General features: G+C 51.4%; 3 protein-coding genes and 1 pseudogene across 3 annotated transcripts; 3 read left to right on the forward strand and 1 right to left on the reverse strand.

The window, feature by feature from the left end:
• The first annotated feature begins 17,325 nt into the window (after positions 1–17,325).
• On the forward strand, positions 17,326–98,015 carry LOC129785665 (hydrocephalus-inducing protein homolog; annotated as a pseudogene).
• Positions 98,016–103,679: 5,664 nt separating this feature from the next.
• LOC129785666 (T-cell activation Rho GTPase-activating protein-like) lies at positions 103,680–107,793 on the reverse strand (the record flags this gene model as incomplete). Its single annotated transcript, XM_055818968.1, has 6 exons — positions 107,675–107,793; positions 105,735–105,819; positions 104,612–104,671; positions 104,219–104,380; positions 104,025–104,134; positions 103,680–103,815 (listed from the first exon to the last, which is right to left on the reverse strand). Coding segments are annotated over exons 1-6 (672 nt in total), but the record flags the coding sequence as incomplete, so codon positions are not given.
• Positions 107,794–113,981: 6,188 nt separating this feature from the next.
• On the forward strand, positions 113,982–116,647 carry LOC129785667 (E3 ubiquitin-protein ligase RBBP6-like). Its single transcript, XM_055818969.1, has 3 exons — positions 113,982–114,200; positions 116,430–116,529; positions 116,638–116,647. The coding sequence occupies exons 1-3, from the start codon at positions 114,035–114,037 to the stop codon at positions 116,645–116,647; spliced, it is 276 nt and encodes a 91-aa protein (XP_055674944.1). The 5' UTR covers positions 113,982–114,034.
• Positions 116,648–129,862: 13,215 nt separating this feature from the next.
• LOC129785668 (T-cell activation Rho GTPase-activating protein-like) lies at positions 129,863–133,977 on the forward strand (the record flags this gene model as incomplete). Its single annotated transcript, XM_055818970.1, has 6 exons — positions 129,863–129,981; positions 131,837–131,921; positions 132,986–133,045; positions 133,277–133,438; positions 133,523–133,632; positions 133,842–133,977. Coding segments are annotated over exons 1-6 (672 nt in total), but the record flags the coding sequence as incomplete, so codon positions are not given.
• Between the last annotated feature and the right edge of the window lie 6,507 nt (positions 133,978–140,484).

The raw sequence follows: 140,484 nt of genomic DNA on the forward strand, positions 1-140,484 counted from the left end.
ATGCATGTGTAATGCGCTATGAGTGTGCAAGTGCTCTGCTGTCCATAGTGCGTGCCCTCGAGTAACTGGGTGAGCACGCTCAGAGGAAACATTCCCCCGTGCTCCCAGCACTGCCATAAAGAATGCCTGCCTTCTGAAACTTGCAAGCAAGGCTTAGAGGGTTTCTCTCCATGACCGACTTTATGGCATCATTCCCACCATACTGGAGAAAGCAAATCTTTTATTGTTTGGTGGTGAAAGCAGCTTGGGCAGTGTCACTGATGTGCAGGACTTTTTTAACCTCAGGTCTAAAGTGCCACCGGTCCCACCGTGGGGTACATCCTTCCTCAGGCTTTCACCAAACGGAAAGGATGCATCAAACCCACCCCACAAACACGTCCTGCACTTTTTTAATCTTTCCTGGAACGTGGGGACATGACCCTGCTGGGCCATCAGTGCCACCTGCCTGGGAGCCAAGATGGTGCCTTTGCATTCCAGGCTAGGAACTTACCTTCTTTTTTTCCTTTTCAGTGACTTTAGAGCCATCCTTAGGGAGGCTGGTTAAGCTGGTTTACTGCACAGCTGGTCGCCAGTGGAGGGAAATGGTAAGCTCCGCTGTTGCCTTTGGTGTTTACTTGTTACTGTGTCGCTCATTTGAGTGATCTTCTCATGCCCCGGCAAGCAGAAGCTATCACTCCACTTTAGGCCTTGGTCTAATAGTCATGCAAAGCAATATTGAAAGTCATTCTGAGGTCTGGAACAGGCCCCAATATGCATTTTATAAAAGTGCTTCTTGGCTGCTGTTTCTCTTTGTATGGGGTTTTTTCCCATTTCTCCAGACTGTTGAAGCTCTGAAAGGCACCGATGAGCTGCTCTCCCTCAGTTTGCTCCTTTGCCTTTGGGGAGTGCGGTTCATGTTTTCTTCATGGCTTTGCAGAGGAGAAAATCCATGAATACACCACCTTGCTTGACATGATCTTGCTGGAAAGTGGTCGAAAGCTTATTGCTGCCCCATCTTGCAAATGGCATACATTCTGGTTCTCATTTGATGGGCAGCGTGTCGGCTTGTCAGTTGACTGTAGAACAATTCAGTTGCTCAAAGCAGCAATGCTGATAGGGAGAGTTTACGTACTTCCTTGCACAAAGCGGTTCTGGGCTTTTTTCCCTCTGTGTGTGTTTCTGTGCAGACATGTGCATGAAACACAGGTGTCTCTCTGTGCCACAGGTGGGACTGATGACAGCTCTTTATTTCATTTCAACTAGAATTTAAACAAAGATTGTGCCTGCAAAAGAATTAGAGCAGCTGTCCTTGTTTCCCAGAGCAAGCATCCAGGCGCTGGGGAGCAGTTGGCAGGATCAGAACCTGAGCCTGCTCTGGGTGGTAAATCCTCAGGAGAGGAAAGAGAAACCCCACTTTTTTCAATACAGGTCTAGTTCCCTTAATATTTCGAGCAGCAGAGGGGGGTGAGATGGGGCGGTGTGGTGGCAGGAGAGGGACAGGAGAGGGACAGAGGAATGAAGAGAACAGGGGTGGAGCTGGGCAGGGAGTGGAGGAAGGAAACCCCTGCTGAAGAGCCAGCAAACCATGAAGTATTCCTATGTGCTAAATTTCATCACACCAGCCTGTTTCCACAGCAAAGGCTCCAAAGTTGCCCAAAGAAGCAAGGAACAGAGCAACTGGTAGCAGTGATGGCAAACACGATGGAGTTCTTGGCCGCATGAGGAAGTAGATAACCACTGTAGGAAGTTCTGCGCCCTACCCTGATGGAAACAAATCTCTGAACCATTTACGGCAGCTATTGCGTAATTTTTCTGTCCGTCTGACTATCTATCTATCGATCAATCTTGCAGAAGACTAAGTTGCAAGAACTTGAGAAATACACCTCTGTTCCCGGTAATAATAGTAACCCTAAGACTTAACCCTAAGACTCAACCTTAAGACTTAACCTTAAGTCTTAACCCTAAGACTTAAATTTAGGACTTAACCCTAAGACTCAACACCGAGACTTCACCCTAAGACTTAACCTTAAAACATAACCCTAAGACTTACCACTAAGTATTAACCTAAGACTTAACCCTGAGACTTAACCTTAAGACTTAAATTTAAAACTTAATGTTAAGACTTTACCCTAAGACTTAACACTAAGACTTAACCCTAGGACGTAACCTTAAGACTTTAATTTAAGACTTAACCTTAAGACTGAGACCTAAGACTATATGCCTAAGACTTAACCCTAAGACTCAACCTTTAAGACTTAAACCTAAGATTTAACCCTAAGACCTAACCTTAAGGCTCAAACTTAAAGATATAACGTTTAGACTTAACCCTGAGAATTAACCCTAAGACTTATCTTTAAGATTTAACCTTAAGACTCAACCTTAAGGCTCTATCCTAAGATTTAACCCTAAGATCTAACCTTAAAACTTAACCCTAAGACTTAACCCTGAGATATAACCTTTAAGACTACTTAACCCTAAGACTTAACCATAAAACTTAACCCTAATACTGAACCCAAGACTTAACATTAAGTTTTAACCCTAGGACTCAACCTTAAGACTTAACTTTAAGACTTAACCCTAAGACTTATCCCCAAGACTTAACTCTAAGAGTTAACCCTAACACTTAAACTTAAGAATTAAACTTTTGACTTAACCCTAAGACTCATCCATAAGACTTAACCTTAAGACTTAACCTAAAGACTTAACCCTGAGTCTCAATCCATAAGATATACACTAAAGACTTAACCCTATAGACTTAACCTTAAGACTTAACCCTATGATTTATACTTATGGCTCAACCTTAAGACTTAACTTTAAGACTTAAGCCTGAGAACTAACCCTAAGACTTAACCCTAAAACTTAACCTTAAGATTTAACCTTAAGAATTAAGGTGAAGGGTTAACCTTAAAGGATGAAACTTAAGACTCAACCCTACGTCTGAACCCTATGACTTAACCCAAGACTTAACCTTAAGACATAAACTTAAGGCTTAAGCCTAGGACTTAATCTTAAGACTTAACCCTGAGACTTAACCCTAAGACATAACCCTGGAACTTATCCTTGAGACTTAACTCTGAGACTTAACCCTAAGACTTATCCCTAAGACTTAATCCTAAAACTTAACCTTAAGAGTTAACCGTGAGACTTAACCGTGAGACTTTACCATAAGATGTAATCCTATGACTTAACCGCAAAACTTAACCCTGAGATTTAACCTTTAGGATTTTGCCTTCAGACTTAACCCTAAGACTGAACCATAAGAGTGAACCCTAAGACTTAACCTTCAGACTTAATCTTAATACTGAACCCTAAGACTTAACCCTAAGGCTCACCGTTCAGACTTAGCCCTAAGACTTATTCATAAGGCTCAAACTTAAGACTTAATGTTAAGTCTTAACTCTGAGAGTTAACCCTAAGATTTAACCCTAAAACTTGTCCTTAAGATTTTACCTTAAGATTTAACCGTAAGTATTAACCTGAATAGTTAACCTTAAAGATTTAACCTTAAGACTTAACCCTGAGACTTAACCCTAAGACTTAACCTTAAGACTTAACCTTAAGAGTTAAATTTAAAACTTAACCTTAAGACTTAACCCTTAGACTTAACACTAACACTTACATTTAAGACTTCACCTTAATATTTAACCCTAAAACTTAAACCTAAGACTTAACACTGAGACTTAAACCTGACTTAACCTTGAGACTTAACCCTTAGACTTATCCCCAGACTTAACTACAAGAATTAACCCTAAGACTTAACCTTATAAGTTAACCTTGAGAATTAACCGTGAGATTTAAAGTATAAGATTTAACCCTATGACTTAACCGTAAAACTTAAACCAAAGACTTAACCTTAAGATTTAACCTTATGACTTAACCTTAAGACTCAACCCTGAGACTTTACACTAAGACTTAAATTAAGATTTAACCTTAAGACTTAACCCTGAGACTTAAAGGTAAGATTTAACCCTAAGACTTAACACTGAGATATAACCATGGGACTTAACCCTGTGTCTTAACCCTAATAGTTAACCCTAAGACTTAGCCCTAAGACTTAACCCTAACAGTTATCCCTAAGACTTAACCCTAAACTTAACCCTAAGATTTAACCTTAAGTTTTAACCTTAATACTTAACCCTAAGACTTAACCATAAGATTTAACCTCTTAACCGTGAGATTTAACCTTTAAGACTTAACCCTAAATCTTAACCCTGAGACTTAACCCTAAGAATTAACCTTAAGGCTTAACAATAAGATCTAACCCTAAGGCTTAACACTAAAACTTAACCCTACAAATTAACCCTAAGTCTTATCCATAAGACTTAACACTGAGACTTAACTCTAAGACATAACCCTGAGACTTATCCCCAAGACTCGACCCTAAGGCTTAACCCTTAGACCTAAACTTAAGACTTAAACTTAAGACTTAACCCTAGGACTCAATCCGTAAGGCTTAAACTTAAGAATTAACCCTGAGACTTAAACTTAGGACTTAACCCTAAGACTCTAACATTAAGACTTAGCTCCAAGACTTATGCCTAGGTCTCAACAATGAGACTTCAACCTAAGACTTAACCTTATGGTGGCCAGGTTTTCCAAAACGAAAGCAAATGTACTATGGTGGAGGTGGATCCCAGGGGTCTTTCATGTAACTAGAAGTTTTTTGAAAAAGAAAAAAAAAAAAAGGAAAAGGTATGCATGCATCTCTCTTCTTAAAACAAACATCTCTACAATGTTCCCATAACCTTCAAGGAACATACCTGACACTTCCTTGACTGGGTTGTATTCACAGCAAGACTGTACCATCATAGCCTGTACCTTATCCTCTTTGGTAGCATTGTCTTCAGCCAGGTTGTCGGTCTGTTTAACAGGTACTGATTATTTGACACTCATGTTAGGCTACAAATAGGCTCTCTTTGTACCTTACATAAAGACTTGTTTAACCAATCCGGTTTTCTTCCAAGCGGACTGAAGCTATGTGTAGAAAAAAGCACACCACCAGCATTTTGAAGCTGGCCTTTAAGCTCCAGACTGGTTGAAGAAGCTAGCCACGGTACATTTAACTGGGATGCATGCAAGTAGCATTAGTTATGTTTTGCAGCATTAAAAGGACACACAACTTAAGAGTTGTGGCAGATGCTTTTGCTTGCTGAAATTCAGCTTCAGACCCGGAAGCACTCAAAGGAATCAAGCTTTTGATAATCCCTTAGCAAGGGATTTAAGAATTTTCTGTTGGTACTGGATTTTCTGTTGGTTTTTGTCTGCCCACAAGCTCTGCTTCTGGCCAGGAAAAGGAGTCCTTAACAGCAGCTATTGCCAAGTGCAGTGGAACTGCAGGTCCAACACGTACTCAGAAGCTGCTCTTTGTTGATCTTAAATGATTCCAAAACCATCCTCAGCACTCCTTTTCAAAACAATCGCCCTTTGACACCCAAAAGGAAACCTTTGGGATCAGCGTGTCCCCAGGGAGGGCTCGACACAAAACCTCTGCGCAGACCTGCTGTCCTGTGATGCCTGCCAGCAGAGCTGGTGACGCGAGTGCTCCTTCCCCGTCTCCGCTGAGGATACTAAGGTTAGCAAAGCCCTCCTGTTTGTCTTGTTGACAGGCGTGCTCAGCCTGAAAGGCGGTGAGGGAGCGCTAACCGGCAGCCCTGCCAGCCAGCCTGAAGGGCAGGGGGGATGTGAAAAGCAGCTTGGGGCTGCCTGAGAACTAGCACAGGCATTTACGGAGGGAACGCGCGGGAGCAGGGTGTTCTCTCGCTTTCACTCGCTGGGAATGTGCAATCCATTCCTTCCCCCGGAATCTCTCACCTCTAAGTGAGAGACAGTCAACGTTTTAACTGATGTTTTACAAAATGCCTCTTTGTAAATACCTACACATACATACACATACACGTTCTGTTAAAGTCGCAAAGAGTATGTTTCCCAGAAAAGAAGTACCTGAATTTTGAGAAATTTTGAAGACTCTTTGATGGCCATCTGAATTGTGGACCGCATCATCTGATTTGTGGACCCCATTTTAAACTCTATTTAAGGAAAAGGAGGTATGGGAATGATACCACTATGGAAACAGACAGTTAGGCACTTCACAGGAGTCAGAAAATGGTGCGTCAGCCACAGCTGGTGACTACCAGCTCCAATATTTTGAAGATTAGGAAACTATTTCAAAAAACTTGTTGACAAGTCTTTCCTAGAATTGTAATGCTCTTTCTAAGAAATCGTTCACGCAGTGCATTGCAAGAGTTGAAAAGCCCCTCATTCTTCTTCCTTGCAAAAAAAGAGAAAAAAACTGTTTACAGTTCTCTTCCTCTTCATTGTACTCCTCATTGTCATCTTCACCACTGTAGATGACAGTGGTGAAGACGTATATCAGTGCAGAGCGTGTTGGTCTTAAAATATTCTCTGGAATTCTGCGTGATTATTTATGATGGGCTGGATGCAGAATCCCTTCCTGAAGACCCCGTTGCAATGGGGCATCTACAGCAAAGAACATTCTATTTATTTGGTTAGGAGGGAACTAGAACATGAAATCCAGGTTCAGACCAGCAGGCACAGTTTTTAAATCATTATCAGGCTGAAGGAACACTTAAATGGACAGATTATGCCTTTTAGGAAAACTTGTCTGTGGTGGCTGGCAAAAACACTTCTTCCAGCTACAGAAAATCTGAAAAAAGATGGACATGACCTCCTCTGCATGGACAGGGGAGGCACTGCTGATTAAAGCCTTTAGATAGCATACAAAGCATGACTAACCCCTGATTTCTCATTTTTATAAAAAAAGGAGTAGTCTAAGGAGTTCTATAAAAAAGAAAGAAATGTTGTGGTTTATCTGTTTTTAAGCTTTTTGTGAGCTTTCCCAATCTTAATGGCTGTCCATTGCACGTCTAGTTAGAGCTCACAGAACAGAAGCCACTCTGTGTAGCTGTACCCTCGGCCCTCTGCACTACTGGCTTCTGCAGAAGCAGCAAAGGTACAAAGAAAAAAACCAAAACTCCGTTGGTGAGGGGTGTATGTATTTACCTGACACAATGTTATTATTGTCCAAGGAATTGCATTTTAAAGACTGATCTTCAGTTTTTGAAAATCACAGGCCGTCTTTACACTGCAGCACAGTGAAAATGTCACAGAGGTACCTTGGTGCCAAGAACCCAGCTCATCAGAGTGGTGGGCTTCTCCTCTGCCTCATTTAACCTGCTACCGCACAGACCTTGTGCTGGCCAAGTTCCGTGGTTCCCAGTGATGATCCCAGATTGACCGGAGCCAGATCAGGAGCTTCTACCCATTAGGTCTTAGGGTTGAGTCTTAGGGTTAAGTCTTAAGGTTAGGTCTTTAGGTTAAGACTTATGGTTATGTCTCAAGGTTAAGTCTTAGAGATAAGTCTTAGAGACACGCTGTAACTCGCCAGTATACTTTATTTATTGAGAACTAACATTAGAAAGACACGGCATAACCACAAGTCAATAATATCTACTAATGGTGGAGGAGAGGTCTGTCTTGAAGAAGGCTGGAAAACATGACCATTCAAACCATGCTGACGCAGCTGATACAGAACTGGACTGGACGAATACATCGATGACAGCAACAATGCTGTAGTCAGGCTTACATTTGAATATCTGCAATTGTAATCAGATTCTCTGTCCTCCATAAATCTGAGGAATACAGCAGTAATACCTGGAGCACAGAGAGCAGCTTAGGGTGAAATCAAACTTAGAAAGGTAACTACCAACATTTGGGAACGTGCCCAACTGCTTTCTGAGCTTCAGGTTTGGAAAAGATCAACTGCTCCTTCACCGTCCTGGCACAAAAGGCAATACGCTTTAGGACGTTGCTCTTTTTCTCTTGCCCGACACAGGCATTGTCTTTAGGAAACTAATAGGAATCACTTAAGAATGAAACTTCTTGTTTGCACGGTTTGCCAGCTGGCCACTCTCAGTCTTTCCTCTGGAGACAGCATGCAGCCCCGCCACCCCCACCCCTCTGGGGTGTAAGAATACCCTGCCCCCCCGCCCCCAAACAAAGGAAGCAGTCAAACACTGGGACTCGGACTGCTGGCAGATGGGAACCAATTACCAGTTCACACTGCAATGTGTCTCTCCGTTTACTCTAAAAGCAATACAAGCAAAAGCATGAAATAAGGAATCTCTCTGCATAGAGGAAACAGGATGGAGAACTTGACTCTCAGAAAAACCAACCCCAAGAACAAACCCAATTCAAACGTCTGAACAGCTACCACTGTTGGACTTTGAATGCCACGTCCCAGCGGGCTGAAAAATCTAAGTCTGCTTTGGGACAGATACATTCAAATCTGCCCTGTCACAACACAATTTAACAGCAGCTTTAACAAGAAAGAGACAACCGGAATGCCTCCGTAACCCAACAGCCACAAAGAAGGTGAACGCACTGAAACCCCTCCCACAGAACACAACGCGTTATGGCTACTTACCCAAGGTCTGTCTTGCCGGTAGCTTTAACTCCTCTAACAGGGACTCTCCTAACAGTTACCGATGAGTGCCTTGGAATCAGGGCATTGTCATCTGTGTATTCTGAAAACAACATCAATACAGAGAAAGCATCAGTCAGTTCGTAAGAGTGATATTAATATGTCATGACATAGCACTTCAGGGAACCCTTTACGGATAGAAAAGCAACATTTTACACACAGCGTCATGCTTTTATCATGTCCACACGCTCACGGTACCTTTCCAGAAATCTTCAGGTCTGATAGTCAAACACAAGCAGCAAAATCTTTTCCATTTGTTTTGAATCGTTTCAATGCCAACAGCAAAATGGTCTCTAAAGTCACTAAAGCAGAGTCTGCTAAAACATGAGGCTCTTTCCTGATCTAACTTTCATTGCTTTTGCTCCTGTTAGCTTACAAAACCCTAGAACATGTCTCTATAATAGCGAGCACGGAAGAGGACACCCCCACCCCGCCTCCCACCTTTTAAAACACATCCCAACCATCCATTTTGCCTTCCCACCATCTTCAAAAAGAGTCCACCATCTCTTTTTTTTCCCCCCAGTGATGTGTAAAATCCTGTTTACTTTTAGCTTCTATTAGCATTGCTTCTATTACGAGATTTCCGTGATCACGCGGCTCGGAAAACTCTGAACAAGTTGGCCATCTTCACTCAAGGTTCACTGAAGGGTCTTTCCAAGATCATGCCAACATTTAGTCAGGACTCCTGCACAAAGTTATAAAACCCACTACCATATCTCCACAGGGAGGATCTCCAAGAACCCCCTTTAGGCAGGACATCCAGGCCTAGTTCTTTCCTTCATCTTCTGAAGGTGACTTTAAGCACGTAGATGCTGTTCAATAAAAACGGAAAGTCACGGTTATGTATAAAACCCCAAAATCTGGCATACACATAAATGACACCGAAATGTATTCCTTAGCTTTGCTCTGACAACCGCTGGGGGATTTTTGCATTTTCACGGGGAAAACACCCTTACAAAAGTTCCAGTAAGCATCTGTGTCACAACCTGTACGTCTGCCTCTACCTGCATGTCTGTCTCTACTGCTGTATATGACACGCGATCCCGTAACACCCCCAAGACCCCTAACACCGTGCTGTTAAGTCTCCTCACAGATACTCTCCTGAACATGCTTTACCTATCTGTAGGTAAACAGCGTGTTTAGGTCCAACCACTTGAAAGGCTGGAGCCAAAGTTACAGTTACCGCAGCAGGCATGTTATTCTGTTTAAGTTTTAATACATCAAACAGGGAGAGGAAAAAATCCTATGAGTACACATTGTAACGACAAGACTGTTGTGGGAATGTCACAGAACCACAGGAAAAAAGAAAAAAAAACCCAACCGATAAAATTTGAATGTTTAAGGAATGGAGACGGTTTCCAAGTCTTTGTATTTCTGACAAGTCATATCCAAAGTCTTTAATCACATGCAAGCTTTGCCAGACGGTAGATTACCAAACTGAAACAGCACACTAAGTAATACAAAACCATTACCGTCTCTGAGAATCAAGCACCATTTCTCAGATTCAAAAGAACTTAGGGTTTCTCTAAGAACATTTCTAGGTATATTCACCATAACTGATCTGCCATAAAACTTCAGTACTGCCCTGACACCGTTTAACACGCAGTACCACGACAAAAATGCACCGTTTGAAAGAAATGAAGAAATGATGCTCAATAGCATCTGAATGAATGTGTAGCATGGTGCAGCAAAGAAGCTGTATTAGCAAGAAATGCCAAGTATACTTTAGACAGAACACTCGTCTACAAGATGGCTTTCCAGGGTCTGCATAGATTCTCACTCACAGATACACTCTTGATCCAAAACGTTGCTACTGAGCAGTTTCTGCAGCAGCCAAGCACCGCTTTTCCAATGCGGTGGAGTAAAAGTAGCTGAAGACAAATTTCAGTCATCAAACCCACTTTTTTTTCCCCTTTAAATTAGCCACCCACTCCTTTTCTATCACGTTCAGCCTTCTCTGCCGGCTTTCAAAGAAATCCGGCAGGTCTGTGATGACAAGGCATTGTCCCACATTCCCTTATCGTTTTAGCTAGAAGGGTTCCCAGAAACCAAACCTCTTCCACGCGCGGTGTCGCACACGGACCCCGTACGCTGCTGTGCCTGGCTGCGCACACAGCCCTGACGGCAGCTGCCAGCGCACAACCACGGAAGAGCAGCTCTGAGGCCCCAGCACAAGTCACCGCTGCCGGCCGTGGCCCAACCGCCTCACTGGCCGCCTGCGCCATCGCCAGCCGGCCGGTCCCCGGTCCCCGCGCCCGCCGCCCCCACGCACCTTCCATGGTCTGGGCGTTGGTGACCTGCAGGTCGCAGTGGGTCGCCTTCAGCCTCTCGCGGCCCATGATCTGGCGCCTGAGGTCGCGCAGGGAGATGTGGGGGCCGTGAAAGGTGACCACATCGGAGTTCAGCCTGGAGGAGAACTTGTAGTGGACACACGACATGGCCGGGGCCAGGCGGTGCCCGCTCCGCGATGGCACCTCACGCAGCAGCTGGCCTCGCGGCCCCCACAGCAGGTCAGGGCCCACCGAGGGGCTGGGGCCAGCAGCGCGGGCTGAGCCCGCCGGCTCCTCCTCGCAGCCCCGGTGGGAGGACGATGGGGACAGGCCCTGGCTCGGCCTCCGCTCCCTCCTCGCACCAGCGCTGCCAGGCCAAGCTGCTCGCTATGGCAACCCAGGCGGCTCCGCATTGTGACAGAGGGGCTCAGGGGGCCACTCAGCGCCCCTGGGGGAGGGGCCTTCATCAGCCCCGCCTGGGCCGCCGGTGTCCCTGCTGTCCCCCAGCCTGTCACCGCCCCGTGCCCTGTCACCCCCCAGGCTGTCACGGCCTGCTGTCCCCTCCTGTCACCACGCAGGCTGTCATGGCCTGCTGTCCCCTCCTGTCACCCCCATGCTGTCCCAATCTGCTGTCCCCTCCTGTCATCCCCAGGTTTTCACGGCCTGCTGTCCCCTCCTGTCACCTCCCAGGCTGTCATGGCCTGCTGTCCCCTCCTGTCACCACCCAGGCTGTCACTGCCTGCTGTCCCCTCCGGTAACCCCCAGGCCTGTCCCTGCCTACTGTCCCCTCTGGTCACACTCCACACTGCCACTGCCTGCTGTCCCCTCCTGTCATCCCCAGGCTGTCACTACCTGGTGACATAAGCTACATAAGATAAAAAAGAAAAAAGAAAAAAACCAAAACGAAAACCTGCTTAGGTGAACACCAAAACACCCATGACTTTCTCAGACTCTTCACTACCCCACATGTGAGTCAAGGGACAGGATCTCCCAAAGGCTCTTTTGCAGGCACTTCCTGAAGACACCCCCACCCCCCACCCCACCCTGCTTTTCTACAAGTGCACAAAGAGGTGAAGAAGAGTTTCATGTTTAAGTTAAAGGAGGCAGTTTCTGAAATTAGCTTAGGTGAAAAAACCAAGGTGGTGTACTCATGGATTTTCTCCTCTGCAAAGCCATGAAGAAAACATGAACCGCAGTCCCCAAAGGCAAAGGAGCAAACTGAGGGAGAGCAGCTCATCGGCGCCTTTCAGAGCTTCAGCAGTCTGGGGAAATGGGAAAAAAAACCCATACAAAGAGAAACAGCAGCCAAGAAGCACTTTTATAAAATGCATATTGGGGCCTGTTCCAGACCTCAGAATGACTTTCAATATTGCTTTGCATGACTATTAGACCAAGGCCTAAAGTGGAGTGATAGCTTCTGCTTGCCGGGGCATGAGAAGATCACTCAAATGAGCGACACAGTAACAAGTAAACACCAAAGGCAACAGCGGAGCTTACCATTTCCCTCCACTGGCGACCAGCTGTGCAGTAAACCAGCTTAACCAGCCTCCCTAAGGATGGCTCTAAAGTCACTGAAAAGGAAAAAAAGAAGGTAAGTTCCTAGCCTGGAATGCAAAGGCACCATCTTGGCTCCCAGGCAGGTGGCACTGATGGCCCAGCAGGGTCATGTCCCCACGTTCCAGGAAAGATAAAAAAAGTGCAGGACGTGTTTGTGGGGTGGGTTTGATGCATCCTTTCCGTTTGGTGAAAGCCTGAGGAAGGATGTACCCCACGGTGGGACCGGTGGCACTTTAGACCTGAGGTTAAAAAGTGCTGCACATCAGTGACACTGCCCAAGCTGCTTTCACCACCAAACAATAAAAGATTTGCTTTCTCCAGTATGGTGGGAATGATGCCATAAAGTCGGTCATGGAGAGAAACCCTCTAAGCCTTGCTTGCAAGTTTCAGAAGGCAGGCATTCTTTATGGCAGTGCTGGGAGCACGGGGGAATGTTTCCTCTGAGCGTGCTCACCCAGTTACTCGAGGGCACGCACTATGGACAGCAGAGCACTTGCACACTCATAGCGCATTACACATGCATTTTCAGTCAGGCACGGGATGGGTTGCAAGTTTCTTGCTTTAATACAAATGAGCACACACCCTCAGACAGCACTGCTGAGGTTTTTTACTAGCTCCCCATGCTCCCCAAGCGGGGCCTTGCCCTCTCTCGGGGGGCTATCTGAGTCAGAGGTCGCGATCTCCCCCCACAACAATTACCTCTGCCCGACTTCCAACCAACATTCTGCGGATCGCAGCACTCTATCGGCTTGTCTCCTCCTGTGGCCACAACGTCCTCACCCAGAGGCTCTTTCTGCATCACTGAAGAGAACGGAGATCTTTTCCCCATCCATTCTTTGTTCCCCATCCTTCCCAAGGCTGACTCCCTGGATGAGAGGTCCCTTAATTTGTCACTTCTAACAGCTTTAGAGAGTCAGCTTGGCCTAACCTTTGTGCGCAGGTGTGTTTAACGTAGAGCTAAACACCAAATCAGTGTGGTAACTGGGGAGCTCAGACATCTTGTCCCTTTGCCGAGCCAGCAGCCTTCCCTTAACAGAATCCCTGGACATAAACATATATACAGTGGAATCTATACGGTGGCATCAAACGTCCGCCCAGACACCACATCCGTCCCTAAAATCCTTCCCCCCAAACAACCCTGAAAGACTTCCTTTGACCCCCTCCTCCACCCTGGCTGTTCCTGAAATCATCCCCCACCTCCACCTCCCCGCCCTGTCCCTAAAACCTTTTCCCCCAGACCCTGGTCCAGCCCTCCCCCACCCTCGGCCCGTCCCTAAAATCCTTCCCCCAACCCCCCGGTTCTTCCCTAAAGGCCTCCATTAACCCCCCGTCCGTCCCTAAAACCCTTCCCCCAGGCCCCCCAATCTGTTCTCTAAATAACACACACACCCTCAACCCCCCCACGCCCCCACCCCCGGTTTATCAATACACACACACCCACCTCCCCCCACCCCCCACCCCCCCCACACCCACTCCCACAAACACACATCCTTGCCCCACCCCCACACACCCCGCTCCATCCCTAAACACCTTCATCCATTCCCACCCGTCCATCCCTAAACCCCTTCCCCCCGCCCCCTCCCCTGCCCCCGTCCCTCTGTCCCTGGCACGGCCCAACTGCCCAGCACCACCAGACCACTCTGGCCCAAACACCGTAAGGCAATGGTTCCCACCTGCCAATAGCAAGTCGAGGAACATTTTTTCTTCTTAAATAGAGAGAGTTTTACTTCATACGATGCCGACTACGCCAAATTATGTTTTGCTGACTGACTGGATACACAGCAAAGCTGAACTCTACATCAAATATAATCAAATCTATCAAATCTATCAAATGATGGAATATATCAAACGCAGTTTCTTATATTACAATAAAAGAAAATAGCATGCAATATGATAAAAGGAACCAGTAGCAGTTACTGTGAGCAATATGATAAAAGAGCAACAGAAGCGAAGCATCCAATTGTTATTCCAAAGTGTTAACATGCCTAAGGAAAGGAGACATCACCAATTCCCACCCCAATTCCCTTCGGCTGGGAGCCCCCTTGCAGCTGGTGCCAGGAGTCTCTCGGGAACTGGGAAATTCCCCTGGAGAAGGTGCCAGGAAGGAATTCTCTTGCTGCTTCCCACTGTGCATGGCAGCCATGTGACGCACAGCGCAAGGGTTCTGCTCCCTGCTTTCTGTGGTGAGAAAACTGACACAGCACTTTAGAACTCATACAGGAGCAAAAAACATGGCTTGGGAAAGTGCAGCGCTGCTCCCCTGGAGAGGGTTCCAGGCAGGAATTCTCTTGCTGCTTCTCACCCTGCCCTGGCAGCCATGTGAGGCACAGCACAAGAGTTCTGCTCCCTGCTTTCTGTGGTGAGAAAATTGACCAAAACCTTGTGCACTCATGCAGCACCAGAGCTCACCTTGGCAAAGTGCAGCACTGCTCCCCTGGAGAAGGGGCCATGAAGGAATTCTCTTGCTGCCCACGCAGCCATGTGAGGCGCAGCACAAAAGTTCTGCTCCCTGCTTCCTGTGGTGAGAAAACTGACCTCTCACATTTGCAATCATGCAGAGCCGAAAAAACCCTCAATGTGGGTAAAGTGCAGCACTGCTCCCCTGGAGAAGGTGTGAGGAAGGAATTCTCTTGCTGCTTCTCACTCTGTCCTTGCAGCCATGTGAGGCACAGCACAAATGTTCTGCTCCCTAATTTCTGTGATCTGAAAATTAACCCCTCACATTTTCAATCATATAGAGCCAAAAAAACCTCACCTTGACAAGTGCAGCACGGCTCCCCTGGAGAAGTGACAGGAAGGAATTCTCTTGCTGCTTCTCACCCTGCCCTGGCAGCCATGTGAGGCACAGCACAAAAGTGCTACTCCCTGCTTTCTAAAGTTAGCAAAATTGACCGTTCACAGTTGTACTCATGTTGAGACAAGACTTTCTTACTCAAAAGCAAAACCCAAGAAACCACGTACCCCTGGGAACCCCCTTGTCCTTCCGTGTGGCTGGTGACTTCCCATGGCTCTTCCACAAGGCAGGACAGATAACCACGAATTTGGAAGCCCACGTTAGTTCAAGTACACTTAGTCCTCTGACAGTCACTACTTATGGGCCAGCGGTCCTCTCACCCCTCCACAGATCTGCCTGTTAGTCCTCTAGCAGTCATTCCCCATGGAGGGACCACAAGTCCTCCACACCTACCCACCAGCTCACCAGAAATGAGTCAGACCACGCCAGAAGTGACACTGCCTGACCTGCAGGAGATCTATTAGACCAGTAACGATGGTTTCAAGACAGAAAAGCCCACCACCATCCACCAGCACAGCAGAAAAACAACCAGAAGAAACATCATACACAAACCAAAGGCACCCATCCAAACCCCACAAAGGCAAAATAGCTGAAAAAAGGCACTCTCCGCAAAAAAAACCCACCACACAGATCACAAGATAAGATAAAAATGCCATAACCCCAGGAACACAGGGCCAACAAACACAGATTCTGTCCATAACAGTAACACACTTTGACACTAACTCGCTTGACCTCTGACATACCATAACCTTGTTGCCCCCAAACCACAGCACATCGTAGCCCTAAGGCAACACAAAACGGAGCACAAAGTCCCTGAAGATCTCCGCCAGGGCAAAAGCAAAGCACAGAGCCACACAGGAGGGGGGGTTGGAAGGGACCCGTGGAGGTCCTCTGGGCCAAGCCCTCTGCTCCAGCACGCTCGCCTCGAGCAGGTTGCTGAGAACTGTGTGCTTGGCCTTTGAAGATCCCCAAGGACAGAGACTGCACAACCTCCTTGGGCAACCTCTGCCAGTATTTGATCGCCCTGGGGGGAAAATTTGCCATTTCTATCTCTCCTTTCACTGTACCGCATTCCAGAACAGCCATGAGTTGACAAGCTCAGGCTTGAAAGCCAGTGCTGTGGCTGGCCTGAAATTCTGTCCCCCTTTTTTTCATCCACTAGTAGCTAAAGGAGGACAAAGAAGGATTTCTTTCAAAGGAGAACGTCTCTTTTCCTCTGTCCTTCTTCTCTACCAGTGATCTGGATTCTGAGTGCTGTGCCACTGTCCTAATGGCTGGGATAGGGATACTTCTTGTAGGACAGGGAGGAGGTGACAGTGGAGATGATCAGGCTGGGGAAGCTGAAGGAAAACGCAAGCAACTGGAGTTGCCTGGAGCAAGAGTGGCCAGCTTCCGAGCTAGGTCACCTCGTGTCCTCAGCTCCCATGCAGGAGCTGAACCACACACATGGACTGCAAAGCAGTGTGACCCATAGAAAAAAGTTTGCTTGGCTCGGGATCGCCCAGGGGCATTTAACTGCAATTCCGCCCTTGTCAGCAGGAAGGAAACATGCCCTGCAAGCACACACTGAGGCACGACACCTTGCCCGGGGCTAAAGGGTACCTCAGGAGACCTACATGGGACCCCCCAGCACCTGGATTGCTGGCTGGAGGATGGGTAGGTCAAAGGACCCTGATGGGAGCCCTGCAGGCTCTCATGCATTGGACCAACGGGCACCTTCCCTTGTCATACAGAGCATCCTCTCGGATGCTCTGGACAGTTTCTGGTAGATCTCTGGAGAAGAGCTTCTCCCCAGGCCTCTCCCATGGGCTTGCTCACCCCCGGAGCCCTTCCCAAGCACAGCCCCAGCAGGTGGATGCAGCCAGCGTTGCAGGGAAGAACAAGCAGCAGGCACCACAGTCAGCACTGCGGGAAAGCTGGGACCCCAGACACCCACCCAGGCTCTCCAATCCCAGCCTGGCCCACAAGAGTGCCTTTATCTCCCTTTCCCAGAAGTGCTGAATTCCCCTTCCAGCATTAGCCACTGGACCCACGCTGCTTCTTGCTGCAGTGTACAACAGCCACAAGAGAATTTGCTAGATGTCTCTGATTTCCTGCATTTTTCCTGAACAGGGCGGGTGTGTAACTCTCTGAATCGCTTCTATTTGAAGCAAGGCATTGCTTAGGGTCAACAGTGAAACGAGACACGGGCCATCAAAAGCTGACTACTTTTCCCCTTCTTTGCCATGGTCATGGCCTACCCCACAGACTCGCCCCTGGCCGTGTCGGCCACCGGCTGGGTGAAGGTCATGGCTAACCGGGCAGGGGCTCCTGTGTGGCGCTCATCCAGCCCTGATTGCCAAGGGTGAAGCCTTAGCACCCAGGTGGGATAAAGCCTTCCCAAGCAAGGGTGGTGCTCCAGGGGCACCACAATTCCTGCCGAAGCTCACCACACATTTCATTTCCCTGTGGCGCCTGGCAGGACACGAGCGGCTCTTGACTGCTGCTAGTCCCCCCGTCTTTTGGTAAAAATGGAAGTTTTTCCTCCTGCTGGGCCTGCTCCAGTTCCAGCGCCTTGGGGCCTGAGGCCTGGCACGGCCTGTGTGCCAGAGGCCTTCCGACCGCTAGGCCGGCCTCCACCAAGAGGAGTCTGCCTCAGGCCACAACGGTCACCTCTAGGGAAAACGGCTTCTTTTATCGAGCAGGGCCCTGTCCAAACCCCAGGGCAAAGCGCTGGCCGCAGGCGCAGGGAGGTGGCCCTTGCCCCCTGCCCTGTCCTGCGCGGGGCTCCCCGGGGCGAGGCAGGCCCGGCCATACTGGAGAGGGCCCCAGCCCCGCCCCGCAGGCCCCGCCCACTTTCCGTTGGGCTCAGACCGTTGGTCACGGGGAGCCCACGGCCACCACAGGCAGCAGGGCAGAGCCGTGCTGGCACGCAGCGGCGCTGGCAGGAGGCAGCCTCTGGCCCAGCAGCGCTGCCACAGCACCAGCACCCCGCTTCCCAGCCTCGCCGTCGCCGGCTGGGCCCCCTCCTCGCTGCACGGCCAGGGCCCTCCTCTCCCGGGCAGGATGGGCCAGGCCAGCTGCTGCTGCGGCTCCAGGTGGGCTCCCCCCGGGCTCGGGGACACGCGGGCACAGCTGGGCCACGCAGCACTGGCGTTGCTCATGCCCGCCGCTCTCTGCTCTGCAGGGAGGCTCTCAGCGACGCCGAGCCGGTGCTGAGCGCGGACGTGCGGCTGACCCGGGGCCGCAAGAGGAGCGAGAGGCGCCTGCTCCTCCTCCACGAGGAACTGGTGGTCGCCAAGTTGCGGTAAGACCCTCAGAGCCCAGATCCTTGCCCCCAGCCCCGGCCCAGGGACACCCTGGCACCAGCCCCAGGCCCCGGCCCCTCGGTGCTGGAGGCACCAATGTCCGTCCCAAGGGCAGGTGGGGGACAGGGCTCTGCGCGTGGGGACCCAGCCCAAGGAGCCCCCCTCCAGCTCAGTGCCCGCCTCTGCTCTCTGCAGACATGGCACCAGCCTGCGCCCACAGCTCCGCCTGGCGCTGGACCAGCTGTGGGTGCTCAGCAGCGGGAAGGAGGCTGCGGGGCAGGATGGACAGGAGGAGGAGGAAGGCACCGATGAGGACAGCACCTCTGTCATCCTCGCCTGGCCCACCGGCTCCTGCATCGCCACTTTTGGGTGAGTCGTGGTTGGGCAGCAGAGGTTCCCAGCCGTGCCCACGCCATCCCATGAACACAGGCCTCTGCCTTGCGTGCAGAGCTGGGCAGGGAGCAGGCAGCTCGCTGGCAGGGAGGGAGGGATGTGGGATGTTTCCCCATCCTGCATCCCCTGGTCACCTTTTGGTCCCCAGAAGGGAAGGGCAAATGCAGCCGCTCAGGCAGGACAGAGCGACCCAGGGCTTGGACAGCGCCTCTGTCCTGCCCCACAGCACAGGGCTGAGCAGGCACCCACCTTTGCCCAGGGCTGGGGGCAGCAGGGCCTGACGCTCTCTCTCCTCTCTATCTGCAGATCCCAGGCACTGAAGGAGCTGTGGGTGGCCACGCTGCTGGGGTAAGCCGGGGGGATGCTCCGGGAGAAGCTGGATGGACGGGGGAACACAGCCCCCAGCTGGGGAAGGTGCCCCCGTGGCTGGGAGCAGCTCTCGGGCACAGCTGCCTGACAAGAGACAAGAGACGGCTTGGGGCTCACCCAGCTCTCTCCCTCTCCCTTCCCGGTGCACAGGACACCAGAAGGACGCAAGGGAGCCCGCGTCACCCATCTGACATCCATCAAGCTCCTGGAGAGGGAGCTGAGCCGCCACCACGCCGTGAGTGTCTCTCTGCTCTGGGCCCTGTCCCCAAGCACTGCTCCTGCAGCCGAGCAGCAGAGCCATGGCTGCTCACCTTCTTCCCCTCCTTCTTTCCTGCCCAGTGGAGGACACTGCGCGCCAGGAGCCTGGAGAGGCTGATGGAGGCACAGGCAGAGGTGAGAATGGCTGCCTTGCACCTGCCTCTGGCTGCGCCGGGATGCGCAGGGACTGGGGTGAGCTTGTGCGGGAGGGACAGAGGGTCTGATGGTGCCACTCAGGGAGCAGAGAGTTTTGGGAAGCCAGCAGCACGCCAGCACGTTCTGACTGGTGACACTGGGAGGAACCCTGCCACATGGGGAAGAGAGCCCGGGAGGGCAGAGGGTCCCAGCTCTGCCGCGCTCAGGCTGCTGGTGGCCCTTTCTGCTGCGGGGCTGCTCTCCAAGCACAGCCCGATTCTTGGTTCTTGCAGGCTCATCCCAAGCAAGGGCCTGCGACGGCCCCATCTGCAAACGCAGGGGGTCTTTGCCCCGCACCAGGTGAGTTTGGGAAAGCAAGGCAACCTCCTGCAATGCTGTGCTCACTTGTCCCCGAGTGTCGCCATGCAGGTTGGGCAGCCCACGGAAGGATGTCACCTGGACGGACAAGGACAACTGCTGGGCAGTGCCTGCTGGATATGCTTCTGCGGGGACACGGAGCCTCTGCTGCTGCCCGCAGCTTGCAGGAGGGCAGGGCGAAGGCTGGCACAGGCTGACCCCGTGGCACGATGGCTCTCAAGAGCCTCTAAGTCAACACCTCCGAGCCACAGCCGCGGTTCCAGCTGCTGCCTCCCTGCCCATCCTGCCGCACCACACAGCACCGTGCTGCCGGCAGGGCAGCGCAGGGCAGGGCAGGCGCTGGGACCGCTGGCCTGGGGTCTCCATTGGTGGTGTCTTACTCTGTTTTCCTCTGCAGCAGGAGGGAGCAGCAGCGGGAGCAGCACCAGCAGGAGGAGGATGGGGCTGCCCTGGCCCTTCGCCCTGCGGCGCACCCCGGCCGCTGCCCAGGCGCCAGGGCAGGCGGGCTCCAGCTGCAGCAGGGCGCTCTTTGGGCAGCCCCTGGCAGCCCTCTGTGGGGAGGACAACACGCTGCCCCGGCCCATCCAGGTAAGCCAGCCTGGACAGACGGGGTCCCCAGCCCTCCCTCCGGCTGCTCTGGAGAGGGCCTGCGTGTCCCCAGCAGCTGCGGGGACAGGGCACTGGGCTCTGCACCCCCAGAACCTGCTTCTGGTCCCAGACCCTTTGTGGCGCTTAGGCAACCACGTCTGGGGCAGAGCTCTGGTCCTTGCCACCGCTTGGTTCTTCAGCCAAGCAAGTGGCCTCCTGCCTCTCCTGCAGGAGCTGCTGGCTGTCCTGCGCCAGCAAGGACCAGCAACGGAGGGGATATTCCGCAGAGCTGCCGGTGGGACAGAACTTCGGCAGCTGCGCGAGGCCCTGGACCGCGGCAAGGACATCGACGTAGGAAGCCAGCCTGCGCTGCTGCTGGCCGTCATCTTGAAGGTGAGCACTTCTGACGTGCAGCTGGAGGAGCTCCTGGCTGGCCTGCAGCGTTCAAAGGCTCACCTGCAGCCCTTGGCATTGCAGGACTTCCTGCGAAGCATCCCCACCAAGCTCCTCGTCGTCGACCTCTACGAGGACTGGATGGCAGCCATGGAGAGGGCCAGCAAGCAGGCCAAGGTGGAGGAGCTGAAAGCGTAAGTGTGGGCAGCAGCCTGCCTGGTGAGCAGGGACCGGGAGAGTTCTGGGACCTGCCTGCAAAGGCACGGGCTCCTCAGAAAGCTGTCTTTTCGGGCAGCTGCAAAGCTGTGCAACACGGCCGCTGGCTCCCACCCGCCTGGGGCCAGCTGCGGGGACGGCTGTGGGCACCCTCTGCTTCATCAGCCTTGTCTTCCTCTTCCCTCAGGGTGGCTGACAAGTTGCCTGCGGCCAACCTCCTCCTCCTGAAGCGGCTGATGGCCCTGCTGCAGCACATCGGCCACAACGCAGCCACCAGCAGAATGAGCTGCAGCAACCTGGCCATCTGCGTCGGGCCCAACCTGCTGAGCCCACCCAACGAGGACCTGCTCCCGCTGCAGGCCATGCTGGCGGTGACCGAGAAGGTACGCCCTACCCAGCAGCCAGCGCTGCCTTCCCGGCCCATCGGAGCTTGGCTGTTGCGAGGTCCCTGGCTGCCTCCTCCCTTGGGCCAGTGCTGGTGGGCTGGGTGCCTGGAAGAGCAACCCCCAGCCGCAGCCGCCTGCGCAGGCGAAGGGTCAGCAGTGGGAAAGGCTGCTTGACACGTCTGCAGGCACCTGGCTTGAGACCAAGGCTTTGATGTCTGCAGGTGAACGTGCTGGTGGAGTTCCTCATTGAAAACTGCGGGGACATCTTTGGGGAGGAGGTGGCCGGCCTCTCCCCTCCATCAGCCGAGGAGGTGCCAGCACCCATGGACAGGGGCACAGGTAGGAGGCGGGACTGAGGCTTGTCACAGACACTGGGGCTTGGGATGCCAGAAACCTCAACGCTGACGAGACAAGTGGTGTAGGGCTCGGCTGGGCTTTGCTTAGGTGTTCTTGACTTCCAAGAAGTCGCGCTGCTGCACGTGCTTTTGCTTTCCAGAGCTGCGGTGCGAAGAGCAAAGTGGCCCTGCAGGCACAGCAGAGACCCAGCATCCGGCAAAAGCCTTTCTGCATGCAGCCGCCTCTCTGCTGGGCATCGACAGCGGAGCTGGGGGAGACACAGGGGCAGGGCCCAAAGCGGCAGAGGTACGGCAGCTCCACAGACGCTGGGGCAACATGTCTCAGGTGGGACAGTAATTTCCCGGGAGGCCAAGCAGCCGCTGGGCCTCCTCCTGGCAGCCGCTCTCTTGTGCCTTTGGGGTTCCTCCTCTCCCCCCAGAGTGGTGCGTGCTAAGGAAAACTGGAAAGGCTGTTTCTGGAACGCACTTCATGAAGTATGATCTGCTTCATCAAACAAAACATACCTACAAAATACCCACAAAAGGACAGAAAGGAGTAGCTGCCACCTTGAGAGGGCTTTTGCTCAAATCCTACTCCGTCGCAGCTTCATCAAGTCTAGGCTGCGTTGGCTGGACTGTGCAAAATGTGCACGATGCAAACCAGCATCTCCTCTGTAGAGCTCATACAGCAATTTGGCAGTCAGGCCCTCACTACCCCAGGCTGTCACTTGCCACCCGTTACCTCCCGAGTTTCTGGTTTAGGCACCTCCAGATTTGCCTCCAGGCACCCCCGAGGGCACGGCAGAGTCCCTGGCACGCCTGCCACAACTGACCAGCCTGCCCCAGGAAACCAGGTAGGAAGAGCTCCCCTTGCCTGACCTGAGAGCTCGCTGCAGGGGCTTGGGGCTTTCCCCATCTCATCACGCTGTGGGATGGAAAGGTTTGCAGGCTCCCACCAGGAGAAGGAAAAGTCAAGGAAAAGGAAGAGAAAAGAAGCCTGGGCAGAGGAGAGGGACAGCCAAGCACAAATAAAAAGGAGAAGAGAGGAAGCGATTTTGTGGACCCAAACCTGAGAAAATGCAGGAAGGTGCAGCACGTCAGGAAGGCCAGGTGCGTACCACGCGCTGCTGCCCATCTTTCCCAGCCCTGAACACGGCCCTAAGTCAGCCCAGCTGGCTGGCAAGGGCCGGCGAGGGCTGGTGCTGAGCAGGGTTTGGGATGAGCCCCACGGCAGCTCCGCGGGGGCTCCCCGTCGAGCCCTGCTGCGCGGCACAGGGGCACTGTCAGCATCCCTGCGCACGCACAGCTCCCTAGGGACATCACCCCTGGGGAGAAGGCACCGGAGCCGGCCTCGAGTGGAGGCCAGCAAGAGCTGTCCCTTCTGGGCCATGAGGAATTCCTCGGAAACAGCGTCCCCCAAAGAGGGGGGAACCAAATCCTGCCTCTTCCTGCCTCTGGGGGCTTATCAGAGCTTTCTGACTCTGTCGTTGCAGGTGCCGACTGATTTTCACCGGCTGAACCGCTGTGACTCCTGGGCCCCTGCAGCTGCTGTTGACAATAAAAGAATCTTTTCCCTCTCCTGACTGTGTCTGCCATAGGGTCTTGTGGAGTGGGGAGCGCTTGTGCTGGGGTGGACCCTCGGGGAGGAGATTGGGATGGTCCCTTGCCCCAGCACCCTTTCCAGCGGGCATTGGGGCTGAGCTGAGGGCTTTAGGAGGAAAAGCAAAGCACAGAGCCACACAGGAGGGGGGGTTGGAAGGGACCCGTGGAGGTCTCTGGGCCAAGCCCTCTGCTCCAGCACGCTCGCCTCGAGCAGGTTGCTGAGAACTGTGTGCCCTTGGCCTTTGAAGATCCCCAAGGACAGAGACTGCACAACCTCCTTGGGCAACCTCTGCCAGCATTTGACCGCCCTGGGGGGAAAAATTTGCCATTTCAGTCTCTCCTTTCACTGTACCACATTCCAGAACAGCCATGACATGACCAGCTCAGGCTTGAAACCAAGTGCTGTGGCCAGCCTTCAGGGCCAGCAGGGACCGGGGGCGAGGGGAAGTGTTTTAGGGACGGACCGTGGGGGCCGGAGGGAGGGATTTGAGGGACGGACGCCGAGGAAGGCCTCATCCCTGCAGCGATGGCTCAGGCCCAGGGCAGGGCTCTTCTCTGGGTGCCACGGGGTCGATTGCAAAGGACCAGGCCGCCCCACGCAGGGAGCAGGTGCGTGCCGGGGTGCCAGGGGCCCTGCCTGGCTGTTCCCAGCCCAGCCCCGGCTGGGGCCAGCCCTGCGCTGCAGCCCTGGGGCCGAGGCGCAAGGAGCCGGGCATTGCTGAGGGTGCTGCACCCTGCCGGGCCCCGCCGCCGGCTGCCGGCTGCCCTGGGCTGCCCCTCGCTCTCCCCAGCTCTGCCTGCTGCCAGCGCCGGGGGCACCGCCACGGGGCCTGCCCCCTGCCCACAGCTGCCCTGACCCACAGCTGCAGCTGTACGTGGTGCCCACATCGCACAGCTGGGGCGGGGGTGGCAGGTCTCTCTGGGGGCAGCCTGGGACTGGGGGCAAAGCCAAGCCCATCCCTCGCTTGTGATCTTTGTCCCCAGGGAGAGCCAGTGCAGACGTGTGCTGCGCTGGGGAGTGTCCCGCGGGGAGGTGACGGCCGACTGCAGAGCAGCACTGAGACCCGCGCGACAGCAACGGCAGCCGGTGGCCGCAGAGCAGCCCAGGGGAGCTGGTTCCCTCGACGGGCCCCAAAGCAGCCTTCCTCAGCCCCTGCTTTTGGTGACATGTGGAGCAGCGCGGGGATGTCTCTCAGGCTTCCAGGCCTGAGGAGGCTTTCCTCCTCAGGGGCACTGTCAGAAATCCTGCTCCCAGGATTAAAGCACCCCTCCCCCCATGGATCCGAGGCTGTGTGTCCAGCCCCCTGGAGCTGGGTACAGGTGCCCTGAGCGGTCTCTCAGGGAGGATGGGGCCACCTGCCTGGTGGCTCTGACACAGAAATGATGAGCTGAAGCCCTGTGGTGGTGGAGGGCTGGCTCAAAGCCTCCGAGTGCCTCAGCCTCTCTGCCCAGGAGCGTTTATCTCAGGCCCATTTCCAGGGTGTGAAGACGCATGGCGGTGTTGTCCTGGTGCCTCCATCTTGTTCTCTCTTGAAGGTTGTGATACTTGAGGTCAGGGAGCACCTGAAAGCCCTGGCGGAGATCTCCAGGGACTTTGTGTTCCATTTTGTGTTGCCTTAGGGCTACAGTGTGCTGGGGTTTGGCGGCAACAAGGTTATGGTATGCCAGAGGTCAAGCGAGTTAGTGTCAAAGTGTGTTATTGTTATGGACAGAATCTGTGTTTGTTGGCCCTGCGTTCCTGGGGTTATGGCATTTTTATCTTATTTTGTGATCTGTGTGGTGGTTTTTTTTTGTGGAGAGTGCCTTTTTCAGCTTTTTTTTCCTTTGTACAGTACGGATGGGTGCCTTTGGTTTGTGTACGAAGTTTCTTCTGGTGGTTTTTCTGCTGTGCTGGTGGATGGTGGTGTTTTTTCTGTCTTGAAACCATCGTTACTGGTCTAATAGATCTCCTGCAGGTCAGGCAGTGTCACTTCTGGCGTGGTCTGACTCATTTCTGGTGAGCTGGTGGGTAGGTGTGGAGGACTTGTGGTCCCTCCATGGAGAATGACTGCTAGAGGACTAACAGGCAGATCTGTGGAGGGGTGAGAGGACCGCTGGCCCATAAGTAGTGACTGTCAGAGGACTAAGTGTACTTGAACTAACGTGGGCTTCCAAATTCGTGGTTATCTGTCCTGCCTTGTGGAAGAGCCATGGGAAGTCACCAGCCACACGGAAGGACAAGGGGGTTCCCAGGGGTACGTGGTTTCCTGGGTTTTGCTTTTGAGTAAGAAAGTCTTATCTCTACATCAGTGCAACTGTGGACAGTCAATTTTGCTGACTTTAGAAAGCAGGGAGCAGCACTTTTGTGCTGTGCCTCACATGGCTGCCAGGGCAGGGTGAGAAGCAGCAAGAGAATTCCTTCCTGGCACCTTCTCCAGGGGAGCCGTGCTGCACTTTGCTGAGGTGAGCCCTGGTTCTGCATGAGTGCAGAAGGTTTTGGTCAATTTTCTCACCACAGAAAGCAGGGAGCAGAACTTTAGTGCTGACTCACATGGCTGCCCGGGCAGGGTGAGAAGCAGCAAGAGAATTCCTTTCTGGCATGTTCTCCAGGGGGGCAGGGCTGCACTTTCCCAAGATGATTTTTATTGGCTCTTAACGACTGCAACTCTGAAGGGTCAATGTTCTCACCACAGAAAGCAGGGAGCAGCACTTTTCTGCTGTGACTCACATGGCTGCGCGGGCAGGGTGAGAAGCAGCAAGAGAATTCCTGCCTGGCACCTTCTCCAGGGAGCCGTGCTGCACTTTGCTGAGGTGAGCTCTGGTTCTGCATGAGTGCAAAATGCTTGGGTCAAATTTCTTACCACTGAAAGCGGGGAACAGAACTTTTGTGCTGTGCCTCACATGGCTGCCAGGGCAGGGTGAGAAGCAGCAAGAGAATTCCTGCCTGGCACCTTCTCCAGGGGAGCACTGCTGCACTTTCCCAAGATATATTTTTTCTTTTGGCTCTGCATGAGTGCAAAAACTTTGGTTCCATTTTCTCATCACAGAAAGCAGGGAGAAGAACTTTTGTGCTGTTCCTCACATGGCTGCAAGTGCAGGGTAGAGAACAGCAAGAGAATCTTTTCCTGGTACCTTGTTTATGGGAGGAGTGCTGTACTTTCCCAAGGTGATTTTTTGGGCTTTTAACCATTGCAATTCTGAAGGATCAATTTTATCACCACAGAAAGCAGAGATCAGAACTTTTGTGCTGTGCCTCACATGGCTGCCCGGGCAGGGTGAGAAGCAGCAAGAGAATTCCTGCCTGGCATCTTCTCCAGGTAAGCAGCGCTGCGCTTTAAGGTGATTATTTTTTTTCTGTGCATGATTGCCACTGAAAAGAGGTCAGTTTTCTCACCACAGGAAGCAGGGAGCAGCACTTTTGTGCTGTGCCTCACATGGCTGCCAGGGCAGGGCGAGAAGCAGCAAGAGAATTCCTGCCTGGCACCTTCTCCAGGGGGGCAGTGCTGCACTTTCCCAAGATATATTTTTTTCTTTTGGCTCTACAGGAGTGCACAAACTTTGGTTCCATTTTCTCACCACAGAAAGCAGGGAGCAGAACTTTTGTGCTGTGCCTCGCATGGCTGCCAGGGCAGGGTGAGAACAGCAAGAAAATTTTGTCCTGGTACCTTCTTTATGGGAGGAGTGCTGCACTTTCCCAAGGTGCCTTTTTTGGGCTCTTAACGGTTGCAGCTTTGAAGGGTCAGTTTTGCTCACCACAGGAAGCAGGGAGCAGAACTTTTGTGCTGTGCCTCACATGGCTGCCAGGGCAGGGTGAGAAGCAGCAAGAGAATTCCTCCCTGGCACCTTCTCCAGGGGGGAACAGTGCTGCACTTATGTCAAGGTCAGCTCTGGTTCTGCATGAGTGCAAAATTTTGGGGTCAATTTTATCACCACGCAAAGCAGGGAGCAGAACTTTAGTGCTGTGCCTCACATGGCTGCCAGGGCAGGGTGAGAAGCAGCAAGAGAATTCCTTTCTGGCACCTTCTCCAGGGGGACAGTGCAGCACTTTGCCAAGGTGACTCTTTGGGGCCCTGCATGATTGCCAATGTAAAGGCGTCCAGTTTCTCACCACAGAGAGAAGGGTGCCGAACTTTTCTGCTGTGCCTGACGTGGCTGCAAGGACATGGTGAGAAGATCCCAGGTAGGAATTCTCTTGCTGTTTCCCACCGTGCCCTGGCAGCCATGAGAGGAACAGCACAAAAGTTCAGCTCCATGCATTCTGTTCTGAGAAATTTGACCTCTCATACTTGGAATCATTCACAGAACAAAAAAATCACCTTGGGAAAGCGCAGCGCTGCTCCCCTGGAGAAGATGCTAGGAAGGAATTGTTTTGCTGTTTCTCACCGTGCTCTGGCAGCCATGTGAGGTACAGCACAATATTTCTGCTCCCTGCTTTCTGTGGTGAGAAAACAGACCCCTCACATTTGAAATCATGCAGAGCCAAAAAACCTCACCTTGGCAAAGTGCAGCGCTGCTCCCCTGGAGAAGGTGCCAGGCAGGAATTCTCTTGCTGCTTCTCACCCTGCCCGGGCAGCCATGTGAGGCACAGCACAAAAGCACAGCAGTACATAGTAGTAGGTACTGGAGTAAAGGGAGCGTGGGGGAGGGGGCTGGAGCTTGGCACCCTGCTCTGGCACACCTGGGTTTCCTGAGACACATCAGGAATTGTACCCCAGCCCTGGGTATATTTCCTCATTGCTTTTCTGAGGTGATGGTAGCTGTTGTGTCCTGGCGCAGCTGGTTCCCCTGCCCAGGGTTGGGGCGTTCATGCTCTGAACCCACAGTCGAGGTGCCCGAGCCGTCTGTGCCCTGAGCCTGGAGCAGAGGGGCAGTTGCAGTCTGTCCTTAATTTCTGGGGGGGGTGAAGGGCTCTCTGAGGTGGGGAAGATGGAGCTCCCCGAGCAGCAGCCAGGGGTGGTGGCTGGAGGTGGGCTGTGTTGCGGTTGCTGTTTTGTCCTGCCCCCGCAGGAGAATGTGGCTGCTTTCTTAGTTCTGCTGCTTTCCTCCTAATGCAGGAGGCTGGTCCCTGCAGGCTCCAGGGAAGTGGGGCTGTGGAAGTGCCTAACTCTGGGGCTAGAGGGTAGGGGAAGCTGCTGGACTGGTATGGGGGCATGCAGACTGGAAGCCCTCTGGAAATAACTGGTGTGGGCATGATGAGCAGGATTAGTTTCAAGTGAAGTGAAATTATAGTTAGAAAATTGAAAGAAATAATCCAGTTACTCTCAAGACCCAGTAATAAAGCACTGATACCCAGATTAGTGTTGTATCATCCCCATTAGATTTCTCTCTTAACGAATAGTTATTTCTGGCTTTCAATCCGAGCTCCAGCTGCAGCATGCCCTTGTGTCCGTAGGACCGTGCTGTTCTCTCATGTTCCCGGCAAGGACAAAAGGAAATGGCAACCCTGTTGTTCCCTGAAACTATGAAGGGCCTGGTACCGTGAACATGCGCAATGCTGTAGCTGTTTCGGGAGTAATGAGCTGAAAGTATTGCCTCGTTTGCAGGATGTGGGTCAAACTTGAGGGGAAGGGAATGGTGGTCTTTGCATAGAATGGTGTCTAGCTGTGTACAGCAAGTCCACATGAAGAAAAACGATGTGGAACAGGAGGAAGCAGGAGGGGGTAGGATCTGTGATTTTTTACTTATTGTCCGGATGTAAAATAATTTTAGGGTAGAGCTGGGTTTGAGGCCACTGGTCTTTCAAGTCCCAGAAAAAAAAGAGGTGGGGACATCCATCTGTTCCTTGGTCCAGTTAGCCAGAAAGGGAGGGGAAACGATTTCTCGTCCAAAGTAGTGCTTAGTAAATGCTGTACATACTCACCTTTGACTTTTGTCGGTGCTTGAGACCCACTTTCTGGGGGTGTTTTCTTTCCCTTTCTTGCACACCCACTTTTTGAGAGACAGATGGGGAGGTTGTCAGCAGGCTGGTGATAGAAGAAGGATGGCCCATGGACCTGTTAAGCCACGCTGCCTGCAGGATAAGGATGCTTGAGAGGAACTGCCATTAGGATAGCCTGAAGTGGCCAAGCTGTCACATCTGTTGTATTTCTATTTGAGCTAATTGCTCATGCGACTTTAATGGTTTCATGCTTTTATTTCTGCTGCTACAGCTTTTCATGCCTGTAGGGAGCCTAGAGTTTGGGTGTTAGTAAGTGAAAAAAATAAGGCCCTCATTCTCCATGGAGAAAGGCTCTTGGGCATGGTAATTTCATGCCTGGAAGGAGTCATATTTGCTGGATAAGTTTTGTAACCTAACCAAATTAGCTTTGAGAAACCATAGTTGTTAATCAGAGTGTTGAACTCTATGGTCCCTTAGTTAAAAACATCACCAAGCTCCTTGCACAAAGGATGGGCGTTTGGTTTGCAAAGTAGGAGAGCAGTCTGATTTTGATGCTTGGGGCAGCAGCGATCCCTGGGTGTAAGGTTGTTCATAATAGTCTGAGCACTTAGTAGGGTCAGGCACAAAGTCACATCGGGTCAGCTGTTTTTGCAAAATGAAGCAGTGAAGTGACATTGTTCCCACCAAAAAACTTTTAAAGAGTAATAAAGGACAGTTTGGGTATTAATAGAGATTTGGATAATAATTCCAGCAAATAGTTCCAAAATACATGGAAGAGGGGGAGAAGATGAGAAGTGGCAGCAGTCTTTGACGTGTGTTTGTGGCTTGTGGGACTGCGCCCACAGCAAAAGGCTGTTTTGGAGTGTTTGTTCTGGGCTTTTACTTCTATCAGTCTTAACTCTGCCACTGAAATATGGTCTAGTTATGAAACAGGGTGGGGATGCCGGCTGCTCTCCAGTTATGAAGGAGCCACAGCCCGGAGACACAGCTGTCTCCTTTGGGTCTGCCATGGAAGGGGATGCTGGGTTTTCCAAGTCCCGTTGCTGTTCCTTGCAGGTCAACTGAGGCATGGCCACTGGAAAGCCCCGCTGGTTCACGGGGTCCTCCAGGATGGCTGGTAGATTCCCGAGCCAAGTGGTAGTGCCTCGTAAGCCGAAGCTAGCCAGAGGGACAGAGAAGCCTGCAACTGTAAGTACCTGCTGCGGCCAGGTAGGAGCTGTGTAAGGCTGGAAACTGCCCCCGCGTCCTTCCTCTACCTGCCCCTCCTGTTGTCTGGCAGCACTGTGAAGCTGGACACCACCTCCCCGTCTCTCTGCTGCCATGCTTCTGTCGGAGGTGGTGACCATGGTGCGGTAGGGGATGGACTGTGTGCTGCTTCAGGGGAAGTCCAGAGTTGTGTCTGGATGTGCCACTGGAGCCATTTAAATGAACGTGCCGGGCATTGCACCGGAATAGCTGAAGCGTGAGCGTGTGCTTCTCTCCGCCCCCTTTGTGTGGGCAGTAACGTTTTGTCACCTCGGGATGCTTGCCAGCGCTGCTCTGACCATACCTGCCCTCCAGGCAGCTGGGCACGTGGTGGGCTGCTCAAACTCTGCTTGAAGGTTTCGAGAGGTATGGCTGGTCCCAGATGGAACAGGTTCCAAAACAGTTGTTCTGTCCCGTATCCCGTGTGGAGCACAGATCCAGCGCTGCAGACAGCAGCGGAGTCAGGGCAATTCCTCCTCCCCATCCTCAGACAGCCCTTTGCTGACCAGAGCTCACTTGGCTGAAGATGACCTGGTGCTGAAGCTCTGTCGAGGAGATACCTTTGCATACTTCTGTGGAGGGGTCTCGGAGGCCCAAACAGAGAAAACAAGTGCTAATTCAAAAGAGATAACTAAAACTTGGAGCCATTCCTCTCCACCTCAGTCTTGGCACAACACTGATTTTCTGCTTTCCTGACTCACCCAGCAGTGACATCTCCACATGTGTGGTGGTTGTGAGCGTTGTGCAAGGGTGGAGTTAAGGGATTTCTGGTAACTCCTCCCAACCTTTTTCAAAGGTCACTGGCTCACTCCGGCCAAACTGGAAAGGAAACAAATGCCCGAAGAGCAAAACCCCCAACACGTCACATCAAATCACGAAGGAGAAGCTAACGGGACAAAGCTACTTGTTTGGAGCATGTGTATTGCACTCTCTGTCATTAATTTACTAATGGTAAATATTTCAACAGGTAGTTATGGGACTTCCAGGACTATCCTAGCGGCTATGATCACAAATCATTCATCGGTGGCTCTTGAAGAAGAAAAGCCTTTCTGAATAAAGGCAGTTCTGTAGCTCTTGCTGGTGTTTTGCATTTCAGCTGACTCCCTCTGCCCTCCTGAAGGAGATGTCTCTTACCACCAAGCAGAGGCTGGCCAGCACTCGGGAGATGCGGCGACCCCAGATTATCCAGATTCTAGACATGAGCGAAGCCTCCCATCGTAAGGTAGCCTTTTCTTGCCCTTTTCCTTGCTGTTTGGTGTGATGTTTGAAGAGAGCGCGTGCTTGTGACAGGCTTGCCTCCAGCTTATCTAAATGCCTTGGTGACTAAGTCCTGTTGTTGTTTCAGACTGCTGCCGGTGTGGAGTTCCTTCTGCTGGGGGAAAGGTAAAACATTTTTCCCCAGTGAGATGTTGAAGTCCTGACCTGCGCTAAGCCCATATAAACAACCTCTGTTGAAGTTGGTGGCTTTTGCTGGAGATGAGCTACTGCGGCTAAAGCATGATACTGGGGGAAGGCTGGGGCGGGCCACAAGGATGCAAGCTTGCAATTTCCCACCTTCCTGCTGAAATAGCCAGCCCTTGGTTTGGTGTAGTCTCTGTCGAACACTTGGGGTCATAGGATGCCCTCAGTGGTGGCAGCGTTGGCCTTTGAGGGCTGAGGGCCTACGGTAACTACTCAAGGTGTAGCTAAAGCAATTGCATGAATGCTTTGGGTTGGAACATCGAGTGGGACCCGTACAGGGTGTTAGATTTTTCAGGCTGCCGGGTACACAGGGGAATGGCCCTGGGCAGAGGGGAGTGGGTGTGCTTTATCTGGATCAGTGTTTATTTACACGTGTGTTTAAAGCTGCTTTTCTTACAGATCTGCTTAGTATAACACACGTTCCAAAGGGGTAGATGACTGAGGTAGGCTGTTGAGTGGAAAACTGCCAGCGAGAGACCTGTAGCAAATTGGTTAAGGATTGCCCTAGACAGCGCGTGAGGTTGGGAACGCCTCGGACGAGCGCACACAGAACTGGCCGTGTGCTGTGGCCGCTGGCTTCAGCACGACCCTGACTCCTGTGGAGAAGCAGGAGACGTGCCTGTGTCTTGTGAGTGTGAAGAGTTCAGCTGGAAGGGGGGAGGCAGAGCAGGGAGGAGTTTTCTCAAAGTAACGCCTCGGCGCTGTAAGCATTTGCTGTTTCTGTATGTTTTCAGACCTGCTTCTGTAGTGGTATTAAAGAAAATGGCAATAATAGAATATAATGAAGCATCCATTTAAAGCTCGTGGGAAAAGGAGATGCCAAGTCCAGCTTTACTCAGATCGCCCAGTGATGCTGGGAAAGTACCTGGAACTTACCACCTCATCTGTCGCTTTCTTAACAGCGGTGTTCCTTTCTGGCCTGTCTTCTCTTCTTCCTGGTTTCTGGGCTGTGTGTCAAAAAAGAGATTTGAGGATGTGTTGGGCTCGGTCTCTGTGTCTCAAAGTAAAGATGATCCCCAAGTTGTTTCCCATGGGGTCTCCTGTAAATTCTTGGCTTTCCCTTGCTCCACGAGTGCTTACAGCTCTTGCAGTGAGTGCTCTGGAGCTGTGTGACCGTGTTAGCCCAGGGCTCTGCCGGAGGTAAGTGCTGCCTTGCCTGTTGGAGAAGGCGACCTGGAGAAACACCTGCCAAAAGAGCTGCTCGCTTGAGCCTGCTCTAGTGTGGCCCAGAAACTTTTGATCTGCTCAGAACACAGGTGGGTGAGCTTCTGTTCCCCTAGCGTGAGCTGGGCAGGCGTACTCACCAAGGGACTGTCCTTTGCTGGAGGCCAGTGTTGTATTCTCTCACCGATGAGTCTTTCTCCCCGCGGCTGAAACTCTCTGCTCTCTTTTGCATCTCCAGTTCTCGGCAGTTGCCCTGGAACAGAGCTTGTTCCGGCCTTTCCCATCAGAGGTGGTATTTCAGAGCTACGTCCCCGATGAGGTCTATGAAGTGCCACTGATTCTGAGGAACGTGGACAAGGTAAGTGCTGGGATGTGGAAGTTTAACCCTGTGCTGGAACTGGAGAGCAGTGTCATCCGTGCGGTGCACAGCACAGCCAGTCGCCTGCTGCAGCACAGCGCATCCAGAATAAAACGTCTCACCGCCTTTATTTTGCAAGACGGTGGAAATCTTGCCATGCTGAGGTTTCTCCCCCTGGTTTTGGCTGTGTGTTGGTGGTACCTAGCTGAAAGGAGCTTTTCTGGTCAGCACCTTTCCCCGTGGAAGCCCTGCACGGGTGGGAATGTTGGGGGCTGTACAGTTCTTCCCTGCCCTCGTGCTTTCCCTCGCGTGTGCACCGCGTCCTGGTGGCTCCGTGGTTAATCTCAGTTTCCACAGGGCACCTCTGCCTCTGGGTGAGCTGCACAGAGAGCTGAACGGGCTGTCAGAGCTCGGGGTGGGGTCTTCTCCACTTTATGCTGGAGTAAGTTATAATTAGTGGTAACAGTGCTTCAGGAAAGGTGTTTTGAAACAGCAGTGGAAGCAGGCTGATTTAGCAGCAGCAGCGGGAGGCCTTTAGGTGCCCCTTCAGGCTCCTGCTAAGCTTAATTGGGTTCTGCTCAGGTTTTCCTGAGACAACGTGATGCTCTGCTTCCCCTTTGGAGAGCCACGGCCTGTTTGGAGTAAAGTGCCCTCAAAGGTCTCCACCTTTACTTGAAAAAAACGATCATTTTGAGACTTCCCAAGAAAGTTGAGAATGGAAAAGTTGAAAAATGTCAGCAGTTTTGTTCCACTGTCAGGAGGGAAATTGGGACCTTTTGAACTTCAGCTGGGGAAACGTTTGCTGGAATGAGGCATGTGCCAAGGGCAAGCTGGTGGGAAAAGGCAGGAGGGAGGAAAGGAGCTGAGCTTGGTGTTCTCTCCCTGCGCACTTTCATACACGCAGGGGTTTCTCTTGATACATAGCAGTAAGTGCACGGGCAGTAGAGACAGGTCAGAAAGAGGGGTGTAATTAAGGATACTCTTCTGTAATGAAGAGGAAGGGGTATGCGTGAGGGCAGGGTGGGATGGGAAGATGGAAGTGTGCACAAGAGACGGTGAATTCGCCTCCTTTCCAAATTTCCCTGTTGGGGAGGGCAAACAGGTGGACAACAAAAAAAAGCTGTCGAGGCATACTGCAGGTGGAAGAACAGCAAGTCCAAGTATCTCCTGAGATAACAGGTTGTGACAGGGATGTGGGTGAAAATGGAAGACCCTTTGGCAAGGAAGGATGCGGGTGTGCTCCCTCAGTTATTCCGGGAGAGTACTGCACCATTCCTGGTCTGGCATTTAACTTGGGAACATTGATAAGATGCAGCATGTGTGCCTGCACCCGGGGGATGCCACTGGTGTGATCTGCGCTGAATTTTGGGCAGTCTTTGCTGTAGGTATCCTCGTCCCTGATTAAAATGTGCCTCAGTCCTCACTTTCTCTCTTCCTACTCTCTGCTTCATTCCCACTGAGTCTTTGGCTTCACCTGCTCCATTATCCATGCAGCACTTCAAAATGTTTATCTTTGCCAAGTACCAGCCAACAGGCAAACAGTTAATTTGCTCTATTCATGCTTCCTCAAGTGGAAAAGATCATCTGCATTAACATTTCTGCCATTCCCAGTAAATGATAATAAACTTGTACTGTGTAAAGCTGCACCTTGGGATTTACGTGCCCTGTGAAGGGGGAGGCAATGTGTGAACTGTGGTTTTTTTCCCAAAACAGTGTAGTTTTGAAGCTAGTTAGAGCTCAACCACTGGAGAGCATGGGTGTAAAAGTAAGATAAGCTCCAGGAAAATCTTTGGTACGTTTTAAACACAGAAAGACAGAGAGGATAATCCTGCGAGGGTGTTACATTCTAAATTGGTTGGCTTTTGGCGATGTCCTGGAGAAAAGCAACGTTGTGCTCCGTCTCAAGTTTTTCGTGCCAGTTTCCCACATTCCCCTGAATCATACTGAGTTACACTGCATGGTAGCCTGAAGTTGTCTGCCCCATAAAAATCCAGCTGACAGCAAAATGTATTCCGCATAGAGGCTCTGTAATCATGCAACTACAGAAGTGCTGTACTATATACTTCCTGCTCTTACCTGTGTTGTAAAATTGCTTTTCTATTTTCAGGCTGTTCCTCAGCACCCTCAGATGTTCTGGGTGGCTTTTGCTGAAGGTCTGAGCCACACGTGCTCCCCTTCTAAGGGACATGGTGACCAAAATGCCTGTCTGCACTGTGAAGTTGGCTCCTGGAACTCGCCGTCCCAGGACATTGCTGGGTTCCAAGGGCGTTTGGAGAGTTCAGGACTGCCTTGGCCACGGGTTACCAGGCTCGGGTGGGTGGTGCAGAGTGAGCCTCCATTTTTTCCAAGCCTCATGTGGGGTTGTTGTTGATCCGTGAAGCTGCCCACCAGTCCAAATCACCTGCTTCAGACTTTGAGATTTGGCGCTCAGGGGTTGCTCTCTGTGTGCTAGGAAAATGCCTGTGTGCTGTCTGTGTGCTGGTGGTGCCCCAGAGGGCAGAACCGTGCAGCAGGGTGCCTGCAGGGACTGCTGGGGGTGGGCAGGGGTCCCCAGGGATCTGGCTTGCCTGCGCTGGCAGCTGCCTGGCTACAGTCACAGGCAGCAGGAGCCTCCGGAGAGCAGAGGTTGGCTTTTAATAATGAAACCACCGCCAGGCAGTGCCAGTCATGTATCTCGGGGCAGAAAATGCCTTTGAAGCCCCTAGTTGATAGGCACAGCCTGGGGGGTCGCCTGGCTTTCCATCACTTGGCCAGGTTGCTGGCTCTCATCCTCTGCATCAGCCTTTCCTTGTAGCATATTGTGCTTCTCCCTTGCTTCTTTCCAGCTCCCTTTGGTTTTCCCCAGCCATCTCTCTGTTTCTGGGGTTGTCTCTTTGTCTTCCTGTGTTTCCTCCTTTTGCTCTTCATTTGCTGCTTTTATTCCCAGTAAGGCCACAGTATCTGTGGTCCCCTCTTGCTGGTCTGCCTACATGACTGTAGCACCGCAGCTTGACTGCCCCGCTCAAACCCAGCACGTTAAAGTGAATTTCTTCCTTCCGCCAGGATTAACACGTACTGTTTGGCGTTCAGATAATACATGCCCCTTCTAGGGGCATGTCTGCCTGGATGTGTACGGGCAGAAGCCAGCAGATTCTCTGGGCTTATTGAATACACGGGTGACTTGATTCAGATATTATACCGCCGTGCTGCTGGTGTCTTCCCTGCTTGGCCCTTCCTTCATCGCCCTGCTGCCTCTGGCCTCGAGCTGTTTTGCCCAGGCAGAAGGGATTAATGTTCACTCTTATGTGTTACGTGTATGTACCTCCAGAGCTAAAAGTGCTTTGTGAAGGTGGTATCACCAGGCCTCTTCTCCCCCTGTTTCCACAAGCTGCAAGATCATACTTTCCTCTCTTTTCTGCAGGTTCCTGGGCTGGTGAAGGTCATCTTGGAGAGCTCACCTTATTTCAAGCTGATCAGCCACCATGCTGTGTGCCGCAAGGTACTGCCTGGCATGCTTGCGACTTTCCGCATCGTTTTCTCCCCTGATGAGAACAAGGTGAGACTGGAGGTCCCGAGAGGTGTGTGCCTTCAGTGGGAGGTGAACCTGCGGGGCTGGGTTCAGAACAGGGCATCTGCTGTGGGTTTTGAGGCACTGTCCTGGTTTCGGTGGCATTGCACTGGATCTGCAGCTGGGGGAAACTTTTCCTGTGGTGAAGATGATGCTGTCATAGGCTGGAGGCTCTTCTATGCTTCAGACTGTGATTATCCTTTGGTGCTGGAACGTTTAATGCCATGTCTGTTGGCTTCAGGGATAAGAGTGCACTGTGTGGTGGGGTGGCCTCTCATGGTGTTGGTTTCTAGTATCTGACTATTGCTGCATAATTACGGGTTTGCTCTGATAATTATAAATACAAAAGCCTGTTTGCATAAATACAAACCTGTTGTTTGGAGGACCCAAAGCTGAGCCTGATCAGAGTGAGGACCACCACCTTTGAAAACTGGAGTTGCTTCTTGAATGCATATCGTGTTGGCCGCAGTAGTGAGACGGCGGAACGTTCTGTCTGAAGCCGGCACTTTTCTTGCACACCGGTCATAGCCCATGCCGTGCTGCGAGGTTTGCTCTAGGCTGTGGTCAGGCAGCCTGCAGCTGGTCACATCCTGGCTGGCAGCACCATGCGATGCCACCGCAGCAGGGACTGACGAGCTGTGCGTTCCCTCCCTGTGCTTTCCTGGGCGTTTTCAGGGGAAGGCGCACGTGGGACAGTAGGGAAATGGCAGGGAGGGGTGCTGATAAGGTGTTTAGCCATCGCACCTCTCTACTCGATGTTAGGGGCTTAATTATGATGGAAAACGCTAGGGGAATGGCTAGATCCAGAGAGCTTTCCCCTTTCCCGTCTGGCAACCAGTTCCCTGCCTCACCCTGGGCTGGAGCGAAGGTGATGCTTTTTCATACCCTCTGTGTTCCAGCCTTGCCGCTGTGCTGCCCCTGAGGATACTTGCCCGCCTGTGCTCCAGCTGTGATTCTAGGGGAGAAGATGCGCTGTGCTCGTGGCAGGGAGCCAGCCTGGCCCAGACACGCTGAGCTCCAGATGTCTTTAACCAGCAGGAGGCTGGTGTGCTGCAGAGGACTGAGGCATCTGGAGCGCACACAGGAGTGAAGGGGCAGGTAGCATCTGCAGGCAGAGTGTTAGCCTGGAGCCTTTGGGCAGTCACGCTGGTGTGGCTGTGCCTGCGTGCATGGGGCTGTGGTTGCTGTGTCAGCTGGCACCTATTCCCTGCCCCGTGTGCCATGCTTTTGCTCGGAGGTTGGAACATCGGTGCTGTGGCCCTGGCAAGTCTGGCACTGTGCCGTGATGTGAAGGGGCGGCGGTGTTACCTGGAGGCTTGTTAACGCAAAAGGGTTTGGTACCTGGCATGGAAGGGAGGAAGCCCTGCAGGGGAACACAGACAGACAGGCTGACTCTTTACACCAGCACTCTGCTGCCTCTTGGCACAGTTCTTTGCGTGACTTTGTGGGTGATGCAAGGTGAGGGGGTCGCTCTGAGCCAGCTGGTGTTTCTGTGCCAGGCCAGAGGTGCAGGCTCTCTTTGGGCACAGCTGTTCTCTCATCTTCCGTTTGCTGCTTAGACTTAGTTGAACACCCTGTCCTATCCTCAAACAGCATGGCTGTAGCAAACTAGAGAGGAAATGCCCTGTGGTGCCTGGCTCCCCATGCTTGTGAAATGATCTGTTGCTTTGCGGAGGGACTGAGAAATTGTTTTACGTCATTCGTATGGAAGGTTAAAATGATGTTGGCTTAGGGCAGTTCTCCATACTGCCCAAGTGACATAAGAGCTTAATCCCACCGAGGTAGGCTTTGCAGGGGACACTGCTTCCTTTAAAATGTGATTGACTAGTATTCATGAGCATTCATTTTTGGGATGGAAGTAAATCGGTTCCCATGAAGGGCAAAGAGCTGCTCTTCAACTACAGAGAAGCAGCAGAGCAACACATGAACATCACCCCAAATAGAAGTAGGGTGAGGTAACTCCCAGGACCACTCATGTCCAGTACTTTGTCCCTTGTCTTGCCCTTGAACTGGTGAGTGTGTGGCATTAGGGAGCTGTGCCAGCGAGGTCCTCTGCACAGCTCGAGCGACACCCTGGTGGTTTCTGCCGACCTGGGTTTTGTGCTCCTTGCAGGGCATTGGGAGAGGGATGTGGGCTGCTTGGTGAGGAGCACATGGGGACTCTACAGCAGAACCAGAATGTTGTATAAATCGAACTTTTTGTCTCGTACTTGATGGAGTGTGAGTCAGGAAAGTGCCGGAGTGCTGTCGCTCAGCTAGAAATGCATCAGTAGCATGGTCAGGATGTGCAGAGCACCTTGAAAAGCCCTTAGCCAAGAGGCAGGCTTTGGGAGATGGTTCTGTAAAGCCACCTGTGTTGGGCTTGCAGTTGCTTGCCTGCAGAGTATCTGTGTGTTAGTTGTGGAAGGCTCAGGAGTGCTGCCTTTGAATAACTCCTACATCTCTGATACTGCATGATCCACAGGGACTGTGGGTAACCCAGTGAAGTGGGGTCTGGGTCTTCCTGATGAGGAGCCGGTTTGTGTCATTCTCTTGCTTTGAATCTGTTCTCCCCTGGAGTAAGTCTGACTTCAGTGAAGTCACTCCTGATTGAAAGGAGTAAAATTGTGCCTCAGCCCTAAGTAATAGGGCCATGTGAGTTGTTAGTGGCTGAAATGCCACGTAGCCCTTTCTTGGAAAATGAGCAGTTTCCTACTGTCTCGCAGTCATTTGGGAATGTGCCACGTGGTCAGACTGTCAGAAAAGGAATAGCTGACGCGCCTCTTGGTTTATTGGCACTTGCGTTATAAATGAACTGCTAATTTTTCTGCTGGGCAACATTTCCAGTTTGTTACTCTTGCTGCTTCTGATTTGCACGTTTCTGTTTTATGGCTCCATTGTACAGCGTGGGTGTTCTCGTGCCAGCCCCTGTTCCCGTGTGTTCTTGCGTTATGGTCTGACGGCCTCTGCTGAACTGGAAACCATTGTGGCACTGACCGGCAGATAAACAACAGACAGAAATACTTCCATTTGTGCGTCCTTCAGGCTTATTAGTAGTTTATTGTAAAGGAAGAAGGAAGCAAGAAGCACATAAAAACATAGCAGAGCTTATTCTGTGTTGTCCTCTTGCTCTTTTCACTGTAGCAGTGCACTGTTTTCAGGCAGTGCAAGTTCAGTCTGTGAGGTTTGTGAAATTCATTGCTGATGCTCAGTGGAGACTGAATTAATGCACATTGATTACTCTGAAATATGACAGGACGGTGAGTTATTGCATGACTGAAATGAAGTCCTTTAAAATTCAGCCCAGCCCTGCTAGATGTTTTGTTGTGCACAGAAGCTATTCCAAGAATACTTTTAAGATGACTCTTGTGAGGAGGAAAGGGGCAGAAGACCAAGGCAAATGGCGCGGCGCCACAGGAACCTGAAGCCAAGTGACTCATTTCAAAGACTCCTGCGAACCGGCGGCTGAGGGGGGCAGGCGCAGGGGCACCCCCTCTGCTGCGAACGGATCTTCATCCTCTGGTCTCTCCTCTGTTGTCACGGCCCTTATTTTCCAGCCTTTTTTTATATCAGGGTTTCAGCAGGAGCTTTCCCTGCTTGGCTTGCTGTGTTACCTCATGCTACAAGGATCTTTTCTTTGCAGGTTGGCTGCTGCAAGGAATTCAGTGAAGCATTTGGGATAGGTTATGCAGGGAAACTGTCATCTGAGTTTGGGGTTCTGGGCAGTTAGGCTTGATATTGCTGCGACAGTAATTACTGTTAGCCTGAGTTTACAAAGAGCCTGAAACAACACCCAAGACGAGCAGCTGCTTCAGTCTCAGTGGGTGCCAGTTCAGACGCCAGTGGTGATACCTGGAAGGCCAGAGCTTGTAATTTACTGCTTGTCACAGGGGAGCACGAGAAGGGGAGCCATCGTACAACTGTCTGTATCTTCCGTGAAACTGAGAGGGGAGTTGTATGCAGGATGAAGTCGTGTTTTCATGAAAACCTATAGCCTGAAGCTGTGTCTAAACACAGCAAACTTTAAAGCATAGATGGGATGCAACCCCTCTGTCATCCAGGCACGTTTATTTAGAAACCTGGTCTTAAACAGTCTGCTAAGGGTTTGCAGTTGCAAAGCAGAACAACATTTTGAACTGGTCTCAACTGTGCCCCTAGGCTGCAAGCAAGTGCGTAGCAGGGTTAGTGCCCTAGTAACACGAGGCAGTGCTGAAGTAGAGACTTTGCAACCTGTTGCCCCCAAGGGAGGGCAATTCAGCTTTCAAAAGCTTAAGGGACCATGGGTTCACAGTGGCACAAACAGCCAGCTTCTGCCTAGCACCCCTCTTGCCTTGGGTTTCCCCCTGTTTGGGCTGGCGCTGCATTCAGCCTGGTGCAAGGTCCCACGTTGGTGGGGTGGTAGAGCGTGGCTGAAGGGTCAGCCCGCTCTGAAGTGCTGAGTCAAGCCTTGCACGGGATGCCATGTCCCACGGTGTCCCTGGAGAGGGGGCTTGGAGCATAATGTGCATCTGCATGAATGGCGAGAGGCATCTTTCTCTCTCAAGGTCGTGGTTGTCTCTGTGAAACCAAATCCTTGTTGCTTTAGCCTTGCCCTCAGGTCCCTGGAGAAATCCCTTGTGCATTGCTGTGCAGGTGGTCCCAGCGCCCCTCACCAGCAACGGAGCTGGGAAGGCTGTCTGTGCTTGCTTTTGGGGGGGATTTATTTCTTGGGCTCTTAATTGCATTGCTGTTGATCCATTTGCTCCTTAGCAATGACAACACCTTGACAATTACTTCCTTTTACTTGCTCCAAGTAGCTCCAGTTGTTGAAGTTCCTTTTTTCTTTATCCTCCTGCTGATCTGAACTAGCATCCTCCTCTGCCTACCTGGCACCTGGAAGAGGGAGCTGAGTAAATATGGCATGCCAAGACTTAATAAGGCAGGTAGCTTTCAATTGGCTTTGCAATGCCTTTGTTACAGTAGTGTGGCCAAAAGAACAACAACAACAAAAGCAAATAACATTCTTCATTTGCTAATGAGTTTCTGAGGATCGAAACAGTGCAGGACGTGAAGTAGCCAGATAATAGGTGCTTTAAATTCATATGGGCTGCCCATAGCTTTTATTTTAGAGGGCTTAGGCTGCAAGATTGAGTACAAAATTGCTAACTCAGAACGACTTGCTGAAGATGAAACGCTTTCCTGAAATGCGGTATTAAATCATGCAGGTTGCTTGCTGCAGTTCCCTTCCTAGTATTTTACCTTCCAAATAGGAAAAGCAAAAGCCCTTCTGCAGTTTCTAGGGTGAATATTTGAGATGTCTAGAAAAGGAGATTATTCTTTTTGTCTTGGATGGGGCAGCATCTGTATTGACAAGCTTAAACCCCAGCTGAGCAGGTGGTAGGCGAGGTGCTGGGTGGTGGGTGAGGCGCTGGCTGTCAGCGCTTGCGTTAGAGCAATAGGTGCGTGTCTGTGCCTGGGCTGGCTGCCTTAGGGCCCTTCCAGGAGGGGATGGGGACAGGAGCAGGAAATCCCAGCTGTGGCGGAGGCTGGATCGGTTCTGCTGAAGGGAGTTTGCTGCTGTATGCAATTCCTAAATCATTAAAATCCTAAAGCGCTTGCTGCTTCAACAGTGATAAAAATATCAAATTAATTAAAAGCACTGAGGAAAAAATCAGGGCAGCCAGTGAGTGACGAGAAGCAGAGTTTTTATCAGCTCATCCATAAGAGCGCTGCTGGGGGTAATGGCTCCTGGCCCTATGGCAGCAGATTTACCACTGATTTCAGTGGGGGCAAGGTGATAGTTCCAGCGCAGCGATGCCACGCCATACATCTGGAGACTGCTCTGCTCATCTCTACAGTAACATGGTTTTGGTAATTTGATTTGCCTTCCTGCTGCTAAACGCCAGACAGCCGGGGCGCGGGGGGGATTGCCTGGCTCTGTTCTGCAGAAGGCAGTGGCTGGGACTGCACAGCCGGCTTTGCTCTGGTGGGGTGTCTGAGTGTCCCCCGTGTGCAGCTCCCGATGCCGCCTGCCTGGGGTGGGTGTGCTAACCAGGCACGCCGTCACTTACTCCTCTAGAACAGACCTTACAGAGGGGTGTGATTACGGCATCAGCCAGAGCTGTCTCCTGTGCCCCCTGAGGCTGGGTGAGATGTAAAGGGAAACGGAGTTCAGACACAGGAAGAACTAACACCCTTTAATTCTAGCGCAGAGGTGGCATAGGCTGCTGAGGGCAGGGGTGCAACTGTTAGCGCTTTTAGGTACTTGTGAAACCTCTCGCAAAAACAGTTTGGGTCTGGAGCTGAGCCAGCTCTGGTGTGGGGAGATGGATCAGGTGGCTTTTGAAGGGTGCGTGTCCCCAGCCTTGGCCCTATAACGCTGTGAGAAGGGGCAGGAAATACAGCCGTACCCTGCACTGCCCTGACGCTGCCGCAATTACCGTGTCCAGCTTGTGAAGTATTTCACCGAAGACTGACCATTGACTATGCATGTGGTGAAGTCCTTTTGAAAGTGTACCTGAGCATCCCCTGCCAAGCTTCAACGAGGTCGCCGCGTTGCTGGCACTGGAGTTAGTGCTGTGGCACAGCTGGGTTCTCAGTGGTGCTTCCCATAGTCTGCAGTGGCGATCGAAGCAGGTTGCGTTAGTGCTGTGATCCCTTGCATGAAGAGACTGTTCTGGTGTCTCGGAATCAAAGCATCAGATAATTGTGGTGCTGCCAGCTTGCTGCAAAAGCAGGTGAATCAATGGGGTTGTTTCTCCTTTGCAAGTTAACGACCCTGTGCAAGTCATGCTACTGGAATGAAAGCTCATGAAGGTAAAAAGTACTGTTGCGTTACTGAATGATACTGCTACAGCCATAGAAAACAGCAGTTTTCCTTCTGCCGTGGGGAAAGTACTAAAAGCATTGTGCTGAGATTGTTTCTTTCCCCGCAGGATTATTTCCACGAGCTCATCTGCATCACAGAAAGGGGAGAAGTTTGTTGTGCCTCTCCGAGCTATAGGTGCCCGAGCTATCCTGGCCTTCCCCGACCAGGTGAACTTCTCAGCCTGTCCAGTCAAGTACAGCACCCAGAAAACACTGCTGGTTCGCAACATCGGTAACGGGGCGGCCCGCTACTGCATCAGCCCTCAGAGGTAGGGAGCTCATCTCTTTTTGTGCAAAACACTGTTGTGTGATAATACAGTTGGTAAACAGCGACAAAAAGGAGCCAGAGCGTGTGAGCTGCTGTACTGCTGCCGTGGCTGGAAATGGGCAGGGCACGTGGGGTTTGCTGTTGATTATAGTGTTTGAAGCATGGCGCAGCCTCTGCTAAAACTCTGCAAGCTGCAGAGTGGAGTTTTATAGTGCAACGGTGTCTTCAGTGCACAGTCGTGCAAGACTGATTCTGTTAGATTGAACGAGCAAATGTAGGAAGGCAGCTGGACTGCCCTCGGGCTGTGTAAGATCCTGCGTGGCAGACGACAGCTCTAGGAGCTCAGTTCCTGAAGACCAAAGGCAGTGTTAAGAAATGGGCAAGCTCTGAGCTGGTGGAAGAGACATTTAAGAATTTATCATCAGCTTTACCAGCAGTTTGTCTATAGTAGCAAGTGCAATCAGAGATGATAGATCAAAGCAACTGGTATTGAGACCCTGACAAAAACCCTGTGGGGTCCAGAACCTGGTTTTCCAGTAGGTTTGATCTGGTCCCTGGGATCCACTATTCTTCATTAGAATGAGCTCTTAAGTGGAGATGAGCTGGCAGCGGCTTCAAACCTGCACTTTAGCCCCAAAGCAGAATGCCGATGGGCGCACAGGCAAAAGGTGCAGCAAATGCCTGGTGCGTGGGTTGGGAGCCTTTTCTAGAGCTTTGTCTCTCTCAGATCTCCTGGAAAGTGCTCTAGCATGCTGTAGTAGCTACCAGCAACCCCCTTGATCTTCAGTACCTTCTGAAGTGGTTATGTGGCCCTATTGACCAAATATACCCATTCCCTGGGAGGCCACAAGCACGTGGCATTTCGGCAGTCTCCTGGTCAAGCGCCTGATGTGTGCTGTGTCGTGGACAGCCTGTACTGTTCCTCTTGGTCTGAGAAGACAGTCACTGGTTTTCCAGTTTGCTGAACTGGAGAGGGTAATGCGTTTTGGAAACTGCACCTGCAAGGAAACCACTTCAGCTGGCTGGTAGTTAGCTCCGTGTTGCTTGGTCCCAGAGGTTTTGGTGTAGGAGCTGAGGTCCAGAATGCAGCAAAGACGTGCCGTCTGCCTTAGTGCACCTGAGTTGCTTCGGTTTCTTCCCCAGGAAAACAGGGGTCAAGAGAAGGCTCTTTGCTCTTTCTCCTGGGAAATGCGAAGGTCCAAGAGGCTTCTACCAAAGCCTGGCAAGGCTGTTGAAGCAGGCTTCCAGGATGCTGTTCAAGCAGGCTGCTTCTTTTCACTGTGGAAATACATAGGCAGGAACTTGTAAATCCCTGTACAGCTTCCCTCTGGGATTTCCAGACCTACTTGTCACCACCAAAACAAGTACCCAGTCGTGTGTAGCATCTCTTGGCAATGTCCTTGCCAACTGTTCTATCGCGTGATACGGCGTACGTTGAATCCTGCTTGATATGGATTTTATGCTGAACTTCACCAATTGAATGTTTCAGTCCTGATTTGCAACAAAGGGATGGGAAGCGTTACGAAAGCTTTATTTCAAACTACACAAGAAAGTACAATTCTGAATAACTGGATTGCGTGTGCGCAGAGATCAAAAGCTGGTAAGATTTCCCATGTCAGCCAAAGGCATCAGTCATCTCTTCCATTTCGTTATGAACTTTTGAAAGCCAGTCTGAAATTTCAAACTGATGATCTTTGAATATAAGCAGCGTTTTATTCTAATTAGGTCGCCCCCACTTTCATTCAGATTTCTTTTTTAAATACTCTGAGGTTCCTGTCTTTCTGCTCTTTTATTTTTTTTTGCTTTAAGTGTTCAGCGAAATGTCATAACGAATTCCTCATTGGGAACTTTCTTAAAGGTTGAGTTCCTCTAATGCCTGTGTGTCTACCATCTGCCTATATATATGCACAGATGTATAAGAAATAATATGAGAAATTCGGGGAACATGTGAAACGGAATTGGGCTGCTGGAGAAGATAAAATCCTAGAATAACTTTGGAAGAGACCTCTGGAGATCATGTGAGCAAACACAGTGCTCAGAGCAAGACCAGTGTCAAAGTTTGATCAGGTGTGCACTCAACACGAAAAGTAAGACCAAGTGATACCAGCCTTCGTCTTTCCTTCTCAAGGCTGTGCAAAGCCATTTATCCCAGCATCTCCCTGTATGTGCTGTGCTCCAGCCCCTAAGCTCCTCTTCTGTAGAAAGGCTTTCGTGCCCACCAGCCTGCACTGCCAGGGATTCTTCCATCCCAAATACAGGTTTTTGCATTTTCCATCCCTCGGCTGCATGCGGTTCTGCTGTGTCCCCTGAATAGCAGCCCAGCCCTCCAGTATCTCGACTGTACTCCCCCAAGCTTGTATCCTCCACTCAAAATCCGAGTGCTCCCCACTCTTGACCAGGTCACCACGTCCCCTTGCAGCCTGGGAGCAGAACAACCACGTTCTCCCTGTGCGATGAGGCCATGGTGTGCCAGGAGTGGTTTCTCCAGCCAGTGCTGGGGACTGCGCTGGGTGACAGTGGGTTCCCTGCTGCTTGTGCTGTGAGAAGTTGCTCAGGTGCCTGCCCCGAGGTCCCAGGTGAGCTCAGTGGCTCCAGCAGCCCCAGCAGAAAAGAACTGGCCTCCCAGCTGGCATGACAAGTTGGCTGGAGAGTCTCACCAATACACTGCTCCACAGGCGAGTAGGTCATTAGCTGTTAATTGTCTTTGAACAACTCTACTTACAGAGGCTTTCGCGGGAGAGACCGTTTTCCTCCTCATGTCAGGGGATTAATTTCCCTGCGTTAGAGGCTGTGACCAAGGCTGCATCATTATTAACGACAGGGGAAGTTTTTAGTTTAATGTCATTGCATTCTTTTGAATGACTCCCGTAATGATTGTTCAGCATCACAAACACTTAAACCTGTGCTTTGGACATTAATGCGTGGTGTTTCCTGTCCTGGAGAGCTTAATGTGTAGATACGAGACGCAGTATTTAAGAGTTATGGCATAGGTGGTAGGAGTGCCAGCCTTACAGACTTACATTCAGGACTGTTTTAGTCTCTTCCTATTTAGTGGAGAACTGAAGCAGCTTTAGTGTGTGCTTAACTTTTGCTGAGTACGGATGTAGTGTTGTGTTAAAGCCAACATCAATATCACATAATAGTTTTGTGTGCCGCTATGTGTAAGCATGCGTGCACGTGAGAGGGGGAGGAGGCTTAGTGGAGTAGAAGGGAATGAGAGATCAAAGTTTGTGGACCATCAGCTGGCCTCTGTGTCCTTCATTCTCTCTCTGCACAACTGAGACTTCTTAGTTGCTGCAACTTCTGTCTTCTGGCCTGGGCGAATTCAGGCTCTTGCCCCTTTGCAAGGCAGCTGCAGGCGCCACAGTTTCCTAGTCCAGTGCGCCGCTCGTATCACTTCTCTCTGCCTCCTTTCTCAAAATTCCCTTGGCATCAAGCGTAACCTACCAGCTTTCACCTTCAGTGCATTTTTCAGCCCATCTCCAATGCTAACCTTTCCTCTCGGTCAGTACTGCGAGCTCTGCTCTTGCAGCGGGTCACTTCATAAGGACATTCCTTGCCTCTTACAACTTTATCTAAGGACTTGTGTGGTGTATTTTACTCCACGGCAGAGCTCTCAAATGAATCCACGGAGCCAATTCAGCATCCTTCTGCTGTTGCTTGTTCAGAACTCTCCCTTGCCGTGGTATCTACCAGAAAACATGGACACGTTTTGACTCCTCTTTCGTAAAGGGTGTGTGTGTGTGTGGGAACCCTGACACCAAAGCACTCCCCATTATGCAGCTTGGCTCTGTGCCTGTCCTCCCCCTGCATGCCCATACCCAGCTGTTCACTGCATAGTGTAGTAATAAAAAAAAATAATAATAGTATAAATATAGAAAGTCTTTTCCTGCCGTTCTCATTGTTAAGGCTGGTTAGTGAGTTTCTTCTCCACGGCATTTACGGAGATAAATGTCATTCCAGTACATTTCAGTTGAAAATGGTGCCTGGAAGCAGATCTCAGCGCAGCACTGCCTTTTCCTGACGTTACACTGTGCTATGCTGTGCTATGGGTTAGAGAGGATCTGTCTGAGAAGGTCCATTTAGGAATGTCCCATCAAGCTCTGGAAGCTCAGGAAATGATCCTACATGGCACAGTGCCAGGAGCCGCCTTGCATCCCTCCCTGCAGTACCCATTATACTACATGGAGGTGTGGGGCTGGAGAGTTACCATGGGATGTACAGGGATGTGACAACAGAGCCTACGTGCAGGGAAAGAGGGAAAGAGAGAGCTTGTGAGATGCTGGCTCTGTGCAGGATTTTTTCAGTATGGAGATGGAGTCTTGGATGCTTTGACCTAACAGACTGTGTTTACTGGAGTGGTTACAGTGCTCGACTTTGGCTTTTATACCATTACCAAAACATTACGTATGCCAAGATTAAGTGATCTTTGGGGTTTTTTTCCTGCAATAGGTCTTAGTTGACAGAGGGGGCAATTCAATCACCAGTAATTTTACTGTCGGTCTTGGGGTTGGAGGCAGCTTTTAATGAAATCAATTCTCACAAACTCAGATGATTTTATAATGCAAATTAAGGCACCAGAGGAGTAAAGGGGTTTTGGTTGTAGAAGAGAAACATACCATGGGACGAAGTATGTTGCAGCCTCGTTGCACGCTGCACTGACTAAACGTATGGTTCCCGGAGGAAAGGCAGCGCGGTAGTCGGGAAAGCTGAGCCACAGAACTGTCAGCGTTGTTCACTTGTCAGCTGGTTGCTAAATTGTCAGGAGTATTTTGCCCGTGCTATCCTCATGGGATTTAACTTTTGCCCAGCTTGGGGAGCTGATGCCTGGTGAAAGCAAGCAAGATGTAAACGCCAAGGCAGATCACAATGAAATTGCTTACTAATCTGGTGTTGTTCCCTTTCTGAAGGGCAATTACGGGCAAGATCTCAGCAGGTTCTGCTGGGAAGGTCTCCCTCAGATTGGTGCGGCTAGATGAGTTTATACAAGCTGGGGATTGCAAGGCACCGTTGGGAGATCTGGACCTGTGAAAGTTTAGATGTTGTACAACAAAGCAAACGTACAAATGGACGTAGTTGAAAAGCATGTCAGAAGAAGAGCTATTAATAAACCTCCAAACCTTATCTTTCCTGTTTTGTCAGGAGCGGTAGTTATTCATTACAAGGGTAGATCTAACAGGACAAGAATTACCGTAAAGAACAGCTCACAATTAATGGCTAAAAGGCCAAAGTTTAGCCTGCCAGCTTCATCTGTTGGCAGTGGTTTCCGTGTGGCTATTAGTGTGTCAGGGACGTTTCCTTAGCATCTCTTATCTGTAGGCTGCAGGGAACAGCTTAGTGATGTGGACTGAAGTTCAGAGTTCAGGTGAAGCATGGACCTTACATCCCTCTGGGTCTTGGAGAAGCAGGTCTACGTGAGGGATACCAAGCTCCTGCTACATCAGGAACCAAGTTGTCCTGCACGTACAGCGTGGGGTGGGAGGCAGGAGGTGCGGTGTCTGACTTGTGCTCTGTTTCTCAGTCCTGAGAATGAGTCCTGACCTCGGTGGGATCCTCTTCTCTGGTAATTTGAAGATGTGAAGGTATCTACTTTCTCGGGCATCCCCTGAAGTCATCCTCAGGAGTGTCATTCCCATCCCAGCTATCTGAGGGCAGGGGTATGCAGACATGGGGATGGAGTAGGAAGGGCATGGGATGGGAGGTAGTGCTGAAGTGTGGCCCTTAACCGGCAGCTTTTCTGTTCTGGCAATGTTTCTGGTAAAAACAACAAACTAAAAGAGGTGGGGGGGAATTTTTCTGTGCCTTTCCCACAGCAGGCAGTGATCCCCGCCAAGCACCAGCAGAGCCCTGCCCAGTATAACCAGGCACAACCCCCAGCGCAGGTGCAGGGCCATGTAGAGCAGCCCGGTTCTGAGGCTGGCGGCGCCTTGGCTTTCCTCCTCCCTCTCAAAAGCCTCAGGTCCAGCACGTGAACATTGCGGGCCCAATGCTTCCCCATTAGTCACTGGCGATGTTCTTGCTAGTCGTGATGGGAGCAGGTCAGGCCCCCAGTTGCATCAGTGTCTCCTTAATGAGCAGGAACTCCAGCAGTTTCATCAGCTGTCGCTGCTTCCATGAGCGAAGCTCAGCTTGCGCATGGCTCCATTTTTTCTCATTATTTCTGTGGGCTGCACTCCCCAATCACTGTAAAACTCTGCAGAAAATATTTTTAAGGTGACAAATTGACCACCAGCAAAGCACTAAATCCAATAACTTTTGCTTTCTAAGTGAGGCTGTACAAGAGCTGCAAAGCCCAGCTGCTGTTGTGCAGAAACATGTTGCATCTGACTTTTCCCTGAGCATTAAAGGACTGAATTATGTGTCTGTCAGCTGAGAGCTGTTTACCTGGCGACAAATCATAATTGCTCTTGTTAAATCTAAAGTACACCGACACATTTTCATACTATTTCCCACACATTGCACAGAATTTCTCTAGTAGGCCAAGCAAACAGTTACCAAGCCTGGATTACAACCCAGAGCCCCAGACTGCATTGCTTGTGAATACGCAGAAAACCTCCTGTTGAAGGTGCCTTGATATGCTCCTGCTAGCGGTGCTTCATTTAGCTAGAGATTTAATTGTTCAGGCTGTAAATGGGATACTCCTTTTGTGTCTTGTTTTCTTGTTTCTGTATCACTCTAATCTGCCTTTGCACTCGTACAGATTTTTCTTTGCTTAGAACAGCTTTCATTGAAATGCTGATAAAATGTGCCCTTTCTGAGGCAAACCCAGGATGCTTTCAAGGTAAAAAAAAAAAAAAAAAAAGAAAGATAGATTAATTCTGCCAATTAAAGTCTAATTATTCTCCGGTCATTCAAGAATAAACTTCTGTTCTCCCTGTCTGATTTCCAGGCTGTAATCTCACTGGGACAGGTATTGCCTTGACATTTGCATCTCTTGAGGTTTATAGGTGGCAGGAAAAGACGGATTCCTGAGGAACTCAGTGTCAAGTTGTGCATGCAAATAACTCTTGCCATCTCCGTGCCCTTCAAAAACCCTCCTCCGATCGTATCGCTAGCAGTCAGACTCTTGAGCCTTGCTGCAGAAAACTGGATGCAGGGTATGGGGGAGACGAGGTCATTTTATAGCTTAGGATCTTCTGAGGGCTGGAGCTCTTCAGGAGTTGGGTCGGTGGCTCAGTTCCTGGCCCTGTATGTTCTCTTTTTCTGCTGCTGACTGTGGTTTCTTGGCCCCTTGCTAATACAGGTGAGCTGGAGTGAGCTGGACGGCAGAAGGAACGTAGTCCCCAAAGGTCCCACAATAATCCTGATGTGCCTCTCCGTGTTGCAGCCCTTTCTCTGTTGATCCCTCTGCTGGGACTCTTGGGATTGGCGATGCCATGCAAGTAACGGTGGACTTCCACCCAGAGAAGACTGGTGATTATTCCAGGCCCCTGACAGTTCACTATGACACAGGTAAGGTCTGGGCACTGCATGGTGCCCAGTCTCTGCGTCCTTCAAAACAGAGACCTTTCAAAGCAGAAAAATGTTAAGCTTGCTTTGCAGACTACTTCTAAAACCTTTTCTTTCAAAACCTCTGTATGTTTCGGTGCTTAAGTGAGCAGGTAAGGGGCAAAGGCTGCGTGTGCCCTCGTTCTGTGTGGCTGTGTGCCGGTCTCTCCCTGGGGGATGCTGGTGTCGGCTGGGTGCTCTCCACCCAGCACCCCCCATGACTGCCATCTGCCATCATTCCCTGTTGTCCCGGTCACCTTAATTGCCTCTCCAGGTGTATCTCCCCTGTCCCGGCTTTGCCTCAAAGAAAAGTGACAAATAGTTGGTGTTTAGGGGGCTTTTAAAGTGCATCCCCTCAAGCAGGAATGAGGTTTTTTGGAATCGGGTTTTGCTGGGAGTTGCTGAGTCGGAGGCGGGAGGAACCTTGATTCTCCGTTACGGTGTGCATATGCACGTGTGAAGCTTCATTCCTTGGCGGTGCTATGTTTGAAGCGCGACGTGGGAATGCGTGCCTCTGTCAGACTCGCTCCAATGCCGCTGTCTCTTACACATCTGTCCCCTGCACTGCTTCTACGTTGTTTTGCCGCAGAGCCTTGTTCTTTCTTTTTGCCTTCTCCCACAGCTCACGACATCAGGACTAATGCAGCCAGGACTTGAGGGCTCTTGGGATTTGGCAGGAAGAGCTCGCTGCCTCCCGAGATAGGTGTAACATTTATATTAGGCTAGGAGAAGCTGAGGTCAGGCCACAGAAACACCATCAGCTTTACGCTTCACTGAAGAGTAAGCGGGGAATATCTTTAGGAAAAGGCGCCATGTTAGAATGCTTCTGTCGGCCTTGGCTCAGCAGGGGTATGTTGTGGTGCCGAACGAGGCGCTTCCTCAGTTGCGTGAAGGCACTTGGCGTGTGTTTCCTCTCGCCTGAGAGGGAGGTTTGGTTTGTCCCTGTTCCTCAGCGTTGGTCCTTGGAAGTGTGGTGTCCTAACCGAGGGGATACTGTGTGCTGCTTTAGCCCGGCAAAGAGCATTTTAGTTGTCTTGGGTTTGTGGAAGTTACAAATGCTCCTGTATCTTCCAAACACTTATGTAGCCTCACGACTTATTTCATCTTTGTCTAATGTTTTCCAGTTATTGACATATTCACGGAGAATGGTTGATGCTCACTCAGAGGAGCTTATTGTTTTGGGTAACAGTTTCTAGGACGGGTGACTGAAATATCAGCTAGGGAAGCACAAAAACGTGCCTTATTTGTATGCCTATACAGAATCTATAGGATAAAATTCAGAGGGCTAGAATTTCTCTGGGGCAGATGAGCAGTGACAGTGGAGATTAGGGCCGTAGGGTTTATACTTTGTGACGGAACAGAGTGAGCGAATAATTAGGGCCAGGATCTTCGTGGCTTGCTTTGAAAAACCTGAGAGTCTTGTTCTTACTGAAACAGCTGGTTCCCCCATAGTCAATCTTTGCAAAAGTGATTTGTGTGGGTAGGCCACGGGGATAAACTCTCTGCTGGCTCTGAGATGGGTGTTTTCCCAGGAACACGTGCAGCTCCCTGGGAGATGAACCCAGGATTTCATTCCTGCCTGCCAGTACAATGTTGCAGTTATTTTGAAATAAACTACGCATTGCGAAGGAGAGCAAGGGGATAATGAAGGGATTATCTCTCTAGCTTTGAAGCGTACAGGTAAGTGAAAGGCTGCTGAGATGAATTGCTAAAGTGAAGCAGAAACGTGTAATCAATCAGTCTTTCGAGGTGTGGTGCAGAGCTTATTGCAGGAGTAGTGCAGAGCACCAGACAGCGTTCCCTGACCTCGCGTGGCGAGCCCTGGCTAATGTGTCCGGCACCACGGCAGGCTCCCTGTGACGCGCGTACAGAAAGCAGCCGGGTTGCTCTTTCAGAGCCACCAACAGAGTGTTTATTAAGAAGCAGAAGTGCTAAGAGCAAAACAGCAGTTTAAGGTGTTGGGAGGCGTTTCCCTCGCTTGGCTGTGTATCAGTACTGACTTGCTCGCAGGCAGCAGTCGTTCTCAATGGATCACACCCTTCTTAGGGTGACTTACGCAGGATCAGGTGAACATTGCTTAAATTTCTGCTGAAGCTGGGTCAGATCTGTCCCTAGCATTGCTTAAGCAAGCATGGAGCTCTTCCATGTGAACAAGTCACAATTTTTCCCTTAGCGTATGATTTGGTTGATTTAAATTGTGTGTCTTTTGGGCTGGTTAGGAGCACAGGTACTGTCCCCTGGATAGACTGTGTGTGTGGTGGCGGTTCTGTTGCTCCAAATTTATGGATGAGTGTGGAGAAAATGTTTGCTGCTATGAGCGTAATGATTTACAATGAAAACTTGTCCTTCAGTGCTTTACATGCCTAAACTCCTCCTTTTCGCCTGTGTACATGTGTCTGGGTGTGAAAAATCCCAGCTCGTACTGAAATGAGGGTGACTTGGGATGTTCTGGGCTCCAGCATATCCCTGTCCAGCACCTTAACATCAGATTATGGTACTTGAAAGGGTTTCTGAAACCTGCGTGCGAAGCACTCGTACAGCTTTGGAAAAGGTTTCAATACCACTGAAAGTCCTGTCAGTCACTTGGCCTTTCCCAGATGACATTCAGCCCACCCTGTGTGGACCGTGTGGATGTGGGAAAATAAGTTTATGGAGGTAAGTCCTAGTCTCAACCAATCCAGTATTCATGAAGTTTTGATATTCTTTCAGCTGTCAAGTCCTGCTCAAGTGAGATGATGCCCAAGCTGCTTGCCCTGAGTGCTGCTGATTGTACACCAAACCCAGCTTGCTGCAGTAACATTTATTGCAACCTGGCAGCGTAGCACCAGCTTGGTGTGGGAAGGTGAGCTTTGCTCAGGGACACGTGGCTGAGGAGATGCATGACGGGTTCCCAGAGGTGTGCCAGAGGTGCAAAGCAAATCCACCAGTCCAATGCCATCCAAAACAATAACGTCTACGGCAGGTGCTCCATGCAGGTGAAGAAGGCTGCCAGAGACAGGAGGTGCCGGCGAGATGCTTGGAGTTGTGGAAGGAGAATTGCTTCTCTACTCAGAGCTCCCTAAATGCTGACTCACATTAGGCTCCTGTCTCCAACGAGTACTAGTATAGTATGATGGGTGGTCTTCAAGGTGTAGGACCAGATCCTGTGCCTGTATGTGGGTGCCTCCAGTGCCCACTGGCCCTTGTGGCAAGGCGCTACAACACGCTTCTAGCCCAGGGGATCTGTGGTGCGGTATTGAAATTCCTCTGTGCAGTTTTTCCCCATCGGTTGCTGCATCCCTTGGCATCTCTTTGTCAGCACAGAAAACTTCAGTAATTAGCAAAGCACCACTGAGCTTGTGCGTGGCTGACGGACGCTATGTATTGAGATGCTTTTATTGCTGTCAGTAATAAAAGTAGTGATGCGGATGGCTCTCTTTCAGTAGCTCTGTGAGTCTAATGCAGAAGCAAAAGCCTGGGGCAGGATCTCACCCTCTTTGAGGGGGGAGATCAGAACCCATACCCATAGGAGTATTTTAGGAGACAGCACACCCAAGAGGAGGCAGCCCTCAAGCAGAACTGCCTATTCCATTACTCTTCTGTCTCCCCTTGGTTCAGAGCCCCAAAAAGCGGTTTCCCCAGAAGAGAGGTAACGTGTGTGGCTCAGGAGTAGTTCTCGGTGGTTTTGGTCCTGCTGGAAGCCTCCAGCCTTGTGCTAAAAGCCTGCTGAGGAACCGTCTAGGTGTTTGGCAGATGAATACCCTGTTTTCCCTCAACTTCCCACACAGCTTGCAGGAGGGCTGACAGCTGCTGAGCAGGAGCTGTGCTAAAGCAAATCTTGGCTTGTTTGCTGTGGATGGCAGACCCAGGCTCAGAGCATCCTTTGTGGTTCTGCACGCCCAGGGCACAGATGGGGGAGTTCAGCCTCGGCTCCTCAATTGCTTACTTCAAGGGCAGGTAGAAAGTGCGAGCAGGGTCTGATTCTGGCTCCGTGGTTGTTAATCAGAGTGAGTTTTCCTGCGCTGGCTCAGTTCCTATCCCCGTAGGAAGTGGGTGAAGTCATGTCTCCCCTCCTGAGCCCTGGGCAGCAAAACTTGCTCTGTGCCAGATTCAGGTTATTCCTATATGGCAGGAGAGAGCAGCTAAACAGACTTCTTCAGTGCAGCACGCGGGGAGCTGGAGACAATGTGGAGCAGAGCTTGCCTTGCCCTGGGTCAGGGAGGGGTCTGGCTGCCTTGTTCCCCCGCCGCTGAGCTTTGCTGCCTGGCCCTGGAAGCAGGGGGTCCCCAGCACCGTTTCCTCCCCATTGCTGCTTGCTAGGCGTGGGGCAAATGCCAGCAGCCTCGTAGAATCATAGAATGATGGAGGTTGGAAAAGACCTTGAAGATGACCAAGTCCAACTTAACCCCGGATTGCCAAGCCCACCACTAAACTGTGTCCCGAAGCACCACATCTGTGTGTTTGTCAAACGCGTCAGGGGTGGTGATTCCAGCCTGCAGCGTGGAGAAGCAAGCCCTGCCGGAGCCGTCTCCTCCCTGGCAGGCTCCCGCCAGCCCCCCAGTCCCGAAGGCTGGCCAGCAGCTGCTGCTTAGGCTGCCCGCACGCGGGGGGCTGCTGCAGGGGGGTTTGGTACTGAGCACCGGAGAGCTACTGGGATGTGTGGTTTGGGTTGGTCAGTAAGCGTGATGAGCTGGCCTCAGATCTTCCCCTTCCTCTAAGCCAGCACCAACACTTGCACGATAGACAAGATCTCCTTAGGGCAACGTAAGCATAAAAAATAATAACAAAAGAATTTCTTGGGTAGATCTGGAAGAACTGGCTGGGGATCACTGTATTTAGTGCGGCAGCAATGCTCAGGGTGGCAGGGGATGTCAGAAGAGGATCTGGGTCTTCTGCCCTACACAGGACGGCCTGAGCCACTGCCCTGAGATGCCTCTGCCCTTCTCGGTCTAACCACAGGCAGCTTCTCTGTGCTGCAGCAGCCTCTGGAGCTGTGAGTGATAACCGCCAGCTTGAGAAAGCACCGAGGTTTCATCACAAATGGGGGAAGATGAGGCATGAGATCACAGGAAAAATCAAGGCATATGAAACACGATTAATTAGGGAGCTGATGTGGAGCTCTTCAGTCACCTGTGGCACGACAGAGAGTTTGGTGTGGTGTGTTAGAGCCATTTGGGTTTGGTGAAGATGACGGTAACTACAGAACCGGGTGTGCTCGGCTGGCAGCAGGGCAAGCACAGCCTGTGCATCTCGGCCGCGGTGGGAAACTGTGGTAGGGGCTGCATCGCGTTGCAAATGGGCCGAGGGGAATTGTCAGGGGCGCTGCTGACTGCTCAGCTCCTGCACAGATCAGCATGGGGTTCCCAGCCGGGAATGTCGGTGTGTTGGGGTGCTGAATCCCTTTCTTCAGCTGAAATTGATGCTGGGCTTAGCTGGATCAGCTTACGTTGGTAAATGAGGCCACCTCTGCAAGGGCTTGGCGGTGTGTTAGTGGCCACTGTACACACGCAGGAAGCTCATTAAATCCCAGCCCTACGTGTTTATTGATGTTTGAGGCTGAACACCTGTGGGCATCTCAGCTACTCGCAAGAGTAAAACATTACCTTGCTGTGATATTAGTCTGTGGTTTTGTGTAGACTTTGGAGAAGACAACCACCTCTGCATGCCTCTCTTCTCTTTCCTTTAAGAACCCCCTTTCTACCGAAGGTCCTGTCATCTTGCCAGGCTGGCACTGCCATCAGTAGCTTCCAGGAACTTGTTTGAAAACAAAATGAAAATCCTATTGGCTTAGCCTCTAGATCAAGCCTTTGTCTTTTCTCTCTGCAAACCCACGGATGGATGTGGATAGGCAGCAGGGTTTAGCTGAAGTTCAGCCCTTGCTGTGTTGCGTTTCACGTTCCTGAGATCACTCAGATTGCTGAGCCCTTGCGGTTTGTACTGACTCCAGCCAGAGCAGAGGAGGCTCAGGACTTGCCAAAAGTCTCAGTTTTGGCTGTTTTGTTCATCCCCAGAAGCAGACTTCCATGTGACGCCGCCTATCCCATTCTTAGCCTGTGAAGGATATCTGGAGAATGTAGTTTTCATCTCTTTGCAGGGCATCCTGGACTGCAGCTTGTCTCTTCTATCATCAGTGGAAATCACTAGTATGTTCTTAGGTGCCATGAACCCTGGATGCGTTTTGGGGCAGAACTGACCATTCATTAGTCTCCTTTCCTGGTGGATCAATCAACGTCTGCTGAGAAGCAGAAGAGTAGCTTGAAGGGTGATTGATATATGAAGTGGCGTATTAAGCATGTCTTTGCCAGGCAATCAGAATGAAGGTTCCTGCCCTGTTTTTCCCCATGGGCCAAAAGCAGTGTTTCAGTGATCAGCAACCCCAGCGTATCATGGCTGTAGTACCAATAATGATTATATATAGCCCACGGCATCCTGGATATGCGGCAGCGCTGTCTTGTGTTATCCAACAGTTTCATTGTCCTTTCAGTCCATTCTGTGAGGCTCCGTCACACTGGGCAGCACAAAGGCTCTGTGCTGGCTCCCAGATATTCCTGCGCTGGAGTATTTCATCCTGTAAGAAAGCCAACAGCCCTTCCTAAGCACAGTGCGGAGGAGGTAATGGGGAATCCTTTGGGTGCTCCATTACAGGAGGATGCACAACAAGGAGCCTGGTGGAAAGCAAGGTGACTCCTAAGTGCAGGAGAGCCGTCTGAAGAGCCTGCGACCTGTCCCGTAGACGCTGTGGCTGGTCATTGCTCTCCATCTGCCTTTTCCTGCCCATCTGTTGTCTCACGGTGGCTTGCAGTGCTCTGGGGTAGCAGATCCTTTCCTTGCGATGGGCTGCATGGGCTCAGAGGGGGCGTTGCTGGGGGCTTTAGCTGTTGACAGCATCAGCTGTGGCAGCAGTGATGATTAGGGTGCCCTGAGCTTTGTTGTAGCCTGGGCAATGGTCCTGTAGAAACCCCTGTGCTGGCAGCAGTTATTTAATGGTGAGGTTTATAAACAAGCTGCTCCTAGGGCTGGAGTAACTAGCACGATGGTTTTAATGATGTCTGAAGGTAGCTCATGAGCACTGCCTCAGAGAAGCACTTAAAAATGACTGTCGCTGCCCTGTGTTTTGCTCTAGTGCTGGAAATACGAGCGTGGGGACTGACAGGTGGCCTTTGTCAGAGACCCAGCACACTTTGTAGGTGATGCCATTAGCTTCCTGACAGCAAAACAGCTCAGAGCAGCGCTCCTGGCTCTGACCGAGGTAGCTCTGTGGGAGGTGCAGCCAAAAGCATATGGTGGGGAGGGCTGGATCCCGCCGCAGGGGACTCCTCTTGCTTTCCAGAGATCGTTAGCCTGGTGAAGTGACTCCCTTCTCCGGTGGTGAAGTGGTACCAGCAGACCTTTGCATGCTGTTTGAAAAACCAGAATATGCTGGTGATGGTGAGGCAGTTGGGTATCGTGATAGTAGCAGGAGCAAAAGAACTGCTCAAAGGGTCGATGTGGAGGTACAATGACACTTCTGAGTGAAGAGCTCGGCTTTCGTTGCTTGCTTGTATTTTCAGTGAAAAAGCAGCAGGACCTGTCTCTTTTAGAAGAGGTGAGAGCCAGGCATAGTTTTCTGACAAACTGGGCAAATTAACTTAAACTTGCTTTCCCTGTTACCCAAATATTCTGAACCTGACTGTCATGCACTCCTAAAAAGGTTTAAAATCCAAATTCAGCGAGGAGGGAGTTACAGGGATAGAGGGAGAATATTACGGTGAGGACGAAAGGCAGCAGAGTGCTGTTTTGTTTCTCTTCAGTCTAATCCATCTGGCTACCAGCTTCCTAATATTTAGAGCAGTAATCGATGGAGGAAGGTACTGGCTGTTGAATGCTGGGAACGCATTCTTCATAAAACCTGAAATTTGTTTTGAAATCTTGTTCAAGGGTTTGCTTAATATTCGGAAAGATATTTTAGCTCCTCTGTAAATTCCCTCTCCTCCTGCACAACAGGCCCCCCAGAGGATGACCCAGTGCTGGGTTTCTTACTTTCAGATAGTTAAAAGTTACCATGATGTGCTAAGATACCGGTGGCCATAGCCATGCAGATGGATGCTGGAATAAAACACGGTGGTGTTCCCGCTGTCTCAGAGAGCATCGCTCAGGAGTGCACAGCCCAAAGCACCTGCTCTACTGCTGTGTAAGAAGCCTCTCTTTTAATTTCAAGTTCAGGTGTTGCTTTGTTCAGGTTGCAGAGTGAGCTGTGTCCTGCTGTCTCTGGGAAATACGTCAAAAGCGTGTAAGAATGAGAGAGCTGACAGCCTGTAATAAGATCATCGTGTTGTGTAAGTAACGATAGGGCAGGTACGTCTGGATTCAGTAAATGTGCTTTCATGGCAGCAAAGCATCCCAAAGCACAGACCCACGGACATTACCCCATCAGGTGAAATACCTAGGGCTACATTGCTGGTACAGTACAGAGATTGTTTTGTTGTTGTTTTTTTCTTTTCCTCCAGACTTATATATTAAACCATCAAGAGTCTTAAATAAATGTCACATCTGATTTGGCACCCAGGCCATGAAGCCTGCAGCTGCCCTGGGCCAACCCTGACAGCTCTGCTGTGTCAGTTTATCTGCCTGGCAGAAAGACCTGCTGCTCCCTCCTGACTTGCTGGCGTCTGCACGCTCTCGTCTGTACCGGGAGGTTTGTGGGTTTACACAGTCAGCACGATGCCAGATCCTTCTCTCTGTGGTAGAAGGTGCTCCGGCAAAGCCCTCCAGCCTTCAGAAGCGTCCTCGGTGCCTGCAGCCGGGAGTGTAAGTGCTCTCCAGGAGAGCAGCGGTAGGGGATGCTTAGCAAAGCGTGTAGAAGCAGGCAGTGCATATGCTTTCTCCCTCGTGGGCCTTGGAGGCAGCATTTTTCTGTGCTGGAGGCTTTATTCACGTCTTTGTTTAATCGCTTCTGATGGTTTTACCTTCCAAGCCTTTGTCCAGTTGCTTTGTGGATTTATAGCGATGAGCGCCTGTAGGCACCTATGGCAGTACGTTCCAAAGGAAGGAATATTCCTTGGAAAAGTACTAGTACTACTTTTCTCTAATTTTGACTAATACCATTTCAGGCCCTCGGGTTCCTGTTTTACAACAAATTGTGACAACTTTTTCCTCGTTCACTTTTTCCCAGGCCATTCATACTTCTACAAACCTACCTATGTCCTGTGTGGTTTCTAGGTTGAGGAATCCTGTTCAGTCTTCGTATAGAAGCTGCTCTGTACTTCGGAGAAGGGCAGAAAGAACGATTAAATTTCAAAGGCTTCAGGTTGGTTTTTAAGATCAGAACTATTCCCATTATTTCAAGACCCACCTGGCCATGGGTTTAGACAGGGAGATCATGATAGTTTTCGTGGAGTTCATTTTGCAGTACTTTGTTGTCTCGTAGAGCATTTTTCATGTCATGTTTCCATGAACCCGAGTTGTACATGCTCAAAGCACTGTGCATGTCTCCCATTTCTTGGGTCCTGCTTCCTCTGCTTGCCAACGTACGCCGAGGATTCAGCGGAGGGGGGAGGCAGTGCTTATAAAGCACACCTGCCTCTGTAATGCTTCTGAACCTCAGTTATTTTTCTACGCTAAGTTGTCCGTTCCAGAAAGCAGGCTGTCCAGTCATTGGAGACGTCGCTGTTTCTCTCGCAACATAACTCATCTCTGGCCACGAATCCCTCCCACTCCTCCTGGGCTCCCTTAAGAGCAGAGAAGTTGAGGTTATACAGGCACGAAGGCTGAACTCTCCATGTGTGGAGGTGAGGGAATGGCTGCAGAGATCTGTTTGAAGGGTGATTCATTCCCAACCTCCCTCCAAGAGAGGGGCTCTCTTTCTCCTGGCACGGCTGTGATTCGCCGCATTGTGTCTGCCTTAGGGTTTAAGGAGTCCGTGTAGGACACCGCCAGCTCTCCCCCGTGCTGTTGCGTGGCCGCCTTGGAAAGGCAGGTCCATCCCCTGGCTGCCTTGCTGTAACCCGTGCAGCGAGGAGAAGGCTCTGCCTCGGCAGGGGGATGCTCTCCAGGGATGGCCGGGTCGCTGCCCTTCTCAGCTGGGGCTGGCTCTGAGGCTTTAAACACGCTCCACAGAAGTGCCATTTCGACGGAGAATGTCTCGTGTTTGTGGTTTGCTTCTCACCTGGAAACCCTCACCTGCAACAGGCAGAGTAGGCTCGGTGCTCAAGTTTGAGATGGTTGACTCCCAGGAGTTGCTTGGTTGGGAAGAATGAAGGTTTGGAAGCTCTGGCAGTGAGGGACGCTTTGGTGGGGGTCTCTTCTGGAGGGTGAAGTGCTGGCGGGTGCTCCAGCAAGACTCCAGGCGTTAATCGGCTGCTGTGTGCAGCCAGGGGCTCTCTCCTCTTCGGTCTGAGGTGGAAAGCAAAGGCGTGCTCGCTCGGGTTGTGGGACAGCTTGGGAATACTCGGTGCAGACTTGCACGCTCAGGCACAGGCACCGACAGGCTCCAGGCAGAAGAAATGGGCTTGCAGGGCTGTGATGGGCAGGTTGGCGTGGGCCGTGCCCCACCAGTCTCGTTCCGACCTGTCTGCACAGACACACAGCAAGTGAGGGTGCTGCTGCTCCAACACAGTGAAGTTCTCATCTGCGTCCCATCCTGCCGTGGGCTGTCACTTTGCTTGCCTCCCTCTTCTGCCTGCATGCCCCAGGCACCTTGGCTTGTTGGCAACAAGGGATCAGGAGAGACACAACCCCGGTGGCGTGCTTGCAGGAGACTCTGGGCGAGCCGTGACCGAGGTGGGACTCCTGAGAGTCACCTGAACGACTCAGATGCAGAATTCCCTGGGACCCGAGTGGGATGGCAACCCAAAGGCCACCTGGGCACATCTGAAAAAGTCCCCCTGTAGACAGGGTCACCTTGGGGATAAATCTTCACAAGCCCACCCAGAAATAAGGTGCTTAAGGTGGTGTCCAGGACATCCTCGTGCTGTACACATGCAGCTATCAGGCTGTGATAAAGGTATTGATCTGTGGAACTGCTAATACAGCTAAAGGCTGTGACACTTCTGTTCCCTGTGGCTTCCTCTGTTCCTTGTACTCCCATCAGCAAGGGCGATGAGCAAAGTCTCGCTTTTGCTTTGTTCCAGGTGAAGATATTCACACAAGCCTTCATGGAGCCGCTGAAGATGTCAACATCAGGCTAGACAGGAACTCCTTGACAGCTGGGAAGACCTACATCACGCTGTCAAACCACAGATCCGTGGTCATCCACAATCGGAGTAAAGTCATAGCCCACTCCAGTGGAAGGCTTTTGTTAGTCAAGAAGGGGAGGATCAGGAGAACCTGAGGTTCGTTGGGAAGATTCATTTCAGTAAGACAGGCTGCCCAAGGGTAAAACTAACGTACGGCCTCAGAGGGATGTTGGTGCTTTTTTGAATGGCGTAGGACAAGTAAACCATCCACGACACCAGGGTGTCCCCCCCTGGGCTTCAGGGTAATGGAGCTCAGTGCTTCCCATTCCGGTTCCATCCATGTTCCAGCTCATGTTTTGGGGAGGAAAGGTTGCATTTCCTCGGAGAGCAAATTCCCGTCTGTGGGAGCCCTAAGTCAGTGAGGCCAGGTCCCTGGGCTCGCAGAGGGTCTGTGAGGCTGAGGAAGGTGTCGGCACTCCTTACCTGGGACTGCGTTGAGCGGTAGCACCTAACAGCTGCAGGCAGCGTACCTGTTGTGATATTCACTGCAGTTTCTTCCCCTCCAGCTTTGATAAGATGGCAACCTTCTTCAGCCTTCTTGTCCAGTAGTGCGCAGGGCAGGGTGCTTTGCTGGCCCCGAACGTTGAGGCCATCCGGCTGTAGGATGCTGAATTGCCTTGCGCTGTCCCGGCTTCGAGCACAACGAGGTATCCCTGCCCCTTCTCCGGGGCTCGGAGAGTTCGGAGGTGGAGGGTTCTGCGGGGAAGGCAGGGCAGCACAGGACTTGGAAGTGCCTTTGGGCGTCAGCACCTGTGTCTTCGTGGTGCTGAGAGGTGGGGCAGGCTCTCCACAGGGTGTCTCTGAAGCTTTGAAATTCCGTTTGGGGCAGCAGGGAAACACTTCTAGCCCAAGGGGATGCACTGGAAAAGACACTTAGAAGCTGGGGTGATTTAGGGAGTCCTTGTGTGCCTTCTCAGAGTTGAATGGCTGTAGGTGTATAGGAGTTAGTCTGAACCCAGAGCTGGTCAGGAAACTGCCTTCAGCTGGAGAACTTTTTGAGGGCTTCTGAGCAAATAAAGTTCAGTGTAATTAGGTCAGAAATGCCTTGAAGGCCAAAACTAGTTTTCCACTCTTCTCTGTTTTTAATTGCGCAGTGTGTGACTTCTGTGCAAGATCAGTGTGTTAACAGAAAAAGTCTCATGACCTTCTCTTAGTACGTCCCTGCGCCATTCTTTTAGCATCTCTTCCCACCTGCCTATCTCAGATGGGACCCTGAGTGATCCTCTCTCCCCTCAGAAGCAACCAGGTTTCCCCACAGTTAACTTCAACCCATTTTTTTCCAATGGCACTTGATCTTATGCCAGCTCGTGTTCTGTACTCTGAGCAGAGTGCTTTGTTCTTCCTTACTTGCAGTCTTAGGGGTGGTCATAGCTCCGAGGCCACTGTCCTGCTGTAGCAGAAGCTTTTGAGATGTCAGAGCAGAGAGGACTTGTACAATGGGAGGAGGCAGTTCAGCACCCTGCGCTTGGCTGTCACCCCAAAAGACCTGGATCATCACAAGGTCTACCCAGGGGTTTGCTCTGTCTCCCTCCTGCAGGACTTTCTGGGATTCAACAATGGAATTATTGTCTGTTGATGAAGGCTTAGTTGAGGGTTGCTCATCTTGGTGCCTGGAAGCCCCCCTCATGCACAGCGCTGTAGGTCAGCCGTGGAAAAACATTTCTCATGACACTCCACAGGGAGCAAGCCAAAGAAAGTATTTTTGGCACTGGTGACAGCATTTGCCCGAGGCTCTGTCTGCGTGCTGCTAGTAATGTCCATGGCTGTGTTTCCTTTCTAAATGTATTGGAATTTAGCTGGGTGGTGATTGCGGTCCTGTTTATACCACGTTGCCCTGATGTGCTGTGTATGGAGCCTTCCCCTCATCCCCCTCGAGTAGTCACCTGCTGGTCCTTGGTGGCCAGGGGACTGGAGCGTGAAGGGGGCACATCCACGTGCCAGCTGGGAAGCAAGTGCTCTGCAGCAGTGCTCCCTTCTCACCTCTCGGTTGCGAGCTTTAAACACTAGAATGATTGCTGCTACAACTACCAACTAAGGGAGAGGTGACCTGTGTCAAAGCTCTGTGGAGAAGGCCAAAAAGAGAAAAATGTTGAAGTGGTTCAAGGCTGGATGTAAGGGTTTGCATTCAGAGATGCTGGTCCTGCCTTCGTTATTGGGTGATGCTAGGCAAAGTCCCTTCACCTCTCGGGGCCTCTGTCTTCATGCATATAAACCCATTAATTTCACTGAAGTCATGCAATGCCTGAAAGTCCGTGAGTTGGCTTTTCAAATGCTCTGGGATCCTCTGCTGGATGGCAGTGTAGGCAGTGGAGCAGATCTAGTTTGCTTATCCCTGCCAGTCCAAAAGGGAAGGTAAAAAAGAGTGATGCTGGTAACCTGCAGCTGAATCCCAGCTGCTCTCCCCTTGCCAGCGAAGCACTGCAGTGTGTGCTCCTTCATCTTCATCCATCTCCCCGAGCACCTCTACGGGAGGAAAAGCCATCTGAGGGTGTTGGTGGGTTGTCCATTAGTCGTGGCAGTAGCTTTGAGCCAGGAGGCTCTCCTGAGGGCTGCTAGCTTTCACAAACCTCCTCTTAGCTCGTGAGTGTGGCGTAAAACTACCTGCCGTGCCAGCGAACAAGTGATAACCTGATCTGCTTGGGACCCCGTGGCTTGGGGTCAGCCCCTTGCTGAGCTGCTCCTGCTGTTCCTCCCCCCGTGCGTGGCTGCTCCTGCGCTTACGCGACAGTCTCTGCAGATATGTTGTTTATTAAATGATCTGCTTGGTTTGTGTCTCCCCATGGCTGCAGGCGCTGTCGCAGGCTGCAGAAGCAGGAGGAGAATGAGAGGGATTCTTTTCTCAAGCAGCGTGCAATGGACCCCACGCTCCAAGAACGCCTTTCCCTTCTCTCCCGTGCCTTCCAGAACCAGAGGGCAAAGGTGCGAGAAGACTCTATGCTTTTCTCCAGTGATATTTTTGCCATTGAGCCGGTGGTAAGTGATAGCTGAGAACCTCTCTTCCTCCTCCTCCTCCTCCCTGAATGAGGTCACTTGGCAGATACCCGCATCAGCGTCTTGATGTGCCGAGAGGGAAGACATGAGGTTTCTAGTGAGGCTGGGAGAGGTTGTTGCAAAAAGCGTTTCTAAACAGTGAGGTCCTGGCAGGCGGCGAGAGCCTGCCTAAAGCTGAGCTCTGCTGCAAGGGCTATAAATTAAGGGCACTTCATAAGTGTCCTTACAGTGTTCAGGGGTACTGATTATTATATATAAGGGCAGGCCTTACACGTAGCGTATGGGGATTAACCATGGGCATTAGTTCACCTATTGAAGAATGAAAAGGTCCTCTATGGAAAGGAGGCCAAGTTCAGCCCGTTTAATCACGGAAAGACCAATCCCTTCATATAATCTGGATTTATACCATGTGTGACTCTCCCTCCCAGCATCGTCTGTGAGCCTGCACGCAAGGCTGGCAGCTTTAAACGAACTTTTTGAGTTTCATTGCAGACTTGGAGAAAACTTTTTGCTTTTGCGTTTGCGCAATCAAAACCTCATGTCCTTCAATGAAACAGAGCCCTGACTCTGAGTATTTGCATGGTCTGAGATGAAGAATGCCTGCTGCCTGAGCAATGCAAAATCCCTTCTCATCCTGTTGCAAACGCTAGAATAATCTGAGCCTCTTCTTTCTTTTATAGTAGGTGAAACGATTTTTTTTTTTTTTTAAGGAAGGGGATCTTGTTCTCTTCTTGGTTACTCCCATAGCCCGAATGAGGCTGAGAGCCCCCCATGTGAGCACAGCTGCAGTTTCACACCACTGCAGCTGAGAGCAGCATGATGGGACCAAGAGCCTGTGTCAGAGCAGCGGGGGTATTGCAGAGAGCGGGAGCCGATCACCTGAGCTGTGCCAGCTGGTTTTGGAGCATGTCCCAGGGCTCCTGCTTCATTACAACTGGGCTAGGTCTCCATAACGAGCTTAACCTGCTCTTGGGCTCCTGAAGTGCATTAGGGTGAGGTCCAGCAGCCTGGCTGCCCGCTGAGTCCTGGTGCTCCGTGTAGCGCTGTACGGACCCAGAGTGTAGCCTGGCCTCAAGTCTCGAGTGGAAACCTTTCCTGAATGGCTGTGTTGATGTTACAGTTGGCTTAGGACTGGGTGTAAGTGGGATACTACAGGAGTCGTTCCCCTCCTGGCTGGTTCAGCATTATCAGTCTTTAGATTTCCATTAATTCCATGATTTATGGAACAATGGGTTTCACATTCATAGTTTTGCTGATGTCTGTCTTCCCCCCTGGCGTACGGGTGTCTTCACATCAAATGTTAGTCTTTTTTCCTATCAAATGTAAAATCTAAAAATCCACTGCTGCTGACTTCCACAACCTTCTCCCCGGTGAGAGTCCCGTAACTTCTAGCGTGGACAGAGACCCTTCTTGCAGCACCGTGTAAATCTGCTGGAGGGGCCCCACCAGAGCTGGGACCTTGCTGCCTCGGACCTTCTGGCCAAAAGCGGCGGCTGCTCTTCCCACCTATCACCTGTGGTGCCTGGGAGCACCCTATAGAAAGAATCAAACCCTTGGAACAAGTGGCTGGAGGTTCCCAGAGGTTAGGAGGCCGCTGGAGGGACGATAGCCTTGGAAAGGCTCTCTGGGCAGGGTGGCTTTGCAGGGTTTGTGCAGCAGCTTTGCTGTGTAAGCGGGCCGTTAGCTGCCAGGGGTTGCTCTCAGTGGAAGCTGCAGCAGGCTGTTTCAGCCTGTATAAGGTTAACTTGCTGATGAAAATAATAAGAGAAAAGAGGAGGAGCGGTTTTGCAGTCAGCCTGTGACCATGAACGTTTTGAGCAGCCGTCCAAGCCTGTGGGAAACAAGCTGTTCTGTAACTCTGACTTCCTGAGTGCGTCTCGAAGTTGATTTATTTTTGCAAAGACGCATGGTATGTCAGCAGAAGCATCTGTGGTAGAAGCCCAGGTGGCTCTCAAAGGACAAAGTCCTTGCTTTTTGCTGCACCTTCCCCACCACAGCTTAGCTGTAAGTCACAGTACAGACACGTGGGAGCTGACTCCTTGGAAATGGAAACCAGAGGAAAGGGAGGAAAAGGATTTGTAATCATTGCTCTTACCTTGACAAGTCATCACTGTCTTGTCATTGCCTGGTAGCGACTCCTCAGTGCCACGTGTCAGCTCTGAGCCGATGGAGGTGGTCTTCAAGATGTGCAGGTTACGCAAGTGCTACTGCTGTTGGTGCAGAGGTTGGGCCAGGAGATAACAGCGATATTTGTTCCTGCAAACGTCCACCTCAGCTGAGGTGCCCAGCTGGTCCCCATCCAAATGAGAGGGGACTGCAGAGCACTTTGGTTTTTGGCAGAAGGCGCCATCTCCAGTGGGAGCTATGGTCCATCCCTCCGCTCGCTGTGGGTTCGGTTATTGATGGGAAGGGGCAGATACTGGCTTTGGCGCTGCCTTTTCCCTGAGTGCCCTGAACTAACAGGATGCACTTTGGGGAGTCACTTCAGTACTTGTGTTGCCAGCTCTGCCTTTGGGGGTTTTGGTGTGCTTTGAGCAGTGATTTCCTTTCCATGGATCACCTTCTCCCTCCACCAAACAAAGCAGGCCGACAGTTGGTGGTGCCCCACTTTCCAAGACCAGCTTTTTCCTTTTCAGGCTGGTGGAGGTTGAGGAGATTCGCATTATTTAGGGGCTGAGGGAGGGGAAATAGGATCTGCATCTATTTATGGTTGGTCTCCTTATTGAGGTCACTTCTGTAGCGGTGAGTCATGGTGTGCCGTCCCCTCGGGTATCACGTTGGCATATGCTGTAGCAAAGCCAGGGCACAACAGCAGGAGTTTTTGTGCTGGATCATCATACATCCACCGTCTGTATTTTATGCCACCTGCCAGCTGCAGCCTGCCTGAGGCTGACATTAAGCCAGCAGTGTTGCAATATCGTGTTCACAGCACTGCATAGTTGCATTTCTGTCCTGGCAAGCATCCACGGTAGTTTTCCATGATCTGACTCAACTGCCATCTTACGGAGAATATGCTAGCCGCGGCAGACCGCTGGCTCCTGCCGTGTCCTAGGGCTGGTACGCCTATGTAGCAGTAGCCCGCAAGGGTGAGTAGTGAAGTGTATCCTTTTAACCAGCAATTCTTTCTTCCCCGTGGGGTAGCAGGAATGTGAGGAACCTTTCCAACAGCCTATTTTCATTTCCCAGGAGAAATAGGTCACAATATTTTCCAGTTTTATGGTCTGACATACAGCAGTAATGAAGGGAGAAATGACAAAGGTTTCCCAAAACAGTCATGTCCTTCACAATTTTTTTTTTAGCCACAGAATAGTAGAATAATGTGTAACTGATGATTTCTTCTTGCCCTCTCCCTTTGAGTCAAACAGTCTGGCGTGCAGCTTCACTGACAATACAGGGAAGCTGATTGTGGACGTACTGCCTGAAGTTTCTGTCCAAATACGTTGAATCCTGGAGAATGGTGATTTCATGTCAGAAGCTCAAGAGGTTTGAGTCTGTTAACTGCTGGTGCAGGTTTTCTTGGGAGTGAGGATATGAGTGCAAGGCTCCATCAATAATGCTGCGTTAGGATTGTTGCAGAGAGCTGTGCGGGTGCATATGAATGGATGGGTTGTGTTGCTCGTCCGTAGGCTTGTCTCCTCTGATGCCTTAGAGCAGTCTCATCTGACTGTGCCTTGGGATCCAGCAGCACCCTGGATGTAGGGAGATATGTCCCTTACCAGGATCTTACTGCACCACTGACTGGCTTCCTGGAGCATGGCAGGACATCTGGTGAGTTATACAGCGTACAGAGAGATGCCAGCAACACTGCAGCAATCACCGTGGTCTCGGTGGTGTTGGGCAAATCATCCCGCTGGGGCCTCGGCCGCTGGGAATAACACCTGCAGGGACCCATCGCCACTCCCTCGCTGTTTGAAGATTTACGCTTGCAGGGTTCTCCCAGGTTCTTGCTGAAGCTGGATTTTTTTTGTGCAGCGGAAGTTCACCATTTTGGTGTTCGGTTTGGGTTATTTTGAGCCAGGATCACATTCTAGTGTCAGAGAAATGCCACGTGGGCACTGACCCAGCTCCGGTTCCGCTTCCGACAGCAGCGGTGATGCAGGAACGGGAGGAGGCCAGGACAACTAGGGCTTTGTGTCATGGGCAATGTCTCATACCCCCTGTGGAGACCTGCAGGCAGCTGGAGCAGATTGCAAAGCCCTGATATTCCTCTTCTGCCAGTTGTTGCCTGCAAGCAGAGGGAGGCTTGGACAGTGAGCCCTGGCCGGGGTAGCCAGCCCTGACGGGACCTTGCCTTTGTTTGTGAGCTGGTTTACAGATCTCTTCTGCAATGATGAAGGCAGGCATGGTTTTCTTTCTTTCTATCTTTGTAACTAAGAATGGAAAAATCCATTTGACTTGCTAAATCTCTTCTGATCTGAGAAGACGTGTTCACATGGCTGTAGTGACACAGGGATATAAGGGAAGGTTTGGAGGGAAACCGTATCTTTTCTTTAGGTCAGCTGGCACTTCTGAAGAGATCCTTGATATGCTGAAGCCAGCCAGTTTAGTTCCTTTATTATAGCCCTAATTAAAAAAAAAAAAAAAAAAGGCAAGCCTTTACCGGGTGCTAGTAAAGGTAAGGGACTTAATTTTTTTCACAGCTGCTTCCAAAGTCTTACACATTTTGTAAGTGTTGTTTGCTCCTTGCTCATCATTGATGCTCTAAATAAAGGCTTACAGGGCTGTGGTTGAAAACAAGAAACGTAACGTTTGAAGGTAAATGGTTTGTTGTCTCCTGTCTTAGGAGGGAGATGTCTGGCCAAATTCTTCAGTTGAAATTTACGTGATCTTCAAACCCCGAGAAGCCAGAGTGTATCAACAGTCTGCTGCGACATCTCAGGTACAGCTCCTTTCTCCTCCTCCTGCTACCCACAGCAAAGGCGAGGCACAAATACTCTTCCAGCCCAGTTGGTTCCCACGGAATTCCTAGGAAGAGCCGGTGGTCAGCAGGGCAGTGCCAGCACCTTCCTGCTGTCCCTGTGGCTCCCAGCTGGTCTGTGCAGAGCCAGGGCTTAGCGCGCCTGGCTCCGACCGCTGATCCCAGAGCAGCCAAAGCAGCGAGCTTTCATACCATGCATTCGTTGTGCTGCAAGGTGTTTGTAAAGGCAGAGAGGTACTCGCAGAAGAGCTTTGGTGGACGAGCACTAAGCCCCTATAGACCTCCAGGATGAGCCTTTATTACGTGGATGCACCATCGGGCTCCTGAGGCGGTAGGAGCTGAGTGAAACGTGCTCCCTGCCCCTGGGTCACCTCCCGCTCTCCAGGCGCTGCCAGACCGTAGTGGCTGAGCCCTGCTGAGCGCAGGGTGTCTGTGAACGTGCCACACGTGTGCTGCTGTCCCTGCGTGGGAATCGTCACCTCGTGGCTCAAGTCTCTGCTTCATCTGGGTCGCGTGTTACAGGGCTCGCTGTCCTCAGCAGGGTGAGCACCCTCCCCAGAAGTCAGAGTGCGAGCAGCCTGCTAGACAAGCTTTATGCTCCTCCCGGCTGACAGAAGTGCTGTCAGGTCTTTTTCTGGGAGCGGTTATCACTGACCCACCGAGTTATGCCGCCTTTGCCCTTACAGAGGTGATGGCCTTGCTGTGCTGGCACGGGGCAGGGAATGCTTGCAGCAAGCTCCGTGGTTCAGGTTACCTTGTCCTTCCTCTCCGTCCGTGTGGTGCTGCTTGAGGTGTTTTTCAGGAGTGGGAGGTCCCTGTCAGATTTCCATCCAGGGAACGCTCTGGTTTTCCCCATCTAAGAGGAAGGAGGTGCGAGGCCCGTGGTCCCCAGCAGCCAGGCTCCCGTTCTGGAGGGTGCTGAGATCACTAACCCAGCTGCTTCGAGCCATTCCTTACTGCTCCAAGCTGACAGATACAAAGGCCATGAAACAGCTTTTTATTGATACGGTAATTGCGCAGGGTTTACTTGGCAAATGCCACCTACAGTAATTAACCAGGGCTCGTGTTAACAAACCGCCTTCCTGGCCGCCAGCTGCAGTTGTTAGAGCTGTGGAAGGAAAGGGTTGATTTAAAAAGTTGCTCCCAAGGGAATCCTGGCTCAGCGCTGTGCTCCTGGCCCTGGGATTTTTGCTGTGGTGGTGGGGCTGTCCATCACTTTGCTGCAGGGATCTCCAGGGGTTGTGCCTGGAGAGCTTTTGTTGTTGTTGTGGCAGAGAAATAGGAAAATTACTTACGTGCAACCTGGGAGTTACAGGAAATAGAGCTGGGCAAGCGATCGGTGTTTAGAAAGAGGAGCCTGCTCTGGAAAAACCCTCGTGGTCCCTCAGGAGATCTGAACTCTTCCATGGGCCCCTTGGGAGAGGACCTCAAGGAGGTCACCTACCCCCCATCCCTCACAAAACAGAGCTGAGCCGCTGTATCGTCAGGGTGGAGACTGTCCCAGGGTGCAAAAAGAGTTTAAAGAAGAAACCCGTGATCTTTAACTAGGGAGTCATTAATTTTGCTTCTTGGCGACTCTGAGCAGTGTGACTGCCTTCCTCGTGCATTTGCATGCCAGTCACAGATCCCTTTGGAGGACGATTTGCAGACAGCGTGTGCCCCTTGCAGGGAATATTTAGAAGCTTTGCCCTAGTGCAGCACTGTGAAATTGCAGTTGGATCTCGAGCCCCACGGGGAAGTGGCTGGCCTCCATGTGTGTTTTTGCAGTTGCCTCCATAAATCGCTTAGCCGAACGCTTCTGGACCAGGTGATTTACAGAACTCATCAGCACTGTGCAACTTGCAAAGCCAGCGGTTAAGAAGTGGTTTGAAATTTGTTTTGTTTAAGCTCAAAATGAACTTTCTTAGTTATTCATGCAAATAAAGCCATGGCTCTTGAGTGCTGGAAGGAAGCACGTGGTGGGGGGGCTCAATCACCTAAAATTCTTTTTTTGTTGTTTTTTTCTGGATATGGAAATGTACTGGGTTACATCTGATTTCTTCCAAAACCCATTTCTAAGCCGCTTTTGCAGGGAGAAGCAAAATCCTAAGTGCTGATCCCTCCTTCACTTTCCGTGTCCTACATCGTGTAAAGCTGGATCTCTGTGTTGATGTGGTTGGTTGAGAATCACGTTCAAAACCAAGCTCAAAACCTGGGGACGTTCCGTGGGCAAAAAAAACGAGTGCCAGAAAGCAGCAGAAGTTAGGGACTTGGGAAACAGTTCTGTGCTGTTGGGCCACCCACACCCCTGTTTCTTTGAATGCCGAGCTGTAATCCCTCCATGATGTGCCAAGGTGTTAACCCGACTGAGATCCGAATTCTCACTCCACAGAACCAGGTGTGGCTTTGGGACTGAGGACAAGGAGGCTGCGGCCCCTCCATGCCCTGGTCCATGTGCTCTGGGACATGCTGTGGTGGGAGCATCACACGGTCCCAGCCTGGGGCACCCAGGCCTTGGCCAGCGGCTGGGTGCTCCTGGAAGCCCCAGCTGCTAGCGAGGAGCGGGACATACTCTCTTTTTTCTTTCTTTTTCTCTCGGCTGTCCTGAATGGTCTGTATTTTACTCTGCTCCTCCTCCTTTCAGGAGAGCACTCTCTGAGGTTCACCTGGAAGGAGAGAGCGTAAAACTCCCAGGGTTTCCTAAAGTTCCAGCATCAATGTAGGGGCAGAAGAAAGGATAGCTTCCGCAGACCTTCCAGGAGAGGCTGAGGGCCTGCTGCAGAAGGGAAAGAATGGCCACTGATTTTTTTTGATGATAGTGGCCGTGGGGCATGCCTCACCCATGATTATGGGCAAAACTTGTCCCTTGGAAATCTTTGTCATTTCCTAAGAGCTTTGATGGTTTAGAACATCAAGTTTTTAATGAAAATTAGGCCACATGTGATGCAAGATGGAAAAATCTTCTGAGCAGCGAGCACCCAGTACTGCCTCTTTTCGGGTGTCTGTGCAATAGAAGTACACAGCCCTCCGATGCGTGCCTGAGCTGTGAAGTGTAACTCATCTCTGCTGTCAGCTGGGCTTCGGCTGGATCCACTGAAAAACCACTGAATTCAGCACAAGCTCCCTAGCTCTTCCTTTCTGGCTTTGGACGTGATCAAACATCCCCGTGCCACGGTTGCAAGCCCAAAGTCAGGGATCACTGAAAAGGCTGTTCCAGGAGGGTTTTTTCCGAGTTGTGATCTAGTCACACGTGGGCTGCTCTTTGCAATAAGAAGTTGGTTTGGACATTCTGGAATGACTAAGCAGCAGACTTTTATAAAAAAAGAAATCAACTTTCAGTCCCTAAGCTTTAGTTAATGGTGGGTGTCACACAAAAGGAGCTCAAAGGATAGAGGAATAGTTTTGCACAAAAGCCACAGTGACGGTTGTGTACAACTTCTGGGGCTACCTTCTGCTCCTTGTGCTACTCGCTTTCCGTACAAGAGTAGAATGGGATGGCAGTGTTACCGAAATCTCGGAATGAAGAACTTACCGACACCAATGTGATGTAGATAAGCAGACATTTCTTTATGGACGGCCGGGTGCGTGAGTGAGTCCCCTCACGATCGACGCACACCATGGTTCAAAATCATACACCTTATATAGAACTCATTCATACATATTCATTAAATATCCATGCATAATCGTAAGATTTCCCATAAATCATTAACATACTCTCGTACCCGATTCTGCGCAGTAAAGGTTAGAAAGGTCCGGAAATGGGTCTGGGGTACGATTTGGGTAGGTGGTATGTGAGTCGGTGGTCTCGATCTCCCCCTGCCAGAATTACCTGCCACTTGAGGTAACTGTTTCTTGGCCGGCAGCTATGGGTTGCTTCACTCGACTCTTCCCAGTTCACATAAATTCTCATTTTGACATTTTAGTACATCCTCCTAGGTTACATATAAACAATCATCTCAAATCTTAAGTCTGTTATCTAAGTTCTAAACATTCCTACTAGGTGATTCTGACCAATTCCTCCGGCCTTGGTACGGGGCTGTACAGAGGATTTTCTATAGCCGCTTTTTACTATAACTATAAGTTTCATTAAAAAATATTTTCTTATCCTCTTATATTTCTATTACATGATTGATTTTATAAAATCAAATAATCAATCAAATAAAGTCAATCTTAACTTATTAGCAAATCTATAACATTTCCCCATCCTCTTATATTTCTATTACATGATTGATTTTATAAAATCAAATAATCAATCAAATAAAGTCAATCAATCTTAACTTATTAGCAAATCTATAACATTTCCCCCCTTTGAAAGTGTTGAAAATCATTATTTCAATGCTTTCACATTATTTACATATCATTTGTTTCAACATATTTTGGTGGTGGGCTATACCTTGGTGGACTGGTTGGTACTTCTCTCATGATCATACGATTGATTGCAATTCTGTTGGTAAACTGCTTCTTCAAACATGCATATACCAACATGATCATCAAAAAGACAATCAGTAACAGAAACAAAGTTTTGATTAGGGATTGTATCCAAGAGCTCAAGTTCCTTCCTAATTTGTTAAAAATTTTCCCTAACCAGTCTTCTGACATATCTTCTTGAATTGATTCTGTTTCTTTTTCAATTTTATCTAATAAATCCAAATCATGTTTGACATCTTGTGTGATGTTTGAAATGGGGATGCAACAGTGGTCCAGCTTATCTTTGAGATATCCACATACTCCATGTTCTTTAAGTAGGAGCATATCTAGTGCCATTCTATTTTGTAAAGTCATTCTAGAGGTCGCCTGTAATTGTATATTCAATTCCTTAAACCCCTTTTTGGTAACGTTTGCTAATTTTTCCACTTGACCAGTTAACTTATAAAGCCATGCTCTGTTTCTATATGATGCTATAGGATTTAAAAGTGATTCAATTGCCCAGCCAATTTTCACTCCTGTAGATGGTTCATTCCAAGTATCATCATTTGTCTCAGATCTCTTTGTTCGTTTCAGTTCTAAATTTTCTAGAGATCCTCTAAACGGTGATTTCTTCCAAATCGGACACAATGTTGGCACGCCTAAAGTTATTTGTTTCACTTTACCATCTAATGGTAGATGAGTTGTCCAGGTTCCATCACTCAATGCCCAAATTAAATGTCCTGGACTTTGAATAGTAGATTTTCTACAACTAAACATAATTCCTCTTCTGGGTATATAGGCGCTAGATAGATTGAGAGTATTCTTAAGACCTCGACAAAAACAACCATATTTTAAAGCGGCAGCCAAAGGAGGGATTCTTTGAATTATTAAGTCTGCATTGCTACAATCATACACTTTTTCACATTTCCACCATGGCACTATTTTATTCTCCTTTTCTCCCAATGAAGTTGATCTATCATTGACCCAGGGTAATACTGAAAACACTTTTCCATCCCAGGTAAAACACCAAGGAGTTTTTGCCATATACTGAAAATGGGAATATAAGGTCATAGACCAAACCGAATCCCAAACTATTTCCTTTTCCTGTAGGGTTCGATTCTTTTTCTCACATTTTGTCTCGGTTATCCATACACTGGTGTTTGTTGTAGCCATTTTAGGCTAGTAACACCATCCCTTGTTCCCTAAATCTCCATATAATCCCGGTTTAGCTACAAATCATCCTTTACATTCCCAAATGGTTGAATATACTGGTGATTCTTCCCCAACTTTAACCTTTTGCAATTCCCAAGTTTCCCTAGGTTCTTGTTTACAATCCATTGTCTCATATTCTAATTTGGTCAGATTCATGGTTAAGATTCCCCATGGAATAGATTCACCTACTGCCCTCGGTATTGGTAAACAAGCAGTGATCTGCAAAACATTTTGTAAATTGGCAAATCCTTTAATCAATCCTACCATCAAATTTTCCTCAGCCGTTTGTTTGGGAATTTCAATCACTTGTTCTGTCTCTATTTGTCTTTCATTCCTGTCCACCAAGTCAGCCCATGATCCTGCCAACACTACCAACCCAAATGGAATCCAAAGAACGATCATAACCTGATATGAAAAATTAGACATTTTTCAAAGTCAAATTTAAAGTCTTTGGGTCACGGTTGATAATCTTCCATGGAATAGGTGCTTTCTTCACTCGAGTATAATGGATCCAAGCATCCGATTCTGCTATCTTGAGAGCCGTAAAAGTGGTTAACAGTACTTGGAAAGGTGCTTTCCAACGTTCCTGTAAAGGTTCAGAGGTCCAGGTCTTCACATAGACATAATCTCCTGGTTGGAAATCATGCACTGAATTTTCCAGGGATAAAGGTCTATTCCAAATTACTGCACTCCGAATTGCAGCCGGAGTTTTTCCTAGAGAAAGCAAATAGTTATATACATCCTGCTTTCCTTTTACATGTACGTTTGGATTTGGTTCTGGAGACTCATATGGTTTTCCATATAATAATTCATAAGGACTGAGTGAGGTTCCACTCTTTGGCTGTACCCTGATACGTAATAATGCCAATGGAAGCGCCTGAGGCCACTTTAGACTGGTTTCTTGACAAATTTTACTTATTTGTCGTTTCAAAGTTTGATTCATCCTTTCCACTTTCCCACTAGATTGGGGTCTCCAAGATAAATGTAGGTCACAATTAATACCCAATACTTTGCTAACACTTTGGACTACTTCAGCAACAAAGTGTGGACCTCTGTCAGAAGAAATTCCAATAGGAACTCCAAATCTCGGAATTATTTCTTGTAATAACCACTTCACCACTTCTTTTGCTTGTGTGGTGCGACAGGGAAGGGCTTCTGGCCATCCTGTAAAAGTATCAACCCCTACCAGGATGTACCGGTACCCATTTTGTCTGGGTAGCTCTGAAAAATCTACTTGCCAATCATCTCCAGGTTCTACACCAGATTTCAGTCTACCCATTTGAACCTTTTTCTTAATCATTGGATTATTTTTCAAACATACTTCACACTTTGCAGTTACCATTTTAGCTATTCCCAACATCTTAACTGATATTACTTGTTTTCGTAAAGATGTTACTAAGGCTTCTGCTCCCCAGTGACATTCCTGATGTCTCGTTTGAATTATCTCTCTCATCACAAGAGGTGGAATTACTACCTGTCCATTAGGGGTTACCCACCATCCCGCTAAGTTTTTCTTAGCATTTAATAACGGACTCAATTTGTCATCTTCCTCTGAATATCTCGGGTTTTCCCTAGGAAGGGTTACTGTTTTAGAAGGAATTATTGCCATTTGCAATGCTTGTTTCTTTGCTACCTTTTTTGCTGTTCTATCAGCTAAATTATTCCCAGCTATTACTTTTGTATTCCCAATCTGGTGTGCCTTACAGTGCATGATTGCTACTTGATCTGGCTTTTGAACTGCTTGCAATAATCATAAAATTTCTGTTTGATGCTTAATGTTTGATCCTTGAGAGGACAATAACCCCCTCTCTTTCCACAAAGCTCCATGGACATGCGCTACCCCAAAGGCATATTTTGAATCAGTCCAGATACTTACTTTCTTGTCTTTGCTTATCTCTAAGGCTCGAATTAAAGCGATGAGTTCTGCCTTTTGGGCTGATGTGGTACTCGCCAATGCTCCTGCTTCTATAACTGTAGTCTCTGTTGTTACCGCATATCCGGCGTATCGGACTCCTTGTTCCATGAAGCTGCTTCCATCAGTGTACAGTTCCCAGTCTGGTCGCTCCAGTGGTACATCCTTCAGATCTTCACGACTGGAATAAACATACTCGATGGCAGCCAAGCAATCATGTTCCAGTCGTCCTTCTTCCTGTATGGAACTTAAAAATACTGCAGGATTTACCAGGTTAGTTGTCTTTAGAATCACATCATCCTGTTCAGTCAGTACTACCTGGTACTTCATCATTTGGCTGGGAGACAGCCAGTGTCCCCCCTTCTGTTCTAGGACAGTTATCACCATGTGTGGGACATAGACTGTTATTGTTCTTCCCAAAGTCCATTTCCGAGCTTCTTGTATGAGCATCACTGTTGCTGCCACTGCTCGAAGGCAGTTTGGCCACCCTCTACTCACTGTGTCCAGTTGTTTAGAGAAAAATCCGACTGGTCGTTTCCAGCTTCCTATCTTCTGAGTTAACACTCCCAGTGCAAGGTGTTGCCTTTCATGTACAAACAGCTGGAAATCTTTGGTTAGATCCGGCAGTCCCAAGGCAGGTGCAGACATTAAGGCACGCTTCAACTCTACAAAAGCCTTTTGTTGTTGTGGGCCCCATACAAAGGGGGAATTCTTTTGGGCCTCATACAGCGGTTTAGCTATTAGCCCATAGTTCATGATCCAAAGGCGACACCACCCAGTCATTCCCAAAAATGCTCTGAGTTCATGAATGTTTCTCGGCTCAGGTATACCACAAATAGCTTCTTTGCGATCTTTTCCTAATTGTCGTTATCCTTTTGAAATCTCAAAGCCCAGATATATCACAGTCTGGCAGGCTGTCTGGGCTTTCTTCCTGGACACTTTGTATCCATTTAGTCCCAGGAAATTCAAGAGGTCGATAGTCACCTGTATACAGGTAAGTCTTTCTTCTGTAGCAATCAATATGTCATCCACATATTGTAAAAGTAAATGCCCAGGTCTTGATTTATCCTGTTTCCACATTTCAAGTTCCTTTGCTAATTGATTTCCAAAGATAGTTGGACTGTTTTTAAATCCTTGGGGTAATCTAGTCCATGTCAACTGCATCTTTCGCCCGGTTTGAGGATTTTCCCATTCAAAAGCAAACAGTTTTCTGCTTTCTTTTTCCAAAGGTATACAAAAGAAAGCATCTTTTAAATCAAGCGCTGTAAACCGTTGATAAGTGTCCCTTAATGCTGTTAACAGTGTATAAGGATTTGCTACTACAGGATAAATGTCCTTAACTAGTTGATTTACTGCTCTCAAATCTTGTACCAGCCTATATTCACCCGAGGGTTTTCTGACTGGTAAGATAGGAGTCTTATACTCAGATTCACATTCTTCCAAAATGTTATACTCCAAAAATTTATCACTCAATTTCTTCAATTCCTGTCTCACTTCCGGTTTGATTGGATATTGTTTAATTCTCACTGTTCCTGCGCCTTCCTTCAAATCTATTTTAACAGGCTCTGCTAGTTTCGATTTGCCAGGAATATCTGTTTCCCATACAGTAGGGATCACTGCCAAATCCACCTCCGGTGGAATTTCTTGTTCCTTTACTCTTTCTTGTAGCATCAAGGTTTCTCCCGTTTTTGACTCGGGTATTTTCAAGAAAAGTTCTCCTTCATCAAAAACAATTTGTGCATTTAATTTAGACAACAAATCTCTTCCTAACAAGGGTATCGGACATCCTGGTACATACAAAAATTCATGTGTAATTATCTTATTTCCAAATTTCAAATCTAGGTGTTGTAGGAATGGCCTGGTTTTCTTCTTTCCCTGTTGCTCCTATTATATTGGCTGGTTTTGTTCCTATTTTTCCTTTACATGTATTTAATACCGAAAATGTCGCTCCTGTATCTACTAAAAATTTAACTTCTTTATCTCCCAGCTAAATTTTAACCAGAGGTTCAGCTGGGTTCCCCTCCGGTCCCCTTCAGTCGTCTAAAATCATTATCTTGGCAAGGTCGTGAGAAACACTCTTGTTTCTAGGGCAATCCTTTTTCCAATGTCCTTCCTCTCTACACAAAGCACACTGATTTACTCCTAAGGGGGTATTAAATTTCCGATGGCCACAGTGCATACAACCTCCCCTCCCATTAAATCCTCGTCCTCTTCCTCTGCCCCTTCCTCTGTCTACCGTTCCTGTCATTACTGCCAATAAATCTGTTCTCCTTGATTTTCTTTCTTCTCTTTCTCTGTTGTTATATACCCTCCATGCGACTTCCAGCATTGTATTCAAACTCCTTGAATTCTCTCCCTCCAGTTTCTGGAGTTTTTTCCTTATATCTGGTGCCGATTGCCCCATAAAAATCAAAGCCAGTTGCATTTGTGCTGCCTCTGTTTCCACTCTCAAATCAGTATGTTTTCTGGCAGCTTCCTTTAATCGTTCCCAAAATGCTGAGGGAGATTCATTTTTATCTTGTCTTACTTCATATAATTTAGACCGATTCAGAGATTTAGGCATGGCATGTCTAATCCCATATAAAACCCATTTCTGATACCGTCTCAGTCTTTCTCTATGTGTTACATTATTTGGATCCCACTGCGGATCCCCAGATGGAAAATTCTGTTCTATTGTTCCACCTGTAATTCCACTCATCACATCCAACTCTGCCTGAGCTTTACCAGCTTTTAATACCGTTTGCTTCTCTGTATCATCTAACACATTATCCAGGATCACCTGTAAATCATTCCAGTCTGGATTCTGTGTTCTAGTTATAGTATCTGCCACCTTGCCCACTTTTTCAGGATCTTCTCTATAATTTCCTGCTGCCTGCTTCCAAGTCATCAAATCCATAGCTGTAAAAGGTACTTTCACTAGACCGGTCCATCACTACCAACTCCCCGTCGCAGGGGAGCTATAGTCTGTGTCTGTTGCCGAGTTCTCCGTGAAACAGGAGTATGAATTACAATCTCCGATAATCTCTCTTCCACATCTCCTGTTCCACTGCTATCCGGTTCAATCGCCTGTTCTCGTGCCCTAGATTCTCGACCCTGATTCCTTTCTCTCCTAAGAGGGGATATATCTAATTCTGGTCCATCATCACTCTCAGTGACAATCTTTTTCTTTAAACAACCTTTCCCGATCTCACAAGTTGAGCAACACCTTTTTACTTTCTTGTTATCAGCAGTTACAGCCATCACAAAATTATCTCCATCAGTTAACTTGCATTCATCCTGCCAGTCTTTTCTCTGTCTCAGGTAAAAGAACAAATCCACATATGGCATTTCACTCCATTTCCCTTCCCTTTTACAGTATAACATTAACTGCAGAATAGTATTATAATTCAGTGTTCCATTTATGGGCCACTTTTCCTGATTTTCCAATGTATACAGAGGCCACCAATTATTACAATACTCAATCATCTGGCTTTTTGGCAAATCCTCATATAAATCTCCCCAATGTGCCAATAAACATCCCAATGGAGAATTTTTCGGGATTTTATCATTTACAGCAAGATTACGCATGCTTTTACTTTTAAACAACCGAGTTAACTTAGATGCCATGGTATAATCACTCACAGTACAATACACAATTATTCAACTCTGTCTCCCCGATCCGCGGATCCACGCTCCACACTCGCTTTCGTGCTTAATTGCACGTCTCACCCTTACAGCCACACTCACACTTTTCCACAATTGTTACTTTAAACAAAGACATAAAACACAATATTATACACTTCTTAATTTTCTTCTCGATACACAGACACAATAAACAATTCTGTATCAGAAGAAAAACCCCTCCTAACTTCTTGTTAGAGGCACTACCTTAGAGAACACTAGAGCATGTAGGTTCTCTTGTTTCCACTTTTGTCCAACCCTGCAATAGCTTTCGCTTATGTCTTACGGGCAGGCGCCTAGGCTTCCTCTTCCACAAGGATCCTTATAGTCCAAGCCTGCGCAGCTTTCACCGCGTCTGACAGGCAGACTTACTCAGTGAGACTCAAACCCACTGGTGGGTCTCCAACCCACTCCTTACCATACACTTATTATAGTGGGACTCCTACCCACTTACTACAATTACAAGAAGAAGTGTCTTACCAAAATCCAGGGAACGTCGCGAAGAGCCTTACGGATCGGGGATCGATGGGTATCCCCGAGAAATCCTCGGTGCCGGCTGGAACCGATCAGGTCCCCGACTCCTCCGGTCTCCTTCAGCGAGGTCCCATCTGGGTCGCCAAAACTGTTACCGAAATCTCGGAATGAAGAGCTTATCGACACCAATGTGATGTAGATAAGCAGACATTTCTTTATGGACGGCCGGGTGCGTGAGCGAGTCCCCTCACGATCGACGCACACCATGGTTCAAAATCATACACCTTATATAGAACTCATTCATACATATTCATTAAATATCCATGCATAATCGTAAGATTTCCCATAAATCATTAACATACTCTCGTACCCGATTCTGCGCAGTAAAGGTTAGAAGGGTCCGGAAATGGGTCTGGGGTACGATTTGGGTAGGTGGTATGTGAGTCGGTGGTCTCGATCTCCCCCTGCCGGAATTACCTGCCACTTGAGGTAACTGTTTCTTGGCCGGCAGCTATGGGTTGCTTCACTCGACTCTCCCCAGTTCACATAAATTCTCATTTTGACATTTTAGTACATCCTCCTAGGTTACATATAAACAATCATCTCAAATCTTAAGTCTGTTATCTAAGTTCTAAACATTCCTACTAGGTGATTCTGACCAATTCCTCCGGCCTTGGTACGGGGCTGTACAGAGGATTTTCTATAGCCGCTTTTTACTATAACTATAAGTTTCATTAAAATATATTTTCTTATCCTCTTACATTTCTATTACATGATTGATTTTATAAAATCAAATAATCAATCAAATAAAGTCAATCAATCTTAACTTATTAGCAAATCTATAACAGCAGGGGGACCTAAGCCAAAATCTGAGCTAGAATTCAGGCACTTTAGGCTGCTCCAGTGGTTCAAGAAAGGCTTCAGACTGAAAGATCCTGCACTATGCCATCTTAGCAGACTTAAGGAAGAAACTCAGCATCCTGGAGTTCAGCTGTAAGCCTTGTGGTCTCAGTTGCCTTTGCAGCAAGGGGTATGTGTGTTAGCAGTACACTTAGAGCTTATCTGGTTTCAGTAGCGAGGAGGCTGGTTTTCCGTAACTGCTCAGTATGCTTCAGGTGGGGCGTCTTTACAAAGCTGAGCTCTTGGTTTGATGGTGGGAACAGGTGAGTGCTGCTCTCTGGAGACCGTAAAGCCCCGTCTTAACAAGGCGCTGCTGCAGGCGGTGAGCCCTGGAGCACCCCGGTACGGAGCCCTACGTTAGGCGCAGGTGGTGGCTGAGATGCTCTGCCTGCTTGAGGCAGCGCTCGGGTGCGCGTGTCGCTGTCAGCAGGCTGCTGGGGTATCGCTGTCAGCAGGCTGCTCTGCCTTGCTTGGGCTCATACTTCTCAGCTCCCGTGCGGTCGTCTCCGATTGCAGCGATACAGACAGCAGATTTTTCTCTCCGGCTCTGTTTTGTGAGCTTTGTGCCTTCTCTGAATGGATTTCAAAGCTCGTTTAAGTGCATGGGAAGGAATTCAGAAATCATGTTTTATACGCAGCATCACTTTCTGAGGGTGCAAACTGATTGCTAAGTTACAAACCAGCCCAAGGGCTCCGTCAGAAGTTAGAAACCAGCCGCAAAGTTGATCTGCTGAGGGAAGAGAAGGGTCCCGTATCTTCTCGCGGAGCATCTAGTGCTGGTGCCACCCAGCCCGGAGTCGGGGACTGGCTCTGAGGCTGCCTGGAAAATCCAGGCGAACCGAAGGAATTCTGTACTGACATGGCAACCTCTCCCCAGGCCGTGAGACCAGGCTGCCCCTGCGCATCAAAGGGAGCGGCATAGGGCCCCAGCTGCGCTTCAGCTTTGACCAGCTGGACATCGGGAAGGTTTTTGTTGCGTCAGCCCCCAGCTACGAGGTGAGCAGTGGGGCTTGCTGGGGTTGGGGTGGATCCTGATGGCCCCTGGGGCAGCAGTGAGCTTTGTGCACCTGCTGGATTTCTGGCAACACAGGCAGTTATGTGCACGCATTATTTGATGTAAGTTAAATGTGGGAGTTTTTGCAGAATCTGGATAGTTTTGATGGGGTCTGAAAGGTGTGTATGTTGTCCACAAAGCCCCGATCCCTGTGTTTTGGCAACCTCCCTTTGAGACCAGCTGGGAGGCTTCATGCAGAAAATCCAGCCCTTGACACATGATAGCAACACCGGGTCAAAAAGGTCAGGATCCAGAGGCTTTTGTTTCAGCCCTAGATGCACTGCGCCCTGGTACCCTGGCGGTTAAAAAGCAGCTGGAACAAAGGGGTTGTGTTCCGACTCGAGTCCGTTGCAAACACCTTTCAGTGAAGCGCAACTTGCTGGATCCTGGCGCCGGAGGGAAGCCGGGCAGCCTCCCCGCGCAGAGCTGCCCGCGCAGGCACCGGGAGCGCTGTCCCTGCTGACCAGCCTCCTGCCACCCTTCAGACCTGGTGCCCCTCTGGCTCTATGAACAGAGCAGGGCAGTTCTGGAAATGAAGCAAAGGAGCTTTCTGGGTATTTGCCTCCCCCCGCCGATGGCGGCAAGTTTTCTCTAAAAAAAACCAACCAAAAAAACCCCCAAGATACAGCAACTGGAGGCGGTAGAAAATGAGGCAGTACATGGTGCCAGACACTTTCAAAAGCTTGACTGTTGCAGGGAAGGACACGTTAAGGTGTTTTCTTGCCAAAATATTGTGCACTGTATGTATGCATTTTTTAATGCTGATTCTTTATTGATTCTATATATATCAATGTGTTTGTTTCATTACTGGAGAAAATGTGAATAAGTAGATGATACTCCAAGTGCTGTATTAAGTAGCCAGACTGGAGGTAAACTTCAGTGTAGGATCCCTAAGTGCAATTTGTAATTAAGGTGTAAAACATATGAGTAGTTTCCAAGTTACCAGTGCAGAATTTGAATACAGGAATGTTTTCAACAGCAGCTGCAAAATTAAAAAAACAAGGGCTGTACCTCTGCTTCTGTCTCAGTTTTTCTGACAGGTTTTGCGAGGACAAAACTTAGGGAAAATAACTGCCAAGCAGGTAGATAAGTCCACAGAAATGGCCGGATTTCACCTGCAGCCTTCGGAAACTGTAGAGCTTTGCTTTGGGTAGGTTTGGTGACCACCAGTGTGCTGATACTCACAGGCAGGTGTGGGCATTTCTTGCTGAATCTCAGCAAATGCTGCAGGATTGTGTAGCTTGTTGGAGCAGTAAATAATGGTAAATTAGTAGATGATGGCTGTGAATATTTATGAAAGAGATTCTTTAGAGCAGGTGGAGCTGCTATGCCCCTCCCTCTCATCCTTTCTTGACATGTCTGGTTGAGCAAAGACAAAGAGACTCTCAGATCAAAGAAAAGAACAAAATGCGCCTCACTGACGTACCCTAGCAGAGTCGGGGAGTGCTGCTGAAGCTGGTTATGGGGCTGTCCCAAGGTATTTTCTACATCCAGTAAACTTGCTGGCTGTGACGGGAGCTGAATGTGTTTTGCCCTTGGCAGGACTGGGCTCATCTGGAGCGGGAGCAGTTAGGTGACGATTCGCTGTAATGCTGCGACCGCCCTTTGCTGCTCTTTGGGGCAGGTCTGCATCGCCTTGGTGATGCTGAGCACATCCTCAGCCCTGCAAGTCCAAGCGGACTGCTCTGTGTCAGTGGAATAAACCCAGAGTGACTCTGTTTATGTGAAGTTATCACTGGGGTTTTTTGCATGCAAAAACCCAAAGGCAGAAACTGTCCTGTTGTGTTTTCTTTGGCTTCAGCCAAGCAGCAGCACACAGCATCTTCTGCCTTTTGTAGAAGTTTAATTAGAAAACAAATCAGCCTTCTGTAAGGAAAGAAGATTCCTCATGTATTTCCATTTTGCTTTCTTGCTGCTGCAGGTGATCCTGTTTAACAAAGGAGTCATTGATGCCCCCTTCAGCTTGGTCCCTCCAGGGACAGCTCTGGGCTCCTGCTTCTCCTTCCACCCCCAGGAGGGCATCATTTCACCAGATGGCCTCCAAGTCATCCAGATCTCCTTCAGTTCCACCGCCCTGGGGCAGTTCACAGAAGGATTCCGGTTCAGTGTGGATGGGTCCCCTGAGCCCGTGACCTTGACCGTCAGGTGAGGAGGGTTACAGGAGCCTGGGGGGTGCCTCCACAGTAATTCCCACTGCAGACTCCTCTCCTCGAGATGGCATCTGCCTCCTTGCTTTCTGTCTTGCCTTTGTTCCAAGGACCCCTGTCCAGCCCTTATCTCTCATTCTCCAGCCCCACAACTCAAGCTGTTTGTTTCAAATGCTTTTGAGATGCCCACCCACCGGGGCAAGCCGAGCCTCCCTCTTCAGGGGGGGGTTGTGCACTGGATTTAGTTCTCCAGGGAGGGAAAAACTCCCAGTTCTTTTGAGTGGAGATGAGCTGGCTGGTGGGACACGGGGCTGCAGAGGAAGGAACAGCGGTGGGAGTGCAGGTGGTTCCTCTCCTACCTTGTGCTCCTTCCTGCTCTGCGAGGACCCCGATCTCCCTTCAGAAGCACTATTGGAAGATGTGGCTGTTGCCATAAAGACTGCCCTCTTCCCCCGTTCTCTTGCAAGCTGCGCTGTTACCGGCTGTAGCGCACAGGGCTCTGGGCTGGCTGCTTGGCCGAGCCCTCTGGGCAGTCCTTCAGGTCTGACTTCCTTGAGCACAGCTCCTGTGTGCTCAGCAGAAACGGCAGTTATTTCCCCCCTCGCTGCAAGGCTCACCCTTGGCAGTTTCCCAGTGTGAGACCCAGTTGTGGCTGGTTTGGAGGCAGTTTTCTATTGTCTTTTGGCAAGTGCTATTACGGAAAGCATGTCTGCTCCCTTTGCTCCATCCAGAGTAGGATGCTGGGGCTTGGCAGGTTAAGTCTGATTACGTGAGGTCCTTGGAGAGGGAACCTCATTGCCAGAAGGGATTTGCTACCTAACTTGTTCTCAGGAACGGATTCAGCTCCAGGAATCGAGAATTAGCATGGGATTGAAACTCCTGAAAGTCAGATTTTGAGTGCTTTTTGATTGTGCAGTCAGAAGATGCCCAAACCATAGGTGATCACTCTTTGCTTGGAAACAGACCTGACGAGGTCCTGAACGCTTGTTCTTTTGCTCTTTAGAAAGGGATGCTGGAACTGGGACACCACGGGTGAGTGCAGGTCCCTCCTGTGGGAGGCTGGGGTCTGTTCATGTGTACGAGAGACCCGGTGGCAGTCCTGTGAATAAAACTAGGAGGCACGGGTCACTGTGCTCCTTGATCTGTATTTGTTTTTTTCAGCAAGAGGCAGAGCTGGCATTGATTGGCATCAACCATGAAATTAATGAATGTTGTGCAGCTTCAAGTGCTGATTTCAGTGGATGTTGGTGAGTTTGGGAGTTTGGAACCTCTCTGAATTTAGGGATGGGCGGGCTGGTGTGGTGGCTTCAGGACACTCATGTTTGGTGGTGCAAACAGTCTTGCTCTTGGATGTGTCAGCCGGTGCACTGGTGACAAGCTGATACTTTCCTCCAAGATTCCGCCATCCACTGTGTAGAACTTGTGCTGCGTTTCTCAGTAGATGTCTGGGGCTCCTGTGGATTCGTGCCTCAAAATCCTGCACGCATAATGGTAGTGTGGAATAAGGTCTGAGGAAGATGTCCATATAGCCCATGGAAAGGCCAGTTCCAGCAGAGAGATACCAAAGCAGGGAACCTGTGGCTGAGAGGGCTAGTTACAATGAACCTGCTTCTGCATGGACAGCTCTGCCCGTCACATGACAGATGGGGAAACTGAGGCACAGAGCCATCACTTGTTCAGGGTCCTTCACTGGGCCAGCAGCAACCTGGGGGTGTACCCTGCCTGCCCTGGTGCCCTGAGCCACCTCAGCAGCTGCCACCTGCTGACCACGTTGCTTTGGCTGCCTCCTGTGCACAGGGATGCTGTGCCGAGCGCAGGGGTGACGGGTTGATTTGAAACCCACCGTGCTGCTGAGACCAGCTTCTATCCGTCCCGGTGGTAACGAAAGCCGAACACTTTGCAGTTCTTTTTAACCAAGCCAGTTCCTCCTCTGCCTTTGTCCTTACAGGGGCTGTGTCATCGGACCGACTTTCCCTTTCCATGTACCTTCCCTCCATTCGGCGACGTCTCCTTTGGTGAGTGTGCCCTGGGCTTGGACCGCTGGTGGGGAGGTCTGTGCCTTACTGAAATGAAGCGCTTTGGGAGCGTCTGTCACTTGTGTTCCTCCACAGCAGCCTTCAGGGTGTTAGAACCAGGGCTGCCGCTTGCTCAGGTGGTATTTTGCTGCCGTGAGATCAAACAGGACCAAAGGAATAGAAAGTCAGTATTTTCCTGGTGCCCTCAGAGCCTGCTCAGCCCCAACCTCCCAATCCTTGGCGGCAGAATGATGGTGAAAGCCCTTGTCCCAGAAGGGCCCAGGGGATGGGGCTGCAGGAGAAGGGCGTTGGAGCCACACGCTAGCCTGTGGCTGCTCAGGGTGAACGTTCCTGTTGCAAGGTGAGGACACCACTTACCCACTTGACCTTTAGTGTGAGCTGTTAATTTGTGCTGTGAGGGCTCCTCGTTATCACCTGCCCGGTAATAAGCCCAGGCAGTAGCTCGGCATTGGTTTGGGCAGTGATGTCTCCAGAGATGTGGGCTCCTTCTCCTTCCCCAGCCGAAGCACTGCTCCACTGATGGAGCCGGTGGCTGAGCACCCAGAGCATCTCCACTGAAATGCAGATTCTGATTCTCCATCTCGAGTCTCAGAGAAAAGGCTTTGTACTGAGATGATCTAAAGTTTACATGTGAAATCAATTGGGGATTGATTGAAGGGCCATGATCATTCTGTGCCCAGGATGCCTCTGTGGTTTCATGCGGTTCGTGGACTTTCTAGGAAATCTCAATACTTTCCCTGAGCCACTTCCCCCTCTCCCTGCATCACCACTCGGCCACTTCTCTGCTTCCTTTTGAATAAATAGACCCACAAGAAACGCACCGGCAGAAATGCGGTTGTGTAATAGGAGGTTCATCCTACTTTAATCTGATTTCATTAACAAGGCCTTTTCAGCTGAAGGCAGCTATTGTAGTTTTGCTTCTTGTCACTGTGCTGCTGGCTGTTGTCTGCATCTGGTGACTTCGGTCCCATTTGGGGCTGTGCAGTGGGTCAGTCGGTGCATGTCCTTTCTGTGCCCCACCCCCGCCTCCCTGCCGGAGTAATTGCTGGCGGTGGGCAATGGTCACTGCTGCTGGGCACAGAGGAACTATCTGCTGTGTCTGCGGGTGGTTTTCCTCCCTGTCTTTATTCAAATAGCACTTGGTAAGCAGGGCATGGGAGGTGTCTTCTGGCAGAGCTGGTGTCCGCTCCAGACCAAGCTGCGGGCTGGTGTCCTGCCTCTGCAGAACAGCCACCCCCTCACCCAGTGTGGTTGTACCACTGGTTTTCCGTTGTGGAAAGCAAGTGTCAGAGCTGAAGTGATGTCAGGCTTTGTGGGCAGTAATCAAAGGCAGTGTGGATGTGATGTCCCCGTTTGTTAGGTAAGGTGAGACACAGTTCCTGCTCATTTCTAAGGAAGCATCAGGTTTGCCTGCAGTGAGGTGGGCCGAGTTGTCATGTGCTCAGTCTGGTTGCCCAGAAACAGGAGATGCCTTAAGGGTCCTGCCTAGAGAAACTGCATTAGAGTGCAATGCATCATGTTGTAGTGCCCGGTCTCATCCTTTCTTTTCCTTACATGACAATGCCCTACTTTCATATATTGAAAACTGGGGGAATGTTCATGGAGTTAATGGGGGATTTTACAGACTGAATTTTCAGAATAAATGCTCTGTCTGGGTGCACACTGATCAGTGAGAAAGAGTTGGGGCTGGTTTGGGGGCAGGTGAGAGAGCTCCTCACAGGTAGAGACAGCTCTTCAGCACCAACGGCACTGCCCATTGCCAAGGAAGCAAGCTGTGCCATCCATGGAAAAAGCAACTTCAGTCACAACTCACTCCTCCCTGAGCTTCTCCATTACCTCTCATTCACACTGAAAAGAGATAAACAACAAGCACCGGTCTATCCTAACAGGAGAGTCACACCAGGAATCACGGGATAACCAGGGACTTGACTGATATTTGTCTCACCTTCCCAGGCTTTCCTCGCACCCTGCCGTGTCGCCTCACTAACACCTCCTTGGTTCCCATGACTTTCAACCTTCGCATCCCTGGCGAAGGCTCAGGACAGCGCAGCGTCACCAGTTTTGCTCAGATATCAGACAACACTTGCCCGTCCTGGAGAAAGGGAGCCCAACATCACATCAAGCCAACTGAATTCACCATAATGCCCTGCAAGGGGACCATCCGCTCCCAAGGAGCCCTGGGTATCCAGGTATGGCACGAGCCCGGCCATACGTGCTTCAGCAGGTGGAGCTGAAGCTTCACTGGTGCGCAGGAGGGCTGTAGTGCTGCTGGCTTTGGGCATAACGCAAGTAAGAGATCGGTGTTCGTGTTAGGTTTTTGTGAGCTGGGGTACTCTGGGGCGGAGCACCGTTTTGTTTCCAAAGTTGTAAGCCAAGGATCATGTACCCTACGGTCAAGCACAGAAGCCATGCGTGTGTGTCTGAGCTGCTTAGAGCAATTTGATTTAAAGTGGGCCGAGGAAGGATGGGGACAGAAGGTGACTGTTAAAAGAAAGATGTCATTGCATAAAGCAGTTTGCTATTCTTCCCGGTCTTATCTTTCCTCTCGTGTGGAGCAGAATGGTTGCATCCACTGCAGCGAGGACTGGAAAAGCTCCAGCAGCCATGAGCTGCACAGCTGCTGCTGGGCCACGTTTTGCCCTCGGCTTCCCACTGTAAAGCTGGACTCATTCTGTGAAAGTCAACAGATTTCCTCTGGATTTATGCTGTTGTAGTCGAGAGTAAAAATTGGTCCCAGTGGCAAGTAGAACATGAATTGTGCTTTAATTTAGCTCACATATGCCCTGGTATGCAAGGCGTACTTAATAAATCGGATATCGCCAGAAGAGTTTTGTTACTCGGAAAGACAGTGGTCTACACGTGGACCAGCAGGAGAACTAAGGCAAAATATCGCTCCCTTTCCTGACCGTGGGTGAGAGCCAGAGGACACCATGCGTGGCTGATGGCTTCTGGCAGTGATTAAGTATCTGACGCTCTTCTCCTCTACCAGGTCACCCTGTGTTCCAGCACGGTGAGGCGATACGAGCTGGCGCTGGTGGTGGGCGTGGATGGTGTTGGCCAGGAGGTGTTGGCGTGCCTCTCACAGCCAGGTACCGGCGCTTTCCTTGCAGCTGGCCACCTTTCCCCGCGTACCCATGCCCAGCACGCTGCCTGGCGTGGGGTGTCCTGGCTTCAGCTCCAAATGAGAAATGTTGCTTAACGAGCTAGTTCTGCCCAGCTCGCTGTGAGCACAGCCGTGCTTTGAAAGCAGCCCATGTTGAGAGGCACCTGTGCTCAGTGCTCAGGGCCATGCCTCTGTCTTTTTTTTATTTTTTATTTTTTTAAGGGAGCAGTGATTATATTCACTATTGGCCTATTGTCTGGGACTTGAGGAGTAATGAATCTCCAAAGGACTGCCCCTGCTTCTCCCTGCAAGCGGTGGGCTTGTGCTGGGTTGGCCCAAAATGCAGCATTTGTTTGGAAGGCGGCGAGCAGCCTGCTGAAAGCTGGGGTCTGGCTCAGTTAATGAAGGCGTGTGCAAATGGGAAAGGGGCTTACGGCAGGAGTGGTGAGGGGAAACTAGTCCTTGGTGTGGCAGGTGAGCTCAGGTTTCTCTGGTTCTCTTGAGCATGAACGTTCCCAGACTTAAGCCAAAAGCTGCAGCGTCGTTCAATGCCGTTGCGCCGCAGCGGGTGCCAGTTTAATGACGAGAGGGACGCAGTTCGCTGGTGCTGTTCCCTCTCCCCGGCAGAGTCACCCACTGGGTGCCTGGGCTGCAATTTTGTAAAACGAGTGGGAATGGGAAGAGTCAGTGTGTGGGCTGGTGTGTGGAGGACCCAGGCAGCTGCAGGAGCTGGGAGAGGCTGGTCACCCACTGCGAGAGGCAGGCGGTGCTGGTGCCCTCCATCGCGGGGGCAAGCGGCTGAGGTTTCAGGCAGGGCGAGAGCGGTACGGGAGAGGAGGGAGGTGCTTTTACTGAGATGTGGGAGTCTTGTTTTCCTTGAGCTTTGGGGAGCGCTGGTCCTCAGCGGGAAGGCTCCCGCAGAGCTCGTGCCTTGCTGGGACTGTGGGAGGGTCCTTGCCGGCCTCCTGGGGCAAGGGAGGGGCAAAGCTTGATGAGAGAGCACTGGGGCAGGGCACTGGGCAGCCTCTGCCACGGGAGTCTGGGGCTGCCCCTCCTTTACAAGAGGCTGTTGAGTAAGAAGAAGTTAGAGGTGATCGATTGCCGTAGAGGTAGGAAATGTCTATCTGGCAGAGACAAATGCCTTGTGTCTGTTTCATGCTGTTTGGGGAGTAAACAACTTCTACGTTCTCTCAGTGTCTCTAATTCCCTTTGGTCATCTCTTCACCCGGATGTGTCGTTCCTCCGCTGCACGTGCTCAGCCCTGTTCTGACATTTGGACGGTGCTTTCTGAAGTTCCCTTGCGAGTGGATGCTGACCCTTGTGAACGACAGCGATCTTCCAGGCTGCTATGGAGTCCTTCCTCAGGCTTGGCGTCGTGTTCGCCTCCTGCCCTCAAACGTCGTTATCGAGGGGTTTATTAGGAAAGAAACGGGGTTTGGATAAGACCTTGCTGTTTTATATTCAAACCTAAAGTTTTGGAGAGAACGGGAAGCTACCTGAATATGAACTTCAGGAGCGGTTTGAACTCTTCAGGAAGCAGTTTCAGTTCTAGTCTTTGGGGTGCTTTCATGCAGGAGAACTTGGAGGGTTGTGAAAAGCTGCTGCAAGGAGGCCGCCAGCACCGGAGTGGGCGTTTGTGAGTGCAGCAGCTTTTGGACCCTGTGAGGATGCTAATTAGGCCCATATAAATCTTGCTCCTTGTGTTGCGCCTTTCTGCTTTCTCCTAGGGATTTTTAAAAATGTGGGTGAATTGCCGTTGTGGTAGATGTTAAGGAGCTTGGAGTTTCCTCAGAGGTCACTCTGAAGTTGTCTTTGATTCTGTCCCTTATAGGAGCACAAGGAGGATGCTGCTGTGTGGTACTGCAGCCCTGTGCCGTGTGGGATTATCCAGCCTCACAGCTCGGTGGAGATCCCGTTGACGCTGGAAGCCCAGGCGATAGGAAGGCAGGACACTGTGGCTAGTGTCTCAGTGTTTGGGAATGAAAGATCCCCGCTGGTGAGTGCTAGGCGAGATGCGTGCCTTTGTGTGACTCATCTTGGTGGGCATAAAGTGTACAGGGGTTCTGCCAGGGAAAAGGAGAACGTGACAATACGTGGCTGGTGCGGACACGGAAAGAAGGGATTCATGGCATAAGTAGCAGCTAATGCCTAGAGAAGGGTGGTGTCCTCTTAGGTGGAAATCTAAGTGTCTGAGATGGTGTTTAATTACGGACGTGTGAGGCGGGATAACAAGCCCAGTCTGAAACCCAGAGCAATACCTGCGTTACGAGATGAGCCGCAACCGCTGCTTCATTAGAACTCTTGTTCGGGAGCGCACGGGGACATCGCTGAATACCACTAAAGCAAGAGCGGTGTAAGAGACCGTGCTGAAATGATGATTTCTGTAAAGCTGGATTTAAGCTTTCCTGAAAGTCAGGTCCATCCCGCCTGAGAAATATCCATCATATCTCTTTGCCAAAAGCCCCAGCCAAAGACGCATGAGACTCCACACTGCTTGCATCTGGAGCACAAGCTTTTTTTTCTTTTCTTTTTTTTTCCCTACCAAGCTTGAAAAGGGGTGAGGCAAAGCATTCCTGGACTAAAGGCTCCTACAGGACATTTGCATTCAGGCATATACAGCAGCAACAACAAAGTGTAGGCAAGAGAATGTTGTATCTGGTGTCCTGGCTTCCACTGGCTGAAATCGAGAACAAATTTAGTTAATTAAACTTTAATTTAAAAGGATACTAACTTTTGAAGCAGCTGTTTTAAAATGTCTTGTCCTCTCCCTGAGCACGGAAGGGGATATCAGAGGATTCCCGAGAACGTGAAGCTTTCTGTAACAGAAAGGAAGGCTGACATTTTGAAAACAATTGCAGGGATATAAACTTTTTATAAACCGAATTGAAACGATGATGCCAAATCCCTTGGATGCCACTGGTCATCTCAACCCTGGCTGCTGGGGATGTGCATGTAAACCAGTCAACAGCAAGGCCAGGCAATGCAGGCTTTGCAGGGAAGTCTCAAGTTTGACAAAACAGTTGCTTGCAAACAGAAGGCATGCTTCCCCGAAAGAGGAGGGTTTCTCCCCACTGGAATAACCAGTTGTTTAAATGTCAGCTGGATTTTGAACTACAGGTACCTTGAAAAGCTTTTACGCTTGGGCTAACAATTTATAAATTGAAAGTTGATCTTACCTTAATCTTTTCTATTTGGACGTGAGCGTGTCAATGTTTTGCCCAAAGGGCGAGCATTTCAGCTGGAGAAGCGTAGCTGTGCCTAAAGAAAGGACTAGATGCGTTGCATTTTCTATAGGTCTGTCTTCTGGTTGCAGTGCAGTTCCAGTAGTTCCCTGGTAGCTGACGCACCCAAAGCTTTCTGGGCTGGCAGAAGAGCTGGCTGTCTTGTTACGTGTCCTGCGCTGGTGGCAGATCCTACCCGTACGGCTGCAAGTCTGACCTTGGGAATCGCTGCAGTGTGTTCCAGTAGAACTTCAAAGCTCGTTCTTGCCTTAGGCTGGGGTGCCCAGTGTCGATGCCTGGTCTTTACCACCGTTTCAGGCAGAACGTGGTACAGATCTTTCATCCAGGCTGTGCAGAGTCCCTCCACAGCTCCGTTGTCGGGTATTTGGTTTGCAGGTGAACGCGTGCCAGCTCCAGTCTGGCGTGTGTCATCTGCATGAAGGAGCTGGTAAATCCCAGCGCTGGCGTTACTGGTGGCAGAGCTGCCATCGCTTGTTGCTGCCTTTCCCTGTGCCATGTTGCCTGTAACGCTGTTGCATGGCATTTTCCTTGTCCCTTTTAGAACCCTGTAGATGAAGGGGTAGCGTTTCTGAAGCCCTCTCCTTGGTGGTGAGGATGCGTGGTGTTAGTACACAGGCTGACAGAAGGCAGCTCTCCTGGGCATCCTCCAGATGTTGTTCCGCTCATCCCCAAAGGGCTCTGCCCTTCCTTTGCTGCTGCTGTCCCGCTGTCACCGGGAAGCTGAGCTGGCTGGCGAGGCGCAGCTCTTCCCTGCAGCTCCTCCTTCCCGGGAGCTTTGGGCAGCATCGCCCAGACATGCATCGTCGTGCATGGCTTCAGTTCCTTATTTTGGAGGCCCCAGCCTTGGTAGGTGAGGTTTTTGGCTCTTAGTTGCACGCAGCAGTGCCCTGCCAAGGGATGAGCATTTCTGGATGCTGCTGCTTCTGGCTGAGTTGGGCTGGTGATTCTGACAGCGGTCAATACCACTTCCTTGAGCCAGACATCATTAAAGGTTTTACATCGTGGAAGCTGGTTTCTTTTTCGGTTAAATCGTACTCTGTGCCCTCCAGTGAATCATACGGCGTCTGGTCAGTGTTGGGAGTTCTATGCATTCAGATCCTGTTGAAGTGTTGAGGTGTTTGGAACCAGTGAAATCCACCGCAAGAGTGGACAAATTCTCGTTGTTTTTAATGATGTGGGAAGGTGGTTTAGCAAAGGGATCTGTGTTCCTCCTCCAGTAGTCTGTGCCAGTTCTGCAAGGAGAAAGCTTTTGGTTCTGACTGTCAAGAGAGAAAACACCACTTGAATGATGTAATGAATAATTAATGCCTGTTATTCATGCCATACCAGGAATACACATAAGCACACATCAGAGGCCATAACTTGCACGATCTCTGCTCTGAAGAGCCTGCTTCGCTTCTGGCTTGTGCTGGTTTTCAGAGGTGCATTTTTGGGAATGTCAGAGAAGTAACTGTCCAAGTGTCGCTGTGCAGCAGCATCAGCAGCGGTCAGGGAGGTTTGGGGCAAGGCTGAGCGGCAGAAGGAGCGGGAGCAGGCACAAGGCAGAGAAAGGAGAGCTAACTGTGGAGGAGGTCTGGAAAGGAGAGCGTGGGACCCAGGGTTTCTCTGTCCCCTGAGAACGGGAGCTTGTGGCTTTCAGATGGGGTCACTCCCGAGCCTGCACTTGCCCCAGGCCTTCTGTTTCAGCCTTGCAACACTGAAAACTTCCAACAGCCGTACTTATCGCCCAGTCGAGGAGGACACTTAGAGCTGTCTCATATTTTTTAACTTCCCCTGCTTTTCTTTTTTCTTTCCTACCTGCTTCCTGGAGCAGAATATCTGTTTAGTGAGCATTGGAGAAGAACGGGTTGTCTACGTGCATCTGAGTGAGATAAATTCCAGCAGTATTGAAGTCCTACAAGATGCGTCCAAAACTCTCCACCTCTCCAATCAGGCTGTCATCCCTGCTTCCTTCTGTGTAGAGATGGTAAGTATCTGTGGGGCTGTTTCCCAATGAAAATTGACTGGTCTGTAGCAGCTTGTGGCCTGATTTTGACATGCAACGTTCCCATATTGCTGTCTCGGAGAGAAAGCAAGATATTCCGTCCCAACGCAGCGAGAGGAGCCTGGCTTGGGGGCAGTGTTAGCTGGGGCACCCCTCAGTAAAACAGACAGCTTGCATAGATGTTTGTGCAGAAATGAGTCTGGATCATCTTTACAAGTTTTCCCTCTGTTTTCTGGGTGGTATTTAACGGAGAGTCGTGTCTTTGGAGCTCTGAGATCAAGAGGCCCCTGTGGCCCTTTGCTCCTGGAAGGGCATGGATTTCCCGACGCTTTCCCCATTAGGTCTGTGTTTGCTTTGTGTCAGACTGCTGTTTGTGACAGAGTCTGGGGTGTGAAGTTTGTCCTCAGCCTGCCTGTGGTGAGGTGAGTTTCACACCTGCTGGGGGCCCAACCAGCTGTGGTGTTGCACAAAAATATAACGGTAAGGGTTGTGTAGCTGCAGAGTGTGTGGGCTCCGTCGCGTTGCAGAGCATCTCCGGAGGCCAGCCGCAGGGAAAGGCCATTGAACTGATGGAGGCTGCAGCTGACAAGCTGCGTGGCAGGAGGCGGTTGGGTCGCTGCCCTGGCGGGGGGGGCAGGGCTGGTGCAGCCAGGGAGGGCTCCCGTGCGGACGCTGGGTGGGATGTGCCGCTCACTGGAGGTGGGATCTGTGAGGGGCTTAAAAACAGGGTTGGGAGGAGGTTTGTTCTGCTCCACGCTAGGTGGGCTGGATTTGTGGAGCTGGTTCACCCAGGCCTGGCTCTGTGGGCTTGGTTGGGTCTGCGGGTAAAGCACCAGGCAGCGTGCGAGAGGCCAGGCTCAGCCTCCTGGGCCAAGGGGGAGGGGGGCGAATTTCCTCCTTGCTGCTTTTCCAGCTGTTTGGGGGACAACAGTAACCTCCAAGTGGGGGAGGGATTCCCAGGGCAGCTTTCTTTGAATCCACCATGAAAACCCGCTTTCCATCTGTGGCGAGAGCAAGCCACCAGGGATGGCTGGTACTGGTGTTGAAATGATGGGTTTGCATGCCTGTCGCAGGCAGTGACCCGCAGAGCTGTTCGGGTCCTGCTGCCCCGGTGCAATGCCTCCCTCCTCCCCGGGCAGCTCGCGGTGTAGCCGGGGGGCTTGCAGGGTACATCTGCCCCTCCGTTGCCTCAGGGCCCTAACCCATGGGACTGGGCAATAAAGCCTGTCGTGCTTCACCGCCATCTCTGCCAGTCCTGGGGCTGATCAGTCACTAGAGCAGTAACACGAGGCGGCTCAGGGACGGTTTCTTTCCCTGCAATAAAGACGGGCTCTGCTTGAGCAGTGGCTTGGACCAGATGATCTCCAGAGGTCTCGCCAGCCCCAGCCGCTCTGTGACTCTGTGTGTGTGATGATCCCCCCTGCTGACTCCACGGGGCTGAGTTCCCCCATGGTGAGCATCTCTGCTTTTCAGGGCAGCTGCTGCTCTCATGGAGACGTGCCAGGAGGCAGGTCCTGGGAACCTGCTCCATCAGCCGCTTCACCAAAGGCTCTTCAGACAGACTCCGGGCACGGTGCTGCTGAGGCTGCCTGATGGGAGCAGCGCGGGCGTGGGCGAGATGTGCCCGAGCTGCGCCCTGGCCCTCAGCAGCTGCCTGCTCTGCCGCTCTTTTGCTGCCCCAGTTGAAGTTTTGCCCTTGGCTGCCTTACGCTGCCTGGCAGCTCCTTGACGGGAAGCAGAGGGGACTGAATAATTGTGGAGATAAAGCCTGAGATGCAGTCGGGCGTCAGGGTGACGTGCACGTGTCCACCTGAGAGCGGAGCAGGCTGGGCTGTGCCTTAGCCCAGCTGCTGGGTGACACGGGCATCCTTCATTCCCCCGTGTCCCTGAACCCAAGCCTTGTGTCCTGTAAAGCGCCAAAGCCGCTGCTCTGATTCCTGCTTGGAGGTTGCTGCAGGGGGGTGAGCCGTCATTTCCCTGTCTCCCATTTGTTGGCCAATCTGCAAACGGTGGCTGTGAGGCTCAGAGATCATGGTCTCCAATTGAAAGGGCGAGTTATCGACTGAAATTTTCACAGGAGCGTTGCATCGGGAATGTTATGCAGACTGACGGACAGCTTGACAAACTGAATGAGGTTAATTGAAGGGGCGGCAACAGGGCAAACGAAAGGCTGGTGTCTTGTTTGAAACAGAAAAGGAAAATGCTGTAATGCAGGTGGCCGTGCTGCCACCCCGGTGGTACTCTTAACCCTCGAGTGATAATTGCTCTTCCTGTTAAGGCAAGCTTGCTGCTGGCTTTGTGGGAGACAAGATCATTACCTGAGCAAGCCAGCATGATTTGTGGTGAACTTCACTTTGGGAAAGTGACTTCAGGAATTCCTTGCAGTCCCCCTCAGGCACCAGCTTCCCTGTACCCCTCTCCTCTCTGCTGGGTGAGTTGTGTCTGTTCTATTCTCAGTTGCAGGGAGCAGCAGGGAGGGAGTATCTCTGCCACCAGAAGAAAATAAGTAAAAACCCGCCAAATCTGTGTGTTGAGACGGGGCTTTTTGGGTTGGAAGAGGGGTGTAGGGACTGCATACCTGCGTCCTCGGTTGGCTTATCCCTGCTTGCCAGGGTGTCTGCAGATCTGCGACCCTTGGGACCAGTGTGTCGTCCTGTGCTCACACTGTCAAATCCTGTGTCTGTCGGGTGTGCTTTTCCCTGTCAGATTGCTTTCCCAGCTGCCAGGCAGCCCAGCGTGTTAGGGAATCCTCTGGATCCAGCAAGGGGAGGATTTGTGTCTGTCTTGGGTAAAAAAAGACTGGAGGAATGAGTCAACATGAAGGAGCTGTTGCAGCTTAGCTGGGGGCTGATGTAACCTGCTGACAAAAGTGGCTGTTTCTCCTCCTTGCTCCATTGTCATCTTCTTTTCCTGCCTCCCTAAGTGCCTGATTTTTGCCGTATTGACAAGTGCCAAAGGCTTGTTATGGACTGATGGAAGTGTTTGCTCTCCCTGCAGAAAGGAAAAAGCATCATTCTTAGGTCATTTCCTACTTGTTCTTTGTCATGCTGTCTTCTCGGAGATGTTTTATGTGGCTGCTAAGGCTGACATCTCTTGGCACCACAGAAGGCAGCTGCATGTCACGTCTCTGTGATCAGGAAAGAAGAGACAGGCCTAGGGTGTAAGTTTTCTTAATCAGTGGCAGCTTTTTTCTGCCTGCATAACCCCCGTGCTGGGTCTGTTATGTGCTGCCACAGGGCGCAAATGGTTTCCCAGCGCCTTGTAACGAGGGAGGAGGCAGAAGACCTTCCTTGGGATTTCCTCTTCGCATGACAGTCGTAATGCGGGGTCCTGTCTCCTTCAGCCTGGTCCCTGACCTCCCTGATCCAGAGCCCTGTGCTCCAGGTGAAGCTCGCTGCTGCCTGGTTTCCAGCAGCGGTCGTACAGCCAGCTGCGTCGTCTTCAGGAGGGTGCCTGGTGGCTCAGTGCAGAACCCCTTCGGCGTTCCCAGGGATGCGCTGCTGTCACATTCAACTGGAGCTGACCTTGCAGAAGAGACCAAGTTTTGTTTGTTTTTTAAAAAAAGAAAAAAAGCTGTAACTATTTGTCTTGTCACTGGGATTCACTGCAGATAACTGATTTTTCAGGCAATGTATAAAGGCTCTTGGTCAGGTGTGGTGTAAGCAAGGGCAGAACACGCAGTTCCCATTCCCATACTGGCTTCTCCCCTCTAGCACACAATTTTTTTCATTTACTAATTTAATTGTTTATTACCTCAAGCCTTTGGCGACACTGCCTTTATTAACAAAACGGCCATATGGAGAGACAGCAAAACACGGAGGAGATAAACTTAAAAACAGTGCCGATGAGGGGATGCTGCTTTAGTGATTCTGTTCCTTGTTCTGGCTGACGGGCAATTCTGTTGCTCTCTGAGCAAACCGTGCAGGCTGGGGGCAGTGAAGGCTTTGAAGAGCATGTCAGCATTGACTGCAGTTCTCCCCAGCTGCTCTCACTGAAGTCGGAGCAGACTTGAATTGGCAAGAGGGTGGTTTTTAAATCTACTGCAAATTACCACCCCCACCCCCACCCCCGCCCCCCAAAGCAGCTGAATAATTAGCCAGCGGGTCAGTGTTTGCTCCTAGTGAGACAGAGGCAGACAGTGCTGTGCCCTTCAAATGGTATCTGCAGTGCTATTTAGAAATTAGGGTTAAATGAACCTTCCAGGGTACGGGCAGCGCTAGCCCTGCATATGTGGCCTCTTCCAAGGTGAGCAGAACTTTTGAAGATGCGTAGGCTTAACTCTTTCCAGAGCTGTCCCACCAGAGCCTCATGGTGCTCCAACAGCTGACCTTTAGAATTAAACCCTTGGTTTGGGTTTAAAGGCTGTGTTGCTTATACAGCAGTACCAGTTTCTGATTTCCACCCAGTTTGGTTTTGCCAGAGCTGTAGGGAGCTTGTCATGTCGTGGCTGTTCTGGAATGTGGTACAGTGAAAGGAGAGACTGAAATGGCAAATTTTTCCCCCCAGGGCGATCAAATGCTGGCAGAGGTTGCCCAAGGAGGTTGTGCAGTCTCTGTCCTTGGGGATCTTCAAAGGCCAAGGGCACACAGTTCTCAGCAACCTGCTCGAGGCGAGCGTGCTGGAGCAGAGGGCTTGGCCCAGAGACCTCCACGGGTCCCTTCCAACCCCCCCTCCTGTGTGGCTCTGTGCTTTGCTGTTCCTCCTAAAGCCCCTCAGCTCAGCCCCGATGCCCGCTGGAAAGGGTGCTGGGGCAAGGGACCATCCCAATCTCCTCCCCGAGGGTCCACCCCAGCACAAGCGCTCCCCACTCCACAAGACCCTATGGCAGACACAGTCAGGAGAGGGAAAAGATTCTTTTATTGTCAACAGCAGCTGCAGGGGCCCAGGAGTCACAGCGGTTCAGCCGGTGAAAATCAGTCGGCACCTGCAACGACAGAGTCAGAAAGCTCTGATAAGCCCCCAGAGGCAGGAAGAGGCAGGATTTGGTTCCCCCCTCTTTGGGGGACGCTGTTTCCGAGGAATTCCTCATGGCCCAGAAGGGACAGCTCTTGCTGGCCTCCACTCGAGGCCGGCTCCGGTGCCTTCTCCCCAGGGGTGATGTCCCTAGGGAGCTGTGCGTGCGCAGGGATGCTGACAGTGCCCCTGTGCTGCACAGCAGGGCTCGACGGGGAGCCCCCGGGGAGCTGCCGTGGGGCTCATCCCAAACCCTGCTCAGCACCAGCCCTCGCCGGCCCTTGCCAGCCAGCTGGGAAGAGTTAGGGCCGTGTTCAGGGCTGGGAAAGATGGGCAGCAGCGCGTGGTACGCACCTGGCCTTCCTGACGTGCTGCACCTTCCTGCATTTTCTCAGGTTTGGGTCCACAAAATCGCTTCCTCTCTTCTCCTTTTTATTTGTGCTTGGCTGTCCCTCTCCTCTGCCCAGGCTTCTTTTCTCTTCCTTTTCCTTGACTTTTCCTTCTCCTGGTGGGAGCCTGCAAACCTTTCCATCCCACAGCGTGATGAGATGGGGAAAGCCCCAAGCCCCTGCAGCGAGCTCTCAGGTCAGGCAAGGGGAGCTCTTCCTACCTGGTTTCCTGGGGCAGGCTGGTCAGTTGTGGCAGGCGTGCCAGGGACTCTGCCGTGCCCTCGGGGGTGCCTGGAGGCAAATCTGGAGGTGCCTAAACCAGAAACTTGGGAGGTAACGGGTGGCAAGTGACAGCCTGGGGTAGTGAGGGCCTGACTGCCAAATTGCTGTATGAGCTCTACAGAGGAGATGCTGGTTTGCATCGTGCACATTTTGCACAGTCCAGCCAACGCAGCCTAGACTTGATGAAGCTGCGACGGAGTAGGATTTGAGCAAAAGCCCTCTCAAGGTGGCAGCTACTCCTTTCTGTCCTTTTGTGGGTATTTTGTAGGTATGTTTTGTTTGATGAAGCAGATCATACTTCATGAAGTGCATTCCAGAAACAGCCTTTCCAGTTTTCCTTAGCACGCACCACTCTGGGGGGAGAGGAGGAACCCCAAAGGCACAAGAGAGCGGCTGCCAGGAGGAGGCCCAGCGGCTGCTTGGCCTCCCGGGAAATTACTGTCCCACCTGAGACATGTTGCCCCAGCGTCTGTGGAGCTGCCGTACCTCTGCCGCTTTGGGCCCTGCCCCTGTGTCTCCCCCAGCTCCGCTGTCGATGCCCAGCAGAGAGGCGGCTGCATGCAGAAAGGCTTTTGCCGGATGCTGGGTCTCTGCTGTGCCTGCAGGGCCACTTTGCTCTTCGCACCGCAGCTCTGGAAAGCAAAAGCACGTGCAGCAGCGCGACTTCTTGGAAGTCAAGAACACCTAAGCAAAGCCCAGCCGAGCCCTACACCACTTGTCTCGTCAGTGTTGAGGTTTCTGGCATCCCAAGCCCCAGTGTCTGTGACAAGCCTCAGTCCCGCCTCCTACCTGTGCCCCTGTCCATGGGTGCTGGCACCTCCTCGGCTGATGGAGGGGAGAGGCCGGCCACCTCCTCCCCAAAGATGTCCCCGCAGTTTTCAATGAGGAACTCCACCAGCACGTTCACCTGCAGACATCAAAGCCTTGGTCTCAAGCCAGGTGCCTGCAGACGTGTCAAGCAGCCTTTCCCACTGCTGACCCTTCGCCTGCGCAGGCGGCTGCGGCTGGGGGTTGCTCTTCCAGGCACCCAGCCCACCAGCGCTGGCCCAAGGGAGGAGGCAGCCAGGGACCTCGCAACAGCCAAGCTCCGATGGGCCGGGAAGGCAGCACTGGCTGCTGGGTAGGGCGTACCTTCTCGGTCACCGCCAGCATGGCCTGCAGCGGGAGCAGGTCCTCGTTGGGTGGGCTCAGCAGGTTGGGCCCGACGCAGATGGCCAGGTTGCTGCAGCTCATTCTGCTGGTGGCTGCGTTGTGGCCGATGTGCTGCAGCAGGGCCATCAGCCGCTTCAGGAGGAGGAGGTTGGCCGCAGGCAACTTGTCAGCCACCCTGAGGGAAGAGGAAGACAAGGCTGATGAAGCAGAGGGTGCCCACAGCCGTCCCCGCAGCTGGCCCCAGGCGGGTGGGAGCCAGCGGCCGTGTTGCACAGCTTTGCAGCTGCCCGAAAAGACAGCTTTCTGAGGAGCCCGTGCCTTTGCAGGCAGGTCCCAGAACTCTCCCGGTCCCTGCTCACCAGGCAGGCTGCTGCCCACACTTACGCTTTCAGCTCCTCCACCTTGGCCTGCTTGCTGGCCCTCTCCATGGCTGCCATCCAGTCCTCGTAGAGGTCGATGACGAGGAGCTTGGTGGGGATGCTTCGCAGGAAGTCCTGCAATGCCAAGGGCTGCAGGTGAGCCTTTGAACGCTGCAGGCCAGCCAGGAGCTCCTCCAGCTGCACGTCAGAAGTGCTCACCTTCAAGATGACGGCCAGCAGCAGCGCAGGCTGGCTTCCTACGTCGATGTCCTTGCCGCGGTCCAGGGCCTCGCGCAGCTGCCGAAGTTCTGTCCCACCGGCAGCTCTGCGGAATATCCCCTCCGTTGCTGGTCCTTGCTGGCGCAGGACAGCCAGCAGCTCCTGCAGGAGAGGCAGGAGGCCACTTGCTTGGCTGAAGAACCAAGCGGTGGCAAGGACCAGAGCTCTCCCCCAGACGTGGTTGCCTAAGCGCCACAAAGGGTCTGGGACCAGAAGCAGGTTCTGGGGGTGCAGAGCCCAGTGCCCTGTCCCCGCAGCTGCTGGGGACACGCAGGCCCTCTCCAGAGCAGCCGGAGGGAGGGCTGGGGACCCCGTCTGTCCAGGCTGGCTTACCTGGATGGGCCGGGGCAGCGTGTTGTCCTCCCCACAGAGGGCTGCCAGGGGCTGCCCAAAGAGCGCCCTGCTGCAGCTGGAGCCCGCCTGCCCTGGCGCCTGGGCAGCGGCCGGGGTGCGCCGCAGGGCGAAGGGCCAGGGCAGCCCCATCCTCCTCCTGCTGGTGCTGCTCCCGCTGCTGCTCCCTCCTGCTGCAGAGGAAAACAGAGTAAGACACCACCAATGGAGACCCCAGGCCAGCGGTCCCAGCACCTGCCCTGCCCTGCGCTGCCCTGCCGGCAGCACGGTGCTGTGTGGTGCGGCAGGATGGGCAGGGAGGCAGCAGCTGGAACCGCGGCTGTGGCTCAGAGGTGTTGACTTAGAGGCTCTTGAGAGCCATCGTGCCACGGGGTCAGCCTGTGCCAGCCTTCGCCCTGCCCTCCTGCAAGCTGCGGGCAGCAGCAGAGGCTCCGTGTCCCCGCAGAAGCATATCCAGCAGGCACTGCCCAGCAGTTGTCCTTGTCCGTCCAGGTGACATCCTTCCGTGGGCTGCCCAACCTGCATGGCGACACTCGGGACAAGTGAGCACAGCATTGCAGGAGGTTGCCTTGCTTTCCCAAACTCACCTGGTGCGGGGCAAAGTCCCCCTGCGTTTGCAGATGGGGCCGTCGCAGGCCCTTGCTTGGGATGAGCCTGCAAGAACCAAGAATCGGGCTGTGCTTGGAGAGCAGCCCCGCAGCAGAAAGGGCCACCAGCAGCCTGAGCGCGGCAGAGCTGGGACCCTCTGCCCTCCCGGGCTCTCTTCCCCATGTGGCAGGGTTCCTCCCAGTGTCACCAGTCAGAACGTGCTGGCGTGCTGCTGGCTTCCCAAAACTCTCTGCTCCCTGAGTGGCACCATCAGACCCTCTGTCCCTCCCGCACAAGCTCACCCCAGTCCCTGCGCATCCCGGCGCAGCCAGAGGCAGGTGCAAGGCAGCCATTCTCACCTCTGCCTGTGCCTCCATCAGCCTCTCCAGGCTCCTGGCGCGCAGTGTCCTCCACTGGGCAGGAGAGAAGGAGGGGAAGAAGGTGAGCAGCCATGGCTCTGCTGCTCGGCTGCAGGAGCAGTGCTTGGGGACAGGGCCCAGAGCAGAGAGACACTCACGGCGTGGTGGCGGCTCAGCTCCCTCTCCAGGAGCTTGATGGATGTCAGATGGGTGACGCGGGCTCCCTTGCGTCCTTCTGGTGTCCTGTGCACCGGGAAGGGAGAGGGAGAGAGCTGGGTGAGCCCCAAGCCGTCTCTTGTCTCTTGTCAGGCAGCTGTGCCCGAGAGCTGCTCCCAGCCACGGGGGCACCTTCCCCAGCTGGGGGCTGTGTTCCCCCGTCCATCCAGCTTCTCCTGGAGCATCCCCCCGGCTTACCCCAGCAGCGTGGCCACCCACAGCTCCTTCAGTGCCTGGGATCTGCAGATAGAGAGGAGAGAGAGCGTCAGGCCCTGCTGCCCCCAGCCCTGGGCAAAGGTGGGTGCCTGCACAGCCCTGTGCTGTGGGGCAGGACAGAGGCGCTGTCCAAGCCCTGGGTCGCTCTGTCCTGCCTGAGCGGCTGCATTTGCCCTTCCCTTCTGGGGACCAAAAGGTGACCAGGGGATGCAGGATGGGGAAACATCCCACATCCCTCCCTCCCTGCCAGCGAGCTGCCTGCTCCCTGCCCAGCTCTGCACGCAAGGCAGAGGCCTGTGTTCATGGGATGGCGTGGGCACGGCTGGGAACCTCTGCTGCCCGACCACGACTCACCCAAAAGTGGCGATGCAGGAGCCGGTGGGCCAGGCGAGGATGACAGAGGTGCTGTCCTCATCGGTGCCTTCCTCCTCCTCCTGTCCCTCCTGCCCCGCAGCCTCCTTCCCGCTGCTGAGCACCCACAGCTGGTCCAGCGCCAGGCGGAGCTGTGGGCGCAGGCTGGTGCCATGTCTGCAGAGAGCAGAGGCGGGCACTGAGCTGGAGGGGGGCTCCTTGGGCTGGGTCCCCACGCGCAGAGCCCTGTCCCCCACCTGCCCTTGGGACGGACATTGGTGCCTCCAGCACCGAGGGGCCGGGGCCTGGGGCTGGTGCCAGGGTGTCCCTGGGCCGGGGCTGGGGGCAAGGATCTGGGCTCTGAGGGTCTTACCGCAACTTGGCGACCACCAGTTCCTCGTGGAGGAGCAGAAGGCGCCTCTCGCTCCTCTTGCGGCCCCGGGTCAGCCGCACGTCCGCGCTCAGCACCGGCTCGGCGTCGCTGAGAGCCTCCCTGCAGAGCAGAGAGCGGCGGGCATGAGCAACGCCAGTGCTGCGTGGCCCAGCTGTGCCCGCGTGTCCCCGAGCCCGGGGGGAGCCCACCTGGAGCCGCAGCAGCAGCTGGCCTGGCCCATCCTGCCCGGGAGAGGAGGGCCCTGGCCGTGCAGCGAGGAGGGGGCCCAGCCGGCGACGGCGAGGCTGGGAAGCGGGGTGCTGGTGCTGTGGCAGCGCTGCTGGGCCAGAGGCTGCCTCCTGCCAGCGCCGCTGCGTGCCAGCACGGCTCTGCCCTGCTGCCTGTGGTGGCCGTGGGCTCCCCGTGACCAACGGTCTGAGCCCAACGGAAAGTGGGCGGGGCCTGCGGGGCGGGGCTGGGGCCCTCTCCAGTATGGCCGGGCCTGCCTCGCCCCGGGGAGCCCCGCGCAGGACAGGGCAGGGGGCAAGGGCCACCTCCCTGCGCCTGCGGCCAGCGCTTTGCCCTGGGGTTTGGACAGGGCCCTGCTCGATAAAAGAAGCCGTTTTTCCTAGAGGTGACCGTTGTGGCCTGAGGCAGACTCCTCTTGGTGGAGGCCGGCCTAGCGGTCGGAAGGCCTCTGGCACACAGGCCGTGCCAGGCCTCAGGCCCCAAGGCGCTGGAACTGGAGCAGGCCCAGCAGGAGGAAAAACTTCCATTTTTACCAAAAGACGGGGGGACTAGCAGCAGTCAAGAGCCGCTCGTGTCCTGCCAGGCGCCACAGGGAAATGAAATGTGTGGTGAGCTTCGGCAGGAATTGTGGTGCCCCTGGAGCACCACCCTTGCTTGGGAAGGCTTTATCCCACCTGGGTGCTAAGGCTTCACCCTTGGCAATCAGGGCTGGATGAGCGCCACACAGGAGCCCCTGCCCGGTTAGCCATGACCTTCACCCAGCCGGTGGCCGACACGGCCAGGGGCGAGTCTGTGGGGTAGGCCATGACCATGGCAAAGAAGGGGAAAAGTAGTCAGCTTTTGATGGCCCGTGTCTCGTTTCACTGTTGACCCTAAGCAATGCCTTGCTTCAAATAGAAGCGATTCAGAGAGTTACACACCCGCCCTGTTCAGGAAAAATGCAGGAAATCAGAGACATCTAGCAAATTCTCTTGTGGCTGTTGTACACTGCAGCAAGAAGCAGCGTGGGTCCAGTGGCTAATGCTGGAAGGGGAATTCAGCACTTCTGGGAAAGGGAGATAAAGGCACTCTTGTGGGCCAGGCTGGGATTGGAGAGCCTGGGTGGGTGTCTGGGGTCCCAGCTTTCCTGCAGTGCTGACTGTGGTGCCTGCTGCTTGTTCTTCCCTGCAACGCCGGCTGCATCCACCTGCTGGGGCTGTGCTTGGGAAGGGCTCCGGGGGTGAGCAAGCCCATGGGAGAGGCCTGGGGAGAAGCTCTTCTCCAGAGATCTACCAGAAACTGTCCAGAGCATCCGAGAGGATGCTCTGTATGACAAGGGAAGGTGCCCGTTGGTCCAATGCATGAGAGCCTGCAGGGCTCCCATCAGGGTCCTTTGACCTACCCATCCTCCAGCCAGCAATCCAGGTGCTGGGGGGTCCCATGTAGGTCTCCTGAGGTACCCTTTAGCCCCGGGCAAGGTGTCGTGCCTCAGTGTGTGCTTGCAGGGCATGTTTCCTTCCTGCTGACAAGGGCGGAATTGCAGTTAAATGCCCCTGGGCGATCCCGAGCCAAGCAAACTTTTTTCTATGGGTCACACTGCTTTGCAGTCCATGTGTGTGGTTCAGCTCCTGCATGGGAGCTGAGGACATGAGGTGACCTAGCTCGGAAGCTGGCCACTCTTGCTCCAGGCAACTCCAGTTGCTTGCGTTTTCCTTCAGCTTCCCCAGCCTGATCATCTCCACTGTCACCTCCTCCCTGTCCTACAAGAAGTATCCCTATCCCAGCCATTAGGACAGTGGCACAGCACTCAGAATCCAGATCACTGGTAGAGAAGAAGGACAGAGGAAAAGAGACGTTCTCCTTTGAAAGAAATCCTTCTTTGTCCTCCTTTAGCTACTAGTGGATGAAAAAAAGGGGGACAGAATTTCAGGCCAGCCACAGCACTGGCTTTCAAGCCTGAGCTTGTCAACTCATGGCTGTTCTGGAATGCGGTACAGTGAAAGGAGAGATAGAAATGGCAAATTTTCCCCCTCGGGGCGATCAAATACTGGCAGAGGTTGCCCAAGGAGGTTGTGCAGTCTCTGTCCTTGGGGATCTTCAAAGGCCAAGCACACAGTTCTCAGCAACCTGCTCGAGGCGAGCGTGCTGGAGCAGAGGGCTTGGCCCAGAGGACCTCCACGGGTCCCTTCCAACCCCCCCTCCTGTGTGGCTCTGTGCTTTGCTTTTGCCCTGGCGGAGATCTTCAGGGACTTTGTGCTCCGTTTTGTGTTGCCTTAGGGCTACGATGTGCTGTGGTTTGGGGGCAACAAGGTCAAGTATGTCAGAGGTCAAGCGAGTTAGTGTCAAAGTGTGTTACTGTTATGGACAGAATCTGTGTTTGTTGGCCCTGTGTTCCTGGGGTTATGGCATTTTTATCTTATTTTGTGATCTGTGTGGTGGGGTTTTTTTGCGGAGAGTGCCTTTTTTCAGCTATTTTGCCTTTGTGGGGTTTGGATGGGTGCCTTTGGTTTGTGTATGATGTTTCTTCTGGTTGTTTTTCTGCTGTGCTGGTGGATGGTGGTGGGCTTTTCTGTCTTGAAACCATCGTTACTGGTCTAATAGATCTCCTGCAGGTCAGGCAGTGTCACTTCTGGCGTGGTCTGACTCATTTCTGGTGAGTTGGTGGGTAGGTGTGGAGGACTTGTGGTCCCTCCATGGAGAATGACTGCTAGAGGACTAACAGGCAGATCTGTGGAGGGGTGAGAGGACCGCTGGCCCATAAGTAGTGACTGTCAGAGGACTAAGTGTACTTGAACTAACGTGGGCTTCCAAATTCGTGGTTATCTGTCCTGCCTTGTGGAAGAGCCATGGGAAGTCACCAGCCACACGGAAGGACAAGGGGGTTCCCAGGGGTACGTGGTTTCTTGGGTTTTGCTTTTGAGTAAGAAAGTCTTGTCTCAACATGAGTACAACTGTGAACGGTCAATTTAGCTAACTTTAGAAAGCAGGGAGTAGCACTTTTGTGCTGTGCCTCACATGGCTGCCAGGGCAGGGTGAGAAACAGCAAGAGAATTCCTTCCTGTCACTTCTCCAGGGGAGCCGTGCTGCACTTGTCAAGGTGAGGCTTTTTTTGGCTCTGTATGATTGAAAATGTGAGGGGTTAATTTTCTCACCACAGAAATTAGGGAGCAGAACATTTGTGCTGTGCCTCACATGGCTGCAAGGACAGAGTGAGAAGCAGCAAGAGAATTCCTTTCTGGCATCTTCTCCAGGGGAACTGTGCTGCACTTACCAATAGTGAGGGTTTTTTCTGCTCTGCATGATTGCAAATGTGAGAGGTCAGTTTTGTCACCACAGAAAGCAGGGAGCAGAACCCTTGCGCTGTGCCTCACATGGCTGCCCAGGCACGGTGAGAAGCAGCAAGAGAATTCCTTCCTGGCACCTTCTCCAGGGGAATTTCCCAGTTCCCGAGAGACTCCTGGAACCAGCTGCAAGGGGGCTCCCAGCCGAAGGGAATTGGGGTGGGAATTGGTGATGTCTCCTTTCCTTTAGGCATGTTAACACTTTGGAATAACAATTGGATGCTTCGCTTCTGTTGCTCTTTTATCATATTGCTCACAGTAACTGCTACTGGTTCCTTTTATCATATTGCATGCTATTTTCTTTTATTGTAATACAAGAAACTGCGTTTGATATATTCCATCATTTGATAGATTTGATAGATTTGATTATATTTGATGTAGAGTTCAGCTTTGCTGTGTATCCAGTCAGTCAGCAAAACATAATTTGGCGTAGTCGGCATCGTGTGAAGTAAAACTCTCTCTATTTAAGAAGAAAAAATGTTCCTCGACTTGCTATTGGCAGGTGGGAACCATTGCCTTACGGTGTTTGGGCCAGAGTGGTCTGGTGGTGCTGGGCAGTTGGGCCGTGCCAGGGACAGAGGGACGGGGGCAGGGGAGGGGGCGGGGGGAAGGGGTTTAGGGACGGACGGGTGGGAATGGATGAAGGTGTTTAGGGATGGAGCGGGGTGTGTGGGGGTGGGGCAAGGATGTGTGTTTGTGGGAGTGGGTGTGGGGGGGGTGGGGGTTGGGGGGAGGTGGGTGTGTGTGTATTGATAAACCGGGGGTGGGGGCGTGGGGGGGGTTGAGGGTGTGTGTGTTATTTAGAGAACAGATTGGGGGGCCTGGGGGAAGGGTTTTAGGGACGGACGGGGGGTTAATGGAGGCCTTTAGGGAAGGACCGGGGGGTTGGGGGAAGGATTTTAGGGACGGGCCGAGGGTGGGGGAGGGCTGGACCAGGGTCTGGGGGAAAAGGTTTTAGGGACAGGGCGGGGAGGTGGAGGTGGGGGATGATTTCAGGAACAGCCAGGGTGGAGGAGGGGGTCAAGGGAAGTCTTTCAGGGTTGTTTGGGGGGAAGGATTTTAGGGACGGATGTGGTGTCTGGGCGGACGTTTGATGCCACCGTATAGATTCCACTGTATTTACGTTTATGTCCAGGGATTCTGTTAAGGGAAGGCTGCTGGCTCGGCAAAGGGACAAGATGTCTGAGCTCCCCAGTTACCACACTGATTTGGTGTGTTTAGCTCTACGTTAAACACACCTGCGCACAAAGGTTAGGCCAAGCTGACTCTCTAAAGCTGTTAGAAGTGACAAATTAAGGGACCTCTCATCCAGGGAGTCAGCCTTGGGAAGGATGGGGAACAAAGAATGGATGGGGAAAAGATCTCCGTTCTCTTCAGTGATGCAGAAAGAGCCTCTGGATGAGGACGTTGTGGCCACAGGAGGAGACAAGCCGATAGAGTGCTGCGATCCGCAGAATGTTGGTTGGAAGTCGGGCAGAGGTAATTGTTGTGGGGGGAGATCGCGACCTCTGACTCAGATAGCCCCCCGAGAGAGGGCAAGGCCCCGCTTGGGGAGCATGGGGAGCTAGTAAAAAACCTCAGCAGTGCTGTCTGAGGGTGTGTGCTCATTTGTATTAAAGCAAGAAACTTGTAACCCATCCCGTGCCTGACTGAAAATGCATGTGTAATGCGCTATGAGTGTGCAAGTGCTCTGCTGTCCATAGTGCGTGCCCTCGAGTAACTGGGTGAGCACGCTCAGAGGAAACATTCCCCCGTGCTCCCAGCACTGCCATAAAGAATGCCTGCCTTCTGAAACTTGCAAGCAAGGCTTAGAGGGTTTCTCTCCATGACCGACTTTATGGCATCATTCCCACCATACTGCAGAAAGCAAATCTTTTATTGTTTGGTGGTGAAAGCAGCTTGGGCAGTGTCACTGATGTGCAGCACTTTTTTAACCTCAGGTCTAAAGTGCCACCGGTCCCACCGTGGGGTACATCCTTCCTCAGGCTTTCACCAAACGGAAAGGATGCATCAAACCCACCCCACAAACACGTCCTGCACTTTTTTTATCTTTCCTGGAACGTGGGGACATGACCCTGCTGGGCCATCAGTGCCACCTGCCTGGGAGCCAAGATGGTGCCTTTGCATTCCAGGCTAGGAACTTACCTTCTTTTTTTCCTTTTCAGTGACTTTAGAGCCATCCTTAGGGAGGCTGGTTAAGCTGGTTTACTGCACAGCTGGTCGCCAGTGGAGGGAAATGGTAAGCTCCGCTGTTGCCTTTGGTGTTTACTTGTTACTGTGTCGCTCATTTGAGTGATCTTCTCATGCCCCGGCAAGCAGAAGCTATCACTCCACTTTAGGCCTTGGTCTAATAGTCATGCAAAGCAATATTGAAAGTCATTCTGAGGTCTGGAACAGGCCCCAATATGCATTTTATAAAAGTGCTTCTTGGCTGCTGTTTCTCTTTGTATGGGGTTTTTTCCCATTTCCCCAGACTGCTGAAGCTCTGAAAGGCGCCGATGAGCTGCTCTCCCTCAGTTTGCTCCTTTGCCTTTGGGGACTGCGGTTCATGTTTTCTTCATGGCTTTGCAGAGGAGAAAATCCATGAGTACACCACCTTGGTTTTTTCACCTAAGCTAATTTCAGAAACTGCCTCCTTTAACTTAAACATGAAACTCTTCTTCACCTCTTTGTGCACTTGTAGAAAAGCAGGGTGGGGTGGGGGGTGGGGGTGTCTTCAGGAAGTGCCTGCAAAAGAGCCTTTGGGAGATCCTGTCCCTTGACTCACATGTGGGGTAGTGAAGAGTCTGAGAAAGTCATGGGTGTTTTGGTGTTCACCTAAGCAGGTTTTCGTTTTGGTTTTTTTCTTTTTTCTTTTTTATCTTATGTAGCTTATGTCACCAGGTAGTGACAGCCTGGGGATGACAGGAGGGGACAGCAGGCAGTGGCAGTGTGGAGTGTGACCAGAGGGGACAGTAGGCAGGGACAGGCCTGGGGTTACCGGAGGGGACAGCAGGCAGTGACAGCCTGGGTGGTGACAGGAGGGGACAGCAGGCCATGACAGCCTGGGAGGTGACAGGAGGGGACAGCAGGCCGTGAAAACCTGGGGATGACAGGAGGGGACAGCAGATTGGGACAGCATGGGGGTGACAGGAGGGGACAGCAGGCCATGACAGCCTGCGTGGTGACAGGAGGGGACAGCAGGCCGTGACAGCCTGGGGGGTGACAGGAGGGGACAGCAAGCCGTGACAGCCTGGGGGGTGACAGGGCACGGGGCGGTGATGTGCCCAGGGCTGTTGGGAGAGCCCCCACAGGCGCAAGGGCTGACAGGTGACGCAGGATGGTGAAGGCCCCAGGGGGTGACAGCAGGGACACCGGAGCCCTGGGGGGTGACAGGGCACGGGGCGGTGACAGGCTGGGGGACAGCAGGGACACCGGCGGCCCAGGCGGGGCTGATGAAGGCCCCTCCCCCAGGGGCGCTGAGTGGCCCCCTGAGCCCCTCTGTCACAATGCGGAGCCGCCTGGGTTGCCATAGCGAGCAGCTTGGCCTGGCAGCGCTGGTGCGAGGAGGGAGCGGAGGCCGAGCCAGGGCCTGTCCCCATCGTCCTCCCACCGGGGCTGCGAGGAGGAGCCGGCGGGCTCAGCCCGCGCTGCTGGCCCCAGCCCCTCGGTGGGCCCTGACCTGCTGTGGGGGCCGCGAGGCCAGCTGCTGCGTGAGGTGCCATCGCGGAGCGGGCACCGCCTGGCCCCGGCCATGTCGTGTGTCCACTACAAGTTCTCCTCCAGGCTGAACTCCGATGTGGTCACCTTTCACGGCCCCCACATCTCCCTGCGCGACCTCAGGCGCCAGATCATGGGCCGCGAGAGGCTGAAGGCGACCCACTGCGACCTGCAGGTCACCAACGCCCAGACCATGGAAGGTGCGTGGGGGCGGCGGGCGCGGGGACCGGGGACCGGCCGGCTGGCGATGGCGCAGGCGGCCAGTGAGGCGGTTGGGCCACGGCCGGCAGCGGTGACTTGTGCTGGGACCTCAGAGCTGCTCTTCCGTGGTTGTGCGCTGGCAGCTGCCGTCAGGGCTGTGTGCGCAGCCAGGCACAGCAGCGTACGGGGCCCGTGTGCGACACCGCGCGTGGAAGAGGTTTGGTTTCTGGGAACCCTTCTAGCTAAAACGATAAGGGAATGTGGGACAATGCCTTGTCATCACAGACCTGCCAGATTTCTTTGAAAGCCGGCAGAGAAGGCTGAACGTGATAGAAAAGGAGTGGGTGGCTAATTTAAAGGGAAAAAAAAGTGGGTTTGGTGACTGAAATTTGTCTTCAGCTACTTTTACTCCACCGCATTGGAAAAGCGGTGCTTGGCTGCTGCAGAAACTGCTCAGTAGCAACGTTTTGGATCAAGAGTGTATCTGTGAGTGAGAATCTATGCAGACCCTGGAAAGCCATCTTGTAGACGAGTGTTCTGTCTAAAGTATACTTGGCATTTCTTGCTAATACAGCTTCTTTGCTGCACCATGCTACACATTCATTCAGATGCTATTGAGCATCATTTCTTCATTTCTTTCAAACGGTGCATTTTTGTCGTGGTACTGCGTGTTAAACGGTGTCAGGGCAGTACTGAAGTTTTATGGCAGATCAGTTATGGTGAATATACCTAGAAATGTTCTTAGAGAAACCCTAAGTTCTTTTGAATCTGAGAAATGGTGCTTGATTCTCAGAGACGGTAATGGTTTTGTATTACTGAGTGTGCTGTTTCAGTTTGGTAATCTACCGTCTGGCAAAGCTTGCATGTGATTAAAGACTTTGGAATATGACTTGTCAGAAATACAAAGACTTGGAAACCATCTCCATTCCTTAAACATTCAAATTTTATCGGTTGGGGTTTTTTTTCTTTTTTCCTGTGGTTCTGTGACATTCCCACAACAGTCTTGTCGTTACAATGTGTACTCATAGGATTTTTTCCTCTCCCTGTTTGATGTATTAAAACTTAAACAGAATAACATGCCTGCTGCGGTAACTGTAACTTTGGCCCCAGCCTTTCAAGTGGTTGGACCTAAACACGCTGTTTACCTACAGATAGGTAAAGCATGTTCAGGAGAGTATCTGTGAGCAGACTTAACAGCACGGTGTTAGGGGTCTTGGGGGTGTTACGGGATCGCGTGTCATATACAGCAGTAGAGACAGACATGCAGGTAGAGGCAGACGTACAGGTTGTGACACAGATGCTTACTGGAACTTTTGTAAGGGTGTTTTCCCCGTGAAAATGCAAAAATCCCCCAGCGGTTGTCAGAGCAAAGCTAAGGAATACATTTCGGTGTCATTTATGTGTATGCCAGATTTTGGGGTTTTATACATAACCGTGACTTTCCGTTTTTATTGAACAGCATCTACGTGTTTAAAGTCACCTTCAGAAGATGAAGGAAAGAACTAGGCCTGGATGTCCTGCCTAAAGGGGGTTCTTGGAGATCCTCCCTGTGGAGATATGGTAGTGGGTTTTATAACTTTGTGCAGGAGTCCTGACTAAATGGTGACGTGATCTTGGAAAGACCCTTCAGTGAACCTTGAGTGAAGATGGCCAACTTGTTCAGAGTTTTCCGAGCCGCGTGATCACGGAAATCTCGTAATAGAAGCAATGCTAATAGAAGCTAAAAGTAAACAGGATTTTACACATCACTGGGGGGAAAAAAAAGAGATGGTGGACTCTTTTTGAAGATGGTGGGAAGGCAAAATGGATGGTTGGGATGTGTTTTAAAAGGTGGGAGGCGGGGTGGGGGTGTCCTCTTCTGTGCTCGCTATTATAGAGACATGTTCTAGGGTTTTGTAAGCTAACAGGAGCAAAAGCAATGAAAGTTAGATCAGGAAAGAGCCTCATGTTTTAGCAGACTCTGCTTTAGTGACTTTAGAGACCATTTTGCTGTTGGCATTGAAACGATTCAAAACAAATGGAAAAGATTTTGCTGCTTGTGTTTGACTATCAGACCTGAAGATTTCTGGAAAGGTACCGTGAGTGTGTGGACATGATAAAAGCATGACGCTGTGTGTAAAATGTTGCTTTTCTATCCGTAAAGGGTTCCCTGAAGTGCTATGTCATGACATATTAATATCACTCTTACGAACTGACTGATGCTTTCTCTGTATTGATGTTGTTTTCAGAATACACAGATGACAATGCCCTGATTCCAAGGCACTCATCGGTAACTGTTAGGAGAGTCCCTGTTAGAGGAGTTAAAGCTACCGGCAAGACAGACCTTGGGTAAGTAGCCATAACGCGTTGTGTTCTGTGGGAGGGGTTTCAGTGTGTTCACCTTCTTTGTGCCTGTTGGGTTACGGAGGCATTCCGGTTGTCTCTTTCTTGTTAAAGCTGCTGTTAAATTGTGTTGTGACAGGGCAGATCTGAATGTATCTGTCCCAAAGCAGACTTAGATTTTTCAGCCCGCTGGGACATGGCATTCAAAGTCCAACAGTGGTAGCTGTTCAGACGTTTGAATTGGGTTTGTTCTTGGGGTTGGTTTTTCTGAGAGTCATGTTCTCCATCCTGTTTCCTCTATGCAGAGAGATTCCTTATTTCATGCTTTTGCGTGTATTGCTTTTAGAGTAAACGGAGAGACACATTGCAGTGTGAACTGGTAATTGCTTCCCATCTGCCAGCAGTCCGAGTCCCAGTGTTTGACTGCTTCCTTTGTTTGGGGGCAGGGGGGCAGGGTATTCTTACACCCCAGAGGGGTGGGGGTGGCGGGGCTGCATGCTGTCTCCAGAGGAAAGACTGAGAGTGGCCAGCTGGCAAACCGTGCGAACAAGAAGTTTCATTCTTAAGTGATTCCTGTTAGTTTCCTAAAGACAATGCCTGTGTCGGGCAAGAGAAAAAGAGCAACGTCCTAAAGCGTATTGCCTTTTGTGCCAGGACGGTGAAGGAGCAGTTGATCTTTTCCAAGCCTGAAGCTCAGAAAGCAGTTGAGCATGTTCCCAAATGTTAGTAGTTACCTTTCTAAGTTTGATTTCACCCTAAGCTGCTCTCTGTGCTCCAGGTATTACTGCTGTATTCCTCAGATTTATGGAGGACAGAGATCTGATTACAATTGCAGATATTCAAATGTAAGCCTGACTACAGCATTGTTGCTGTCATCGATGTATTCGTCCAGTCCAGTTCTGTATCAGCTGCGTCAGCATGGTTTGAATGGTCATGTTTTCCAGCCTTCTTCAAGACAGACCTCTCCTCCACCATTAGTAGATATTATTGACTTGTGGTTTTGCCGTGTCTTTCTAATGTTAGTTCTCAATAAATAAAGTATACTGGCGAGTTACAGCGTATCTCTAAGACTTATCTCTAAGACTTAACCTTGAGACATAACCATAAGTCTTAACCTAAAGACCTAACCTTAAGACTTAACCCTAAGACTCAACCCTAAGACCTAATGGGTAGAAGCTCCTGATCTGGCTCCGGTCAATCTGGGATCATCACTGGGAACCACGGAACTTGGCCAGCACAAGGTCTGTGAGGTAGCAGGTTAAATGAGGCAGAGGAGAAGCCCACCACTCTGATGAGCTGGGTTCTTGGCACCAAGGTACCTCTGTGACATTTTCACTGTGCTGCAGTGTAAAGACGGCCTGTGATTTTCAAAAACTGAAGATCAGTCTTTAAAATGCAATTCCTTGGACAATAATAACATTGTGTCAGGTAAATACATACACCCCTCACCAACGGAGTTTTGGTTTTTTTCTTTGTACCTTTGCTGCTTCTGCAGAAGCCAGTAGTGCAGAGGGCCGAGGGTACAGCTACACAGAGTGGCTTCTGTTCTGTGAGCTCTAACTAGACGTGCAATGGACAGCCATTAAGATTGGGAAAGCTCACAAAAAGCTTAAAAACAGATAAACCACAACATTTCTTTCTTTTTTATAGAACTCCTTAGACTACTCCTTTTTTTATAAAAATGAGAAATCAGGGGTTAGTCATGCTTTGTATGCTATCTAAAGGCTTTAATCAGCAGTGCCTCCCCTGTCCATGCAGAGGAGGTCATGTCCATCTTTTTTCAGATTTTCTGTAGCTGGAAGAAGTGTTTTTGCCAGCCACCACAGACAAGTTTTCCTAAAAGGCATAATCTGTCCATTTAAGTGTTCCTTCAGCCTGATAATGATTTAAAAACTGTGCCTGCTGGTCTGAACCTGGATTTCATGTTCTAGTTCCCTCCTAACCAAATAAATAGAATGTTCTTTGCTGTAGATGCCCCATTGCAACGGGGTCTTCAGGAAGGGATTCTGCATCCAGCCCATCATAAATAATCACGCAGAATTCCAGAGAATATTTTAAGACCAACACGCTCTGCACTGATATACGTCTTCACCACTGTCATCTACAGTGGTGAAGATGACAATGAGGAGTACAATGAAGAGGAAGAGAACTGTAAACAGTTTTTTTCTCTTTTTTTGCAAGGAAGAAGAATGAGGGGCTTTTCAACTCTTGCAATGCACCGCGTGAACGATTTCTTAGAAAGAGCATTACAATTCTAGGAAAGACTTGTCAACAAGTTTTTTGAAATAGTTTCCTAATCTTCAAAATATTGGAGCTGGTAGTCACCAGCTGTGGCTGACGCACCATTTTCTGACTCCTGTGAAGTGCCTAACTGTCTGTTTCCATAGTGGTATCATTCCCATACCTCCTTTTCCTTAAATAGAGTTTAAAATGGGGTCCACAAATCAGATGATGCGGTCCACAATTCAGATGGCCATCAAAGAGTCTTCAAAATTTCTCAAAATTCAGGTACTTCTTTTCTGGGAAACATACTCTTTGCGACTTTAACAGAACGTGTATGTGTATGTATGTGTAGGTATTTACAAAGAGGCATTTTGTAAAACATTAGTTAAAACGTTGACTGTCTCTCACTTAGAGGTGAGAGATTCCGGGGGAAGGAATGGATTGCACATTCCCAGCGAGTGAAAGCGAGAGAACACCCTGCTCCCGCGCGTTCCCTCCGTAAATGCCTGTGCTAGTTCTCGGGCAGCCCCAAGCTGCTTTTCACATCCCCCCTGCCCTTCAGGCTGGCTGGCAGGGCTGCCGGTTAGCGCTCCCTCACCGCCTTTCAGGCTGAGCACGCCTGTCAACAAGACAAACAGGAGGGCTTTGCTAACCTTAGTATCCTCAGCGGAGACGGGGAAGGAGCACTCGCGTCACCAGCTCTGCTGGCAGGCATCACAGGACAGCAGGTCTGCGCAGAGGTTTTGTGTCGAGCCCTCCCTGGGGACACGCTGATCCCAAAGGTTTCCTTTTGGGTGTCAAAGGGCGATTGTTTTGAAAAGGAGTGCTGAGGATGGTTTTGGAATCATTTAAGATCAACAAAGAGCAGCTTCTGAGTACGTGTTGGACCTGCAGTTCCACTGCACTTGGCAATAGCTGCTGTTAAGGACTCCTTTTCCTGGCCAGGAGCAGAGCTTGTGGGCAGACAAAAACCAACAGAAAATCCAGTACCAACAGAAAATTCTTAAATCCCTTGCTAAGGGATTATCAAAAGCTTGATTCCTTTTAGTGCTTCTGGGTCTGAAGCTGAATTTCAGCAAGCAAAAGCATCTGCCACAACTCTTAAGTTGTGTGTCCTTTTAATGCTGCAAAACATAACTAATGCTACTTGCATGCATCCCAGTTAAATGTACCGTGGCTAGCTTCTTCAACCAGTCTGGAGCTTAAAGGCCAGCTTCAAAATGCTGGTGGTGTGCTTTTTTCTACACATAGCTTCAGTCCGCTTGGAAGAAAACCGGATTGGTTAAACAAGTCTTTATGTAAGGTACAAAGAGAGCCTATTTGTAGCCTAACATGAGTGTCAAATAATCAGTACCTGTTAAACAGACTGACAACCTGGCTGAAGACAATGCTACCAAAGAGGATAAGGTACAGGCTATGATGGTACAGTCTTGCTGTGAATACAACCCAGTCAAGGAAGTGTCAGGTATGTTCCTTGAAGGTTATGGGAACATTGTAGAGATGTTTGTTTTAAGAAGAGAGATGCATGCATACCTTTTCCTTTTTTTTTTTTTCTTTTTCAAAAAACTTCTAGTTACATGAAAGACCCCTGGGATCCACCTCCACCATAGTACATTTGCTTTCGTTTTGGAAAACCTGGCCACCATAAGGTTAAGTCTTAGGTTGAAGTCTCATTGTTGAGACCTAGGCATAAGTCTTGGAGCTAAGTCTTAATGTTAGAGTCTTAGGGTTAAGTCCTAAGTTTAAGTCTCAGGGTTAATTCTTAAGTTTAAGCCTTACGGATTGAGTCCTAGGGTTAAGTCTTAAGTTTAAGTCTTAAGTTTAGGTCTAAGGGTTAAGCCTTAGGGTCGAGTCTTGGGGATAAGTCTCAGGGTTATGTCTTAGAGTTAAGTCTCAGTGTTAAGTCTTATGGATAAGACTTAGGGTTAATTTGTAGGGTTAAGTTTTAGTGTTAAGCCTTAGGGTTAGATCTTATTGTTAAGCCTTAAGGTTAATTCTTAGGGTTAAGTCTCAGGGTTAAGATTTAGGGTTAAGTCTTAAAGGTTAAATCTCACGGTTAAGTCTCAAGGTTAATTCTTAAGGTTAAATCTTATGGTTAAGTCTTAGGGTTAAGTATTAAGGTTAAAACTTAAGGTTAAATCTTAGGGTTAAGTTTAGGGTTAAGTCTTAGGGATAACTGTTAGGGTTAAGTCTTAGGGCTAAGTCTTAGGGTTAACTATTAGGGTTAAGACACAGGGTTAAGTCCCATGGTTATATCTTAGTGTTAAGTCTTAGGGTTAAATCTTACCTTTAAGTCTCAGGGTTAAGTCTTAAGGTTAAATCTTAATTTAAGTCTTAGTGTAAAGTCTCAGGGTTGAGTCTTAAGGTTAAGTCATAAGGTTAAATCTTAAGGTTAAGTCTTTGGTTTAAGTTTTACGGTTAAGTCATAGGGTTAAGTCTTATACTTTAAATCTCACGGTTAATTCTCAAGGTTAACTTATAAGGTTAAGTCTTAGGGTTAATTCTTGTAGTTAAGTCTGGGGATAAGTCTAAGGGTTAAGTCTCAAGGTTAAGTCAGGTTTAAGTCTCAGTGTTAAGTCTTAGGTTTAAGTTTTAGGGTTAAATATTAAGGTGAAGTCTTAAATGTAAGTGTTAGTGTTAAGTCTAAGGGTTAAGTCTTAAGGTTAAGTTTTAAATTTAACTCTTAAGGTTAAGTCTTAAGGTTAAATCTTAAGGTTAAGTCTTAGGGTTAAGTCTCAGGGTTAAGTCTTAAGGTTAAATCTTTAAGGTTAACTATTCAGGTTAATACGGTTAAATCTTAAGGTAAAATCTTAAGGACAAGTTTTAGGGTTAAATCTTAGGGTTAACTCTCAGAGTTAAGACTTAACATTAAGTCTTAAGTTTGAGCCTTATGAATAAGTCTTAGGGCTAAGTCTGAACGGTGAGCCTTAGGGTTAAGTCTTAGGGTTCAGTATTAAGATTAAGTCTGAAGGTTAAGTCTTAGGGTTCACTCTCATGGTTCAGTCTTAGGGTTAAGTCTGAAGGCAAAATCCTAAAGGTTAAATCTCAGGGTTAAGTTTTGCGGTTAAGTCATAGGATTACATCTTATGGTAAAGTCTCACGGTTAACTCTTAAGGTTAAGTTTTAGGATTAAGTCTTAGGGATAAGTCTTAGGGTTAAGTCTCAGAGTTAAGTCTCAAGGATAAGTTCCAGGGTTATGTCTTAGGGTTAAGTCTCAGGGTTAAGTCTTAAGATTAAGTCCTAGGCTTAAGTCTTAAGTTTATGTCTTAAGGTTAAGTCTTGGGTTAAGTCATAGGGTTCAGACGTAGGGTTGAGTCTTAAGTTTCATCCTTTAAGGTTAACCCTTCACCTTAATTCTTAAGGTTAAATCTTAAGGTTAAGTTTTAGGGTTAAGTCTTAGGGTTAGTTCTCAGGCTTAAGTCTTAAAGTTAAGTCTTAAGGTTGAGCCATAAGTATAAATCATAGGGTTAAGTCTTAAGGTTAAGTCTATAGGGTTAAGTCTTTAGTGTATATCTTATGGATTGAGACTCAGGGTTAAGTCTTTAGGTTAAGTCTTAAGGTTAAGTCTTATGGATGAGTCTTAGGGTTAAGTCAAAAGTTTAATTCTTAAGTTTAAGTGTTAGGGTTAACTCTTAGAGTTAAGTCTTGGGGATAAGTCTTAGGGTTAAGTCTTAAAGTTAAGTCTTAAGGTTGAGTCCTAGGGTTAAAACTTAATGTTAAGTCTTGGGTTCAGTATTAGGGTTAAGTTTTATGGTTAAGTCTTAGGGTTAAGTAGTCTTAAAGGTTATATCTCAGGGTTAAGTCTTAGGGTTAAGTTTTAAGGTTAGATCTTAGGGTTAAATCTTAGGATAGAGCCTTAAGGTTGAGTCTTAAGGTTAAATCTTAAAGATAAGTCTTAGGGTTAATTCTCAGGGTTAAGTCTAAACGTTATATCTTTAAGTTTGAGCCTTAAGGTTAGGTCTTAGGGTTAAATCTTAGGTTTAAGTCTTAAAGGTTGAGTCTTAGGGTTAAGTCTTAGGCATATAGTCTTAGGTCTCAGTCTTAAGGTTAAGTCTTAAATTAAAGTCTTAAGGTTACGTCCTAGGGTTAAGTCTTAGGGTTAAGTCTTAGGGTAAAGTCTTAACATTAAGTTTTAAATTTAAGTCTTAAGGTTAAGTCTCAGGGTTAAGTCTTAGGTTAATACTTAGTGGTAAGTCTTAGGGTTATGTTTTAAGGTTAAGTCTTAGGGTGAAGTCTCAGTGTTGAGTCTTAGGGTTAAGTCCTAAATTTAAGTCTTAGGGTTAAGACTTAAGGTTAAGTCTTAAGGTTGAGTCTTAGGGTTAAGTCTTAGGGTTACTATTATTACCGGGAACAGAGGTGTATTTCTCAAGTTCTTGCAACTTAGTCTTCTGCAAGATTGATCGATAGATAGATAGTCAGACGGACAGAAAAATTACGCAATAGCTGCCGTAAATGGTTCAGAGATTTGTTTCCATCAGGGTAGGGCGCAGAACTTCCTACAGTGGTTATCTACTTCCTCATGCGGCCAAGAACTCCATCGTGTTTGCCATCACTGCTACCAGTTGCTCTGTTCCTTGCTTCTTTGGGCAACTTTGGAGCCTTTGCTGTGGAAACAGGCTGGTGTGATGAAATTTAGCACATAGGAATACTTCATGGTTTGCTGGCTCTTCAGCAGGGGTTTCCTTCCTCCACTCCCTGCCCAGCTCCACCCCTGTTCTCTTCATTCCTCTGTCCCTCTCCTGTCCCTCTCCTGCCACCACACCGCCCCATCTCACCCCCCTCTGCTGCTCGAAATATTAAGGGAACTAGACCTGTATTGAAAAAAGTGGGGTTTCTCTTTCCTCTCCTGAGGATTTACCACCCAGAGCAGGCTCAGGTTCTGATCCTGCCAACTGCTCCCCAGCGCCTGGATGCTTGCTCTGGGAAACAAGGACAGCTGCTCTAATTCTTTTGCAGGCACAATCTTTGTTTAAATTCTAGTTGAAATGAAATAAAGAGCTGTCATCAGTCCCACCTGTGGCACAGAGAGACCTCTGTTTCATGCACATGTCTGCACAGAAACACACACAGAGGGAAAAAAGCCCAGAACCGCTTTGTGCAAGGAAGTACGTAAACTCTCCCTATCAGCATTGCTGCTTTGAGCAATTGAATTGTTCTACAGTCAACTGACAAGCCGACACGCTGCCCATCAAATGAGAACCAGAATGTATGCCATTTGCAAGATGGGGCAGCAATAAGCTTTCGACCACTTTCCAGCAAGATCATGTCAAGCAAGGTGGTGTATTCATGGATTTTCTCCTCTGCAAAGCCATGAAGAAAACATGAACCGCAGTCCCCAAAGGCAAAGGAGCAAACTGAGGGAGAGCAGCTCATCGGCGCCTTTCAGAGCTTCAGCAGTCTGGGGAAATGGGAAAAAAACCCATACAAAGAGAAACAGCAGCCAAGAAGCACTTTAATAAAATGCATATTGGGGCCTGTTCCAGACCTCAGAATGACTTTCAATATTGCTTTGCATGACTATTAGACCAAGGCCTAAAGTGGAGTGATAGCTTCTGCTTGCCGGGGCATGAGAAGATCACTCAAATGAGCGACACAGTAACAAGTAAACACCAAAGGCAACAGCGGAGCTTACCATTTCCCTCCACTGGCGACCAGCTGTGCAGTAAACCAGCTTAACCAGCCTCCCTAAGGATGGCTCTAAAGTCACTGAAAAGGAAAAAAAGAAGGTAAGTTCCTAGCCTGGAATGCAAAGGCACCATCTTGGCTCCCAGGCAGGTGGCACTGATGGCCCAGCAGGGTCATGTCCCCACGTTCCAGGAAAGATAAAAAAAGTGCAGGACGTGTTTGTGGGGTGGGTTTGATGCATCCTTTCCGTTTGGTGAAAGCCTGAGGAAGGATGTACCCCACGGTGGGACCGGTGGCACTTTAGACCTGAGGTTAAAAAGTGCTGCACATCAGTGACACTGCCCAAGCTGCTTTCACCACCAAACAATAAAAGATTTGCTTTCTGCAGTATGGTGGGAATGATGCCATAAAGTCGGTCATGGAGAGAAACCCTCTAAGCCTTGCTTGCCAGTTTCAGAAGGCAGGCATTCTTTATGGCAGTGCTGGGAGCACGGGGGAATGTTTCCTCTGAGCGTGCTCACCCAGTTACTCGAGGGCACGCACTATGGACAGCAGAGCACTTGCACACTCATAGCGCATTACACATGCATTTTCAGTCAGGCACGGGATGGGTTACAAGTTTCTTGCTTTAATACAAATGAGCACACACCCTCAGACAGCACTGCTGAGGTTTTTTACTAGCTCCCCATGCTCCCCAAGCGGGGCCTTGCCCTCTCTCGGGGGGGTATCTGAGTCAGAGGTCGCGATCTCCCCCCACAACAATTACCTCTGCCCGACTTCCAACCAACATTCTGCGGATCGCAGCACTCTATCGGCTTGTCTCCTCCTGTGGCCACAACGTCCTCACCCAGAGGCTCTTTCTGCATCACTGAAGAGAACGGAGATCTTTTCCCCATCCATTCTTTGTTCCCCATCCTTCCCAAGGCTGACTCCCTGGATGAGAGGTCCCTTAATTTGTCACTTCTAACAGCTTTAGAGAGTCAGCTTGGCCTAACCTTTGTGCGCAGGTGTGTTTAACGTAGAGCTAAACACCAAATCAGTGTGGTAACTGGGGAGCTCAGACATCTTGTCCCTTTGCCGAGCCAGCAGCCTTCCCTTAACAGAATCCCTGGACATAAACGTATATACAGTGGAATCTATACGGTGGCATCAAACGTCCGCCCAGACACCACATCCGTCCCTAAAATCCTTCCCCCCAAACAACCCTGAAAGACTTCCCTTGACCCCCTCCTCCACCCTGGCTGTTCCTGAAATCATCCCCCACCTCCACCTCCCCGCCCTGTCCCTAAAACCTTTTCCCCCAGACCCTGGTCCAGCCCTCCCCCACCCTCGGCCCGTCCCTAAAATCCTTCCCCCAACCCCCCGGTCCTTCCCTAAAGGCCTCCATTAACCCCCCGTCCGTCCCTAAAACCCTTCCCCCAGGCCCCCCAATCTGTTCTCTAAATAACACACACACCCTCAACCCCCCCCACGCCCCCACCCCCGGTTTATCAATACACACACACCCACCTCCCCCCAACCCCCACCCCCCCCACACCCACTCCCACAAACACACATCCTTGCCCCACCCCCACACACCCCGCTCCATCCCTAAACACCTTCATCCATTCCCACCCGTCCGTCCCTAAACCCCTTCCCCCCGCCCCCTCCCCTGCCCCCGTCCCTCTGTCCCTGGCACGGCCCAACTGCCCAGCACCACCAGACCACTCTGGCCCAAACACCGTAAGGCAATGGTTCCCACCTGCCAATAGCAAGTCGAGGAACATTTTTTCTTCTTAAATAGAGAGAGTTTTACTTCATACGATGCCGACTACGCCAAATTATGTTTTGCTGACTGACTGGATACACAGCAAAGCTGAACTCTACATCAAATATAATCAAATCTATCAAATCTATCAAATGATGGAATATATCAAATGCAGTTTCTTATATTACAATAAAAGAAAATAGCATGCAATATGATAAAAGGAACCAGTAGCAGTTACTGTGAGCAATATGATAAAAGGAACCAGTAGCAGTTACTGTGAGCAATATGATAAAAGAGCAACAGAAGCGAAGCATCCAATTGTTATTCCAAAGTGTTAACATGCCTAAGGAAAGGAGACATCACCAATTCCCACCCCAATTCCCTTCGGCTGGGAGCCCCCTTGCAGCTGGTGCCAGGAGTCTCTCGGGAACTGGGAAATTCCCCTGGAGAAGGTGCCAGGAAGGAATTCTCTTGCTGCTTCCCACTGTGCATGGCAGCCATGCGAGGCACAGCGCAAGGGTTCTGCTCCCTGCTTTCTGTGGTGAGAAAATTGACACAGCACTTTAGAACTCATACAGAAGCAAAAAACATGGCTTGGGAAAGTGCAGCAGTGCTCCCCTGGAGAGGGTTCCAGGCAGGAATTCTCTTGCTGCTTCTCACCCTGCCCTGGCAGCCATGTGAGGCACAGCACAAGAGTTCTGCTCCCTGCTTTCTGTGGTGAGAAAACTGACCAAAACCTTGTGCACTCATGCAGAACCAGAGCTCACCCTGTCAAAGTGCAGCACTGTTCCCCTGGAGAAGGTGTCATGAAGGAATTCTCTTGCTGCTTCTCACCGTGCCCGCGCAGCCATGTGAGGCACAGCAGAAAAGTGCTGCTCCCTGCTTTCTGTGGTGAGAACATTGACCCTTCAGAGTTGCAGTCGTTAAGAGCCAATAAAAATCATCTTGGGAAAGTGCAGCCCTGCCCCCCCTGGAGAACATGCCAGAAAGGAATTCTCTTGCTGTTTCTCACCGTGCCTGGCCAGCCATGTGAGGCGCAGCGCAAGGGTTCTGCTCCCTGCTTTCTGTGGTGAGCAAAACTGACCTCTCACATTTGCAATCATGCAGAGCCGAAAAAACCCTCACTATTGGTAAGTGCAGCACAGTTCCCCTGGAGAAGATGCCAGAAAGGAATTCTCTTGCTGCTTCTCACTCTGTCCTTGCAGCCATGTGAGGCACAGCACAAATGTTCTGCTCCCTAATTTCTGTGGTGAGAAAATTAACCCCTCACATTTTCAATCATATAGACCCAAAAAAAGCCTCACCTTGACAAGTGCAGCACGGCTCCCCTGGAGAAGAGACAGGAAGGAATTCTCTTGCTGTTTCTCACCCTGCCCTGGCAGCCATGTGAGGCACAGCACAAATGTGCTGCTCCCTGCTTTCTGTGCTGAGAAAACTGACCTCTTTTCAGTGGCAATAATGCACAGCCCAAAAAACTCACCTTGACAAAGTGCAGCAGTGCTCCCTGGAGAAGGTGCCAGGCAGGAATTCTCTTGCTGCTTCTCACCGTGCCCTGGCAGCCATGTGAGGCACAGCACAAAAGTGCTACTCCCTGCTTTCTAAAGTTAGCTAAATTGACCGTTCACAGTTGTACTCATGTTGAGACAAGACTTTCTTACTCAAAAGCAAAACCCAAGAAGCCACGTAGCCTTGGGAACCCCCTTGTCCTTCCGTGTGGCTGGTGACTTCCCATGGCTCTTCCACAAGGCAGGACAGATAACCACGAATTTGGAAGCCCACGTTAGTTCAAGTACACTTAGTCCTCTGACAGTCACTACTTATGGGCCAGCGGTCCTCTCACCCCTCCACAGATCTGCCTGTTAGTCCTCTAGCAGTCATTCCCCATGGAGGGACCACAAGTCCTCCACACCTACCTACCAACTCACCAGAAATGAGTCAGACCACGCCAGAAGTGACACTGCCTGACCTGCAGGAGATCTATTAGACCAGTAACGATGGTTTCAAGACTGAAAAGCCCACCACCATGCACCAGCACAGCAGAAAAACAACCAGAAGAAACATCATACACAAACCAAAGGCACCCATCCAAACCCCACAAAGGCAAAATAGCTGAAAAAAGGCACTCTCCGCAAAAAAAACCCACCACACAGATCACAAGATAAGATAAAAATGCCATAACCCCAGGAACACAGGGCCAACAAACACAGATTCTGTCCATAACAGTAACACACTTTGACACTAACTCGCTTGACCTCTGACATACTTGACCTTGTTGCCCCCAAACCACAGCACATCGTAGCCCTAAGGCAACACAAAACGGAGCACAAAGTCCCTGAAGATCTCCGCCAGGGCAAAAGCAAAGCACAGAGCCACACAGGAGGGGGGGTTGGAAGGGACCCGTGGAGGTCTCTGGGCCAAGCCCTCTGCTCCAGCACGCTCGCCTCGAGCAGGTTGCTGAGAACTGTGTGCTTGGCCTTTGAAGATCCCCAAGGACAGAGACTGCACAACCTCCTTGGGCAACCTCTGCCAGCATTTGATCGCCCCGAGGGGGAAAATTTGCCATTTCTATCTCTCCTTTCACTGTACCGCATTCCAGAACAGCCATGAGATGACAAGCTCAGGCTTGAAAGCCAGTGCTGTGGCTGGCCTGAAATTCTGTCCCCCTTTTTTTCATCCACTAGTAGCTAAAGGAGGACAAAGAAGGATTTCTTTCAAAGGAGAACTTCTCTTTTCCTCTGTCCTTCTTCTCTACCAGTGATCTGGATTCTGAGTGCTGTGCCACTGTCCTAATGGCTGGGATAGGGATACTTCTTGTAGGACAGGGAGGAGGTGACAGTGGAGATGATCAGGCTGGGGAAGCTGAAGGAAAACGCAAGCAACTGGAGTTGCCTGGAGCAAGAGTGGCCAGCTTCCGAGCTAGGTCACCTCGTGTCCTCAGCTCCTGTGCAGGAGCTGAACCACACACATGGACTGCAAAGCAGTGTGACCCATAGAAAAAAGTTTGCTTGGCTCGGGATCGCCCAGGGGCATTTAACTGCAATTCCGCCCTTGTCAGCAGGAAGGAAACATGCCCTGCAAGCACACACTGAGGCACGACACCTTGCCCGGGCCTAAAGGGTACCTCAGGAGACCTACATGGGACCCCCCAGCACCTGGATTGCTGGCTGGAGGATGCGTAGGTCAAAGGACCCTGATGGGAGCCCTGCAGGCTCTCATACATTGGACCAACGGGCACCTTCCCTTGTCATACAGAGCATCCTCTCGGATGCTCTGGACAGTTTCTGGTAGATCTCTGGAGAAGAGCTTCTCCCCAGGCCTCTCCCATGGGCTTGCTCACCCCCGGAGCCCTTCCCAAGCACAGCCCCAGCAGGTGGATGCAACCGGCGTTGCAGGGAAGAACAAGCAGCAGGCACCACAGTCAGCACTGCGGGAAAGCTGGGACCCCAGACACCCACCCAGGCTCTCCAATCCCAGCCTGGCCCACAAGAGTGCCTTTATCTCCCTTTCCCAGAAGTGCTGAATTCCCCTTCCAGCATTAGCCACTGGACCCACGCTGCTTCTTGCTGCAGTGTACAACAGCCACAAGAGAATTTGCTAGATGTCTCTGATTTCCTGCATTTTTCCTGAACAGGGCGGGTGTGTAACTCTCTGAATCGCTTCTATTTGAAGCAAGGCATTGCTTAGGGTCAACAGTGAAACGAGACACGGGCCATCAAAAGCTGACTACTTTTCCCCTTCTTTGCCATGGTCATGGCCTACCCCACAGACTCGCCCCTGGCCGTGTCGGCCACCGGCTGGGTGAAGGTCATGGCTAACCGGGCAGGGGCTCCTGTGTGGCGCTCATCCAGCCCTGATTGCCAAGGGTGAAGCCTTAGCACCCAGGTGGAATAAAGCCTTCCCAAGCAAGGGTGGTGCTCCAGGGGCACCACAATTCCTGCCGAAGCTCACCACACATTTCATTTCCCTGTGGCGCCTGGCAGGACACGAGCGGCTCTTGACTGCTGCTAGTCCCCCCGTCTTTTGGTAAAAATGGAAGTTTTTCCTCCTGCTGGGCCTGCTCCAGTTCCAGCGCCTTGGGGCCTGAGGCCTGGCACGGCCTGTGTGCCAGAGGCCTTCCGACCGCTAGGCCGGCCTCCACCAAGAGGAGTCTGCCTCAGGCCACAACGGTCACCTCTAGGAAAAACGGCTTCTTTTATCGAGCAGGGCCCTGTCCAAACCCCAGGGCAAAGCGCTGGCCGCAGGCGCAGGGAGGTGGCCCTTGCCCCCTGCCCTGTCCTGCGCGGGGCTCCCCGGGGCGAGGCAGGCCCGGCCATACTGGAGAGGGCCCCAGCCCCGCCCCGCAGGCCCCGCCCACTTTCCGTTGGGCTCAGACCGTTGGTCACGGGGAGCCCACGGCCACCACAGGCAGCAGGGCAGAGCCGTGCTGGCACGCAGCGGCGCTGGCAGGAGGCAGCCTCTGGCCCAGCAGCGCTGCCACAGCACCAGCACCCCGCTTCCCAGCCTCGCCGTCGCCGGCTGGGCCCCCTCCTCGCTGCACGGCCAGGGCCCTCCTCTCCCGGGCAGGATGGGCCAGGCCAGCTGCTGCTGCGGCTCCAGGTGGGCTCCCCCCGGGCTCGGGGACACGCGGGCACAGCTGGGCCACGCAGCACTGGCGTTGCTCATGCCCGCCGCTCTCTGCTCTGCAGGGAGGCTCTCAGCGACGCCGAGCCGGTGCTGAGCGCGGACGTGCGGCTGACCCGGGGCCGCAAGAGGAGCGAGAGGCGCCTGCTCCTCCTCCACGAGGAACTGGTGGTCGCCAAGTTGCGGTAAGACCCTCAGAGCCCAGATCCTTGCCCCCAGCCCCGGCCCAGGGACACCCTGGCACCAGCCCCAGGCCCCGGCCCCTCGGTGCTGGAGGCACCAATGTCCGTCCCAAGGGCAGGTGGGGGACAGGGCTCTGCGCGTGGGGACCCAGCCCAAGGAGCCCCCCTCCAGCTCAGTGCCCGCCTCTGCTCTCTGCAGACATGGCACCAGCCTGCGCCCACAGCTCCGCCTGGCGCTGGACCAGCTGTGGGTGCTCAGCAGCGGGAAGGAGGCTGCGGGGCAGGAGGGACAGGAGGAGGAGGAAGGCACCGATGAGGACAGCACCTCTGTCATCCTCGCCTGGCCCACCGGCTCCTGCATCGCCACTTTTGGGTGAGTCGTGGTCGGGCAGCAGAGGTTCCCAGCCGTGCCCACGCCATCCCATGAACACAGGCCTCTGCCTTGCGTGCAGAGCTGGGCAGGGAGCAGGCAGCTCGCTGGCAGGGAGGGAGGGATGTGGGATGTTTCCCCATCCTGCATCCCCTGGTCACCTTTTGGTCCCCAGAAGGGAAGGGCAAATGCAGCCGCTCAGGCAGGACAGAGCGACCCAGGGCTTGGACAGCGCCTCTGTCCTGCCCCACAGCACAGGGCTGTGCAGGCACCCACCTTTGCCCAGGGCTGGGGGCAGCAGGGCCTGACGCTCTCTCTCCTCTCTATCTGCAGATCCCAGGCACTGAAGGAGCTGTGGGTGGCCACGCTGCTGGGGTAAGCCGGGGGGATGCTCCAGGAGAAGCTGGATGGATGGGGGAACACAGCCCCCAGCTGGGGAAGGTGCCCCCGTGGCTGGGAGCAGCTCTCGGGCACAGCTGCCTGACAAGAGACAAGAGACGGCTTGGGGCTCACCCAGCTCTCTCCCTCTCCCTTCCCGGTGCACAGGACACCAGAAGGACGCACGGGAGCCCGCGTCACCCATCTGACATCCATCAAGCTCCTGGAGAGGGAGCTGAGCTGCCGCCACGCCGTGAGTGTCTCTCTGCTCTGGGCCCTGTCCCCAAGCACTGCTCCTGCAGCCGAGCAGCAGAGCCATGGCTGCTCACCTTCTTCCCCTCCTTCTCTCCTGCCCAGTGGAGGACACTGCGCGCCAGGAGCCTGGAGAGGCTGATGGAGGCACAGGCAGAGGTGAGAATGGCTGCCTTGCACCTGCCTCTGGCTGCGCCGGGATGCGCAGGGACTGGGGTGAGCTTGTGCGGGAGGGACAGAGGGTCTGATGGTGCCACTCAGGGAGCAGAGAGTTTTGGGAAGCCAGCAGCACGCCAGCACGTTCTGACTGGTGACACTGGGAGGAACCCTGCCACATGGGGAAGAGAGCCCGGGAGGGCAGAGGGTCCCAGCTCTGCCGCGCTCAGGCTGCTGGTGGCCCTTTCTGCTGCGGGGCTGCTCTCCAAGCACAGCCCGATTCTTGGTTCTTGCAGGCTCATCCCAAGCAAGGGCCTGCGACGGCCCCATCTGCAAACGCAGGGGGACTTTGCCCCGCACCAGGTGAGTCTGGGAAAGCAAGGCAACCTCCTGCAATGCTGTGCTCACTTGTCCCCGAGTGTCGCCATGCAGGTTGGGCAGCTCACGGAAGGATGTCACCTGGACGGACAAGGACAACTGCTGGGCAGTGCCTGCTGGATATGCTTCTGCGGGGACACGGAGCCTCTGCTGCTGCCCGCAGCTTGCAGGAGGGCAGGGCGAAGGCTGGCACAGGCTGACCCCGTGGCACGATGGCTCTCAAGAGCCTCTAAGTCAACACCTCCGAGCCACAGCCGCGGTTCCAGCTGCTGCCTCCCTGCCCATCCTGCCGCACCACACAGCACCGTGCTGCCGGCAGGGCAGCGCAGGGCAGGGCAGGCGCTGGGACCGCTGGCCTGGGGTCTCCATTGGTGGTGTCTTACTCTGTTTTCCTCTGCAGCAGGAGGGAGCAGCAGCGGGAGCAGCACCAGCAGGAGGAGGATGGGGCTGCCCTGGCCCTTCGCCCTGCGGCGCACCCCGGCCGCTGCCCAGGCGCCAGGGCAGGCGGGCTCCAGCTGCAGCAGGGCGCTCTTTGGGCAGCCCCTGGCAGCCCTCTGTGGGGAGGACAACACGCTGCCCCGGCCCATCCAGGTAAGCCAGCCTGGACAGACGGGGTCCCCAGCCCTCCCTCCGGCTGCTCTGGAGAGGGCCTGCGTGTCCCCAGCAGCTGCGGGGACAGGGCACTGGGCTCTGCACCCCCAGAACCTGCTTCTGGTCCCAGACCCTTTGTGGCGCTTAGGCAACCACGTCTGGGGCAGAGCTCTGGTCCTTGCCACCGCTTGGTTCTTCAGCCAAGCAAGTGGCCTCCTGCCTCTCCTGCAGGAGCTGCTGGCTGTCCTGCGCCAGCAAGGACCAGCAACGGAGGGGATATTCCGCAGAGCTGCCGGTGGGACAGAACTTCGGCAGCTGCGCGAGGCCCTGGACCGCGGCAAGGACATCGACGTAGGAAGCCAGCCTGCGCTGCTGCTGGCCGTCATCTTGAAGGTGAGCACTTCTGACGTGCAGCTGGAGGAGCTCCTGGCTGGCCTGAAGCGTTCAAAGGCTCACCTGCAGCCCTTGGCATTGCAGGACTTCCTGCGAAGCATCCCCACCAAGCTCCTCGTCGTCGACCTCTACGAGGACTGGATGGCAGCCATGGAGAGGGCCAGCAAGCAGGCCAAGGTGGAGGAGCTGAAAGCGTAAGTGTGGGCAGCAGCCTGCCTGGTGAGCAGGGACCGGGAGAGTTCTGGGACCTGCCTGCAAAGGCACGGGCTCCTCAGAAAGCTGTCTTTTCGGGCAGCTGCAAAGCTGTGCAACACGGCCGCTGGCTCCCACCCGCCTGGGGCCAGCTGCGGGGACGGCTGTGGGCACCCTCTGCTTCATCAGCCTTGTCTTCCTCTTCCCTCAGGGTGGCTGACAAGTTGCCTGCGGCCAACCTCCTCCTCCTGAAGCGGCTGATGGCCCTGCTGCAGCACATCGGCCACAACGCAGCCACCAGCAGAATGAGCTGCAGCAACCTGGCCATCTGCGTCGGGCCCAACCTGCTGAGCCCACCCAACGAGGACCTGCTCCCGCTGCAGGCCATGCTGGCGGTGACCGAGAAGGTACGCCCTACCCAGCAGCCAGTGCTGCCTTCCCGGCCCATCGGAGCTTGGCTGTTGCGAGGTCCCTGGCTGCCTCCTCCCTTGGGCCAGTGCTGGTGGGCTGGGTGCCTGGAAGAGCAACCCCCAGCCGCAGCCGCCTGCGCAGGCGAAGGGTCAGCAGTGGGAAAGGCTGCTTGACACGTCTGCAGGCACCTGGCTTGAGACCAAGGCTTTGATGTCTGCAGGTGAACGTGCTGGTGGAGTTCCTCATTGAAAACTGCGGGGACATCTTTGGGGAGGAGGTGGCCGGCCTCTCCCCTCCATCAGCCGAGGAGGTGCCAGCACCCATGGACAGGGGCACAGGTAGGAGGCGGGACTGAGGCTTGTCACAGACACTGGGGCTTGGGATGCCAGAAACCTCAACGCTGACGAGACAAGTGGTGTAGGGCTCGGCTGGGCTTTGCTTAGGTGTTCTTGACTTCCAAGAAGTCGCGCTGCTGCACGTGCTTTTGCTTTCCAGAGCTGCGGTGCGAAGAGCAAAGTGGCCCTGCAGGCACAGCAGAGACCCAGCATCCGGCAAAAGCCTTTCTGCATGCAGCCGCCTCTCTGCTGGGCATCGACAGCGGAGCTGGGGGAGACACAGGGGCAGGGCCCAAAGCGGCAGAGGTACGGCAGCTCCACAGACGCTGGGGCAACATGTCTCAGGTGGGACAGTAATTTCCCGGGAGGCCAAGCAGCCGCTGGGCCTCCTCCTGGCAGCCGCTCTCTTGTGCCTTTGGGGTTCCTCCTCTCCCCCCAGAGTGGTGCGTGCTAAGGAAAACTGGAAAGGCTGTTTCTGGAATGCACTTCATGAAGTATGATCTGCTTCATCAAACAAAACATACCTACAAAATACCCACAAAAGGACAGAAAGGAGTAGCTGCCACCTTGAGAGGGCTTTTGCTCAAATCCTACTCCGTCGCAGCTTCATCAAGTCTAGGCTGCGTTGGCTGGACTGTGCAAAATGTGCACGATGCAAACCAGCATCTCCTCTGTAGAGCTCATACAGCAATTTGGCAGTCAGGCCCTCACTACCCCAGGCTGTCACTTGCCACCCGTTACCTCCCAAGTTTCTGGTTTAGGCACCTCCAGATTTGCCTCCAGGCACCCCCGAGGGCACGGCAGAGTCCCTGGCACGCCTGCCACAACTGACCAGCCTGCCCCAGGAAACCAGGTAGGAAGAGCTCCCCTTGCCTGACCTGAGAGCTCGCTGCAGGGGCTTGGGGCTTTCCCCATCTCATCACGCTGTGGGATGGAAAGGTTTGCAGGCTCCCACCAGGAGAAGGAAAAGTCAAGGAAAAGGAAGAGAAAAGAAGCCTTGGCAGAGGAGAGGGACAGCCAAGCACAAATAAAAAGGAGAAGAGAGGAAGCGATTTTGTGGACCCAAACCTGAGAAAATGCAGGAAGGTGCAGCACGTCAGGAAGGCCAGGTGCGTACCACGCGCTGCTGCCCATCTTTCCCAGCCCTGAACACGGCCCTAAGTCAGCCCAGCTGGCTGGCAAGGGCCGGCGAGGGCTGGTGCTGAGCAGGGTTTGGGATGAGCCCCACGGCAGCTCCCCGGGGGCTCCCCGTCGAGCCCTGCTGCGCGGCACAGGGGCACTGTCAGCATCCCTGCGCACGCACAGCTCCATAGGGACATCACCCCTGGGGAGAAGGCACCGGAGCCGGCCTCGAGTGGAGGCCAGCAAGAGCTGTCCCTTCTGGGCCATGAGGAATTCCTCGGAAACAGCGTCCCCCAAAGAGGGGGGAACCAAATCCTGCCTCTTCCTGCCTCTGGGGGCTTATCAGAGCTTTCTGACTCTGTCGTTGCAGGTGCCGACTGATTTTCACCGGCTGAACCGCTGTGACTCCTGGGCCCCTGCAGCTGCTGTTGACAATAAAAGAATCTTTTCCCTCTCCTGACTGTGTCTGCCATAGGGTCTTGTGGAGTGGGGAGCGCTTGTGCTGGGGTGGACCCTCGGGGAGGAGATTGGGATGGTCCCTTGCCCCAGCACCCTTTCCAGCGGGCATTGGGGCTGAGCTGAGGGGCTTTAAAAGGAAAAGCAAAGCACAGAGCCACACAGGAGGGGGGGTTGGAAGGGACCCGTGGAGGTCTCTGGGCCAAGCCCTCTGCTCCAGCACGCTCGCCTCGAGCAGGTTGCTGAGAACTGTGTGCCCTTGGCCTTTGAAGATCCCCAAGGACAGAGACTGCAGAAACACCTTGGGCAACCTCTGCCAGCATTTGACCGCCCTGGGGGGAAAAATTTGCCATTTCAGTCTCTCCTTTCACTGTACCACATTCCAGAACAGCCATGACATGACCAGCTCAGCCTTGAAACCAAGTGCTGTGGCCAGCCTTCAGGGCCAGCAGGGACCGGGGGCGAGGGGAAGTGTTTTAGGGACGGACCGTGGGGGCCGGAGGGAGGGATTTGAGGGACGGACGCCGAGGAAGGCCTCATCCCTGCAGCGATGGCTCAGGCCCAGGGCAGGGCTCTTCTCTGGGTGCCACGGGGTCGATTGCAAAGGACCAGGCCGCCCCACGCAGGGAGCAGGTGCGTGCCGGGGTGCCAGGGGCCCTGCCTGGCTGTTCCCAGCCCAGCCCCGGCTGGGGCCAGCCCTGCGCTGCAGCCCTGGGGCCGAGGCGCAAGGAGCCGGGCATTGCTGAGGGTGCTGCACCCTGCCGGGCCCCGCCGCCGGCTGCCGGCTGCCCTGGGCTGCCCCTCGCTCTCCCCAGCTCTGCCTGCTGCCAGCGCCGGGGGCACCGCCACGGGGCCTGCCCCCTGCCCACAGCTGCCCTGACCCACAGCTGCAGCTGTACGTGGTGCCCACATCGCACAGCTGGGGCGGGGGTGGCAGGTCTCTCTGGGGGCAGCCTGGGACTGGGGGCAAAGCCAAGCCCATCCCTCGCTTGTGATCTTTGTCCCCAGGGAGAGCCAGTGCAGACGTGTGCTGCGCTGGGGAGTGTCCCGCGGGGAGGTGACGGCCGACTGCAGAGCAGCACTGAGACCCGCGCGACAGCAACGGCAGCCGGTGGCCGCAGAGCAGCCCAGGGGAGCTGGTTCCCTCGACGGGCCCCAAAGCAGCCTTCCTCAGCCCCTGCTTTTGGTGACATGTGGAGCAGCGCGGGGATGTCTCTCAGGCTTCCAGGCCTGAGGAGGCTTTCCTCCTCAGGGGCACTGTCAGAAATCCTGCTCCCAGGATTAAAGCACCCCTCCCCCCATGGATCCGAGGCTGTGTGTCCAGCCCCCTGGAGCTGGGTACAGGTGCCCTGAGCGGTCTCTCAGGGAGGATGGGGCCACCTGCCTGGTGGCTCTGACACAGAAATGATGAGCTGAAGCCCTGTGGTGGTGGAGGGCTGGCTCAAAGCCTCCGAGTGCCTCAGCCTCTCTGCCCAGGAGCGTTTATCTCAGGCCCTTTTCCAGGGTGTGAAGACGCATGGCGGTGTTGTCCTGGTGCCTCCATCTTGTTCTCTCTTGAAGGTTGTGATACTTGAGGTCAGGGAGCACCTGAAAGCCCTGGCGGAGATCTCCAGGGACTTTGTGTTCCATTTTGTGTTGCCTTAGGGCTACAGTGTGCTGGGGTTTGGCGGCAACAAGGTTATGGTATGCCAGAGGTCAAGCGAGTTAGTGTCAAAGTGTGTTATTGTTATGGACAGAATCTGTGTTTGTTGGCCCTGCGTTCCTGGGGTTATGGCATTTTTATCTTATCTTGTGATCTGTGTGGTGGTTTTTTTTGTGGAGAGTGCCTTTTTCAGCTTTTTTTTCCTTTGTACAGTACGGATGGGTGCCTTTGGTTTGTGTACGAAGTTTCTTCTGGTGGTTTTTCTGCTGTGCTGGTGGATGGTGGTGTTTTTTCTGTCTTGAAACCATCGTTACTGGTCTAATAGATCTCCTGCAGGTCAGGCAGTGTCACTTCTGGCGTGGTCTGACTCATTTCTGGTGAGCTGGTAGGTAGGTGTGGAGGACTTGTGGTCCCTCCATGGAGAATGACTGCTAGAGGACTAACAGGCAGATCTGTGGAGGGGTGAGAGGACCGCTGGCCCATAAGTAGTGACTGTCAGAGGACTAAGTGTACTTGAACTAACGTGGGCTTCCAAATTCGTGGTTATCTGTCCTGCCTTGTGGAAGAGCCATGGGAAGTCACCAGCCACACGGAAGGACAAGGGGGTTCCCAGGGGTACGTGGTTTCCTGGGTTTTGCTTTTGAGTAAGAAAGTCTTATCTCTACATCAGTGCAACTGTGGACAGTCAATTTTGCTGACTTTAGAAAGCAGGGAGCAGCACTTTTGTGCTGTGCCTCACATGGCTGCCAGGGCAGGGTGAGAAGCAGCAAGAGAATTCCTTCCTGGCACCTTCTCCAGGGGAGCCGTGCTGCACTTTCACAAGGTGAGCCCTGGTTCTGCATGAGTGCAGAAGGTTTTGGTCAATTTTCTCACCACAGAAAGCAGGGAGCAGAACTTTAGTGCTGACTCACATGGCTGCCCGGGCACGGTGAGAAGCAGCAAGAGAATTCCTTTCTGGCATGTTCTCCAGGGGGGCAGGGCTGCACTTTCCCAAGATGATTTTTATTGGCTCTTAACGACTGCAACTCTGAAGGGTCAATGTTCTCACCACAGAAAGCAGGGAGCAGCACTTTTCTGCTGGGACTCACATGGCTGCCCGGGCAGGGTGAGAAGCAGCAAGAGAATTCCTGCCTGGCACCTTCTCCAGGGAGCCGTGCTGCACTTTGCTGCGGTGAGCTCTGGTTCTGCATGAGTGCACAAGGTTTTGGTCAGTTTTCTCACCACAGAAAGCAGGGAGCAGAACTCTTGTGCTGTGCCTCACATGGCTGCCAGGGCAGGGTGAGAAGCAGCAAGAGAATTCCTGCCTGGAACCCTCTCCAGGGGAGCACTGCTGCACTTTCCGAAGATATATTTTTTCTTTTGGCTCTGCATGAGTGCAAAAACTTTGGTTCCATTTTCTCATCACAGAAAGCAGGGAGAAGAACTTTTGTGCTGTTCCTCACATGGCTGCAAGTGCAGGGTAGAGAACAGTAAGAGAATTTTTTCCTGGTACCTTCTTTATGGGAGGAGTGCTGTACTTTCCCAAGGTGATTTTTTGGGCTTTTAACCATTGCAATTCTGAAGGATCAATTTTATCACCACAGAAAGCAGGGAGCAGAACTTTTGTGCTGTGCCTCACATGGCTGCCCGGGCAGGGTGAGAAGCAGCAAGAGAATTCCTGCCTGGCATCTTCTCCAGGTAAGCAGCGCTGCGCTTTAAGGTGATTATTTTTTTTCTGTGCATGATTGCCACTGAAAAGAGGTCAGTTTTCTCACCACAGGAAGCAGGGAGCAGCACTTTTGTGCTGTGCCTCACATGGCTGCCACAGCAGGGCGAGAAGCAGCAAGAGAATTCCTGCCTGGCACCTTCTCCAGGGGGGCAGTGCTGCACTTTCCCAAGATATATTTTTTTCTTTTGGCTCTACAGGAGTGCAAAAACATTGGTTCCATTTTCTCACCACAGAAAGCAGGGAGCAGAACTTTTGTGCTGTGCCTCACATGGCTGCCAGGGCAGGGTGAGAAGCAGCAAGAGAATTCCTGCCTGGCATCTTCTCCAGGTAAGCAGCGCTGCGCTTTAAGGTGATTATTTTTTTTCTGTGCATGATTGCCACTGAAAAGAGGTCAGTTTTCTCACCACAGGAAGCAGGGAGCAGCACTTTTGTGCTGTGCCTCACATGGCTGCCAGGGCAGGGCGAGAAGCAGCAAGAGAATTCCTTCCTGGCACCTTCTCCAGGGGAGCACTGCTGCACTTTCCCAAGATATATTTTTTCTTTTGGCTCTGCATGAGTGCAAAAACTTTGGGTCCATTTTCTCATCACAGAAAGCAGGGAGAAGAACTTTTGTGCTGTTCCTCACATGGCTGCAAGTGCAGGGTAGAGAACAGCAAGAGAATTTTTTCCTGGTACCTTCTTTATGGGAGGAGTGCTGTACTTTCCCAAGGTGATTTTTTGGGCTTTTAACCATTGCAATTCTGAAGGATCAATTTTATCACCACAGAAAGCAGAGATCAGAACTTTTGTGCTGTGCCTCACATGGCTGCCCGGGCAGGGTGAGAAGCAGCAAGAGAATTCCTGCCTGGCACCTTCTCCAGGTAAGCAGCGCTGCGCTTTAAGGTGATTATTTTTTTTCTGTGCATGATTGCCACTGAAAAGAGGTCAGTTTTCTCACCACAGGAAGCAGGGAGCAGCACTTTTGTGCTGTGCCTCACATGGCTGCCAGGGCAGGGCGAGAAGCAGCAAGAGAATTCCTGCCTGGCACCTTCTCCAGGGGGGCAGTGCTGCACTTTCCCAAGATATATTTTTTTCTTTTGGCTCTACAGGAGTGCACAAACTTTGGTTCCATTTTCTCACCACAGAAAGCAGGGAGCAGAACTTTTGTGCTGTGCCTCGCATGGCTGCCAGGGCAGGGTGA

The sequence above is a fragment of the Falco peregrinus genome, chromosome 14 (assembly GCF_023634155.1).
Source record: "Falco peregrinus isolate bFalPer1 chromosome 14, bFalPer1.pri, whole genome shotgun sequence".
In the NCBI taxonomy this organism is placed as follows: domain Eukaryota; kingdom Metazoa; phylum Chordata; class Aves; order Falconiformes; family Falconidae; genus Falco; species Falco peregrinus.

Bases quoted from the DNA above. Each gene is read 5' to 3' on its own strand.
- LOC129785667 (XM_055818969.1), top strand. From the start codon at position 114,035: ATGTCGTGTGTCCACTACAAGTTCTCCTCCAGGCTGAACTCCGATGTG. The intron at 114,201-116,429 runs GTGCGTGGGGGC...TGTTGTTTTCAG, and splicing joins CAACGCCCAGACCATGGAAG to AATACACAGATGACAATGCC.